This window comes from Triticum urartu, chromosome 3 (assembly GCF_003073215.2).
Source record: "Triticum urartu cultivar G1812 chromosome 3, Tu2.1, whole genome shotgun sequence".
NCBI lineage: Eukaryota > Viridiplantae > Streptophyta > Magnoliopsida > Poales > Poaceae > Triticum > Triticum urartu.
The window spans coordinates 408796559-408940737 of NC_053024.1; positions in this window are offsets into that span (position 1 = coordinate 408796559).

The following is a 144179-nucleotide window of genomic DNA, read 5'->3' on the forward strand; positions in this document are numbered from 1 at the left end:
CAGCGGAATCATCACGGTCCCGTGCGAAGATAGGGATGCGGTGTGCTCCCTCGAACGCGCCTTTCAAGCTGCCGCAATCGACGACCCCGACAGCAAGAGCGAGGATCCTCCCGAGGCGATCCCTAAGAAGAAGAAGAAGCTGCACCGTGCCGGACCTCAGAAGGGTGGCGTCGCGGCTAGAACCTCGTCAGGATCAGCGCCCGCTCCAAGGGCGCCCCCCTCCATCGCATAGGAAGGCGCGCCCGGCGCCCTCCTCGGGCAGGGCTCGGGGGCTCTCTTCTGGAGGGCCTCGGACCTTGCCAACATCACGAGGGAGGCGCTTGGGCACCACTTGGAGGTGTGCTTCACGGCACGTTTCCCTCAGGAGAACACAGGGCAAAGAGCGCCCACCGCTCAGGAGTTCATCACCAAGACCACTCAGGAACTGCAAGATGCAAGGGCCATGTGCGGCGACCACCGCTCATGAGGCGCAGCTCCCCATCCAGGCGAGGATGCTGGGCTGCGCGTCCGCATCGACATACCAGGGCTCAACAGGGCAGCATCTCAGGAGCCTTTCTGGCCTTCGCGTGTGGGCCGTTGCGAGGGTCCACCACACAGCTATGTTTGCATGCCCTTCGGCTTGCTGAGAGTGTCGTCAGCCTATTAGCGCAACCTGCAGCGTGTCCTGGCGGCTCAAGAGGCCAGGCACCATGCCGTCCTGGCAGAGATGGAGACGGTCCTCAGGGAACCACCTGAGCCCCTAGAGTCTCCCGAGGCTCAGGGCCCTGGTGGCTCGTGAGGAGCCATTACTTCGCCGCGTGCCTTCAGCTGCACCAACTCTCCTTCATCGACAGAACCAGGTGACATTTTCCAAGTTCGTTTAGTTGGGAGCGCCCCTCGGGCTGCGTTATTCCCAGGCCACGTGGGTCTGTCTCTGTGGCATGTATCCCTTTTGCTTATGCCTTTAGTTTACCCTGTTGGGGGCGCCCCTCGGGCTGCATCATCCCCAAGCCGCTCGGGCCTGACCCAGTGGCATGTATCTTTCTGCATTTACCCAAGCTGAATTGCCTTCCATGCATGATCTGCCTGATTACCTCCTGCCACGGGTCCGCCCCTCTATCATGCAATTCGCTCGCGCGTTAAAAGGGGGGCTCCTGAGCATCACGACTCAGGAGCTCTTACTGGCTCCCCATCCCTCACCCTTGGCCTTGACCACGGCATCGCGACCTGGCATACCAGTGGCGGCTGAGCTCGCTTGAGGGCCGGGACCTGAGGACGTAGAGCGCTTGCACCTAACCGTCTCGCAGGAACGCACAACTATCAAGGATTCAAGACCAGGCGCAACCCGCCTTGAGGTAGGGCCCCGTGTGTCTCGCGCTGGCTCACGAGTGCTCAGATACACTTCGCAGCCCTGCCGTGCAAGCCACATGTCAGGGCGGGGCTGTACGCGCCCCGGGGGCTCCTCCTGGAGGGGGGGCCCCTCCCACGCACAAGTGGAAGCACCATGCTCCGCGCTGTCCGTCGACACTGTCGAGGAGAAGCTATGCCCGTGCACAAGCGGAAGCACTATGCTCTGCGCTGGTGATAAACAACTGAGGGCGGTTCCACGGTCGTACCAACCTTAGGGAGCCCCAGAGCTCAGCGTCCGGCCTCACCACAACGCCTCCCCTCGGGAGAGCCGCGCGAGGGGGCTGCGCTCGGGTCATGCCCAAGCGCAAGCCACTCAAACAGGTCTCCTGGACCTGGTCATCGCACGCCCCTCCCGAGGCCTCGGCGAGGGCAGGTATGGAAATTGTTTGCGCGTCAAGGGGGACTCCTGAGCATCGCGACTCAGGAGCCTAACTGGTCACGTAGCCCCTCACTCCTTGGTCCGTCCTGGTCTCCGGTCGGCCCAATGGCGGTTGAGGTATGCGCGGGGCCGGGCTCTGCCGACGTAGAACATTAATCTATCCTCGCGTACTCTTCATGTAAGCTGTTTGCGCGTCAAGGGGGACTCCTGAGCATCGCGACTCTAGAGCCTAACTGGTCACGTAGCCCCTCACTCCTTGGTCCGTCCTGGTCTCCGGTCGGCCCAACGGCGGTTGAGGTATGTGCGGGGTCGGGTTCTGCCGATGCAGAACACAAAGCGGATAGGAAGAAAATTGCAAAATCTCAAAGCAAATATTACAAAACATATTGTCCTCACAATATCAAATGAAAGTTTAACGCCTCCACGAGGCCTGATGCATATTACAGGAACGAAATAGGAGAGTAGCCGCAGGTCACCCCTAGACACCGCCATCTCCTGCAGAAGGCGCTCCTCCTTGGGTAACGTCGCCTGCACCTGCACCTCCAGCCGCAGAATCGGCGGCATTGCCGGACAAGGGTGCGGAGGCAAAGCCGCGAAACTTCTTCAGCAGGGCTTCCACCTGACCTTGCACGGCTGCGGCGGCGGCTGCACAGTGATCATCAGCCACAGCCTCCAGCAGCTCATCAAGACAAGCGCTGGGGTCGCAAAGGTGTAGATGGCTGAAGACACGAGTCAATGCAGCTGAAGACAGGACGCGAGCTTCTGCCTCTGCCATAGGACCGATACCATCCACGACTTCCTCGAGCGCCTTCACCAAGAGAGGAAGCAGCAGGGCGGGGCCATCCTCATCGGTGGTCAGCGGCCTCTCCAAGCCGTGCTCGTAGAGCGTCTTTAGTGCCACGCGAGACCTCTCCTCGAGGTCGGCAAAGGCCACATGGTCTTCGGCCAGAACCCGTGCCTTGCCATCAAGATCGGCCTCCCTCTCCTTCACCTTTCGATCCAGCTCTTCCAGCCGGCTGCGCTCGGCGGCCTGCGTCTTCCCCAGCTCCCCCAGCTCAGCGTCACGGTTCTTGACGGCGTCCTCCCGGGCCTTCATCTCCTCCTCCTACACCCGGCGGCTGCGCGCTTCTTTGGCGTGCCTGTCGCGCAGGCTCTTCAGCTCATCCTCCAGCTCTCTACAGCGGTCGCGGGCGGCCTTAGCGTCCCTCAGTGCTGCCTCACGGTCGGCTGCAGCATTGGCGGCACTCTGCTTCTCCTTCTCGGAAGACGCCGCGGCCTGGCTCAGTGTCGCGTGAATTGCCGAGTTGGAGTGAAGCCAGCCAGAGGCCAGCTCCAGGCGCCCGGCCACCAAGAGCGGGTCTTCGCTCAGGAGATCTGCCTGCAACTGGGTCATCTCCAAAAGAGCACGCTCTAGGACAGCAGCAGAGGCAGAAGAACCTGGCAGTGGAGGTACGGCAGAAGGAGGAGGCGACGCCGTCACCATAGCCTGAGAGACTGCGGGTTTCGGAGCAGTCGGAACCTCCTCAGCCGGGCCAGACGCCTGCACCTCCAGCGCCGGCGGGGCCATGGGGGCTGGCTCCTCCCGGCGATGCTCCTCTTGGCCTCACAAAGACAACCGGGCTACGGAGGCACGAGCGCTCGCGTCTCCTTTCTCAGCAGAAGGGGGCGCATCCGCTATACCCTCCTTCCTCCTCTTCGCCGTAGACAGCGGCCTGGACAACCAAAGACGAAAATCAGGAAGCAGCGACATGAGCAAAAACAAGACGGAGAGCAAACACTTACTGGTCCACCGCGGTGTATTCCACCCTCCGCTTGAGAAGCTTGAAGCCTGAAAGCGTCGGGGCCTGAGAAGTGGGCGCGCGGGCTCCGGCGGCAGAAGGCGGTGTGGCAGAAGGGCCGGAGCCAGCCCCAAGCGGTACCACATCGGAGGCAGCATCTCGAGAGACCAGCGAGGATCTACCCCTTGTCGGGATGAGGGGCAGCTCCCTCACCTCCTGGCGGGCGACGACCTCGGCGTTGTCTGGCAGGGCGCGGAGGATGTCGGCCTTACTCAAGGGGAAATTCTCCCCCATTCCCTCAGGGATCTCCTTCGAGCCCTCCTCCTCCTCTTCCTCCTCGCGGGACTCGTCAGAAAACACCTCCACCGGCTTCGGCGTTGCAGAGGCCCCAGCGAGCGCCGGCGACACCAGCCCGCGCGCGTCAAAGGTTGGCCTGGAAGCAACGAATTTCTCCCAGTCCTTGCGATGGAACAAAGGAAGAAAGGCGCTTGATGGGTACTCTTGGTTGTCCCCAACCAAGAGACGCAGAACCGCAGTCAGCTCGTCCTCAGGCAGGGCCACCGGGCTCAGACGAACATTGTCTGCTTCATCTCCAAGCTTCCACAAGGGGCGCGTGCGCGCCTGGAGTGGAGCAACGCGCAACGTCAAGAATTCCCTCAGGAGCATAACCCCAATCACCTTGGCCGCCTTCGCATTACCCGGCTTCAAATCGGTCTGCATCTGCTCCAGCACCGACGATGCCCGCTCATCAGCAAGCTCCGCACGGGGCCACCCCTTGTCAGACTGGGGTGCCTCTGTTGGCAGTGCCAGGCGCGGGTGGGCGCACTTAGCATCCATCATGACCCATTTGGCCTGAATGTTGTCGTCTCTCTTCCCGGTGCTCGAGATTGAGTTGGCCTTGCCGGATGCGACGAAGTTGGCGCACCCAGAGACATGTCCATCGCTGACGCGAAGGAAGAAGAAGTGGCGTAGAAGCGCCACGGACGGCATCACGCCCAGGTACGCCTCGCAATAGTAGGCGAAGATGGACACGAGGAGGATAGAGTTGGGACGGAGGTGCAATGCTTGCAGCCCGTAGTGGTCGAGGACCTCATAAAAGAAATCAGAGAAAGGGGGAACCAACCTGGCGGCGATGCTGCTCGAGAAGAAGGGAAAGAAGGTGCTTCCCTCAGGCTTCGGCACGTCGGAGGCAAGCCGGAGCCCCGTCTTCCCCCATTCACTACTCGCCCCCGCCCTCAGCAAGCGCATGGTGGCAAGGTTCTTCTCCGTGACGTTGGGCGCATCGAGGGCTGGCTCGAACCAGGCCGGCGGCGAGGAGGACTTGACCTTGCGTGGCGCCCTTTGTCGCCGATGTGGAGTGAAGTTGAAGCGGATCTGGAAGTTCCGGCAGCAAGAAGCGGGAAAGGGGATCTGGAGCAAGGCGAGGAAGAAGCAATGATGGCAAGCGTTGTCCGCACCAGCCTTTTTGTCAAGTCAGGCAGTTGCCGAGGCAGCGTGGGGAAGCGGAGACGCCCACGTCCAATTAACTGCCATGCGTCAACCAAGGCCGCAGGCTTTTGGGGCCCGCGGCGCTCCGCGCTTGATCCTTTGGCTTCGCCTCGAAGCCAAGCCCGAGCGCGCCTTGGGCCCAAGGGCTACTGTCCGCATTCTGGGAATGGGGGTCCCCAGACTTGCCTGCCTGCAGCCCATGGCGTGGCTGTGCTGGCAGGTCTGTACGGCCCATCATCATCAACAAGGCATTCAAGACCCTCGCGAGGGGCCAAGCCTCGCGAGGCGGACGATGCAAGACCTCCTCAGGAGCGGCCTCACCAGGCTGCCTCGCGAGGAGCAGAGATATCAAGGCGGGGCGAACCTAGCGAGGCTCTCGTGACGTGAGCCATGATGATCGACACCAGGCGGGCGCCAGCGCGCAGCATCCTTGTTTCCTCTTTGGTGCCAAGGGGGCAAGCACAGGCGTGGAGTACCGAGGCATCAGGCAAAGGTTTCCATATCAGTGCAATGAGACCAAGACCAGAAGGACGGCAGGACGGAGGTCACCATGGAGCCCAGGACGACGTCACCGCCAGAACCTTTGGTAGGCGAAGACCACCTTTTGTCAGGATAGCTTGTACTAGCTGTCCCCTTTCAAATTGGCCGCCGTTGTTGGCTCCCTTCCCGCTCAATATTTGGGGAGAGGACCAGGGCCTATATAAGTAGGACTAGCCACCACCAAAGGAGGGGGATCTCGTCTCATCTGATCAGAGGCCAACCCTTAGCCACACCAAGCACAAGAACACCTCAACCTCAGGAGGCTGTTCTTCCACTTGTACTGTTCTTCATCAGCCCAAGAGGCAATCCACCACCACCACACTGGAGTAGGGTATTATACCACAATGGTGGCCCGAACCAGTATAAACCTTGTGTCTTTGTGTTGCAAGTGCGTCGAGTTCGTCCGTGAGGCCTTAGCGAGTTAGGGCGTAGATCGGTAGGAGGGAAAGAACTTCGCGCGCACCCCAGAGTTCGAACCTTAAGGGTTTGTCGGAACCCGTGATCCGACAGTATAGCATGGCAGACAGACAAGAAGGTAGGGCCACTGATGGAATACTAGCATCATATACTAAGCATTTAGGATTGCAGGTAAGGGTAACAACTGTAGCAACAATGACAGGCTATGCAGCAGAATAGGATTAACCGGAAGCAGTAACATGCTACACTACTCTAATGCAAGCAGTAGAGAGAAGGAATAGGCGATATCTGGTGATCAAGGGGGGTGGCTTGCCTGGTTGCTCTGGCAAGGAGGGGTCGTCAACACCGTAGTCGTATTGGGTAGCAGAGGCGTCCATCTCGTAGTCTACCAGAGAGAAGAGGGGGGGAGAAACAAGGAATACAATGCAAACAGATGCATATCGATGCATGACATGACATTAAGCGGTGCTACGTGTGCCCTAACACGGTAGGTGATACCGGCGAAGGGGGGAAACATCAGGGAAAGTATTCCCAGTGTTTCACGTTTTCGGATAGATGAAACGGAGGTGGATTGTTGCACGTTCGCTACGCTAGGGGCGTGTGGCGGACGAACGGACTGCGAATTCGCATTCATCTCGTTGTTCTTAGCAACTTTCATGTACAAAGTATTTTCATCCGAGTTATGGTTTATTTTATATGATTTTTCAAAGTTTTATTCATTTTTGAAATTATTATTAATTGAAAATTAAATAGCAATTTGCTATGAGTACACACTGAAGTGTACCCAACAGAGTTGTTAGAGGCTGACAGTGGCCCCTGTTGACTGCTAGTCAGCAGTCAACAGTCAGCTGTTGACTGGTCAAACTGACCAATGGGGGGTCCACCTGTAATAGACAGAGTTATTTAACAGAGTTTAATTTAAACTAGAAGGGTTTATTAGTGGGGTGGGCCCCATCTGGCAGTGACTAACTAATTAACAGTTTAAGTTTTAATTATGAAACCAGTTTAATTAAGCACGAGGGCCCACATGTCATTGGGTGCAATGCTAACCAAGGTTATTTACGAAGTGGGTTAATTAAAAGGGTTGGACCCACCTGTCAGCAGTTCACTAGGTTTATTTAATTAATCCCAGTTTAATTTGGACGTCGGTCCCATTTGTCATTTACACTTGGGTGGTAGTTTAGAGGCCAACTTAGCGGCTAATCCCGCGGGGTCCACCTGTTAGTGGCCCACAGGACAGTTCAAACGGTCGACCAGGCCGGCGAGGCAGAACATGGTGACACCATGTGGGAGCTCGCCGGAATCGCCCCTCTGTCCAGGAACGGGCACGTGGTTGGGCGCGTCCAACAGCGTGGGAGGCGCCGCGTCGGACGGTGGTCGTGACAAGTCATTAGGGAGGCCAAGAACGCCGCCTATGCTAATAGCAGGCGGCGGCTGGAGTTTGGCCCCGCGGCAAACGGCGCCAGGGACGGCCTAATCGAGCAAGGGGAGGGGAACAGACAGTGGCTCACAGTGGAGCTGTAGGGATGGCAGCGGGCTCGACGGGGATCAGAGAGGCGGTCGAGGTTGAAGAAGAGACGGCGGCGGCGACTTGGTGAAGCTCCTGCTCGCTGCCGTTGGCGTGGAGTCAAGAGGCAGCCCCTCAAAGCGTTGGCCTACTTAGGGAGGCCGGTGGCCATGGGGTTCACGGCGGCGCGGCGTCGGGCGCGGTCGGGCGGTTGCGGGGAGAGGGAGTGCTACCTCTTGAGCATGCGTTGGTTTTCCCTTGAAGAGGAAAGGGTGATGCGGGAAAGTAGCGTAAGTATTTTCCTCAGTTTTTGAGAACCAAGGTATCAATCCAGTAGGAGACTACATGCAAGTCGCCTAGTACCTGCACAAACAATCGAGAACTTTGCAACCAACGCGATAAAGGGGTTGTCAATCCCTTCACGGCCACTTGCAAAAGTGAGATCTGATAAAGATAATAAGATAAATATTTTTGGTATTTTTGTTGTATAGATTGGAAAATAAAGATTGCATAATAAATAGTAAACTAGACTTGTAGATTGGAAACTTATATTATGTAAAGTAGACCCGAGGGCCATAGGTTTCACTAGTGGCTTCTCTCATGATAACATATATTACGGTGGGTGGACAAATTAATGCTGAGCAATTGATAGAGAAGTGCATAGTTATGATGATATCTAAGGCAATGATCATGAATATAGGCATCACGTCCGTGTCAAGTAGACCGAAACGATTCTGCATCTACTACTATTACTCCACACATCGACCGCTATCCAGCATGCATCTAGAGTATTAAGTTCATAAGAACGGAGTAACACATTAGGCAAGACGACATGATGTAGAAGGATAAAACTGACTGTCATGATGCAGCAAGAGCCAGTCAGCTCTCCGGAGGTCTCAAATCCTTAAATATTTTTTCCGCATTACGCGAGGGATTGGTACTTACCTGATCAAGTGTTTACATCATCCTAGTCCGGATACTAGGGGATGTGCATATATTTCTATTGTCGAACTCCTATGGCTAAGTGAGAGTGCTAAAGTCGCATAGTCTGATTGCATGGTTCATTGTGTTAAACACCTCCTTCAAGGACCAAACAATTGGATCAAGAGTGTTTAGATTTCATCCTGAACACCCCCGTATTTCCTACGTGGGGACAGAAGCCGACGATTGACCAACTCTCAGATTTCACATAAAATGGCCGCATAGGAGGAGAAATTTTTAAAGCATTATATTACATAAAAGTTTTGTTTCATCATACAAGGCAAAGACAACATGAATGCATTCATTCGAAAATAATGTCTTGCCCACACTGCATTGCTACAATGCGAGACCCCTCTAGGACATCTGCAAAATAGTGCTCGGGTGTGCGGTGCTCCTTGCCCTCTGGCGGCCGCTTGGTCAACTCGACGGCGTCCATCTTCGCCCACCACATCTCACAGCGGGCGAAGGCCATGTGTGCACCTTCAATGCAGGCCGATCGCTTGACGACGTCCAGCCGAGGACATGCGTTCACCATTCGCTTCACGAGTCCGAAGTAGCTGCCGGGCATAGCTTCGGCTGGCCACAGCCAGATTATCAAATCCTTCATGGCTAGTTTGGCCAACCTATGCAGCTCCACCAGTTGTTTCAGCTGATCGGTGAAGGGCACGGGATGCTCTAGCGCAAGATACTGCGACCAGAACAATTTCTCCGTGAAGCTCCCTTCTTCGGCTCAGAAGAACTCTGCGGCGTTGGACACGCTGTGCGGCAGATCTGTGAAGGCTCCTGGAGAACTCCGAATCCGGGTTAGTAAGAAATACTTATTCTTCATATATTTGCTTTCCATACTAAATGCCTTACCCGCCACAATCTTCTTGGCCTCTTGGATCTCCTGGAGGGCGCCCTGGGCTTCGACCGGGGCCGCTTCCGTGCTTTGATGAGCCTTGGAGAGTTCGGTATCTTGAGCTGAAACATCGCCCTCCAGGGTCTCGTACTTCCTCACCGCGTCCTGGAGCTCTTGCTGGACCTCGTTCAACCGGGCCTTCAACTTCTTGCGAGTAGCCTGCTCCTTGACAGCTTTCCCCTCGGCTTCGGCCAAGGCCTTTTTCAGGGCCTCGACCTCGGTCGTCACCACTACACATATAATGACACTATGGTCACTATACATCATTTACTCTTTCCGAATAATAGCGAGCCATTGCATGCCTTGCTGGTCTTCCAGCTGCTTCCTCGCCTGACCAAGCTCTTCTTCGGCTCGCTCTAGTTTCTGCTTTAGTCTGGAGACTTCGGCAGTGTGAGAAGTCGCGGCTAGGAGCGATGCCTGCTTATTCACATCAGACACAGTTTGGTTAGTTTCCTGCGAAATTTAATTGATCCTCTATACGGCTTTTCTTTCCAAACACCGGACAGTGTCTCAGGGGCTACTGTCTATGTGGGGATTTTCTCGGTTAAACGCCGCTTACCTCAAAACCTGTCAGCAGGCTGCTGCAGGCTTCGGTCAGTCTACTTTTAACAGACTGAACCTTCTCAATCACCGTACCCATAAGGATACGGTGTTCTTCCACAATGGAAGCGCCCCGTAGCACTTGCAAAAGATTGTCCGGCGCCTCTGGTTGGACAGAGGTCGCCGGCGGGACGGGCACGCCTCCTTCTCTTGAAGGAAGCTACTTGTCGGACTCCGGGGCTGTATGGGTCTCCAGATCCATGCTCAGAGGGGGGCCGAATTAAGCAGGGCACCGATCGTCAGTCTCCATGGGGGCTTGTTCCCCCATGTGTCCGGCGGCCGAGGTATCGCCCTCCGGTGCCGCCTTGACGGCCTCCCGAACCTCTCCCTAGCATGGGAAGGTCCTTCGGGACAACACATTGACGTTTCCCTTGGCCTTGGGAGAGTAAGCGGCTGGCGGTGTCTCGCTGACCATCTCCTTTGAGTCCAACGAGCCTCATGATGAGGATCGCTGGGAGCTGTCGTTGGCCAGACTGCAATAGCATAATCAATCATGTCAATACAACAAAGAGGAGAGGTTAGATTTATGGGCATGTATGAGTCTTAGCGCTTACGATGTGACCCGAGGCTTAGTGCGGGGACGTCGCTCCGGACTGCTGTCGACGTCCCATGCGGAGCTGCCCACGAGCAGCCCTTTCCCCTTCTTGGGTGCCTCCGCCTCCAGAATTGTGGAGGCCGCCCTCTTCTTCCTCCCCCCATCAGGGGGAGAATCGCTCTCCTCCTCCTCATCGTCGTCGTCTTCGGCGACGGAGGAGCGGGTCTTGTCTTCGGACGTCGCGTCTGAAGCGCCCTTGCGGCGGGGGCCACTCCGGACCCCCTTGGCCTTCCCCATGGCCTTCTTCGCCGGCGCCGTATAGGGCGCCGGCACCAGCATCTTCGCTAAACGCGGGATGACTGGTTCTTCAGGCAGCGGAGCCGGACACTGGATCAGCTTCGCCCTCTCCATCCAGTCCTGAAAAAGCAATGATAATAAAAGCTTAGATATCATCCTTGAAACAAGCAAGTAGGGGATGCGTTAAAATTAACATACCTCGTTGGCGAGGTGGTTAATGTCGTGCCCGCGGTCTGAATCTGTGGCCGTCGGTGTCTCGTTGCCCTTGAAGAGCAACTTCCAGGCGTCTTCGTGAGTAGTTTTGAAGAGCCTCTTCAGGGTATGGTGCTTCTTCGGATTGAACTCCCATAGAAGGAGGCTTCGACTTTGGCACGGGAGAATCTGGCGAACTAGCATCACCTGGATTATATCAACAAGTTTGACATCTTTGTCCACCATGCTTTGAACGCGCGTCTGCAACGCTATCAGTTCATCTGGCGAACACCAGTTCGGGCTCTTCTCAACCCAAGAGGTAAGCTGCATTGGAGCACCAGAGTTGAATTCGGCAGCTGCGGCCCAGTTCGCGCCGCAGGGTTCTGTGATGTAGAACCATTGTTTCTGCCATTCCTTGACAGTCTCCAAGAAAGTGCCTTTCGGCCAGGAGACATTGGTCAGCTTGCTTACCATGGCGCCTCCGCACTCCACATGCTGGCCATCCACCACCTTCGGCTTCATGTTGAAGACCTTGAGCCACAGCCCGAAGTAGGGTTGAATGCGGAGGAAGGCCTCACACACGACGATGAACGCCGAGATGTTGAGGAAAGAGTTCGGGGATAGATCATGGAAGTCTATCCCGCAATAGTACATCAACCCGCGGACGAAAAGGTGGAGTGGAAACCCTAGCCTGCGAAGGAAATGAGGGATGAATACCACCCTCTCGTTGGGCTTTGGTGTGGGGACGACTTGCCCCTGGGCTGGAAGACGGTGGGCGATTTCCTTCGCCAAGTACCCGGCCGCCCGAAGCTCAGTAATGTCCTTCTCCATGACGGAGGAGACAATCCACTTGCCTTGACCTCTGAATCCGGACATGGTTGAGTGCTAGCTTGAGTGGGAAGGAGATGAGAACTTGGGCGCTGGAGCTCAAGAGTGGAAGGGCAGAGGAAGAGAGAAGGCGTGGGAGAAGAAGGGGGGATCCTTATCCCCTTATAAAGGCAGTAAATATCGAACGCCTCCCCACTCACCTTAAAACTCGCCTATTCGCAAGGGATGTGTAAACGGCACGGTTGTGTTATCCACGCCCGCATTGATGAAAATCCCGCAATAAGGGGACACGATCTCTGCTTTGACAAGACATGACAATGAAAACCGCATCTCGAAGCGTGGAACGGCGGACAAAAATGGTTCGATATAATGACCGAACAGATGTGACGTCATCTTGCAAAAAGTTGTCAGCAGATGAGACTCGTGAGATACTATATTCCTTGTGGTTGTGTGTGGTACTTGTGTTGCAGATCTGGACACCTTCGTTTCATCCGAAGACTATCTTGGAGTGTTCGGAAAATAGAACCCGCCTTGCAATGCCGAAGACAATCTGCGCGGCGGACACATCGTCATTGAAGCCTAGTTCAGGGGCTACTGAGGGAATCTTGGACTAAGGGGTCCTCGGGTGTCCGATCTATTGGATATGGGCCGGACTGATGGACTGTAAGGATACAAAGACCGAAGACTCCACCCGTGTCCGGATAGGACTCTCCTTGGCGTGGAAGGCAAGCTTGACGACCAACTATGAAGATTCCTTTCTCTGTAACCGACCTTGTGTAACCCTAGGTCCCTCCCGTGTCTATATAAACCGGAGGGTTAGGTCCGTAGATAGGCCGAATCCTTATAATCATAGCCAGGTTAGACTCTTAGGGTTTAGCCATTACGATCTCGTGATAGATCAACTCTTGTAATACTCATATTCATCAAGATCAATCAAGCAGGACGTAGGGTATTACCTCCATAGAGAGGGCCCGAACCTGGGTAAACATCGTGTCCCTCGTCTTCTGTTACCATCGATTTTAGACGCACAGTTCGGGACCCCTTACCCGAGATCCGCCGGTTTTGACATCGACAGCGGGCACGGCTAGGAGACGCCGCCGCAGAGGAAGGGCCCGAGGCGGCACCCAGATCAGCATCAAGTCTGCGGAACAGCCTAGCCGCAGACTGCTTTGAGCCCTCCGAGGCCCTGCTGCGCGCGGAAAACTTCTTGACCGACGACTTCTTCTTCTTCTTGGAGACGAGTCCGACAGGGGGCAAATCCTCAATGCTAAAGAACAATGGAGACAATGGGCAAGCTGGAAGATTGGAGCAAACGCCAGAGAGAGTGGTGCCCCTCACACCATGGGTCGCAGCAGCCCTCGCTCCCACACTCCCAGCCGCGTCCTTAGGCCCACCGCCCGCAGGCGCATTCTCCTTGAGCAAGTCACGATCTTCAGAAGCCAAGTCATCCTATTCAAACTGCGTGAATCAATGATCAGTGTCAGGATTGGAGTTGTCGGGGAGGCCATCATCATCCTTGCCAGAAGACGGGCGGAGGGGCGGGGGAGGGGGCGAGGCGTGATTGGCCGCCCCCTCGACATGCACCCGGAGGCGGAAGCCACCAGCAGAGGTGAAGACGTCCACCAAGCCGCGGACGCACAGTGAATCAACACACCACATCCTAAGCCGGACTGGGCCCGGAACGAGCAGCGACTCAGAGTAGTTGCGTGCAAGTATGCGATCTGCCGCAGTCTACTTGCGATCCTGCGTATAATCTTTACGATGATCTGCGAAGCTGTTTCAAGGCTTGAAAGTTGAAACTCAAAGGCGACGCACCTGCAGCACGTACATTTGTGCTGTGCCTAATCTATCTTTCATGATTTGATCGTTTCAAACGGAAGAGGAAAAATGCCAAGCTGTCGTGTGTGTTTGAAGAACAGCTGGTTCTGATGCTCTGTTATGTTCGATCATCCCAAAAGCCAGAACTACGGAAATTATTTGACTAAGGAAAAGGAAAACGACATGTCTTCACCACTAGTTTATTACTACTAGCATTGCGCCAACTTTGCACACATCATACTCCTAAATTATGCGTATTATAACGCGGTCGAAAATCATAAACAAAAGAGAAAAGTATACTTTTCGTCTCTCAACTCTTCGCAAAGTTTAGTTTTCGTCCCTCAACTCTAAAACTGGACAAAGTGCACCCCGAGCTCTTGAAACCGGTCACTTTTTGTCCCTGCTGCTGAGTCAATCCGGTTTTGACCACACGTGAACAGTGCACCAGATGAACAGTAAATTTGAAAAAAATAGCAAAAAAATTCAAAAAAATCTGAGATTTTATGGCATCAAAGATACTTAGGTGCGCCACATGCGTGCAAATTTTCATCATGTTTGGAAGTTCGAGGAGCACGCAGCAAAAAAAACAAAAGTAAATGTACACTGAAGTGAACAGTAAAATAAAAAAATAGCAAAAGAATATAAAAAATCTGAATTTTTTTGGCATCGAGGATGCTCAGGCGGGCAAGGTGCGTGCAAAATTTTGTGGTAAAATAAGATCCGAGGGTTTGGAAACCACCCAAAGCGGCACGCACACGTACGCTATTTTGTTTTTTTGACACGACCTTCTCGGATGTCATTTTACCACAAAATTTTGCACGCACCTTGCCCACCTAAGCATCCTCGATGCCAAAAAAATTCAGAAATTTTTGAATTTTTTTGCTATTTTTTTATTTTACTGTTCACTTTAGTGTACATTTACTTTTGTTTTTTTGCTGCGTGCTTCTCGAACTTCCAAACATGATGAAAATTTGCACGCACGTGGCGCACCTGAGTATTTTCGATGCCATAAAATTTCAGATTTTTTTGAATTTTTTTGCTATTTTTTTCGAATTTACTGTTCATCGGTGTACTGTTTACGCGCGGTCAAAACTGGTTTGACTCAGCAGCAGGGACGAAAAATGACCGGTTTCGAAAGTTTGGGGTGCACTTTATCCGGTTTTTGAGTTGAGGGACGAAAACTAAACTTTACGAAGAATTGAGGGACGAAAAGTATACTTTTCTCTAAACAAAACAAGATCATAAAATAAACGCTCAGGGGCAACCATTTGTCTTCTCAAATGCTGAGGCGCAACCATTTCTCCTTTGTTGTCCTCTTCCTCGACTGCATCTTCTACCTCCTGCATCCAGCAGCTCGCTCATAAGATGCCTCGGAAGCATTTGAGAGATGGCAACGCAGCCTATGACACGGGGAGCTCGCTGTACGACTCCTACGAGCTGGCCTCCGTCAACAGGATCCTGGACCGCCACCTCGCTGTAGCTGGTCCGCCGTCTCCTGGTGAGTCCCGGCGGGAGGGGCCTCCCATGGAGGGAAAGAACCAGCAAGTCGTGGCGTTCAGGGCCCGCAGGAAGGTGACGCTGAGGGCTCTCTTCAGGGGAGTGGCCTCGTGGGCGGTCAGGCCGAGAACGCGGCCGCGTGCTTGCGCCTGTGTCGGTGTTGCTCCGGCTCGCAGTAGTGCGGTTGGATCTGAAAGATGGTGAGGTGTCCGTCGATCCTCTCTTCTGTTCTGCTTTGGTCTTGCACCATTTCTCTATGGATTTTCTTGGTTATTGCGGTTTTATGTGTAAAAGAAACAGGTTGTCTTTTGTATCGGCTGTTGTTCATGGATCAACCAGATGTGCAGCAAGCATGATCATGTAAATACATACTAATATTTTCTCATGTAAATGTATGATTCGAGCTTGTATTGGTTGAACAAATATGCACTTGATTTTATTTTATTTTTGAAAAGGAGGTTAAACCAGCGGCCTCTGCATTAATCGATGCATGCAGCCATCTTTATTAATTACTCCCTCCGTTTGTTTTTATTAGACGTTCAGACAACTTGTTTTGTGCTGTTTTTGAACAGTGTTTGAAAGTCTAAAATGTCTTATAAAAATAAACAGATGTAGTATTTCACAAAGGTCTGATAAGAACATATATCAAATCATCTGAAGCCACCACTCACACCTACAAATTTGATAATGAGGAGTGCTCTCATTCCCCATATTTAAAACCGGTGTCGTCACCGATCCATCCACATAACGTATCAGGACTAACAACCGGTGCAATAAACCTAAAGCACACACCGCATACACACGTTTTAGAAGCCGCCATCTTCATCAGACCAGTGACCGATCTTCAGGAGAGAGATCTGCATCATCCTTGCCAGTCCGGATATCCGTCGATGCCACCACGACGCCCAGCGGTGCCACCGCCCTGCGCTCGTCATCCAGACGCGAAGGCTCTGAAAGATCTCTCGTGCGTAGCACCTGCCAATCAGGCACGACTCAGCATAGCATCTGTCGGCCAGGCATGACTTGAGAGCTCCACGAGCCGCTCCACCTCCTGCCTCTGTCTTCCGACGTTGCTCCACAAACGATGCTCCCAGGAGAGAAACGGCATCGTAGTACCGCCATCGTCTGATCTGGAAGACCAGATCCTAGGGTTTCCCCCGAAACAGTGCCCATCACCAGCAACTGTCAAGAACCCAAACAGTGCCCACCACCACTCAGCCCTCAAGGCAACACCTTCAGGAAGGTCACGGCATCAAGGACGCCGCCGCCGCCCACCGGAATTAGGGTTTTCACCCGAGAGGTGCAGAGGGGGGGAAATGAAGGAGGAGAGATAGACCGACGTCTCCAAGAAGAAAAGCGATGCCCTTGGGCGTCATCGGTGACGCGGCCAACCGGGGCCGACCAAGAGGTTTCCCCCAATCTGGATCTCCTCCACCAGGTTCACCCGCGGCCAGGGTCCCGGCAACCATGTCGACACCGCTAGGAACCCGCAGGAGAGAAACACACCAATCAGGACCGGATGACAGTGGTCAGATCTGGCGCCGCCGGCAGCCAGAGCAGTCACGCCAGGCCATGGTCCGCGGAAGATTCGTCGGCCGTCCGACCGAACCACCGGCACCACGCCCGCCCCGCCTCTCGCCGACACGGAGGGGCCTCGCCGGAAGGGCCGCCACTCCTGATCCAATTGCTCTCGAGCGCTAGGCAGAGCAGCAAGGGCCCCGCCGCCGCAGTCCCCGGCTGCGCCACGAGCTTGCCTGGCGGCAGCCTCATGCGGCGGCGAGGGAGGGAGGCAGAGGAGGTGGGTGCGCCGGCGACGGGAGGGTGGTTGCCCTCGAGTCGCCCGAGCAAGGGCGACGCCTTGTGGAATGCACGTGAAAAGTGTCAAATATGCACTTAATGAGCTTTGCATTAGAATACTAGTCATTTTTCTCAACTTTCTGCACAGGTAATCACCCCAAAATTATTGTCTGGGTTGTATCGGCACTCGCGAATCCAAATGTACCATAATGGCGTCTCCAACGGTGGAACTCCGCGGAAACATCCATAAATTGTAACATCCAAATTTTCAATTTGGAATGTTATACATTATATCATCATTGCATATCATATTTTATTGCATTTTGGCTTGGTGCTAGAAAATTTTACGCAACTCAAGGACCCATGAAGAGAGTTGAGGATTTCGTAATTTTCATATTTGAGTTTTCTCAAATTTTGAAAAGAGAATCGATTGATTTTAATTATTTTATCTTCGAATATTTCTTTTATGAAAATAAAAGTGAGGGGATAAAATGACTTTCTCAAAATAAAGAAATATTGGAGATTTAATATTAAAATTAAATAAGAATTTTATCCGGAGTTTTATCGCTATTTTGTTTGAATTAGGAAAAATATGCGTTTTTCAAAATTGCATTATAGGCCCAAATAAATGTTCACCTTGTCCGCTATATTTTTAGAGGACGGGGAAAATTTATTTCAGGATTTTTGAGTCCGTTTAGTATTTCTTTTCCTTGTTTTTCTACGCGGAATTATTTTAAAAAAAGTCAACCGACTTAGTCAGGCCGTACCCGACTAGGACTTGCGCCGCCCAGGCTTTATAAGCCGCCCCGCCGATCCCGCAGCCCACCCCAGCCCACCCGCCGCCGCCACCGAACCCTAACCCTAACCCGCGACCGTGCCGCCACCCGCCGTTGCCGCCGCCCTCGCCGCCGACCCCGCGCCGCCACCGCCGCCGCCCTCGTCGCCGACCCCGCCGCCGGAGTTGACCGCCACCGCCGCCTCCACACGAACCGAGGTAGCCACCGGTTTTCGTCAGGAAACCGTTTGTTTTTTTAGAAGCCGGTTATTTTTTTTAGATCGGTTTTGTTTTTTTTCGGTTTAGTTATTTAGCGAACGCCCGTTCGTACGTATGTTTTAACGAACGGTTTTCACTCGTTAACCGCAGACAGCGAACGTTCGTTCGCTAGCCTATTCTTCTGTTTTTCTTTTTCCAGGGTTTTTCCGCGATTATTTTCGATTGCGATTTCTGACCCGATTTTCGTTTTAGTTTATCTTTTTGCTCGTTTATCGGAATCATGCGATTCAAGCTCCTAGATCTTCGTCTCGAAGCCCTCTTTCTTTTTAACCAACTTGAACAAGATTTTGCTACTGTAAAATTTGACTTAAGTCCAGATTACTAAACAGATCTTGTTTCTTTCGCGGTTTTTTCGTTGCTTCGTTTGATTTGATTCTTTTTGCAAACCGGAGCTCTTAAGTTGAACTTTCTGGTTAGATTTCTTATTTGAGTTTTACCCGTGCTTCTAGTTGAGTGCTTATTGTATGTTTGTTTGATTGCGATAGAGTACCCGGAGTGTGAAGCGTGCTACTACGAGTCTCTAGGTTTCATGGATCATCAGCAAGGCAAGTAAAACTTTGATCATACCTTTTTACTACCCAGTTTTATTGCATTAGACCAATCCTCAAACAATTGCATGGTTAGGATTTGATTAACTTGTGGGTTTTGGGAAGTAGATGAGGTAGTACCTATTCACCTGCTTATTATCAAACCTATGGGAGTTACTTCTACGTTGCTTATATTGCTATGCTATGCTAGTAGACGTGGATTGAGTTTGAGTGTATTCATGACAGATGTGAGTTTGTTAATTAATGGTTCAACTTAAGGTAGCAACTTAAACACACATCTGGGTGGATTGCTTGTGGGCACCTGGAGAATCCAGTGCTGTCCTAGGATATCCCGAAGGACCCGTGTGATCATCCTATGGCCCGCCACCCAGGCTCAAAGGGATCATAAGATTATTCATGCCAGAAACTTCCGTGTGCAGCCACAAGCCATTATGGGCTCTGACATAGTTGAGTAAGTTGCGTGAAGCTCTCGAAGAGGTAGACTAGCAGATGTAGTGGGTTGTAGGTGGTACTGACTATCCAGAGTAGAGAGTTAATGCTTCAGAAAGACTGTGTCTCGAATCTCCGACCATGGATGTATTCGAGTCTTGTGGGGAAAAGTGTGCAAACCTCTGCAGAGTGTATAAACTAATCATGGTTAGCCGTGTCCCCAGTTATGGACGTTTTCAGTATCTAGTTCTTGGACTATTATGTTGAGCTCATCACCCTTATTATAATTTGATTGGGTTTAATGATGATGCTTAATTGGGATTGAGTTGGAGGAACTTTCTCAATGTTTAACAACCACCATGATAGTTAAATAAAATTTATTTGTTTGTTGTAGGGAAAAATTGGCTTTATGCAAAACTGTAACCGTAGAGCTTACCATCAGCCAAATATGCATGTAGTGATAGCAACTATCCTGTTCATTACTCTCTTGTGTTACATTGCCAGCATATTCCATGTGCTGACCCGTTTCGGACTGCAACGTTCATGTTGCAGATTTTTCAGACGAGTAAGGAGCCATAGGTCATTGTCTTTCACTCAGTGATGCCATTGGAGTTGATGGACTCATTTTATCTTCCAAGCCTTCCGCTGTTATCATTTAGATGGCCTTAAGCCATATTTATTGTAATAAGTTCTCTTTTGAGACATTCGATATAATAAGTGTGTGATTGCTACTCTGTTATAAATCCTCAAGTACTGTGTGTGTCAGTATTACCGATCTAGGGATGGCACTGATGCACAGAGATCAGACTGTTTGAGGTCTGGTCGCTACAAGATGGTATCAGAGCACACGCTGACTGTAGGACACGACCATTAAGCTAAAACCCTAGATCACTACTCTCTTCTCATTTCTGACTCCTCTCCCTTTTTCTACTCTTTAGGATGGCGAATGCAAGGAACAAGTTCACTCAGCCGGATGAAGATACACCTTTTGGACGACACTTGAAGGAAAGTTACTTGATACCTGAACATCGGAATACCAAGCTTCACCGGGACCTACAATGCCACTTTACCAGAAAAGGAGTGTTGGATGATTCGAGTTCAAGTTCCAGGAAGGACGTTCATGCCAGTCATTGAGCCCATAGAGTTTTCCATTGATGCACCAACCTGGAGTCTAGGAAAAAGCATGGCAGCCCACATCACCATGGGACGCATTGGAGAAGTTTACCACAAGGATCTCAAGGATACTATCTACCAGATTTGTGGGCGCCGAGATGAGCAATGGGAGATGATCAGCACCAAGAAGGATAGATCTATTGCAGCTTTCATCCAGGAGTTAAACCAGCACATTTGTCGCCAAGAGAACCAGATGTGCGTAGGCATGATAGATCTGAAGAAGGCGATGACCAGGATCACGGAGCTGGAGGAAGAACTCAAGTATACACGCGATGGATACGAGGAGGAAATGACGATACTAGTGGAGAAGAATGACGATCTAACAAGGAAGCTAGGAGTATTCATGGGAGACCCCGCACCAGGAGGAGAAGACGACGATTCCACTTGCCCGGAGAACTACATCATCATCAACGACACCGACTCGGACCCCGATGATAGCGATGATGACTTGATGAAGCTGGAGCAGATATTATGGAGTCTTCCACCGATCAATTTTTCTAGTCGACCACCATATCAGTAGTAGTACTTCCCCCATGTATATAGCTTAGTCCGAGCACTTTTGTAACGATAGTTAGACCGATTGTATGCCTTGTTTGAATTGATTGAAGTGATATGTTTGTGTTTGTCTCATGTGCATATGGGTAGTGTTTTCCCCCTAGACCTCATTCTATTATGTTTCTCATCTTTTCTAAACCCATCAGATGCCTCCGAGACGCGACAATGGATTTGCTTTCCCACCGGAGCTCACTCAGTTGATTCAGCAGCAAAATGCATTGATGCAGATACTAGTCCAGAATCAGAATCAGGGGAACAACAACAACAACAACAACAACAACCCACCACCACCACCACCTATTCATCACTTAGCCCGTTTTCTAAGGCTGAATCCGCTGGTGTTCTCCAGTAGCACCGAGCCAATAGTTGCAGATGCTTGGCTCCGCAAGATTGGAAGGGAGTTGACCACTGCAGGATGCACAGATGCGGAGAGAGTGCATTTTTCCGCACATCAGCTTGATGGACCCGTAGCATCATGGTGGGAGAATTTCACAGCCACTTACACCATCGACACTGTTACATGGGACCAGTTTCAGCAGGCTTTTTGCACTGCCCATGTATCAGCAGGAGCTATGGCCATGAAGAAGCGCGAGTTTCGCAACTTACGCCAAGGAGGACGCACCGTTGGCCAGTATGTGGATGACTTTAGTAAGCTAGCACGTTATGCCCCAGATGACGTTGCTACAGGTGCAGCTAAACAGGAGAAGTTTCTGGAAGGACTGAATGATGAGTTGAGCATGCAGTTGATGGTGGCAACTTTTAATAACTACCAACAGTTGGTAGATACAGCTCTCATTATTGAAGGGAAATAGCAGCAGATTGACAACCGCAAGAGGAAGTATGGACAAGGGAAGTATAATTCTGGAGCTCAACAGAGGCCCCGTTTGACCCCGAACTCGGGAGGGCCCCTTCAACATAACCATGGAGGTCACAACCATAATGGAGGGATTTCGCACAACCATAGTGGCCCCAGGAATGGGAATGGTAATGGAGGAAGCAACGGTCAGAACCATTCCAACCCAGCAACGCCCTGCTAAGAAGGATCTAAGTCACATTACTTGTTTCAAGTGCGGGAAGAATGGACATTATGCCACGGAGTGTTCTGAACCAAAGAATGGCAATGGCAATGGAAGCTCTGGGAAGAAGCCCAACCCTTTTAACAGGGGACAAGTGAACCACGTGAACGTGGAGGAGGTTGAAGCGCAACCGGATGCAGTAATAGGTAGTTTATGGTTAAGTCATTTACTGCAATCGTTCTTTTTGATATTGGTGCATCGCATTCATACATATCAAGGGGATTTGTGGATAAGTTTAAACTGCCAACCCAAGCCCTTAGGACACCCATGTTAGTAACCTCTCCAGGAGCAGAGTATATGGCTAGCCTATGGTGTGATCGGTTACCATTAAGGATTGGTAGCTATGTGTTCCCCTCAGACCTAATAGTATTGGAGTCACAAGGACTGGATGTGATATTAGGCATGGATTGGTTATCGAAGTATGGAGGGAACATTGACTGCGCTAGTAAGTCGATTCTGCTTACCACCCTAGAAGGAAGAAGGATCAAGTATATATCCCGGCATGTGCCGAATAGGACTCAAGTGAATTCCTTATCAGGAGTTGTACAGGAGGAAGTACCAGTGGTGAAGGACTTCCCGGATGTATTTCCAGAAGAGTTGCCAGGCATGCCACCGGATAGAGACATTGAGTTTTTGATTGAGCTTTTGCCAGGCACAGGGCCAATATCTAAGAGACCGTACAGGATGCCCGCTAAGGATTTAGAGGAAATTAAGAAGCAGATAAAGGAGTTACTGGATAAAGGATATATTCGCCCAAGCTCGTCACCTTGGGGATCACCAGTGCTTCTAGTGGAGAAGAAGGATGGATCGTTGAGGATGGTTATTGATTATCGTGGATTGAATGAGGTGACGATCAAGAACAAGTACTCACTGCCGATGATCAATGATTTGTTTGACCAGCTGCAAGGAGCTAAGGTGTTTTCGAAGATCGATCTGCGATCAGGGTACCACCAGCTGAAGATTCGAGAGCAGGATATACCTAAGACACCTTTTACCACAAGGTACGGGCTATATGAGTATACCGTTATGTCATTTGGTCTGACTAACGCACCTGCATATTTTATGAACATGATGAACATGGTGTTTATGGAGTTTTTGAATAAGTTCGTCGTGGTGTTCATTGATGATATTCTGGTCTACTTGAAGAATGAAGAGGAGCATAAGGAGTATTTGCGTTTGGTACTTGGGAAGCTCAGAGGACATCAGCTATATGCCAAGTTCATCAAGTATGAGTTTTGGTTGAAGGAAGTTGGATTCCTCGGACATGTTATATCCGGAGAAGGAATAGCCGTAGACCCTACCAAGGTCATCATTGTGACAAATTGGGAAGCACCCACGTCAGTTGGAGAGATCCGGAGTTTTCTTGGACTCGTAGGATACTACAGGAGGTTCATTGAAAATTTCTCAAAGATTGCAAAACCCATGACGGAGTTGTTGAAGAAGGACACCAAGTTCAAATGGACTGAGGAATGTGAGGCCAGTTTTCAAGAGTTGAAGAAATGCTTGGTTACAGCTCCAGTGTTGATTCTCCCAGATCAACACAAGGATTACCAGGTGTATTGCGACGCTTCTCGTCGAGGAATTGGAGCAGTGCTTATGCGGGAGGGAAGAGTTGTCTCATATGCCTCACGATAGCTTAAACCCCATAAGTTGAATTATGCTACCCATGATTTGGAGTTAGCAGCCGTAGTGCATGCGTTGAAGACATGGAGACATTTTCTCATCGGAAACCATTGTGAGGTGTACACGAATCACAAGAGTTTGAAGTATATCTTCACGCAGAAGGAGTTGAATCTCAGGCAGAGGAGATGGATGGAGCTCATTAAGGATTATGATATGAAGTTGCATTATCATCCCGGAAAGGCTATCGTAGTAGCCGATATGCTGAGCCGCAAGAGTCATGTCAACACACTCATGACCGGAGGATCACCCAGGGAGTTAGCAGAGGATCTTCGTGAGCTATGTTTGGAAATAGTTTCGAGAGGTTATGTAGCAGCATTGGAGATTCAGTCTACTTTGATGGATAATATACGAGAAACTTAGAAGACGGACAAGGAGATTGCCGAGATAAAGAAAAGAATGAGCAAAGGAAAGGCTAAAGGATTTCGTGAGGATGAGTACGATACCTTATGGTTTGAGGACCGCGTTTATGTGCCTAATGATTTGGATATCAGGAAGTTGATTCTGCAAGAGGCCCATGATTCACCGTATTCGATTCACCCAGGAAATACCAAGATGTATCTGGATTTGAAGGATAGTTTCTGGTGGACCGGAATGAAGAAGGATATTGCAGAGTATGTAGCAGTTTGTGATGTATGTCAGAGAGTGAAGGCAGAACATCAGAAGCCAGCTGGATTGTTACAGCCATTGCCAATACCCGAATGGAAGTGGGATAAACTAGGCATGGATTTTATCACGGGATTGCCTAGGACTCATTCAGGCTATGACTCGATATGGGTTGTAGTCGATCGTTTGACGAAGGTAGCACATTTCATCCCAGTTAAGATCACTTACACCAGTGCTAAGTTAGCAAAGATATATATGACCAGGATCGTATGTATGCATTGAGTTCCTAGGACCATTGTATCAGATAGAGGAACCCAGTTTACTTCAAGGTTTTGGAATCAGTTGCATGAGACTTTGGGAACTAGGCTAGAGTTCAGTACAACTCACCCGCAGACAGATGGACAGACTGAGAGAGTCAATCGGATTTTGGAGGACATGTTGAGAGCTTGTGTGCTAGACTATGGATCTAGTTGGGATGACAATTTGCCATATGCAGAGTTCTCTTACAACAACAGCTATCAAGCCAGTTTGAAGATGGCCCCTTTCGAAGCATTGTACGGAAGGAGATGCAGGACACCGTTGTTATGGGATGAAGTTGGAGACCATCAGTTGTTTGGACCAGATTTGATTAAAGAGTCTGAAGAGAAGGTTAAACTGATTCGTGATAGACTCAAGGTAGCCCAGTCCAGGCAGAAGAGCTATGCGGATTCTAAACGCAAGGAGACAGTTTACGAAGTCAGAGACAGAGTGTATCTTCGTGTATCACCACTTCGAGGAGTGAAGCATTTTGGAGTTAAGGGAAAGTTAGCACCACGTTTTGTGGGACCATACAAGGTTTTGGAACGTATGGGAGAAGTTGCTTACAAGTTGGAATTGCCCGAAGTATTGTCAGGAGTTCACGATATGTTCCACGTTTCTCAGTTGAAGAAGTGCCACGCAGAGATGGCTGAAATTTCTTTGAGAGATACAGTGCCACTGGAAGCGATTCAGTTGGATAGCGATTTGACCTACGAGGAGAAACCAGTGAAGATTCTCGAGTTTGCCAGCTCAGTCACACACAGCAAGGTTATCAAGTTCTGCAAAGTTCAGTGGAGCCACCATACCGAGGATGAAGCCACCTGGGAACGAGAGGAAGACCCACAGAAAGATCACCCTCATCTATTTTCTAGCAAACCCGAATCTCGAGGATGAGATTCATCTTAAGGGGATAGGTTTGTAACATCCCAAATTTTCAATTTGGAATGTTATACATTAGATCATCATTGCATATCATATTTTATTGAATTTTGGCTTGATCCTAGAAAATTCTATGCAACTCAAGGACCCACAGAGAGAGTTGGGGATTTCGTAAGTTTCATATTTGAGTTTTCTCAAATTTTGAAAAGAGGATCAGTTGATTTTAATTATTTTCTCTTTGAATATTTCTTTTATGAAAATAAAAGTGAGGGGATAAAATGACTTCCTCAAAATAAAGAAATATTGGACATTTAATATTAAAATCAAATAAGAATTTCATCCAGAGTTTTATCGCTATTTTGTTTGAATTAGGAAAAATATGCGTTTTTCAAAATTGCATTATAGGCCCAAATAAATGTTCACCTTGTCCGCTATATTTTTAGAGGACGAGGAAAATTTATTTCAGGATTTTTGGAGTCCGTTTAGTATTTATTTTTCTTGCTTTTCTGTGCGAAATTATTTTAAAAAAAAGTCAACAGACTTAGTCGGGCCATACCAGACTAGGACTTTCGCCGCCCAGGATTTATAAGCCGCCCCGCCGATCCCGCAGCCCACTCCAGCCCACCCGCCGCCGCCACCGAACCCTAACCCTAACCCGCCACCCGCCGCTGCCGCCGCCCTCGCCGCCGACCCCGCGCAGCCGCCGCCACCGGAGTTGACCGCCGCCGCCATGCGAACCAAGGTAGCCGCCGGTTTTCGTCAGGAAACCGTTCGGTTTTTTTAGAAACCCAATTATTTTTTTAGATCGGTTTTGTTTTTTCGGTGTAGTTATTAAGCGAACGCCCGTTCGTACGTTCGTTTGAACAAGCGGTTTTCACTTGTTAACCGTAGACAGCGAACGTTCGTTCGTTAGCCTATTCGTCAGTTTTTCTTTTTTCCGGGTTTTTCGTGATTATTTTCGATCACGATTTCTGACCCAATTTTCGTTTTAGTTTATCTTTTCGCTCGTTTATCGGAATCAGGCGATTCAAGCGCCTAGATCTTTGTCTCGAAGCCCTCTTTCTGTTTAACCAACTTGAACAAAATTTTGCTATTGTAAAATTTGACTTAAGTCCGGATTAGTGAACGGATCTTGTTTCTTTCGCAGTTTGAGTTTCGTTGCTTCGTTTGATTTGATTCTTTTTGCAAACCGGAGCTCTTAAGTTGAACTTTCTGGTTAGATTTCTTATTTGTGTTTTACCCGTGCTTCTAGTTGAGTGCTTATTGTATGTTTGTTTGATTGCGATAGAGTACCCGGAGTGCGAAGCGTGCTACTACGAGTCTCTAGGTTTCACGGATCATCAGCAAGGAAAGTAACACTTTGATCATACCTTTTTACTACCCAGTTTCATTGCATTATATCAATCCTCAAACAATTGCATGGTTAGGATTTGATTAACTTGTGGGTTTTGGGAAGTAGATGAGGTAGTACCTATTCACCTGCTTATTATCAAACATATGGGAGTTACTTCTACGTTGCTTATATTGCTATGCTATGCTAGTAGACGTGGATTGGGTTTGAGTGTATTCATGACAGATGTGAGTTTGTTAATTAATGGTTCAACTTAAGGTGGCAACTTAAACACACATCTGGGTGGACTGCTTGTGGGCACCTGGAGAATCCAGTGTTGTCCTAGGATATCCCGAAGGACCCGTGTGATCATCCTACGACCCGCCACCCAGGCTCAAAGGGATCATAAGATTATTCATGTTAGAAACTTCCGTGTGCAGCCACTAGCCATTATGGGCTCTGGCATAGTTGAGTAAGTTGCGTGAAGCTCTCAAAGAGGTAGACTAGCAGATGTAATGGGTTGTAGGTGGCACTGTCTATCCAGAGTAGAGAGATAATGCTTCAGAAAGACTGTGTCTCGAATCTCTGACCATGGATGCATTCGAGTCTTGTGGGGAAAAGTGCGCAAACCTCTGCAGAGTGTATAAACTAATCATGGTTAGTCGTGTCCCCGGTTATGGACGTTTTGAGTATCTAGTTCTTGGATTATTATGTTGATCTCATCACCCTTATTATAATTTGATTGGGTTTAATGATGATGCTTAATTGGGATTGAGTTGGAGGAACCTTCTCAATGTTTAACAACCACCATGATAGTTAAATAAAATTTATTCCTTTGTTGTAGGAAAAAATTGGCTTTATGCAAAACTGTAACCGTAGAGGTTACCACCAGCCAAATATGCATGTAGTGATAGCAACTATTCTGTTCATTACTCTCTTGTGTTACATTGCCAACATTTTTCATGTACTGACCCATTTCGGGCTGCAACGTTCATGTAGCAGACTTTTCAAACGACGAGTAAGGAGCCATAGGTCGTTGTTTTTCACTCAGTGATGCCATTGGAGTTAATGGGCTCATTTTATCTTCCAAGCCTTCCGCTGCTATCGTTTTAGATGGCCTTAAGCCATATTTATTGTAATAAGTTCTCTTTTGAGACATTCGATGTAATAAGTGTGTGATTGCTACTCTGTTATAAATCCTCAAGTACTATGCGTGTCAGCATTACCGATCCAGGGATGGGACTGATGCACAGAGATCAGACTGTTTGAGGTCTGTTCGCTACATAGATGGTGATACGGACCAGACCATCCAACTGTGTCCGCATACATTTTCAAAGGAATTTGAACAAACCGGATGATTTTAATTTAAACTGGACCTCATTCAATACATTTTCGACATATTTCATTAAAAAAAGCGATCGGATCATAACCTAGTCTAAATATTGACCGATGCCAGTCCTCTGCGTCCTTGTTGTTCCATTCCATGTCCATGTTCGGTGGCACCGAATCCCACGAAGTGAAGGTGCGATTGCCGGCGAGGAAGAGTAGGATATGTCACATGGACTAGCTCACACGGGATACAAGGCGCTGCCGTCTCCCATATGCCATACTCCTCCTTGTTTGCCTTCTCCCATATGCCATACTCCTCCTTGTTTGAGTCTGCGACCTGGCTATCACCAGTGAAGGTGGGTCGACAATAGACATGGACGAGCCGGCCACGTAGTCGTGCTGGCGCCAACAACGCACAGCTGTCGGCGCGCACGACTGCATGCGCCGAGCGCGGCCTCGTAGAGCGCCCGGTGTTCAGCTACTCCTCGATGAAGTTCGGGTTTACCTCGGCCATCATCGCTATGGCCTCCACGCTTGTGAACTTGTCGTAGATTTGTCCCTCCACGAGGAGGACAAGGTTGTACCGTTGCTCCTCCTGCGTCTGCCGTAACGCCAACACCGACGGCGGCACCAGCTGTTGCTCAGCCATGGCGGCGTCGAAATGCGCATGCGCCTGCTCCATAATCAAGTCGCATGGACCAATGCGGGCAGGGTCTCCAGCTCATCGTCGGAGGCTTCCTCCATCTTTGGGTCGTTGTCGCTCACCTCCGGTGAGCTGGCTGGCAAGCCTGCCTCTATCTGCCACGCACGACGCCCCTACCAAGCCGCCGTAAGGCCGACTACCTTGCCTTATATCCGGTCGAGGGGCTCTTCCACATCACCCTAGAGCTCGCGTCATGGTGGAGGTGGTGCAAGAAGGAGGACTAGAAGCACATGTGTTTATGATGTGGATGGTGTCGGGCGAGGCCGCATATAAATAGCGGGTGCCGGACGGGCCAAGCGACATGTTGTGTCAATGCGGACGCTGGAGTGGGTTTCTCAGTCGTCGCGTCGATTTAATGCCAACAGGCGACAGACGGGTAACCGGTTTGAATGCAGTAGGTAGTTGTCTCGTCTCGTCCAGTCAGGTCACTCTGACATTGAACAGGCGCAGAGACTGGGACGTAGCACGAGCGGCGCTCTCGGCCGGCGCCGCTTCAATGTCAGCTCTAGTGGGAGGTCACGTCCGCTTTGGGCTGGCATGAATGCGGCGCTTGCGCGCCGACCGACATGAATTTTTCCCGGGAGGGCGCGGGATAATTTTTTGGGTGGGTCCAGGGTGGTAGATGCGTACGTGGCAGCCCGGACGCCCGTAAAGCCACCCCTTCCCCCACCCCTCGATTTGGGTCCAGTTTGCAAAAAACGAATGTCCGAACCATCCATGGACCTATGGGGTACCGCGTTGGATGACAAACTACTGTCTGGACGTATGCGTGCGTTTGGGTCCATGTTAAAGATGGCCTAGCCCTTTCTTTTTGTCCTTTTGGGATAGAAGTAACGTAACTGTCATAGTGTTTTTGTCTTTCATCATAGTGTTTAGTATCACCTCAGTGCGGCGGCGTGGTTACAGATAAATGAGAGACCATCGCTTTAGATGCCACTCATTATCAACTCACAGTTGTATCACCAGTTTCTTCAAAAAAATAGATAAAAAATGTTTTAGCATGCATAAATAATATGCACTAATCATTCCACAAAATTTCTAGTTTGATTTCAGTCCATACCTCAAGATATAATAGACAGACCCATTTCGGAATAGCACTAGAAAACATTATTGATTGTGGGCTTTCAATTCAACACTATTGACAATTAAAATTTTCATTTCTTTATTTTGAGTTGTGGATTAAATATGAAGTAATTTCATGTGTGTGATGGATATGCATAGTCAGTTTTATTTGATTTCTTATAAACAGTTCCAAAGCGTTGATAGTATTAGGTACACGCGCACATATAATCTTACCTGTATGAGCACCTCCGAGAGACCGGAACAGCAAATCTTGAGGTTGACGAAGTGTAGTCGATGAGAATATCACCTCCCACGGAATAAACACCATCTAAAGGTACAAAATAAACCCCAAAAAAACAAAACAAACTCTGTTAGGCTCAATTCGTACTCCATCCATGGTTATATGATCCATAAAGTCCATGTCCTAGGCTGATGCCCTATGCCGATGACCCACATTGCACATTGCGGGTATGTGGGCTTACCAACTCCTCTGGTGAAAAGAGTGGGCATTAGAATTAGGGTTGGATAGGATATGCAAGAGGTGTGCAAGGTTGTACCAAGTTTGCAAGAAACTTTGCAGGCGACCTCCTCCGGGTCGGCATCTGTTTTAGATGATTTCCTATATGACACTCACTACGTCAAATGATGTTCCATGTCCATGCCCATCTGTTTTAGATGATTTTTTTGCGTTTCTTGCTCTGCCTAGTCACTTCTATTCCTTTTCTCTTTCTCATATTTTTACTTTCTGTTGGTTTCTCCTTGTGTTTTTTTCCTTCTTCTAGTTAAGAATGGGTTTATTTTGTTTTGTTTTCTGTTTTGCCCTTTCCTTTTTTGGCTTTGTTTTCGGCTGGGTTTTCTACATTCTTCATTTCTCTTTCATTTCTACCAGTTTTCTTTCAAATATATATTTGTAAATTCGTATTCTTCCTAATTTTATTTTCCCTCTTTTTATTACTTCACTATTTCTATTTTAAAAACATATTTGAATATTTCCTAAAGTCGTTAACATTTTTCAAATAAAAAATAAAATTTTGAGAACATTTACTAAAACCGAGGATGATTTTTAGTTGTTGATATTTCTAAATACATTTTCAATACAAAGTGAATATCTTTTGGAAATAATTGATGAACCTTTTTTGGGAAAAAATTACACAGTGAATATCTTCTTGAAGTACTTGATGAAACTTTTTTGAAAAATGCAAACGCATTTAAAAAAAATTCACGTATGAAAAATAAAATTACATAATGAGACCCAAAACAATCAAAATAAGTCATAGAAAATTGACTGAAAAGGCTGAAATAGATGAGCTTGGAAATGAAAATCATTAAAAAAAAGAAGTAGCAATAGGAGGAGTGTTGTGTCACACGCCGACTAGGCTAGCCCAATTAGTGGCCCCGTGCATTTACTCGACTATATTTTCTGAAGTAGGCGCTCAAATATATGCGGCGGCCAGCCCCAGAGCTATATCTCGCTTATAGCAACATGCAAGGACCTCTTGCCTCAAGAATTTACATGCGCGCTACGGTATTGGACCAACCTCGCTCGTGCTCGAGTTGCTTCACCGAGTGGCAGACCCGATTAGCAATCTCAAACTAAATCATACTTTGGTTTATTTTCCTTTTCTTTTTATTTTATTTTTTTATTTCCTTATCGGCTTTTCTTTTGTTTCTTTGGTACACATCAATTTTCTATCTTTTCGTTGTTTATTTCGGTTTTTCTTTATTATACTTCGTTCTTTTCGAAAACAAAATCCAGTTTGCTAAGTTTTTTTGTTTCTGTCTTATTCAATAGTTTTTTAATCTATATTTTTGTATTCTATATTTTTGTTTTATTCGAGGGGTTTTAAAAACAAACCTACATTTTTTACACATTAGATAAATGTTTAACTTTTTTAAGTACATGATTAACATATTTAAAAATATATATTTTGATGTCTATCTTTTTCGTACACATTGTATATTTTTACATATACATTTAAAAAATTATATAATTTTAACATTTTTCCGACAGATATTTTTTTAAATACATATTTTGATGTCTATCTTTTTCATAAAGATTAAATTTTTTATTTACACATGAAATGTTTTGTGCATGTTTAACATTATTTTGGAATATGATTACATTTTCAAAAACAGTCTTTTGATGTCTATGTTTTCCCATAAACATTGTACATTTTTTGTATACATCAGAAATATCTTTATGAAATTTTAAAATTTTAAAAATACATGATTAACATTTTTAGATACATGTTTTTATGTCTGTTCTTTTAATACACATAGTACATTTTTTATATACACAAGGAGCATTTTTTAATACTCGTTTAACATTTTATGGATAGATGATTAATTTTTTTCTAAAATACATGTTTTGATGACTATTTTTTAATACATATCGTACATTATTAGTGTACATATACATGTTTTTTATGTACGCGTTCAACATTTTACAATATATGATTAACTTATTTCAAAACAAACTTGTTGATCATTACTTTTTTTCATGCACCTTGTGCATTATGTATACATTAGGACCATTTTGCTATACATGTTTAACATTTTTTAAATACAAGTTTTGGTATCTAGTTCTTTTCATACATGTTCTATTTTTCTGTATACATCAGAAACGTTTTTATACACATTATGCATTTTATTAAATGCAGGATTAATTATTATTTTTACAGAATTTTCAGTACAATACATTTAAAATAAAGTAAAATGGAAAACAAAAATATAGGAAAAGAAAGTAGAAAAGCAAGGGCTTAAGTTCCCACGCGTTGGCCTGGGCCATTGGGCCAGGTCCTTCAGACGAGCGCTTGTACGGTCGCGCCCTAAAGCAATCCGGCAACCAGAGGCAAATATGAGGTCTCGAAACTTTTTGTCTTGGGTCTCTCAGCTGGGTGCTTCTCTACCGCGCTTATAAAAATACCAGCCGCGTTTAGAAAAATGCTCAACTTAAATTAAAAATGTTCTCATGAATTAGAAAATGTTTGTCATGCATCAGAAACAATCATCCTATAGTATAGAAAAAAAATGTTCAATGTACATTGCAAAAAAAGTCCGTCACGTTTACAGAAAAATGTTCATCATATATTTGAAATTGATCTCGTGCATTTAAAAAAATTAGCATGTATTTAACAAATTGTTTACGTTTTTATTATTAAAACAGTCATCATGTATTTTCAGTATGTTCGCCATGCATTTAGGAAATATTCATGAAATGTTCATGAAATGTTCATTCCGTCTAAAATAGTATTCATCAAACATAAAAGTTTGCCAGTGCAGATTTACAAAAATGTCTTTACCTTTCCAAATATACCTCATTATATTTCAAATATGTTCACACGTTTAAAAATATGTATGTGACATTTTTGAAAAATATTATTGATTTGTGAAAAGTTTGTTTGCACAGTTTTGAAAACTGTTTGTACCATATAAAAATTCCCGTGAAATTTTAAATGTTCACGCATTTCTAACATTGATCAATTTTTTAAAAAAGTTAATAAAGTGCAAAAATATGTTTGCTTAGTTTTAAAAATATATGTATTCTTTCAAAAAAAATCACACGTTAGAAAATATGGTCATGAGTTCCTGACATTTTCTAAAAATGTTCATGCTACGTAAAAAATTTGTTTGCACAATTCCCATATAATCTGTACCATTTAAAAATTTCCCCGTGACATTTAAAAACGTTAAACGTTTGAAAATATAATCACAACATTTTTAAAATTCTTCATGAAGTGTAAATTTTGCTCACTTAATTTTCCAAAAAAGATTTTTATTCTCCCAAAAATGAAATATGAAAATTTGTTCACACAATTTCAGAATATGTATGTTTCATTCCAAAAAATATTGAGTTTACTTAAAAATGGTCGTGAATATCAAAACAAATTTTCACATAATTTTAATATATTTTTATAGAAACTCAGAAAAATTTGAAAACTCAAAAGTAAACAAGAATGTAACATAGAAAATAAGTAGACAGAAGAAAAGTACAAAAATAAAAAGAACTACACTAAAACTGGGCTCTATAATTTTTCTAAATGGAAAGTAATAAAACAAAAAAGAAACAAACATGGAAGAGGACAATGAAATAAAAAATAAAACTTAAATAGTAAAAATGAAAATAGAAACATAAAAGTTAAACCAAAAATAAATGGAGCTCCCAAACTATCTCCCCACAAAAAACACGATAAAACTGAAAGAAAGCGTGCACATTAGGTGAAATCAAAACAAAAATACCCTACATGTGCTTACCGGATCGCTGTGTGCTTCACTAGCGCTAGAAAAGGCTGGCAGTATAGAGCCGTCGCAGTAAGCGATGTATACCATTTGTGTTGCTTGCTGCTTGTTGAGCTGCATTTCGCAAGCGCCTTTTCTTTAACTTGTATGTGTAGCCCTTTTTCTTGTTATCCCAAAACCTTTTCATTGGGATATCCTTTCTTGTTCATGTGCAATATGCCGATACTCTTGTTTATATTGTCTTGTGGCCATTTGTTGGTTGGGCTGTTACACCCTATAAGGAAAAAGGACCCATTCTATTTTTAGGAATTCTATCTGATGAGATTTCTATAGATTTTTTTCTTTGGAGCTCTTTAGTTTATAGGAATGGATTTCTGTTACATTGTAGGATTGTTTTATATCCTTCACATAAAAAAACAAAGCTCAAATCTATTGAAAAAAGTGCATATCCTATGAATCAGATGAGCTCTCATTTTCTTTCTGAACGATCCATGCCACCTCAATTCCTACAACTTCCTATTCCTACGATATTCATACCATATGAATCAAAGGAGCCTACAGTAGAGTGCTTGCATTTAGTTCAGTTACTATATATGCTACCCTTTTGGAGATGAAAGAGTATTTTACACAATATATGTAGGGTCTTGATGAATGGATATAACGTTGCCTTGTTGATTTGTGAGCTCTGCTCACGAGTTTTTTTAACGCCCTCCAGCTAATTGCGACGTTCGAGGCTTAAGGCATCTCGAGCGCCGAACCTGAAAACAGACACACTATTTGTCCACGGATTGGTCCATACTAGTCCGCAAAAATGGATAATAAAGCCGGCCATCCAACCCCATCCCCTGAACGTCAGCCCCTGTTTCTTTTCTTAAGTCTGAAACACTCAACATGAATAGAAAATAGCACAATTCATCTACAAAAACACATGCAAATATACCTAGCACATCAATAGTTCAAATGAAAATATGACATCTAAAAAATCAGATGTACAACAAGTTTTTCCAATTCATCGATTCCAAATGCAACTATACTCCCATGAACTATGCCCCTTGATCTTCGTCCAGCAATGTATGACTGTAAATGGCCTACCCTCTATCCTGTGGTACACCACGACATCACGTTCGGGCTATACAACTTGATGATTATCAAGTTGCAATATTAAGTGAAATCAATGAATTAACCAACATGTAGAGCAAGAAGGAGCAAAACTTACGATCTCAATGGTTTGCAAGCCCGGTGGCAACCTTCTCTCCATTTGTGCAATCGCACTGTAAAACATTATGATGGGGTTGGAGATGGTGTATCATCGATGGGTTAGCGACTTCACATTGTGATCATGGATCACGTGCAAGTCGTAGGGTGATATGATTTGATGGGTTAGCGACTTCTCCAATCAATGTATCTATAATTTATGAAGTATTCATGCCATGTTTAAAACAATTTTATATGGTTTTGATATGATTTGAATGGAACTAACTTGGACTAACACTTTTCAGCAGAACTACCGTGGTGTTGTTTTTTGTGTAGAAATAAAAGTTCTCGAAATGGGCTAAAAATTTACCGTCATTTTTATGGACCAAAAGAGACCCCCGAAGCTTTGTGGAAAGACCAGAAGAGCCACGAGGACACGACAAGCCTGGTAGGCGCGCCCTGGGGGTAGGAAGGGCCTGCCGAGCTTCTCGCTTCCTCATGGCCCCCCTTGACATGAAACCGATGCCAAAAGTTCCTATAAATCCAGAAAAAAACCCAGAACTTGACCTAGAACTTCCGCTCCACCCCCGCAAGCCTTTGTACCTAAGCGATCTCATTTGGAGGCCTTCTTGGGCACCCTGCCAGAGGGGAAAGTCATTGTCGGAGGCCATCTTCATCTTCCCAATGGTCTCCATGACGAGGAGGGAGTAGTTCACCCTCAGGGATGAGGGTATGTGCTAGTAGCTATGTGTTTGATCTCTCTTTCTCTCTCTCTCTCTCTCTCTCCTGTTTTTGGTTTGGCATGATCTTGATGTACCACGAGCTTTGTTAATATAGTTGGATCATATGGTGTTTCCCCCTCTCTATCTTGTTGTCATGAATTGAGCTTTTAACTTTGAGGTTTCACTATTATCGGATTGAATACTTCTTGGATTTGAGAACACTTGATGCATGTCTTGCATGTGGATACCTGTGGTGACAATGGGGTGTTCTATTGATTCACTTGATATATGTTTTGATATTCAACTTGCGGATTATCGTGACATTGGGGTAATCTATGCACAGGGTTTGATACACGTTTTCGTCCTTCTTTCTCCGGTAGAAACCTTGGGGAACTCTTTAAAGTTCTTTGTGTTGGATTGAGTATTATGAATCCGAAGTTGTTTGATGCATATCGAATAATCAATTCACGGATACTGGTGGTGACATTGGAGTATCTATGTGACATTAGAATTGGTTGATGTGTATCATATGTTGTTATTTTAGTACGAACTCTAGGGTGGATGGCTCAATAGATTGATTGGAGAAGATAACTTTGAGGTGGTTTTGTATCCTACAACAATTTTATCTTATGTTCTCCTCTAGATAAGAACTTTGGAGTGATTCTTTGTCACACGTTGAGGGATTGTTATACGATTCACTTATGTTAGAACTATTAAGAGATTGCACTAGTGAAAGTATGAACCATAGGCCTTTTTTCTAAGCATTGCAATACCGTTTGTGCTCACTTTTGTTACTTGCTACCTTGCTGTTTTTATATTTTCAGATTACAAAAACATATATCTACTATCCATACTACACTTGTATCACCATCTCTTTACTGAACTAGTGCATATATACAATTTGCCATTGTATTGGATGTGTTGGGGGCACAATAGATTCCTTGTATTTGATTGCATGGTTGTTTGAGAGAGACTATCTTCATCCTACGCCTCCCATGGATTGATAAACCTTAGGTCATCTACTTGAGGGAAAATTGCTATTGTCCTACAAAACTCCGCGCTTGGAGGCCCAACACGAGTCTACAATAATAAGTTGTGTAGTAGACATCAAGCTCTTTTCTAGCGCCGTTGCCGGGGAGGTGAGTGCTTGAAGCTATATCTTTAGATCTTGCAATTGAATCTTTTAGATTCTTGTTTATTCACTAGTTTGGTTTTTATAAAACAAAACTACAAAAAAATGGAAATGAGGTTGCCTCAAATTCTTCATCTTTATAATTTCTTTCTTGAAAATGGTGGATCAGAAAATTGTGCTCAATTGTTAGAAGAAGAATTCAATAAAATACTTGGCATAAAATCTTTGAGTGGTGAGCATGATTGCAATGTTGCTAGTATGCTTGCTATGAATATCCACGATGCTAATGATATGCAAAGCCATAATCTTGGGGATGCTATGCTTAATGAAGATTATCTTTTTAGTCCCCCTACTTTGAATGATCAAATTTGTTATGGTGATTGCATGCCTCCTATTTATGATGATTGCAATATTTATGAAAGTGGGTTTGGAAGAGTGTCAACTCTGGGTAATGATCCCACTATTTTGGAGGGTGTTGAATCTTATTACAATATTCGTAAAAGTGGATTTGGAGAGGTCATGACTTTATTTAATAACAAGGCCTCTATTTTGGAAGAGGTTTCAATTGATGATGAGAACAAAGTTGCTATCTATGATGATTATTGTGATGACATGTGTGCTATGAAAAGTAATGATAACCATGAAACTTGTCATTATGATTTGAATGATGAATTGAGCCATGATAGTTATTTTGTTAAATTTGCTCCAACATTATGAACGAAAAGAAATTTGCTTATGTCGAGAGTAATAAAAATTATATGCTTATGTATCATGAAAAGAATGCTTTATGTGATAGTTATATTATTTAATTCCTTCATGATGCTACTGGAAATTATTATGGGAGACAACATATGCTTTTACATATCTACATAATATCAAGTTTCCTCTCTATGTGTTGAAATTTTTGAAGTCATGCTTGCTTTGCCTTCCTATGCTAGTTGATTCTTGCTCCCATAAGTTGTTTGCTCACAAAATCCCTATGCACAGGAAGTGGGTTAGGCTTAAATGTGCTTTCCATGCGATACATGATGCTTTCCTTATGTTTCAATTTTTATATTTTATGTGAGCATCATTGAAATCATCATGCCTAGCTAAAAAGGCATTAAAATAAAGTGCTTGTTGGGAGACAACCCAATATTTACCCCTATTGTTTTTGTGTGCTATCATGATTAGAGTACTGTATTAATCGTGTTTTATAGCTTTTGTTTCAATAAATTACCAAGTAAAGCCATAGGGATAGTGTGGATAGTAGTTGACTTGATTCTGTGCAAAAACAAAAACTTTTGCCTCTAGTAACAAAATTGTTTCAAATCACTGGAGCATCCAAATATTCTGAATTTTCTACACATGATTGATATACAAAATTTCTATGTTTTCCTAATTTTTTAGAAATTGTGGAGTTACATAAGTATGGTTGTTGTTCATATCATTACAGACTGTTCTGTTTTTGACAGATTCTGTTTTCAATGCATAGTTTGCTTGTTTTCTATTATCTATGGCTTATATTGCTCAATATAAATTGTAGTAACTAGAGGATACAGTAGGCATTATGTGATAAAAAATTGAATCTTGTCTTGACAGTAGCAAAGTTAATGATTTGCTATTTATCATACTAACCTATCTCACGAAGTTCTGTTAAGTTTTGTGTGATTGAAGTTTTCAAGTTTTGGGTGAGATGTCGATATGAGGAGAATAAGGAGTGGCAAGACCCTATGCTTAGGGATGCCCAAGGCACCCCAAGGTAATATTCAAGGAAGACCCAAGCGTCCGAGCTTGGGGTTGCCCCGGAAGGCATCCCCTCTTTTGTCTTTAACATTATCAGTAACCTCACTTGGAATTATATTTTTATTCGTCACATGATATAAGTTTTGCTTGGGTGTCATTTTATTTTATTTGGATTTGCTTACTGTTATTTGGAATAATGCTTTGCGTCTTTTATTTCAAGAAAAGTGTCAAGTATAGCCTTTAACATGCTCATTTTACAAGTCTATATGTTGCTGTCTGAAAACAGAAAGCTTTCTCTTATTGTCCGAATTCCTCAGAAAAGTCATAACATGATAAAATCTTGAAACTTTTTACACGGTATGCTACAATTTTTTTCTTAAGTATGGTAACTTTTCATAATTTTTGGAGTTAAATAAGTATGAATCTTCTTCCATCCTTTACATATTGTTCTGTTTAGACAGATTGTTGTTATGTTTGCTTGTTTAATGATTCTATTTAATAATAGGAGTATTAAATATGCAAAGAATTTAGTATGCAATGTCAAATTATAATATTAGTGATTTTCTACAGTAGAAAATGATAAGGTTTTGCATTGATTTATACTAACTTAACTCACGAGTTCTTGTTAAGTTTTGTGTGGATGAAGTTTTCGAGAATTAGGGAAACCGTGATATGAGAGGAATTAAGGAGACACAAAAGCTCAAGCTTGGGTATGACCAAGGCATCCCAAGTTCATATTCCAAGAAGTCTCAAGTATCTAATCTTGGGGATGCCCGGGTAGGCATCCCACCTTTCTTCTTCAACAGCTATCGGTTAGTTTTGGTTGAGCCTAAGTTTTTACTTGTTCACATGATATGTGCTATCCTTAGAGTGCCCTTTTATATTTTTTTGTTGTTTTAATAAAATACTTAGATCTGAAAGTTTTTTATGATAGAGAGTCCTCACATAACTACTTAATCGTTTGACTACTCATTTGATCTTCACTTCTATCTTTTGGAGTAGTTTGTCATTTACTCTCATTCTTCACTTATGTCCAAAGAGTAAATTGTTGAATGAATTGAATATCATAAAGTTGAAATTATATGTTCTTCATATGTTTGTATCATGCCTAGTTATAGTTTTACATTGGGTTTATAAAGTAAAATCTATTCAAGTTTGACAATCAAAGTATTGGTCATACAAGCAATTCATGAATGGTAGTATACGGAAGAGAACTTTCACATGCAAATATATTATCTTGGACATCTTTTATGATTTTGAATACCCATTAATTATTTTCAAACCTGATCAAATTATTTGAAGTTGGACAACGAAGACAATGTAATGAGTGATGGTTGCGTATATTTGCATCGAAATTATTTTTATGGATCCTCCAACATGTGGTGCTTGTTTAGAATCTTTTGCTAGCCAAAATCTCTGTACTAAGCAGGATTACTGCTTGTGCATCCAAATCCTTGAGCCAAGTTTCTTTCACGAGTGTCCACCATATCTACTATATGCAGTATTACCTTGCCGTTCCAACTAAATTTGCATGTGCCATCTCTAAAATCCTCAAATAATCATCTTTTTTGTGTGCCCGTACCGCTTATGGAGCGACGGGGCAGTCAGTACCTTCCATGCTAAGCGGGTTATACTCATGACGGGTGTTTATTCACTTGTCCATGCACGAGAGAGGCTGGTAATTGGGATGCCCAGTCCCATCAATCAAAAATAAAAATATATATAATAAAATAAAAGCTCCCCCAAGAAAGTTGAAAGTTTGGATGGCACCCGTGAATTCGGCTAGGGATGGCTTTTGTTTGAATGGTTGAGGGGGATTTAAACTTCTCATTTCTGCATGGGAACTGCCAATAATGTGTTTAGCATGGAATATATTGAATACCTTAGTCATGACATTGACAGAAAAGGCACACCAGTCAAAATGTATTCATCTTTGTTTTAACCAATGAGATCCGGCGCCTCTGCAAAGCCATGCTTCGCTCTACGAAGGGCTTATCTTTTACCGCTTCCGTTAATTTTATTTTTGTTGAGTCAATTTCTTATTCCAACCTATTCTTTAGTTGGCAATCATCATGAGGTGTGGAAAGATCCAGGCACATATGGCCATTCAAATATATTTGATCATGAATTTTTGACAATTATCTCTATGATAAATGAGTTGGGAGGCAAAAAATCAAGCCCCTATCTTTTTCTCTGTTCGATGAATGCTATTTGTTCTAAATTTATGCTTTGAGTACTATCAATCATATAATACTATATGATAATTGAGTATGTGGAGCTCTTATTTAGACTTTGTTGAAAATAAGATGCATTGAGATTGTTGGGTGAATAAGAACGTAGCTTGTTAAGTTTCAAGAGAATGCATTGTTTGAACCATAATGTGTGAATTGATTGCTATTTTATCATGATAAGTAATTGATGTTAAGAAGGTAGAAAAGGTGATTGAAATTATCATTGATCAAACTTATGCACTATGCTAGCATTCATACTTCATAAATTATTTCTTTTATCATTTACCTACTCCGAGGACAAGTAGGAATTAAACTTGGGGATGCTGATATGTATCTGATGTCTACTACACAACCTTCTTCTTGTAGACGTTGTCGGGCCTCCAAGTGCAGAGCTTTGTAGGACAGTAGCAAATTTCCCTCAAGTGGATGACCTAAGGTTTATCAATCCGTGGGAGGCATAGGATGAAGATGTTCTCTCTCAAACAACCCTGCAACAAAATAACAAAGAGTCTCTTGTGTCCCCAACACACCCAATACAATGGTAAATTGTATAGGTGCACTAGTTCGGCAAAGAGATGGTGATACAAGTGCAATATGGATGGTAGATATAGGTTTTTGTAATGGTAACTAATGATAAAAGTGAGCGAAAACGGTATTGCAATGCGTTGAAACAGGGCCTAGGATTCATACTTTCACCAGTGCAAGTTCTCTCAACAATAATAACATAATTGGATCATATAACAATCCCTCAACATGCAACAAAGAGTCACTCCAAAGTCACTAATAGCGGAGAACAAACGAAGAGATTATTGTAGGGTACGAAACCACCTCAAAGTTATTATTTCCAATCAATCCATTGGGCTATTCCTATAAGTGTCACAAACAACCCTAGAGTTCATAGTAAAATAACACCTTAAGACACAAATCAACCAAAACCCTAATGTCACCTAGATACTCCAATGTCACCTCAAGTATTTGCGGGTATGATTATATGATATGCATCACACAATCTCAGATTCATCTATTCAACCAACACAAAGAACTTCAAAGAGTGCCCCAAAGTTTCGACCGGAGAGTCAAGACGAAAATGTGTGCCAACCCCTATGCATAAGTTCACAAGGTCACGGAACTCGCAAGTTGATCACCAAAACAGACATCAAGTGGATTGCTACCTCTTTTAGCACTGCTTTGGTTTTCCCCAAAGAGGAAGGGATGATGCAGCAAAGTAGCGTAAGTATTTCCCTCAGTTTTTGAGAACCAAAGTATCAATCTAGTAGGAGGCTACGCGCGAGTCCCTCGTACCTGCACAAAACAAATAAATCCTCGCAACCAACTCAAATAGGGGTTGTCAATCCCTATAGGGCCACTTACGAGAGTGAGATCTGATAGATATGATAAGATAATATTTTTGGTATTTTTATGATAAAGATGCAAAGTAAAATAAAAGCAAAGTAAATAATAAGTAGTAGGAGATTGATATGATAAAGATAGACCCGGGGGCCATAGTTTTCACTAGTGGCTTCTCTCGAGAGCATAAGCATTCTACGGTGGGTGAACAAATTACTGTTGAGCAATTGACAGAATTGAGCATAGTTATGAGAATATCTAGGTATGATCATGTATATAGGCATCACGTCCGAGACAAGTAGACCGACTCCTGCCTGCATCTACTACTATTACTCCACTCATCGACCGCTATCCAACATGCATCTAGAGTATTAAGTTAAAACAGAGTAACACCTTAAGCAAGATGACATGATGTAGAGGGATAGACTCGTGCAATATGAAGAAAACCCCATCTTGTTATCCTCGATGGCAACAATACAATACGTGCCTTGCTGCCCTTACTGTCACCGGGAAAGGACACCTCAAGATTGAACCCAAAGCTAAGCACTTCTCCCATTACAAGAAAGATCAATCTAGTAGGCCAAACCAAACTGATAATTCAAAGAGACTTGCAAAGATAACCAATCATACATAAAAGAATTCAGAGAAGATTCAAATATTATTCATAGATAGACTTGATCATAAACCCACAATTCATAGTCTCAACAAACACACCGCAAAAAGAAGATTACATCGAATAGATCCCCACAAGAGAGGGGGAGAACATTGTATTGAGATCCAAAAAGAGAGAAGAAGCCATCTAGCTACTAACTATGGACCCGTAGGTTTGAACTAAACTACTCACACTTCATCGGAGAGGCTATGGTGTTGATGTAGAAGCCCTCCGTGATCGATGCCCCCTCCGGCGGAGCTCCGGAACAGGCCCCAAGATGGGATCTCGTGGATACAGAAAGTTATGGCGGTGGAATTAGGGTTTTGGCTCCGTATCTGATCGTTTGGGGGTACGTGGGTATATATAGGAGGAAGAAATATGTCGGTGGAGCAACAGGGGGCCCACGAGGGTGGGGGCGCGCCTGGTAGGGTAGGGCGCGCCCCCTACCTCGTGGCCTCCTGTTACGTGCCTTGACGTAGGGTCCAAGTCTCGTGAGTTGTATTCGGTGAGAAAATCACGTTCCCGAAGGTTTCATTCTGTTTGGACTCCGTTTGATATTCCTTTTCTTAGAAACCCTAAAACAGGCAAAAACAACAATTCTGGGCTGGGCCTCTGGTTAATAGGTTAGTCCCAAAAATAATATAAAAGTGGATAATAAAGCCCAATAATGTCCAAAACGGTAGACAATATAGCATGGAGCAATCAAAAATTATAGATACGTTGGAGACGTATCATGGATCACGTGAATATCCCATTATCACCACAGATAAGCACATGCAAGACATACATCAAGTGTTCTCAAATCCTTAAAGACTCAATCCGATAAGATAACTTCAAAGGGAAAACTCAATCCATTACAAGAGAGTAGAGGGGGAGAAACATCATAAGATCCAACTATAATAGCAAAGCTCGCGATACATCAAGATCATTCCGAATCAAGAACACGAGAGAGAGAGAGATCAAACACATAGCTACTAGTACAAACCCTCAGCCCCGAGGGTGAACTACTCCCTCCTCGTCATGGAGAGCACCGGGATGATGAAGATGGCCACCGGTGATGGATCCCCCCTCCGGCAGGGAGCCGGAACAGGGTCCCAATTATTTTTTGGTGGCTACAGAGGCTTGCGGCGGTGGAACTCCCGATCTAGGTTATTTTCTGGAGGTTTCTGTATTTATAGGAATTTTTGGCGTAGGTCTCATGTCGACAGCTGGGATTCTGGGCTGGAAAAGGAGCAAATATTAGAGACCTATTCTGCACAGCTCCAAAAGTCCTGAAACTTCATGGAAGATGTTTTCCAAATATATAAAAAACACTCAGCGGAAGAAACTCTCCAGGGGGGCCACACCCTGCCCACGAGGGTGGGGGGCGCGCCCCCCTACCTCGTGGCCCCCCTGGTGGCCCTCCGATGGCCATCTTCTGCTATATGAATGTCTTTTGATGGGAAAAAATCATAAGCCATCTTCTCGGACGAAACTCCGCCGCCACGAGGCGGAACCTTGGCGGAACCAATCTAGGGCTCTGGTGGAGCTGTTCCGCCGGGGAAACTTCCCTCCCGGAGGGGGAAATCATCGCCATCATCATCACCGACGCTCCTCTCATCGGCAGAGGGCAATCTCCATCAACATCTTCATCAGCACCATCTCATCTCAAAACCCTAGTTCCTCTCTTGTATCCAATTCTTGTCTCTAAGTCCGGGATTGGTGCTAGTAGGTTGCTAGTAGTGTTAATTACTCATTGTAGTTGATGCTAGTTGGTTTAATGGGTGGAGATCATATGTTTAGATCCTATATGCATATTAATACCCCTCTGATTATGAACATGTTTATGCTTTGTGAGTAGTTACTTTTGTTCCTGAGGACATGGGAGAAGTCTTGCTATTAGTAGTCATGTGAATTTGGTATTCGTTCGATATTTTGATGAGATGTATGTTGTCTCTCCTCTAGTGGTGTTATGTGAACGTCGAGTACATGACACTTCACCATTGTTTGGGCCTAGAGGAAGGCATTGGTAAGTAATAAGTAGATGATGGGTTGCTAGAGTGACAAAAGCTTAAACCCTAGTGCCGTTAGAAGGTATTGGAGCGTATGGGAGAAGTAGCCTAGAGGAAGGCTTGGAAGATAAGTGAGTCCATCAACTCCAACAGCATCGCTGAGTATAGAACCACGACCTAAAGGCACCTTACTCGTCATTTGAAAAGTCTGTAACATGAACGTTGCAGCCCGAAACGGGTCAGCACATGGAATATGCTGGCAAGGTAACACATAGAGAGTAATGAAAGAATAAGGCTATACTACATGCATCTATGGCTGGTGGAAAGCTCTATGGTTACAGTTTTGCGTAAAGCCAATTTTTCCCTACTGCAAAAGGAATAAATTTTTATTTAACTATCATGGTAGTTGTTAAACATTGAGAAGATAGACACCCTCTCAATCCCAATTAAGTATCATCATTAAAACCCAACAAAATTAATTTTAGAGTAACATGATGAGATTCACATGATAATCCAAGTACCAGATACTCAAGACATCCATAACCGGGGACACGGCTAACCATGATTAGTTTATACACTCTGCAGAGGTTTGCGCACTTTTCCCCACAAGACTCGATCTCCTCCGTTGGGATTCTCGCACTACATGATGTTTGAGAAATGGATGACCGAGACATAGTCTTTCAAAAGCGCTAGCACCTTACGATCGGGTAGACCGTACCAACCTACATCCCCTACATCTGCTAGTATACCACTGTAAGAGTTCGCACGACTTAGTCAACTATGCTAGAGCCCATAGTAGTTTGTGGCTGCACATGAAAGTTTCTAGTATGAATAATCTCATGATCCCTTTGAGCCTGGGTGGCGGTCCATAAAGAAAAACCGCAATCGCTGGAATACCCAGGTGCCTTAGTACACCTAGATGTGTGTTTAAGTTGCCACCTTAAATAAACCATTAATTTAACAATCTCACATCTGTCATGGATACAGTCACCCAATCCATGTCTACTAGCATAGCATGGCAATATAAGCAAACGTAGAAGTAACTCCCAAAGGTTTGATAATAAAACAGGAAATAGGTACTACCTCATCTACTTCCCAAAACCCACAATTTCATTACATCCTAATCATGCAATGTTCGAGGATTGCTCTAATGCAATAAAAACTGGGTACTAAAGAGATATGATCAAAGTGTTACTTGCCTTGCTGATGATCCACGAAACCTAGAGATTTAAAGTAGCAAGCGGCGCACTCCGGGTACTCTATCACAATCAACCAAGCATACAATAAGTACTCAACTAATGCACATGTAAAACTCAAATAAGAGAACTAACCTGAAAGTTCAACTTAAGAACTCCGGTTTGCAAAAAGAATCAAATCGAACGAAGCAACGAAAGTCAAACGGCGAAAGGAACAAACTTCATTTACTATTCTGGATCTAGGTCAAATTTTACAGAAACAAAAACTTGTTTGAGTTGGTTAAATGGAAAGAGGGTTTCGAGATGAAACTCCAGGCGCTTGAATCGCCTGATTCCGATAAACGAGCGAAAAGTTAAAATAGAACGAAAATCCGATCAGAAATCGCGATCAGAAATAATCGCGGAAAATCTGAGAAAAAGAAAAACGATGAATAGATTAACGAACGAACGTTCATTTTCTGGAACTAAACGGTGAAAACCGTTCGTTAAAACGAACGATCGAGCGAACGCTCGCTAAATAAACTAAACCAGAAATAAACCGATCTAAATAAAAAAATGGATCTAAAAAAACCGAACGGAAAACCGAATGGTTTTCTCGAGGAAACTGGCGGCGTCGACGGTGGTCAACCTCGGCGGCGGCGGGGTCGGCGGCGGGGCAGCTCTGGGCGGCGGCGGCGGCGTTGGGCGGCGGCGGCGTCGGGCGGCGTGGGGCGGCGGTGCGGCGCACGAGGTGAGGCGGCGGCGGCGGGCGGCGTGGGGCAGCGGTGCGGCGCACGAGGTGAGGCGGCGGCTCGCGGCGGTGGCGGATCGGGCTGCGGCGGCGCGGGCGACGTGCGGCTAGGGTTAGGGTTCGGGTGGGCTGGCGGTGCTGGGGCTCGGGGTCACGGGCTTTTAAAGGCCGGCCCGAAGGAGTCCTGGCCGAAACCGGCCCTAAGTCGGTTGCGCGTTTTTTTAAATAATTACGCGCAGAAAAACAAATAAAATAAAAACTAAATAGACTCCAAAAATCCTGAAATAAATTTTCCCCGACTTCTAAAATCAAGCCGGTCTGGATGAACATTTTTTGGGGCCTAAATGAAATTTTGAAAAACACGCATTTTTCCTAAATTCAAATAAAATAGCAATGAATCCAAAATAAAATCTTATTTTATTTTATTATTAAATCCTCAATATTTCTTTATTTTAGGAAAATCATTTTATTCCCTCTCTCATATTTTTATAATAGAAATAATTGAAGATAAAATAAATAAAATCAAATGATCCTATTTTCAAATTTTGAGAAAACTCAAATATGAAAAATAACGAAATCCCAAACTCTCTCCGAGGGTCCTTGAGTTGCGTAGAATTTCTTAGGATCAAACACACAAGCAAATAAAATATGATATGGAGTGATGATCTAATGTATAACATTCCAAATTGAAAATTTGGGATGTTACAAACCTACCCCCCTTAAGATGAATCTCGCCCTCGAGATTCGGGTTGGCTAGAAAATAGGTGAGGGTGGTCCTTCAGCAGATCTTCCTCTCGCTCCCAAGTGGCTTCATCCTCGGTGTGGTGGCTCCACTGAACTTTGCAAAACCTGATAACCTTGCTGCGGGTGACTCGGCTGGCAGACTCAAGAATCTTGACTGGTTTCTCCTCGTAGGTCAAATCACTGTCCAACTGAATCGCTTCTAACGGCACTGTATCTCTCAGCGGTATATCAGTCATCTCTGCGTGGCACTTCTTCAACTGGGAAACGTGGAATACATCGTGAACTCCTGACAATCCTTTGGGTAATTCCAATTTGTAGGCTACTTCTCCCATACGCTCCAAAACCTTGTATGGTCCTACTTCTCTAGAATCTGCATAGCTCTTCTGCCTGGACTGGGCTACCTTGAGCCTGTCGCGAATCAATTTCACCTTCTGTTCAGACTCCTTAATCAAATCCGGTCCAAACAACTGGCGGTCTCCAACTTCATCCCACGACAATGGGGTCCTGCACCTCCTTCCGTACAATGCTTCGAAAGGGGCCATCTTCAAGCTGGATTGATAACTGTTGTTGTAGGAGAACTCTGCATATGGAAAATTGTCGTCCCAACTAGATCTTTAATCTAGCGCGCAAGCTCTCAGCATATCCTCCAAAATCTGATTGACTCTCTCGGTCTGTCCATCTGTCTGTGGATGAAAAGCTGTGCTGAACTCTAGCCTGGTACCCAAAGTTTCGTGCAACTGATTCCAGAACTTTGAGGTAAATTGGGTTCCTCTATCTGATACAATACTCCTTGGAACTCCATGCAGACATATGATCTTGGTCATGTATATCTTTGCCAACTTAGCACTGGTGTAAGTAGTCTTCACTGGGATGAAATGAGCTACCTTTGTCAAACGATCGACTACAACCCAAATCGAGTCATAGCCTGAACGAGTTCTGGGCAATCTCGTAATAAAACCATGCCTAGCTTATCCCACTTCCATTCGGGTATTGGCAATGGCTGTAACAATCCTGCTGGCTTCTGATGCTCTGCCTTTACTCTCTGACATACATCACAAACTGCTACATACTCCGCAATATCCTTCTTCATTCCGGTCCACCAGAAAGTATCCTTCAAATCCAAATACATCTTGGTATTTCCTGGGTGAATTGAATATGGTGAATCATGGGCCTCCTGCAAAATTAACTTCCTGATCTCCGGGTCATTAGGCACATAAACACGGTCTTCAAACCATAGGGTATCGTGCTCATCCTCACGAAATCCTTTAACTTTGCCTTTGCTCATCTTCTCCTTTATAGAGGCAACCTCCTTGTCAGTCTTCTGAGCTTCTCTGATCTTATCCATCAAAGTAGACTAAATCTCCAATGCTGCTACATAGCCTCTCGGAACTATCTCCAAACATAGCTCACGAAGGTCCTCGGCTAACTCCTTCGGTAAATCTCCCGTCATTAGTGTGTTGACATGGCTTTTACGGCTCAGCGCATCGGCTACTATGTTAGCCTTTCCGGGATGATAATGCAATCTCATGTCATAATCCTTGATGAGCTCCAACCATCTCCTTTGCCTGAGATTTAGCTCCTTCTGCGTGAAAATATACTTCAAACTCTTGTGATCCATGTACACTTCACAATGGTTTCCAGTGAGAAAATGTCTCCAAGTGTTTAATGCATGCACTACGGCTGCTAACTCCAAATCATGTGTGGCATAATTCAACTCATGAGGCTTAAGCTGTCGTGAGGCGTATGAAACAACTCTTCCCTCCTGCATAAGCACTGCTCCAAGTCCTCGACGTGAAGCGTCGCAATACACCTCATAATCTTTGTTCTGATCTGGCAGAATCAACACTGGTGATCTAACCAAATGTTTCTTCAAATCCTGGAAATTGGCCTCACATTCCTCAGTCCATTTGAACTTGGTATCCTTCTTCAACAACTCCGTCATAGGCTTCGCAATCTTCGAGAAATTTTCAATGAATCTCTGGTAGTATCCTGCAAGTCCAAGAAAACTCCGGATTTCTCCAACTGTTGTTGGGGCTTCCCAATTTGTCACAGTGACAACCTTGGTGGGATCTACTGCTATACCTTCTCCGGATATAACGTGTCTGAGGAATCCAACTTCCTTCAACCAAAACTCACATTTGCTAAACTTGGCATATAACTGATGTTCTCTGAGCTTCTCAAGTACCAAACGCAAATGCTCCTTATGCTCCTCTTCATTCTTCGACTAAACCAGAATATCATCAATGAACACTACGACGAACTTATCCAAAAACTCCATAAACACTTTGTTCATCATGTTCATAAAATAGGCAGGTGCGTTAGTCAGACCAAATGACATAACGGTGTACTCGTACAACCCATACCTGGTGGTAAAAGCCGTCTTAGGTATATCCTATTCTTGAATCTTCAACTGATGGTATCCTGATCGCGGATCGATCTTGGAAAATACCTTAGCTCCTTGCAATCGATCAAACAGATCATTGATCATTGGTAGTGGGTACTTGTTCTTGATTGTTACTTCATTCAATCCTCGATAATCAACAACCATCCTTAACGATCCATCCTTTTTCTCCACTAGAAGTACTGGCGATCCCCAAGGCGAAGAACTTGGGCGAATATAACCTTTATCCAGTAACTCTTTAATCTGCTTCTTAATATCCAAATCCTTTGCGGGCATCCTGTATGGTCTCTTAGATATTGGCCCTGTGCCTGGCAAAAGCTCAATCAAAAGCTCAATATCTCTATCCGGTGGCATGCCTGGCATCTCCTCTGGAAATACGTCAGGGAAATCCTTCACCACTGGTACTTCCTCCTGCACAACTCCTGATAAGGAATTTACTTGGGTCCTCTTCGGCACATGCTGGGATACATACTTGATCCTTCTTCCTTTTGGCGTCATAAGTAAAATTGACTTACTGGCGCATTCAATGTTCCCTTCATACTTCGATAACCAATCCATGCCTAATATCACATCCAATCCTTGAGATTCCGATACTATTAGGTCCGAGGGAAATACATAGTTACCAATCCTTAATGGTAACCGATCACACCATAGACTAGCCATATACTCTGCTCCAGGCAAGGTTACTAACATGGGTGACCTAAGGGCTTGGGTTGGCAGTTTATATTTATCCACAAATCCCCTTGAGATGTATGAATGCGATGCACCAATATCAAAAAGAACGAGTGCAGTAAATGACTTAACCAAAAACTTACCTATTACTGCATCTGGCTGAGCTTCAACCTCCTCCACGTTAACGTGGTTCACCCGCCCCCTATTGAAAGGGTTCGGCTTCTTCCCAGAGCTTCCGTTTCCATTTCCATTCTGGGATTCAGGACATTCATTGGCGTAATGTCCAGTCTTCTGGCACTTAAAGCAAGTGACTTGGCTTAGGTCTCTCTTGGCTGGGGTTGACAGGTTGGTACTGTTCTGGCCGTTGCTTCCTCCATTCCCATTTCCATTCTTGGGGCCATTATGATTGTGCGAGCTTCCTCCTCCATGGGTATGCTGAAAAGGTCCTCCCGGTTTAGGGGTAAAACGCGGCTTCTGCTGAGCTCCAGAATTGCACTTCCCTTGTCCATACTTCCTCTTGCGGTTCTCAATCTGCTGCTGCTTTCCTTCAATCATAAGAGCACGATCTACCAACTCCTGGTAGTTGTTGAAGCTTGCTACCATCAACTGCATGCTCAACTCATCATTTAGTCCTTCCAGAAACTTCTCCTGCTTAGCTGCATCCGTAGCAACGTCATCTGGGGCATAACGTGCTAGCTTACTAAAGTCATCCACATACTGGCCAACTGTCCGTCCTCCTTGGCGCAAGTTGCGAAACTCACGCTTCTTCATGGCCATAGCTCCTGCTGAAACATGGGCAGTACGGAAAGCCTGCTGAAACTGATCCCATGTCACCGTGGCTATAGGGTAGGTGATAGTGTAATTCTCCCACCATGATGCTGCTGGTCCATCCAACTAATGTGCGGCAAAGCGCACCTTCTCAGCATCAGTACATCCTGTAGTGGTTAACTCCCTTCCAATCTTGTGGAGCCAATCATCTGCTACTATAGGCTCGGTGCTACTAGAGAACACTGGTGGATTCAGCCTAAGAAAACGGGTTAAGTGATCAACAGGTGGTGGCGGTGGTGGTGGGTTGTTGTTGTTCCCCTGATTCTGATTCTGGACTAGCAACTGCATCAACGTATTCTGCTGCTGGATCAACTGAGTGAGCTCTGGTGGAAATGCAAATCCATTGTCACGTCTCGGAGGCATCTGATGGGTTTAGGAAAGATGAGATTTAAGAATAGAGAGAGGTCTAGAGAGAAAACACTACCCATATGCACATGAGGCAAAAGCAAACAAATCACTTCATTCAATCAAACAAGGGCATACAATCGGTCTAACTATCGCAAAAGTGCTCGGACTACTCTATTTACATGGTGGAATACTACTACTGATGGGGTGGTCTACTAGAAATATTCTTCGGTTGTAGACTCCATGATATCTGCTCCAGCTTTGTCAACATAGTCATCATCACCATCGTCTGGGTCCGAGTCGGTGTCGTCGATGATGATGTAGTCTTCCGGGCGAATCTCCTTGGGTTCTTCGTCTTCTTCTACTGGTGTAGGGTCTCCCATGAATATTCTGATCTTCTTGATCAGGTCGTCATTCTTCTCCACTAGTACGATGATTTCCTCCTCATAATCTTCACGTGTAGCCTTGAGTTCTTCCTCCAGCTCCGTGATTCTTGTCCTCGCCTTCTTCAGATCTATCATGTCTGCGCACATCTGGTTCTCCTGACGTCGAATGTGCTGGTTTAACTCCTGGATGAAAGCGGCAATTGATCTATCCTTCCTGGTGTTGATCATCTCCCAATGCTCATCTCGACGCCCACAAATCTGGTAGATAGTATCCTTGAGATCATTGCGGTAAACTTCTCCAATACGTCCCATGGCGATGTGAGCTGCCATGCTCTTTCTTAGACTCTAGGTTGGTGCATCAAAGGAAAACTCTATGGGCTCAGTGACTGGCATGAACGTCCTTCCTGGAACTTGAACTTGAATCATCCAGCGCTCCTCTTCAGGTAAAGTGGCATTGTAGATTCCGGTGAAGCTTGGTACTCCGATGTTCAGATATCTAGTGACTTCCTTCAAGTGGCGTCCAAAGGGTGTATCTTCATCCGGTTGTGTAAACTTGTTCCTTGCATCCACCATCTTAAAAGAGTAGAAAAGACGAGGAGTTAGAAATGAGAAGAGTGAGTAGTGATCTAGGGCTTTAGCATAGTGGTCGTGTCCTACAGTCAGCGTGTGCTCTGATACCATCTTGTAGCGACCAGACCTCAACCAGTCTGATCTCTATGCTTCAGTGTCATCCCTGGATCAGTAATGCTGACACACACAGTACTTGAAGGATTTATAACAGAGTAGCAATCACACACTTATTACATCAAATGTCTCAAAAGAGAACTTATTACAATAAATATGGCTTAAGGCCATCTAATAACGATAACAGTGGAAGGCTTGGAAGATAAGTGAGTCCATCAACTCCAACGGCATCACCGAGTATAGAACCACGACCTAAAGGCACCTTACTCGTTGTCTGAAAAGTCTGCAACATGAACATTGCAGCCCGAAACGGGTCAGCACATGGAATATGCTGGCAAGGTAACACATAGAGAGTAATGAAAGAATAAGGCTATACTACATGCATCTATGGCTGGTGGAAAGCTCTATGGTTACAGTTTTGCGTAAAGCCAATTTTTCCCTACTGCAAAAGGAATAAATTTTTATTTAACTATCATGGTAGTTGTTAAACATTGAGAAGATAGACACCCTCTCAGTCCCAATTAAGCATCATCATTAAAACCCAACAATATTAATTAAAGTAACATGATGAGATTCACATGATAATCCAAGTACCAGATACTCAAGACGTCCATAATTGGGGACACGGCTAACTATGATTAGTTTATACACTCTGCAAAGGTTTGTGCACTTTTCCCCACAAGACTCGATCTCCTTCGTTGGGATTCTCGCACTACATGATGTTTGAGAAACGGATGACCGAGACATAGTCTTTCAGAAGCGCTAGCACCTTACGATCGGGTATACTATACCAACCTACATCCCCTACATCTGCTAGTCTACCACTGTAAGAGTTCGCACGACTTAGTCAACTATGCTAGAGCCCATAGTAGCTTGTGGCTGCACACGAAAGTTTCTAGTATGAATAATCTCATGATCCCTTTAAGCCTGGGTGGCGGTCCATAAAGAACAACAGGCAATCACTGGAATACCCAGGTGCCTCAATCCACCCAGATGTGTGTTTAAGTTGCCACCTTAAATAAACCATTAATTTAACAATCTCACATCTGTCATGGATACACTCACCCTATCCACGTCTACTAGCATAGCATGGCAATATAAGCAAACGTAGAAGTAACTCCCAAAGATTTGATAATAAAACAGGAAATAGGTACTACCTCATCTACTTCCCAAAACCCACAATTTCATTACATCGTAATCATGCAATGTTTGAGGATTGATCTAATGCAATAAAAACTGGGTACTAAAGAGATATGATCAAAGTGTTACTTGCCTTGCTGATGATCCACGAAACCTAGAGATTGAAAGTAGCAAGCGGCGCACTCCGGGTACTCTATCGCAAACAAACAAGCATACAATAAGTACTCAACTAATGCACAGGTAAAACTCAAATAACAGAACTAACCTAAAAGTTCAACTTAAGAACTCCGGTTTGCAAAAAGAATCAAATCGAACGAAGCAACGAAAGTCAAACAGCGAAAGGAACAAACTTCGTTTACTATTCTGGATCTAGGTCAAACTTTACAGAAACAAAAACTTGTTTGAGTTGGTTAAATGGAAAGAGGGTTTCGAGACGAAACTCCAGGCGCTTGAATCGCCTGATTCCGATAAACGAGCGAAAAGTTAAACTAGAACGAAAATTGGATCAGAAATCGCGATCAGAAATAATCGCGGAAAATCCAAGAAAAAGAAAAACGACGAACAGATTAACGAATGAACGTTCGTTTTTTGGAACTAATGGTGAAAACCGTTCGTTAAAACGAACAATCGAGCGAACGCTAGCTAAATAAACTAAACCGAAAATAAATCGATCCAAATAAAAAAAGGGATCTAAAAAAACCGAACGGTTTTCTCGAGGAAACCGACGGCGGCGGTGGTGGTCAACCTCGGCGGCGGCGGGACGGCGGGGTCAGTGGCGGGGCGGCTCCGGGAGATGGCGGCGTGGGGCGGCGGTGCGGTGGCGCGGCGCGCGAGGCGAGGCGGCGGCTCGCGGCGGCGGCGGATCGGGCTGCGGCGGTTCGGGCGGCGTGCGGCTAGGGTTAGGGTTCGGGTGTGCTGGCGGCGCTGGGGCTCGGGGTCACGGGCTTTTAAAGGCCGGCCCGAAGGAGTCTTGGCCGAAAGCGGCCCTAAGTCGGTTGCACGTTTTTTAAATAATTACGCACAGAAAAACAAATAAAATAAATACTAAACGGACTCCAAAAATCCCGAAATAAATTTTCCCCGACTTCTAAAATCAAGCCGGTGTATATGAACATTTATTTGGGGCCTAAATGCAATTTTGAAAAACACGCATTTTTCCTAAATTCAAATAAAATAGCAATAAATCCAAAATAAAATCTTGTTTGATTTTATTATTAAATCCTCAATATTTCTTTATTTTGGGAAATTCATTTTATTCCCTCTCTCATATTTTTATAATAGAAATAATTGAAGATAAAATAAATAAAATCAAATGATCCTATTTTCAAAATTTGAGAAAACTCAAATATGAAAATAACGAAATCCCCAACTCTCTCCGAGGGTCCTTGAGTTGCATATAATTTCTTAGAATCAAACACACAGGCAAATAAAATATGATATGCAGTGATAATCTAATGTATAATATTCCAAATTGAAAATTTGGGATGTTACAACTGAGATTGTAGTTTGTTGGTTTTCAATGAAGTTTACGATTCATACTTGATATTGTGATTGAATTATTACTCTAGCATTAGAGATTATATGACAAAGAATTATATGAGTTGTTGTCATAAGAATGATCATGATGCCCTTATGTCCGTATTTTATTTTTATCGACACCTCTATCTCTAAACATGTGGACATATTTTTCGATTTCGGCTTTTCGCTTGAGGACAAGCGAGGTCTAAGCTTGGGGGAGTTGATACGTCCATTTTGCGTCATGCTTTTATATCCATATTTATTGCATTATGGACTGTTATTACACATTATGTCACAATACTTATGCCTATTCTCTCATATTTTTACAAGGTTTACATAAAGAGGGAGAATGCCGTCAGCTGGGATTCTGTGCTGGAAAAGGAGCAAATATTAGAGACCTATTCTGCACAGCTCCAAAAGTCCTGAAACTTCACAGAAGATGTTTTTCAAATATATAAAAAATACTCAACAGAAGAAACTCACCAGGGGGGCCACACCCTGCCCACGAGGGTGGGGGCGCGCCCTACCCCCCTGGGCGCGCCCCCTACCTCGTGGGCCCCCTGGTGGCCCTCCGATGGCCATCTTCTGCTATATGAAGTCTTTCGATGGGAAAAAAATCATAAGCCATCTTCTCGGACGAAACTCCGCCGTCACGAGGCGGAACCTTGGCAGAACCAATCTAGGGCTCTGGTGGAGCTGTTCCGCCGGGGAAACTTCCCTCCCGGAGGGGGAAATCATGGCCATCATCATCACCGACGCTCCTCTCATCGGCAGAGGGAAATCTCCATCAACATCTTCATCAGCACCATCTCATCTCAAAACCCTAGTTCCTCTCTTGTATCCAATTCTTGTCTCTAAGTCCGGGATTGGTGCTAGTAGGTTGCTAGTAGTGTTAATTACTCATTGTAGTTGATGCTAGTTGGTTTAATTGGTGGAAGATCATATGTTTAGATCCTATATGCATATTAATACCCCTTTGATTATGAACATGTTTATGCTTTGTGAGTAGTTACTTTTGTTCCTGAGGACATGGGAGAAGTCTTGCTATTAGTAGTCATGTGAATTTGGTATTCGTTCGATATTTTGATGAGATGTATGTTGTCTCTCCTCTAGTGGTGTTATGTGAACGTTGACTACATGACACTTCACCATTGTTTGGGCCTAGAGGAAGGCATTGGGAAGTAATAAGTAGATGATGGGTTGCTAGAGTGACAGAAGCTTCAACCCTAGTTTATGCGTTGCTTCATAAGGGGCTGATTTGGATCCATATGTTTCATGCTATGGTTAGGTTTACCTTAATACGTTTGTTGTAGTTGCGGATGCTTGCAATAGAGGTTAATCATAAGTGGGATGCTTGTCCAAGTAAGGGCAACACCCAAGCACCGGTCCACACACATACCAAATTATCAAAGTACCGAACGCGAATCATATGAACGTGATGAAAACTAGCTTGACGATATTCCCATGTGTCCTCGGGAGCGCTTTACATCATATAAGAGTTTGTCTAGGCTTGTCCTTTGCTACAAAAAGTATTGGGCCACATTTCTGCTCCTTATTTACTTTTGTTACTTGTTGCTCGTTACAAATTATCCTATCACAAAACTATCTGTTACCACTTATTTCAGTACTTGCAGAGAATACCTTGCTGGAAACCGCTTATCATTTCCTTCTGCTCCTCGTTGGGTTCGACACTCTTACTTATCGAAAGGACTACGATAGGCCCCCTATACTTGTGGGTCATCAATTGTGGCAAAAATATTCAGATCCATAAGATTCAAAACAAAAGTTTAATATTGACATAAAAATAATAATACTTCAAGCATACTAACAAAGTAATCATGTCTTCTCAAAATAACATGGCCAAAGAAAGTTCATCCCTACAAAATCATATAGTTTGGCTATGCTCCATCTTCGTCACACAAAATATTCAAATCATGCACAGCCCCGATGACAAACCAAGCAATTGTTTCATACTTTAGTATTCTCAAACTTTTTCAACTTTCACGCAATACATGAGCGTGAGCCATCGACATAGCACTATAGGTGGAATAGAATGGTGGTTGTGAAGAAGAAAAAAAGGAGGAAGATGGTCTCACATCAACTTGGCGTATTAATGGGCTATAGAGATGCCCATCAATAGATATCAATGTGAGTGAGTAGGGATTGCCATGCAACGAATGCACTAGAGCTATAAATGTATGAAAGCTCAACAAAAGAAATTAAGTGGGTGTGCATCCAACTTGCTTGCTCACGAAGACCTAGGACATTTTGAGGAAGCCCATCACTGTAATATACAAGCCAAGTTCTATAATGAAAATTCCCACTAGTATATGAAAGTGACAACATAGGAGACTCTCTATCATGAAGATCATGGTGCTACTTTGAAGCACAAGTGTGGTAAAAGGATAGTAGCATTGCCCCTTCTCTCTTTTTATTTCATGTTTTTTTGTTTTTTGGGGCCTTCTCCTTTTTTGGACTTTCTCCTTTTTTTCTCACACGGGACAATGCTCTAATAATGAAGATCATCACACTTTTATTTACTTACAACTCAAGAACTACAACTCGATACTTAGAACAAAATATGACTCTACATGAATGCCTCTGGCGGTGTACCGGGATGTGTAATGAATCAAGAGTGACATGTATGAAAGAATTATGAATGGTGGATTTGCCACAAATACGATGTCAACTACATGATCATGCAAGGCAATATGATAATGATGGAGCGTGTCATAATAAACGAAACAGTGGAAAGTTGCCTGGCAATATATCTCGGAATGGCTATGGAAATGCCATAATAGGTAGGTATGGTGGCTTTTTTGAGGAAGGTAAATGGTGGGTTTATGGTACCGGCGAAATTTGCACGGTACTAGAGAGGCTAGCAACGGTGGAAGGGTGAGAGTGCGTATAATCCATAGACTCAACATTAGTCATAAAGAACTCACATACTTATTGCAAAAATCTACAAGTCATCAAAACCAAGCACTATGCGCATGCTCCTAGGGGGATATATTTGTAGGAAAAGACCATCGCTCGTCCCCGACCGCCACTCATAAGGAAGACAATCAAAGAAACACCTCATGCTTGAAATTTGTTACACAAAAGTTACCATACATGCATGCTACGGGACTTGCAAACCTCAACAAAAGTATTTCTCAAATTCACAATTACTCCACTAGCATGACTCTAATATCACCATCTTCATATCTCAAAACAATCATAAAGAATCAAACTTCTCATAGTATTCAATGCACTTTATGTGAAAGTTTTTATTATATCCCTCTTGGATGCCTATTATATTAGGACTAAATTCATAACCAAAGCAAGTTACCATGCTGTTTAAGACTCTCAAAATAATATATGTGAAGCATGAGAGTTCATCTATTTCTTCAAAATAAAACCACCGCCGTGCTCTAAAAGGGTATAATTGAAGCACTAGAGCAAATGACAAACTACTCCAAAAGGTATAAGTGAAGACAATGAGTAGTTAAATAACTATGTAACTATGTGAAGACTCTCTAACATTTAAGAATTTCAGATCTTGGGATATTATTCAAAAAGCAAGCAAAACAAAATAAAATAAAATGACGCTCCAAGCAAAACACATATCATGTGGTGAATAAAAATATAGCTCCAAGTAAAGTTACCGATGAACGAAGACGAAAGAGGGGATGCAATCCGGGGCATCCCCAAGTTTAGGCTCTTGGTTGTCCTTGAATATTACCTTGGGGTGCCTTGGGAATCCCCAATCTTAGGCTCTTTCCACTCCTTATTCCATAGTCCATCGAATCTTTACCCAAAACTTGAAAACTTCACAACACAAAACTCAACAGAAAACTCGTAAGCTCCGTTAGTATAAGAAAATAAATCACCACTTAGGGTACTGTTGTGAACTCATTCTAAATTCACATTGGTGTAGTATCTACTGTATTCCAATTTCTCTATGGTTCATACCCTCCGATACTACTCATAGATTCATCAAAATAAGAAAACAACACATAGAAAACAGAATCTGTCAAAAACAGAACAATCTGTTGCAATCTGGAGGTTTCGAATACTTCTGTAACTCCAAAAATTCTGAAAAATTAGGACGACCAGGATAAAAAGTATATTGACCTACTACAGTTGAAATTGGTATTTTATCGCTCCCTGGTAAAAATGATAATTATTTTCGTGAGCGCATACTTTCTGTTTTTATCAACAAGATCAAACAACAATCACCCAAGAAGATCCTAAATGCTTTACTTGGCACTTTATTGAAACAAAAGCTATAAAACATGATTACTGCAGTATCTTAATCATGAGGAAACATAAAAACAGTAGGGGTAAATGTTGGGTTGTCTCCCAACAAGCGCTTTTCTTTATTGCCTTTTTAGCTAGGTATGATGATTTCTTCAATGATGCTCACATAAAAGATAAGAACTGATACATAAAGAGAGTATCATGAAGAATATGACTAGCACATTTAAGTCCAACCCACTTCCTATGCATAGGGATTTTTTAACAATTTATGGGAACAAGAATCAACTAGCATAGGAAAGCAAAACAAGCATAACTTCAAAACTTTAAGCACATAGAGAGGAAACTTGATATTATTGCCATTCCTACGAGCATATACTCCTCCCTCATAATAATTTTCAGTAGCATCATGAATGAATTCAACAATATAACCATCACATAAAGCATTCTTTTCATGATCTACAAGCATAGAAATTTTATTACTCCCCACATAAGCAAATTTCTTCTCATGAATAGTAGTGGGAGCAAACTCAACAAAATAACTATCATGTGAGGCATAATCCAATTGAAAGTTAAAATCATGATGACAAGTTTCATGGATATCATTATTCTCTATAGCATACATGTCATCACAATAATCATCATAGATAGGAGACATTCTTTCATCGTAGTAAGTTTCCTCATCAAAACTTGGGGGACTAAAAATATCATCTTCATCAAACATAGCATCCCCAAGCTCGTGGCTTTGCATATCATTAGCATCATGGATATTCAAAGAATTCGTACTAACAACATTGCAATCATGCTCATCATTCAAATATTTAGTGCCAAACATTTTAATGCATTCTTCTTCTAACACTTGAGCACAATTTTCCTTTCCATCATTTTCACGAAAGATATTAAAAAGATGAAGCATATGAGGCAACCTCAATTCCATTTTTTGTAGTTTTATTTTCTAGACTAAACTAGTGATAAAACAAGAAACAAAAAGATTCGATTGCAAGATCTAAAGATATACCTTCAAGCACTAAGCTCCCCAACAACGGCGCCAGAAAAGAGCTTGATGTCTACTACACAACCTTCTTCTTGTAGACGTTGTTGGGCCTCCAAGTGCAGAGGTTTGTAGGACAATAGAAGATTTCCCTCAAGTGGATGACCTAAGGTTTATCAATCCGTGGGAGGCGTAGGATGAAGATGTTCTCTCTCAAACAACCCTGCAACCAAATAACAAAGAGTCTCTTATGTCCCCAACACACCTAATACAATGGTAAATTGTATACGTGCACTAGTTCGGCAAAGAGATGGTGATACAAGTGCAATATGGATGGTAGATATAGGTTTTTGTAATCTGAAAATATAAAAACACCAAGGTAACTAATGATAAAAGTGAGCGAAAATGGTATTGCAAGTTCTCTCAACAATAATAACATAATTGGATCATATAACAATCCATCAACATGCAACAAAGAGTCACTCCAAAGTCACTAATAGCGGAGAACAAACAAAGAGATTATTGTAGGGTACAAAACCACTTCAAAGTTATTCTTTCCCATCAATCCATTGGCTATTTCTATAAGTGTCACAAACAACCCTAGAGTTCGTAGTAAAATAACACCTTCAGAGACAAATCAACCAAAACCCTAATGTCACCTAGATACTCCAATGTCACCTCAAGTATCCACGGGTATGATTATACGATATGTATCACACAATCTCAGATTCATCTATTCAACCAACACGAAGCCCCAAAGTTTCTACCGGAGAGTCAAGACGAAAACGTGTGCCAACCCCTATCCATAAGTTCAGTTCACAAGGTCACGAAACTCGCAAGTTGATCACCAAAACATACATCAAGTGGATCACGTGAATATCCCATTGTTACCACAGATAAGCACATGCAAGACATACATCAAGTGTTCTCAAATCCATAAAGACTCAATCCGATAAGATAACTTCGAAGGGAATGAAAAACAATATGGCAGCACTAGGGCGACTCGGGGGAGTCTAGGGTTTTCCTCGCTGCCTCCCCCCACCTCCCCCACCCCCTCGCCACCACCGAAGATGAACGCCGGGAAAGCCCGCGCGGGCACTGGGGAAGGTGGCGGTGGGGTCTTTGGCGCTTCTTCACGGAGGCCATCGGGTCCAGGGCGGCGGCCCCTGCTGGCGTGGTGTGCGGCGTGCCTGAGGGTTCAGCCGTGAGGACGGCGAGCCGCAGGTGTGCCAGATCTGGAGGTATTGCCCCCTTCCCTTCCATGCATCCCTTCCCAGTCCCCGGTTCGGTTTGGATCTTGCCGGATCCAACTCCGGTGTGTTCTGGTGGAGCAGATCGGTGTCTGGGGGAAACCTTGGCCGCCTTGGCTGGCCGGCAGCGGCGACGCCGCTTTTTGGCGCCACTTTCCTCCTTAGGGGCGCTGCTGAGGGCACCATCTCTCCCCTCCGACCCATGTTCGGGTGAAAGCCCAAGATCCGATGAGGATCAGACGTCGGCGGCGCCCCGTGCACCGTAACCTTCCTGGAGGCGACGCCAAGGACATTGGGATCAGATGGAAGGGTCTGCAGGTGAGGGGTGGGGGTGTGCTGCCTCCCTTTTGGTGGAGCGGTGTTTCGTTCTACATATTCTTGGCGGCGGCTCTTGGCGGCATGGAGCAGCGGAGGCTTGGCGTCAGATGTGTGGTGACGGACACGCGCAGGAGGTCAACGCTATCTGGCATCGTGGTGGCGTCGGCTGCAGCGAGACCGGGCAAGGCCGATGCAACAGTACAGCTCTGAAGATGGATATGAGGCAGGTGGCTATGGCAGCCTCATACCCGGTAGGCGTCCTGGTTGAGGAGCATGCCGGACTGGTGGGTGCCCATACCCGACAGGCATCCTGGTTGGGACCTCAGGTCTTAGATGTTAGGTTTGGCTGCGAGGTCTGTTTGGTATTAGGTCCAGACCATCAGTGCCCCTTCATCAGTTAGATAGGAGTAGCGACAGAGGTTCCGAAGATGGTGGCTTTGGTCTTACTGCTATACGACTTTGTAAGGTCTTGTGTTAATAATTAATAAATTGGCCGTATGCATCGTCCAGATGCAGAGGCCGGGGGTATTCCTCCTTTTCTAAAAAAACTTCAAAGGGAAAACTCAACCCATTACAAGAGAGTAGAGGGGGAGAAACATCATAAGATCCAACTATAATAGCAAAGCTCGCGATACATCAAGATCGTGCCGAATCAAGAACACGAGAGAGAGAGAGATCATACACATAGCTACTGGTACATACCCTCAGCCCCGAGGGTGAACTACTCCCTCCTCGTCGTGGAGAGCGTTGGGATGATGAATATGGCCACCAGTGATGGATCGCCCATCCGGCAGGGAGCCAGAACGGGGTCCCGATTGGTTTTTGGTGGCTACAGAGGCTTGCGGCGGCGGAACTCCCGATCTAGGTTATTTTTCTGGAGGTTTATGTATTTATAGGAATTTTTGGCATAGGTCTGATAACCCACAAGTATAGGGGATCGCAACAGTTTTCGAGGGTAGAGTATTCAACCCAAATTTATTGATTCGACACAAGGGGAGCCAAAGAATATTCTCAAGTATTAGCAGCTGAGTTGTCAATTCAACCACACCTGGAAACTTACTATCTGCAGCAAAGTATTTAGTAGCAAAGTAATATGATAGTAGTGGTAACGGTAGCAAAAGGTAACAGTAGTAAAAGTAATGTTTTTGGTATTTTGTAGTGATGATAGCAATAGCAACGGAAAAGTAAATAAGCGAAGAACACTATATGGAAAGCTCGTAGGCAATGGATCGGTGATGGAGAATTATGCCGGATGCGGTTCATCATGTAACAATCATAACCTAGGGTGACACAGAACTAGCTCTAGTTCATCAATGTAATGTAGGCATGTATTCCGAATATAGTCATACTTGCTTATGGAAAAGAACTTGCATGACATATTTTGTCCTACCCTCCCGTGGCAGCGGGGTCCTAACGGAAACTAAGGGATATTAAGGCCTCCTTTTAATAGAGTACCGGAACAAAGCATTAGCACATAGTGAATACATGAACTCCTCAAACTATGGTCATCACCAGTAAGTATCCCGATTATTGTCACTTCAGGGTTAACAGATCATAACACATAATAGGTGACTATAGACTTGCAAGATATGATCAAGAACTCTCATATATTGATGAAAACATAATAGGTTCATATCTGAAATCATGGCACTCGGGCCCTAGTGACAAGCATTAAGCATAGCAAAGTCATAGCATCATCAATCTCAGAACATAGTGGATACTAGGGACCAAACCCTAACAAAACTAACTCGATTACATGATAGATCCCATCCAACCCATCACCGTCCAGCAAGCCTACGATGGAATTACTCACACACGGCGGTGAGCATCATGAAATTGGTGATGGAGGATGGTTGATGATGACGATGGTGACGGATTCCCCTCTCCGGAGCCCCGAATGGACTCCAGATCAGCCCTCCCGAGAGGTTTTAGGGCTTGGCGGCGGATCTGTATCGTAAAACGCGATGAATTCTTCTCTCTGATTTTTTTCTCCCCGAAAGCAAATATATAGAGTTGGAGTTGAGGTCGGAGGAGCTCCAGGGGGCCCAGGAGGTAGGGGGCGCGCCCTAGGGGGGCAGGCATACCCCCACCCTCGTGCACAGGTGGTGGGCCCCCTGGCCTTCATCTTTTGCAAGGATTTTTTATTATTTCTGAAAAGTTGTTCCGTGAAGTTTCAGGTCATTCCGAGAACTTTTGTTTCTGCACATAAATAACACCATGGTAATTCTGCTGAAAACAGCGTCAGTTCGGGTTAGTTCCATTCAAATCATGCAAGTTAGAGACCAAAAGAAGGGCAAAAGTGTTTGGAAAAGTAGATACGGGAGACGTATCAACTCCCCCAAGCTTAAACCTTTGCTTGTACTCAAGCAATTCAGTTGATAAACTGAAAGTGATAAAGAAAAACTTTTATAAACTCTGTTTGCTCTTGTTGTTGTAAATATGTAAAGCCAGCATTCAAGTTTTCAGCAAAGATTATGACTAACCACATTCACAATAATGCCTAGGTCTCAAGTTTACTCATATCAATGGCATAATCAACTAGCGAGCAATAATAATAAATCTTGGATGACAACACTTTGTCAAAACAATCATAATATGATATAACAAGATGGTATCTCGCTAGCCCTTTCCGGGACCGCAAAACATAAATGCAGAGCACCTTTAAAGATCAAGGACTGACTAGACATTGTAATTCATGGTAAAAGAGATCCAGTCAAGTCATACTCAATGTAAACTAACAGTAATGAATGCAAATGACAGCGGTGCTCTCCAACCGGTGCTTTTTAATAAGAGGGTGATGACTCAACATGAAAGTAAATAGATAGACCCTTCGCAGAGGGAAGCAGGGATTTGTAGAGGTGCCAGAGCTCGGTTTTGAAATAGAGGTGAATAATATTTTGAGCGGTATACTTTCATTGTCAACATAACAACCAAGAGATGGCGATATCTTCCATGCTACACACATTATAGGCGGTTCCAAAACAGAATGGTAAAGTTCATACTTCCCCTTCCACCAACAAGCATCAATCCATGGCTTGCTCGAAACAACGAGTGCCTCCAACTAACAAGAGTCCCAGGGGGAGTTTTGTTTGCAATTATTTTGATTTGATTTGCATAAATCATGGGACTTGGCATCCCGGTGACCAGCCATTTTCTCGTGAGTGAGGAGCGGAGTCCACTCCTCTTGAGAATAACCAACCTAACATGGAAGATACGGACATCCCTAGTTGATACATGAGCTATTCGAGCATACAAAACAGGATAATTATTTGAAGGTTTAGAGTTTGGCACATACAAATTTACTTGGAACGGCAGGTAGATACCGTATATAGGTAGGTATGGTGGACTCATATGGAATAACTTTGGGGTTTATGGAGTTGGATGCACAAACAGTATTCCCGCTTAGTACAGGTGAAGGCTAGCAAAAGACTGGGAAGCGACCAGCTAGAGAGCGACAACAGTCATGAACATGCATTAAAATTAAAAAAACACACCGAATGCAAGCATGAGTAGGATATAATCCACCATGAACATAAATATCATGAAGGCTATGTTGATTTTGTTTCAACTACATGCGTGAACATGCGCCAAGTCAAGTCACTTAAATCATTCAGAGGAGGATGCCACCCTATCATACCACATCACAACCATTTTAATAGCATGTTGGCACGCAAGGTAAACCATTATAAGCTCCTAGCTAATCAAGCATGGCACAAGACCTATGATCTGTAGTTGTCATTGCAAACATGTTTATTCATAATAGGCTGAATCAGGAATGATGAACTAATCATATTTACAAAAACAAGAGAGGTCGAGTTCATACCAGCTTTTCTCATCTCAATAAGTTCGTCATATAATCATCATTATTGCCTTTCACTTGCACGACCGAACGATGTGGATAATAATAATAGTGCACGTGCATTGGACTAAGCTGGAATCTGCAAGCATTCAATAAACAGGAGAAGACAAGGCAATATGGGCTCTTTTGTCAGATCAACAATAATGCATATAAGAGCCACTTCAACAATTTAACCATGATCTTCTCCTACCGACCCCCAAAGAAAAGAAAAGAAATAAAACTATTTACACGGGAAAGCTCCCAACAAGCAAAAGAAGAACAGGAAATCTTTTTGGGTTTTCTTTTTAATTACTACTACAAGCAAGGAAAGTAAACTAATTAAAAGCTACAACTAATTTTTTGGTTTTTCTTAAGGTTTATCAAACACATAAGAAGAAAGCATAAAAAGGGAAATAAACTAGCATGGATGATACAATGAAAAAGTATGAGCACCGACATCTGGCAATGAGTGTGTGAACATAAATGTAATATCGGTGAGAAATACGTACTCCCCCAAGCTTAGGCTTTTGGCCTAAGTTGGTCTATGGACACGGCTGTCCTGGCGGATATCCATAATAATAGTTGGGGTCGTACTACAAAGAAGAAGACTCCGATTGCCACTGGTTGGCAATCATCTCCGGATCCCACTGGTAATTAGACTGTCGTGGAGGATCAACTTGTGGTTCCGGCTCTGGCTTTGTGGCTGATGTAGGGTTCCGATAGGCATGAATAGCCTCTAACGGAACAAGGTACTGGCCTATAGATAAATCAAACAAGGAAGGAGAAGGCAGGGTAATAGTCTCAGGATGATGTTTATCAAAGAAAAATTTGTATTTGAGCTCTCCTTACCTATTCTTAACAATAAAATCATGTGCCACCATACTCTTATAATCTAAATAAACACGAGGCAACACTTTTTCTTCCTTCTCATAATGCCTAATAGGTATGTTAAAATGTGCAGCTAGGCGTGAAGTATAGATGCCTCCAAAGATGGGGCCCTTTGTACGGTTCAGACTTAACCGTTTAGCAATAATGCCACCCATACTAACAGAGTTATCACTGAATAAACCGTGGAGCAAAATAATAATATCAGGAACACTAAGGTTTCCACAGTTTCCGCGACCAATTAAGCGACGACTAGCAAATAATGCAAAATAGCGTAAAACAGGAAAATGTATGCTAGTGATTCGTGCATCAGAAACTGTCGGTGTCAAAACCGGCGGATCTCGGGTAGGGGGTACCGAACTGTGCGTCTAGGCCGGATGGTAACAGGATGCAAGGGACACGAAGTTTTACCCAGGTTCGGGCCCTCTCGATGGAGGTAAAACCCTACGTCCTGCTTGATTAATATTGATGATATGGGTAGTACAAGAGTAGATCTACCACGAGATCAGAGAGGCTAAACCCAAGAAGCTAGCCTATGGTATGATTGTTGATGTGTATGTTGTCCTACGGACTAAACCCCCCCGGTTTATATAGACACCGGAGAGGGTTAGGGTTACATAGAGTCGGTTACAATGGCAGGAGATCTGAACATCCGTATCGCCAAGCTTGCCTTCCACGCCAAGGAAAGTCCCTTCCGGACACAGGACGGAGTCTTCAATCTTGCATCTTCATAGTCCAGGAGTCCGGCTGAAGGTATAGTTTGGCTATCCGAACACCCCCTAATCCAGGACTCCCTCAGTAGCCCCTGAACCAGGCTTCAATGACGACGAGTCCGGTGCGCAGTTTGTCTTCGGCATTGCAAGGCGGGTTCCTCCTCCAAGTACTTCATAGAAGATTTTGAACACAAAGATAGTGTCCGGCTCTGCAAAATAAGTTTCCACATATTGCCATAGAGAGAATAATATTTACACAAATCTAATCGCTGACGTATTCCGTAGCGTGACACACCACGACCAAGCCTTTATCCGAGTCGTTTCAGTATCCCACCTTAGCGCGTTATGCGAGGCGGTTTCCTTGGCACGTCTTGTCAAAGCAGAGATCGTGTCCCCTTATTCCAGGATTCTCATCAATACGAGCGTGGGTAACCCAACCGCTTCTAGGTCTCCTAGATCATAGGCAAGTCCAAACGGACACGGAGAGGACGCTCAGTATCCACCCTCTTTATAAAAGGACAAGGCCTTTTATTTTTTTCCCCCGTGCTCAATCGAATCCTTCCCCCACCTCAAGCTCAAACGCCCAAAGTTCAGGTCAGGTGCTCCGAACCTTCAGTCATGTCCGGATCTAGCCTTCAAGGCCGATGGGTGCCTTCTTCCGTCACGGAAGAAGACGTCAAAAAGTTGAGGGAGGCCAGATATCTGACCGCCGAGATTCTGCATCGGCTGCCTCCCCGGGGGCAGGCCGTCCCCTCCCCCGAACCCAACGAGAGCGTCGTGTTCGTCTCCCACTTCATCCGAGGTCTAGGCCTTGCATTGGATCCTTTTGTCAGGGGCTTGATGTTTTACTACGGGCTAGATTTCCATGATCTAGCTCCGGACTCCTTTCTTCATATCACGACATTTATTGTTGTGCGTGAGGCCTTCCTCCGGGTTACCCCTCACTTTGGCCTATGGCTCAAGACCTTTGAAGTAAAATCGAAGATGATCGAGGGGCAACATGCAAAGTGTGGAGGCGCCTCAATACACAAGATGACGGGAGCTGCATGGCCCAAAGGTTCCATTCCAGAGGTGTCTGAATTATGGCAACATGAGTGGTTCTACATCACGGCTCCTAGAAGTGCCAAGTGGGCGGCCGCCCCTGTCTTCCTCCCGGGCCCTCCACCACCGCTGATGTCATGGATTAGCAGAGGATTGAGCTGGGGTCCGGCCAAGGACGTGCCTATACTGCAAATCCGCATTCAAGATCTCTTTAATGAAGATTTCAGTTTGGTTGCGGTAACACAAGTTATGCTGGTTCGTCAAGTCCAGCCTTGCAAACGCCGGCCTCTTCGCTTGTGGGAGTTCAATCCCGAGGGACCGCGCGCCATTCAAAATTTCCTCGGCCTGACACACGAGGAGATGTACAAGTCGTTCTTCGAACCTCAAGTGGAGTGTCCGGAAATCACCTAGGACGCGGGCCTGAGTAGCAACCGCGCCGCCGAACAGGTAAGGCGACTTCCGACCGAGCGTACTACCTATCCTTTGATGTGAAGTTATTTCTGAGAGTTCGCTTTTTGACCAGGACTGGCTAACGAAGGCGAAGTTGATTCGGTGCTCGGCCCCCCTCCCTGAGGGTTTGGAAAATCCGATATTGGAAAAGATGCTCCAGACCGCACCCTGCCCGGAGCCCTTGAAGGAAAATGCTCAAAAGAGAAAAAGGATTGCGTCCGAGGATTCGGAAGCCGAAGCTTCCAAACGGGAGAAGAAGTCTCCCACAGAGGGTCCTACCCCGGGGGGTGCGGTTGCTGCACAAAGTCCGGGGGGGGGATCAATTCTCCCTCGAGTCGTAAGTGACCCAAAGTACTTTAATAGTACAGATGTGCCGTCTTTTCTTCTGAGAAAATAACCACTGCATATATCTTTGCAGTTCGGGCCTTAGCCCCTCTCAGATGAGCTCGTCTTCGGGGGATCTTCTTCCGGAGATGAGGCCCCCAACGCTGGCCGCTCTAGCCGAGGGAGCGAGCATCTCCATGAAGGAAGATGATCAAAAGAGAAAAAGGATTGCGTCCGAGGATTCGGAAGCCGAAGCTTCCAAACGGGAGAAGAAGTCTCCCACAGAGGGTCCTACCCCGGGGGGTGCGGTTGCTGCACAAAGTCCGGGGGGGGGGGGATCAATTCTCCCTCGAGTCGTAAGTGACCCAAAGTACTTTAATAGTACAGATGTGCCGTCTTTTCTTCTGAGAAAATAACCACTGCATATATCTTTGCAGTTCGGGCCTTAGCCCCTCTCAGATGAGCTCGTCTTCGGGGGATCTTCTTCCAGAGATGATGGAGAGCGAAACGCCTCCTCCGGACTCCTCCGCTCCAGAAGCGGGCGATCCTGAAGTGTCGTCGCGGAGGGCCTCTCCGGGTCCGGCGAGGCCAGAAGATAATTCCGTCGACCCCCGAAGCTTCCCATGTCCGGCTCCCGAAGAGAGCAGGCAAACGAGTCCGGCACCGTCTAGTGTACGGTCGGATGTTCCGAGGGAGTTGGTGGGGCGAGCGGCCATCTCAGATGAACACCGTGTGCTGATGAATACGGTGATGGAGAGAATCTCGTCCGCCGAAAGCGGATTGCATAAAGCTTTTATGAGTCTACTAATAGGTTTTGAGGTACGTAAAATAATGTATGATAGTCCTGCACATGCTAAGTGTGCCCTATGTAGATAGTAGCCCCTGAGACTCTGGTTGTCGTTGGGAACGACGACAATCAAAGGATCATAATCCCAGGTAGTGACCATACTGCTTTTATGAGCATGTGATGGAAGCTCCGGTGGCTAGCCGGACTAGCGAGTTTGCCCATTTAAAACGGCAGTTGGATGCGGCAGACGCCGACATCGAGCTTGTTAACAAAAGGCTTGACGAGGCGCAGGGTAGGTGTTATTATCTGGTAAACGCCGCATAGTAAGAGCAGCATGAAGCCAGTATATTTAACATGTTATTACTGCAGATGGAGCTGCCACTGTTGAAGCCTTGCGGGCGGAACTTGCCCGAGCCAAGGAACAAGCGAGATTGGGTAATGCAGCTGCTTTGAAGGCGGCCGAAGAGTTGCGAGCCGAGAAGGCCGCGCATGGCGAGAGCCGGGATAAGATGGCCAATATGGCCGTAGAATTAAAAGCCGCCGTCGACCGTTGCCGGGCTCTTGAAAAGGAAAACCAGGCGAAGGCATCGGACCTTGAGAAGGCTGCTGCAACGGGAAAAGACCTCCGCTCTGCTATGAGGGTAAAGAAGGAGGAGCTGCGGGAAGCTGGGGATATTGTAGCCGGGAAATCATTTATGCTGCAGTGGAAGTTCGGAGATCCACGGTATGCCCCTCTGGATCGGCTGTGGAGTTCGGAGGATGTGTATATTTATTTGGCGGCGAGCGATGCGGCCAAATACTTCCAGAGTCAGACGGACCGTGAAGTAGACCAGCTATTTTGGAAACAATTCCTTTCTCCCGAGCGTCCGCTTTCATTGACGGACCAATTAGCCGAATGGGCCGAACTAAATAGGTTGTCCGGACTCTCCATGAGGTCTGTTGTGGATCAGCTATGGCCGGGAAGGTCGAAACCGAGCAGCTGTTTCAGCTTGGTGCAGCAGTTCCTTGACGTGGTGCCACACATAAATGCGATGAAGAGGTCGGCGTGCATAGAAGGCGCACGAATGGCCTTTCCTGTGCTAAAGCATACCGGGCAGAGATGGATGCTACCACTGTTGCAGCGCAGGATTCGGCCATAGGTCGAAGGGCTGCTGAGCACTACTTTGAGGAAGTTCTTGAGGGTGCTCATTTGATAGAGACCCAGTGCTCAAAAAATATTATGTTTGAGTGACATGTAATCTCATTGTAAGCGAAATGCTTTTATAAATTTTCATAAGGCTACTTTTATACTTTTGCCTGAAAGTAATGTGATGCCTCCTGGGCGGCCGTTTATGTATACATGTGTATAACCTGAAAGATTGCAGTCGTCGGCTTCAACCCCCATGCATATAATGCTGAGGTGTTCGCAGAAACACGCATTAACACTTAACCCAATGTCTTGGTCCTATTAAGGAGGTGATAGCGGAGCGAGCGAGGCAACCGGACTATAATGCTTTAACACTTTCACTTAGCCATAGGAGTTTGACAGTGGGGCTACTAGATAGCCCCTGGTGGCTCCGCACTCTCCCGATCCCGGGGTGCGTATATGCCTGGCCGAAAAGCGGCCCTTCGTTAAGGCAGAGGAATTCTAACATTCCCATGGGTCATCGAGTGGTTGACCAGTCTCGCGCTAGACCATGACAGTCAGTTTTCGGCTTTCTCTACTGAGGTGCTCGTCCGGATGAACCAGGGCACAATCGCAGTAGTTCTCCTGGTGCTACCTTAGCCGGTAAAGCGGAACATAAGGCACCAAAACACAGGAGCCGGCAAACCCAACATTTGACCAAAGACAATGATTCGGAGCTGATGCATATAGGGCCAAGCTCGCGATGCCGAACACTCCCTAAGGTATTCGGTCTTTGTGGTATAAACCGGGCCTAAATAATGGCGTTCGTAAGAAGCCCCTTATGTCCAGGTACGTGCATTGGTCTGGCATGGCCACATGCCAAGACGTCAACATCCTTCTCAACGGTGGATATGTATCAACAAGAGACAGCAAAAAAGGTTTACGCAGGGTCTTAGTCTAAAAAGAATCCTTGGAGCGAGTCCCTGCTGCACGTCTGCGCCTGTGTCTCTGTTGTGCCGTATCCTGGACGGGTGTGGCACGATGATCGTCTGTAAAAGAGAGGAATTTAGGTGAAAAAGGTTGTCGTGCAAAAATATAATTAAAGGAACTATGCATAATTCAAGATGAGGAGGAATGGCCACATGTCTGCGCGTTGAGCCCCTTGTAAATAGGGGTGTGACCATTTATTCGGTATAAGTAGCGGCGCCGGACTCGATTAGTTGTGTGTGAGGTCTTGACGACCTATGGGGCGCTTTGGCTAGTCCGGGCGCCTTTTGTGTGTGGCTGCCAAGGCAGCCTCACTCTCTTCGGCGCGCAGAGATTGCTTGATATTTCCGTGCACTGAAATGATGCCGCGTGGACCGGGCATCTTGAGTGTGAGGGAGGCGTAGTGTGCTATTGCATTAAAGCGAGCGAAAGCTTCGCGCCCGAGCAGTGCTTGATAGCAACTTTGAAACGGAGCGATGTGGAAGGTTAAATGCTCGCTACGGAAGTTATCGGGGGAGCCGAATATGACTTGTAGTAGGAGGGAGCCCGTACAACGAGCCCCTGGGCCTGGCGTTACTCCTTTAAAGGTAGTATTGCTATGGCGAATTTGTGTTGGGTCTAACCCCATCCCGCGGATTGTATCCTGGTATATTAGGTTTAGGATGCTGCCGCCGTCCATCAAGACTCATGTGAAGTGATATCCGCCAATTACTGGGTCTAATACCAAGGCAGCCCATCCTGCGTGTCGGATACTTGCTGAGTAATCGCGATGGTCGAAAATGATCGGTTGAGACGACCATTGGCAGGGCTTCGCGGTGACAGGCACTTGGGTATATTTTCCTGGGGGTGCCGCATTGTTTTTTCCCTTGATCATGTGTAGTACATTTACTGTTTTGACTTCTGGTGGGAATTTCTTTTGTTCCCCAGTGTCTTGCTTGGGAGGCTCGTCCTCGTCTTCACTTGGTGTATCCTCCCCCTTGTGTACGGCGTTGAGCTTGCCGGACTGCTTGAAGACCCAACATTCTCTGTGGGTGTGATTAGCGGGCTTGCTAGGGGTACTATGTATCTGACATACCTGGTCCAGAATTTTGTTGAGGCTGGACGGTTCATCCCTGGTGCCTTTAGTGGGCGGCTTTTGACCTGGCCGGGAGCTTTTGAATCCGGCATTTACTGCCATGCCCTTCATGCTATCTTCTTTATTCCGGTGTTTGCTATTGCTGTTGCACCGTGATTTCCCGTTTCCATCTCTAACTTCAGATGTACTGGGGTCGCTGGTGCTGCATCTGGCTAGCCAGCTGTCCTCACCCGCACAAAAGCGGGTCATGAGGTTTGTTAATGCGGCCATCGTTCTCGGCTTATTTTGGATGAGGTATCTGGCGAGCCATTCGTCACGGACGCTATGCTCAAAAGCTGCCAAGGCTTCAGCGTCCGGACAGTCGACAATCTGGTTCTTTTTAGTGAGAAACCTGTTCCAAAGCTTTTGGGCTGACTCTCCGGGCTGTTGAGTTATATGACTCAAATCGTCCGCATCCGGAGGTCGGACATAAGTTCCTTGAAAATTTGCCCGAAAGGCATCTTCGAGCTCTTCCCAACTTCCAATGGAGCTTTCGGGGAGGCCTTTGAGCCAGTGACGAGCTGGCCCTTTGAGCTTGAGGGGTAAGTATTTGATGGCGTGGAGATCATCTCCTCGAGCCATATGGATATGAAGGATATAGTCCTCAATCCAAACCCCAGGGTCTATTGTCCCATCGTATGCCTCTATGTTTACGGGCTTGAATCCCTCTGGAAATTCATGGTCCAGCACCTCATCGGTGAAATATAGGGGGTTGCGGCACCCCTGTAACTGGGTGTACCGCGTTGTTCTGATGCTTGTTGTGTTGCATTGTATGCTGGGGCGCACTTGCGTGGTCCATAGATGGATCTTGTTGCGCCGTCCTTTGGGTGCGAGCCCTCGCGTGGGTCGCGTGTTGTATTGTGAGCGGCATTGTATGCCGTTCTGTGTTGATAGAGGGGTCGTCTATCCGACCAGGTGGTTGCTTTGATATTTGGTTGTGGGGGGTTGGAGGCCTCCTCATCGAATTCGGGTAGCAGCTTCCGCTTTGGGTAGCTCTTTGAGGGGCGATCGTCGCCGTACATTGCTGTTGTATTAAGTATTTTACTCCATCTGAATTGGAGTTTGTTTTGCGCGGCCTTGAGCCTTCGCTTCTGCTTTTTAAGGCTCCTTGCGGTGGCAACGAGCCTTTCGCAGGCATTCTGATGCTCTAGGTGCCTGTCCGGCATTATGTCGTCCGAACCATTATCCCTGATGGGATTTGTTTGTTCGGTTTGAATATCTGGATTGCCGTTGTCCGGCAGCGGTTCTCCCTGCTCCAGCGCTGGGTCTGTGTGATCGCTATTTCTGTCAAGGCAGGATTTGGGGCGGCGCTTGCGTCGCCGTTTTGACTGCTTTTCGAGGGAACACGCCTTCGGTGCGTCCTTCCGCTCCTCGTCATCATCTTTTGGTGCGTCCACCGTGTATACGTCATATGACGAGGTGGCGTTCCAGGGCCCAACAAGCACTGGTTCTTCATTGTCTCCTTCATCGGCGTCCATACCGTCGATGTCTTCGGAGTCGAAGTCTAGCATGTCGGTTAAGTCGTCGACAGTGGCTACAAAGTGGGTGGTGGGTGGGTTTTGAATTTCTTCATCGTCCGTACCCCAACCTTGTTGACCGTAGTCCGGCCAGGGCTCTCCTGATAAAGAGAGAGACTTCAGTGACTTCAGAATATCACCGAAAGGCGAGTGCTGAAAGATGTCTGCGGCAGTGAACTCCATGATCGGCACCCAATCGGATTTGATTGGCCGGGGCGCGGAGGGTTCGGAGTCTGGAGAGGAGTCCGGCTCCTTGGAGTCACGAGCCTCGGAGAGTACGGGGCTGGTGTTTGGCTCAGTCGCCGTTTGGATCGCAGCCGCCGAGGTGGCGTCCAACCGCCCATCCTCGATCGGCGCAGTTGGCTCCAAACTGAGGGTCGCAGCCGGTGCGGGTGCGGCCTCCAGGACACCGTTCGGCGGCAGAGCTAGATCATGCTCGTCATGACAGTGCGGCGCGCTCGGCAGTGGTTCGAATCCGTCGAAGATCAAGTCCCCGCGGATGTCAGCCGTGTAGTTTAAATTTCCGAATCTGACCTGACGGCCAGGGGCGTAGCTTTCGATCTGCTCTAGATGGCCAAGTGAATTGGCCCGCAGTGCGAAGCCACCAAAGACGAAGATCTGTCCGGGGAGGAAGGTCTCACCCTGGACTGCATCCCCATTGATGATCGTAGGAGCCATCGGGCCTGACGGCGACGGCACAGAGGAACTCTCAATGAAAGCACCAATGTCGGTGTCAAAACCGGCGGATCTCGGTTAGGGGGTCACGAACTGTGCGTCTAGGCCGGATGGTAACAGGAGGCAAGGGACACGAAGTTTTACCCAGGTTCGGGCCCTCTCGATGGAGGTAAAACCCTACGTCCTGCTTGATTAATATTGATGATATGGGTAGTACAAGAGTAGATCTACCACGAGATCAGAGAGGCTAAACCCTATAAGCTAGCCTATGGTATGATTGTTGATGTGTATGTTGTCCTACGGACTAAAACCCCCCGGTTTATATAGACACCGAAGAGGGTTAGGGTTACATAGAGTCGTTTACAATGGTAGGAGATCTGAACATCCGTATCGCCAAGCTTGCCTTCCACGCCAAGGAAAGTCCCTTTCGGACACGGGACGGAGTCTTCAATCTTGCATCTTCATAGTCCAGGAGTCCGGCTGAAGGTATAGTTCGGCTATCTGAACACCCCCTAATCCAGGACTCCCTCAGAAACCTTCCTTGTTTCCCCTACAGTGATGATATCAATAAACCCATCCACATCGCTGTGATGTGGTTCCTCTATCGTGCCCTCGAAAGGGACCAAACAAACCCGACAAAAATCATAAAGTGACATCTCCTTATGCTCATCATATAAATAAAACTCCACCGTAGGTGGTGAGCTCCTAGAATGGAAATGAAAGTTTTGCACAAAGATATTTGTGAGTAAGAGATACTGATCGCGTTGGTCGTGGAGGAAAGCGGTGAGGCTGCATTCTTAGCCAATTCATAAAAATCTTCATAAATCCCGGCTGCTCTCAAGAAATCATCGGAAGGCCATTCACACGACCGAACCTCCGCGGTGCAAGGAAGATTATACTTGGGCTTCTGTGCCTTTTCCTTCGAGCTTCGACTCGATGAGCCCCTCAAAAGTCTCTTCATTATTTTCTGAAAAATTCTGAAATTTTTAGTAACTTCAAAATAAAAGTAAACCAAACTCAATAATATTGATAGCAACTACTCCTACAAGTGCCTAGGGCCTATATCATGCATCAAAACTACTTTTGACCATATAAATTTGACATGCAAGCTCAAGAACAGGGTCACCTAAGCAGCAAAAATTTGCAATGAATAAAGCAGTAGAACAAAAACTAATTGGACCAATGGAGGAGTCACATACCAAGGAACAATCTCCCCAAGCAGTTTTGTGAGAGGTGCTTTGAGCAAGGAGACCAAAAATGGCAGCAAAATGAGCTTGGACTCGAGTTTGAGCTGGATATTCGTGTTTGGGGGAGGAAGAAGGAGTGTGTGGGTGAAAGGATAAGTGGAGGAGGGCCACTGTGGGCCCACGAGGCAGGGGGCGCGCCCTGGGGGGGGGGGTAGGGCGCGCCCTCCACCCTCGTGGCCAGGTGGATGACCCCCCTGCTGTGTTCTCAGTGCCAAATATTCTCAAATATTCCAAAAAAATCATATTTAAATTTTAGGACATTTGGAGAACTTTTATTTTCAGGGTATTTTTATATTGCACGGATAATCAGATAACAGATAGAAAAATACTATTTTTATTTTATTTAATATAAATAACAGAAAGTAAAAGGAGAGTACAGAAGGTTGTGCCTTCTAGTTTCATCCATCTCATGATCATCAAAAGGAATCCACTAACAAGGTTGATCAAGTCTTGTTAACGAACTCATTCCGAATAGCATGGAACTGGAGAAATTTCGAATAACACTATGTTACCTCAACGGGGATATGCATATCCCCAATAACAAGAATATCATATTTCTTATTGACAGTAGGAAGAGGAAATTCAAAACCTCCAAATATAATCGATGGAATTTTTTCAATAGAGTTGATACTATGAACTTGAGGTTGTTTCCTCGGAAAGTGTACCGTATGCTCATTATCATTAACATGAAAAGTGATGTTGCCTTTAGTGCAATCAATAACAGCCCCTGTAGTATTCAAAAAATGTCTTCCAAGAATAATAGACATACTATCATCCTCGGGAATATCAAGAATAACAAAGTCCGTTAAAATAGTAATGTTTGCAACTACAACAGGCACATCCTCACAAATACCGACAGGTATAATAGTTGATTTATCAGCCATTTGCAAAGATATTTCAGTAGGTGTCAACTTATTCAAATCAAGTATATGATATAAAGAGAGAGGCATAACACTAACACCGGCTCCAAGATCACATAAAGCAGTTTTAACATAGTTTCTTTTAATGGAGCATGGTATAGTTGGTACACCGGGATCTCCAAGTTTCTTTGGTATTCCACCCTTGAAAGTATAATTAGCAGGCATGGTGGAAATTTCAGCTTCCGATATCTTCCTTTTATTAGTAACAATATCTTTCATGTACTTAGAATAAGGATTCATTTTGAGCATATCAGTTAATCGCATACGCAAAAAGATAGGTCTAATCATTTCAGCAAAGCGCTCAAAATCCTCATCATCCTTTTTCTTGGATGCTTTGGGAGGAAAAGGCATGGGTTTCTGAACCCATGGTTCTCTTTCTTTACCGCATTTCCTAGCAACAAAGTCTTTCTTATCATAATGTTGATTCTTTGATTGTGGGTTATCAAGATCAACACCAGGTTCAATTTCTATATCATTATCATTACTAGGTTGAGCATCATCATGAACATTATTATTAGCATTATCACTAGTTTCAGGTTCATTACCAGATTGTGTTTCAGCATCAGAGATAGAAATATCGTTTGGGTTCTCACGTGTTTCAATAACAGGTTCACTAGAAGCATGCAAAGTCCTATCATTTTTCTTTTTCTTCCTTTTAGAAGGACTAGGTGCATCCACATTATTTCTCTGAGAATCTTGCTCAATTCTCTTAGGGTGGCCTTCAGGATACAAAGGTTCCTGAGTCATTCTACCACCTCTAGTCATAACTCTAACAACATTATCATTATTCTTACTATTCAATTCATTGAGCAAATCATTTTGAGCTTTAAGTACTTGTTCTACTTGAGTGGTAACCATAGAAGCATGTTTACTAATAAGTTTAAGTTCACCTTTGACATTAGCCATATAATCACCCAAGTGTTCAAGCATATTTGAATTGTATTTCAATTTTCTACCAAAATAAGCATTAAAATCTTCTTGCTTAACCATAAATTTATCAAACTCATCTAAGCATGGGCTAGCAAACTTAGTAAATGGGATTTCAGCTTTATCATATCTATAAAGAGAATTTACCTTTACTACCTGTGTCGGGTTATCAAGGCCATGAGTTTCTTCAACATGTAAAGGATTAAGATCATATGTTTCTTCAACAGGAGGTAAATTAATACCATGTATTTCTTCAATAGGAGGTAAATTCTTAACATCTTCAGCTTTAATACCTTTTTCTTTCATAGATTTCTTTGCCTCTTGCATATCTTCAGGACTGAGAAATAGAATACCCCTCTTCTTCGGAGTTGGTTTAGGAATAGGCTCAGGAGTTGGCACAGGAAGTGTCCAATTATTTTCATTTGTCAACATATTATTCAATAGAATTTCAGCTTCATCCGGTGTTCTTTCCTTGAAAATAGAACCAGCACAACTATCCAGGTAATCTCTGGAAACATCGGTTAGTCCATTATAAAAGATATCAAGTATTTCATTTTTCTTAAGAGGATGATCAGGCAAAGCATTAAGTAACTTGAGAAGCCTCCCCAAGCTTGTGGGAGACTCTCTTCTTCAATTTGCACAAAATTATATACATCCCTTAAGGCAGCTTGTTTCTTATGAGCAGGGAAATATTTAGCAGAGAAGTAATAAATCATATCCTGGGGACTACGCACACAACCAGGATCAAGAGAATTAAACCATATCTTAGCATCACCCTTTAATGAGAACGGAAATATTTTAATGGTATAAAAGTAACGAGTTCTCTCATCAGTAGTGAACAGGGTGGCTATATCATTTAATTTAGTAAGATGTTCCACAACAGTTTCAGATTCATAGCCATGAAAAGGATCAGATTCAACCAAAGTAATTATATCAGGATCAACAGAGAATTCATAATCCTTATCAGTAACACAGATAGGTGAAGTAGCAAAAGCAGGGTCAGGTTTCATCCTAGCATTTAGAGATTGCTTATTCCATTTAGCTAATAACCTCTTGCGTTCGTATCTATCTTTGCAAGCTAAAATAGCTAAAGAAGCTTCTTTATCAAAAACATAACCCTCAGGAATAACAGATGAGTCTTCATCATCACTTTCATCAGTATTATCAGATTCAATATTTTCATTCTCTCTAGCCCTAGCAAGTTGTTCATCAAGAAATTCACCAAGTGGCACAGTAATATCAAGTATAGAAGTAGTTTCATCATAAGTATCATGTATAGCAGAAGTGGCATCATCAATAACATGCGACATATCAGAACGAATAGCAGAAGCATGATTAGGTGTCGCAAGCTTACTCAAAATAGAAGGTGAATCAAGTGCAGAGCTAGATGGCAGTTCCTTACCTCCCCTTGTAGTTGAGGGATAAATCTTGGTTTTTGGATCTCTCAAGTTCTTCATAATGATAAGAAAATATAAATCCCAAGTGACTCAAAGAATAGAGCTATGCTCCCCAGCAACGGCGCCAGAAAATAGTCTTGATAACCCACAAGTATAGGGGGTCGCAACAGTTTTCGAGGGTAGAGTATTCAACCCAAATTTATTGATTCGACACAAGGGGAGCCAAAGAATATTCCCAAGTATTAGCAGCTGAGTTGTCAATTCAACCACACCTAGAAACTTAGTATCTGCAGCAAAGTATTTAGTAGCAAAGTAATATGATAGTAGTGGTAACGGTAGCAAAAGGTAATAGTAGTAAAAGTAATGTTTTTGGTATTTTGTAGTGATGATAGCAATAGCAATGGAAAAGTAAATAAGCGAAGAACACTATATGGAAAGCTCGTAGGCAATGGATCGGTGATGGAGAATTATGCCGGATGCGGTTCATCATGTAACAATCATAACCTAGGGTGACACAGAACTAGCTCCATTTCATCAATGTAATGTAGGCATGTATTCCGAATCAAACTATGGTCATCACCGGTAAGTATTCCGATTATTGTCACTTCGGGGTTAACGGATCATAACACATAATAGGTGACTATAGACTTGCGAGATAGGATCAAGAACTCTCATATATTGATGAAAACATAATAGGTTCAGATCTGAAATCATGGCACTCGGGCCCTAGTGACAAGCATTAAGCATAGTAAAGTCATAGCAACATCAATCTCAGAACATAGTGGATACTAGGGATTAAACCCTAACAAAACTAACTCGATTACATGATAGATCCCATCCAACCCATCACCGTCCAGCAAGCCTACGATGGAATTACTCAGGCACGACAGTGAGCATCATGAAATTGGTGATGGAGGATGGTTGATGATGACGATGGTGATGGATTCCCCTCTCCGGAGCCCCGAACGAACTCCAGATCAGCCCTCCCAAGAGGTTTTAGGGCTTGGCGGCGGCACCGTATCGTAAAACGCGATGAATTCTTCTCTCTGATTTTTTTCTCCACGAAAGCAAATATATAGAGTTGGAGTTGAGGTCGGAGGAGCTCCAGGGGGGCCACGAGGTAGGGGGGCGCGCCCCCCACCCTCGTGGACAGGTGGTGGGCCCCCTGGCCTTCATCTTTTGTAAGGATTTTTTATTATTTCTGAAAAGTTGTTCTGTGAAGTTTCAGGTCATTCCGAGAACTTTTGTTTCTGCACATAAATAACACCATGGTATTTCTGCTGAAAACAACGTTAGTCTGGGTTAGTTCCATTCAAATCATGCAAGTTAGAGTCCAAAACAAGGGCAAAAGTGTTTGGAAAAGTAGATACAACGGAGATGTATCAAGGTCTCACGTCAGGGGGGTCTCTGAGTCGTCCACGAGATAGGGGGACACGCCCAGCTGGGTAGGGCGCGCCCTCCACCCTCATGGACGACTCGGGACTCTTCTGGCCCAACTCTTTTACATTGGGGGTTTCTTTTGGTCCATAAAAAATCATCAAAAATTGGCACGTCAATTGGACTCCGTTTGGTATTCCTTTTCTGTAGAACTCAAAAACAAGGAAAAAACAGAAACTGACATTGGGCTCTAGGTTAATAGGTTAGTCCCAAAAATCATATAAAATAGCATATAAATGCATATAAAACATCGAAGATTGATAATATAATAGCATGGAACAATCAAAAATTATAGATACGTTGGAGACGTATCAGTATCCAATGTATCTATAATTTATGAAGTATTCATGCCATGTTTACAATAATTTTATATGGTTTTGGTATGATTTGAATGGAAACTAACCCGGACTGACGTTGTTTTCAACAGAACTGCCAAGGTGTTGTTCTTTGTGCAGAAATAAAAGTTCTCGGGATGGGCTAAAAATTTACGGTGATTTTTGATGGACCAAAAGAGACCCTCGAAGCTTCGTGGAAGGACCAGACGAGCCACGAGGACGCGAAAAGCCTAGTAGGCGCGTCCTGGGGGTAGGGAGGGCCAATAGAGCTTCTCGCTTCCTCGTGGGGCCCCTTGGTGTGAAACTGATGGCAAAAATTCCTATAAATCCACAAAGCCACGAAACTTGACCTAGAACTTCCGCTCTGCCACCGCAAGCCTCTATACTGAAGCGATCACATCTGGAGGTCTTCTCCGGCACCCTGCCGGAGGGGAAAATCATCACCGGAGGCCATCTTCATCATCCCGGTGGTCTCCATGATGAGGAGGGAGTAGTTCACCCTCGGGGCTGAGGGTATGTATGGAACAACTTATAGTTGCTGAATAGGGCAAATCAAATGTTTGGCATTTAAATTATCACATATGGAGTTTGAATTTGAACCTTTGGTTCAAACCAACTTCATTTAAACTGTTGCTAGCTACATTAGCTCAAAACACATCATATTGCCATGTCATGATCATGCATCATATTGTTGCATTGCATGGATTGTGTTCCTTCTTAGTTGCCGGTATTTATCCCCTCTCAATAGACATGGTTCCGATGATGAGATTGATGACACCAACGAAGAACTATACTATCTTCAGAAGTGCCAGGCAAGCAAAAACCCCTTGTTAATTCCGATACAATCCCACTCTCTCGCTTCTGCTCTCTTTTACTGCATTAGGACAACAACGCTTCAAGTATTACTTGCTGCGATAGTTGAACCCCTTTCCTCTACATGACCTGTCATTGCCACAGTAAATAGATGAAACCCACTAGCATGAGTATGAGTTGTTTGAGCCCTGATGTGCCTACTCATTCATGCTTGTTATCATGCCTGCTATTACTTAGAGTTGAGTCAGGTCTGATTCATCGAGGATGAATTGGAATGTTGTGAACATGTCCTACTGTGTGTGAGCTAAGTGTGTGAACATGATTTGGTAAAGGTAGCGGTGAGAGGCCATTTGTCTCATTGAAACCGTCCTCAGGAACTGAGTTCTGTGTTTGTGATCCATGAACAGCTACTACCACACGTTGGGCCCTGAAATATGACCCCACTTGACTTATTAACCGCCCCTGTCCTTTGTCCAGGAGTTGCAAGTAGTTTCTGGTGTTTGTAGTATGCTGGAGGCCATGCGCAGCGCTGATCCGAGGGGTGGGCTATGATGCGGTAGGCACGTGGCCCGGTGTACCGAGTCGCCCGTTTGGTGCCTCAGGAACCCTGTACACATTGTTCGGGGCCGTAGTGGAAACCTCAGCCGGACTCCCTATGGATGGAACCTGAATAGGCGATAAACCTGGACTAGAGACTTGCGTGGTTAGTCAGGTCGTGGCCGACTCCCTCGCCAGGCTTCTGCTTGAAGGTTGCCGAGATACATGACGTGTACATGGTGGTAAGTGGCGAGAGCATGTGTGAAGAAGTACACCCCTGCAGGGTTAACATGATCTATTCAAATAGCCGCGTCTGCGGTAATGGACTTCTGGGTTGCGTATACAGTTCATAGACAAGTGAAGTGGATACTCTAAAATGCGCAAGATAAGCGTGAGTGCTATGGATGGCATTCTCGTAGGAAGATGGGAGCGGATCCATAGTGGTGTATTGATTGGTGAATATGTGGACTCGTGTGCGCTACCCCAAAAGAGTTACTTACAGACGTAGTTCAGGATAGCCACTGAGTCAAAGCTGCTTGCTGCTGTTACACCCCACCATCCCTTTGTTGATACTGATACATATGTAGCTAGTTCTGATGTAAGTCTTGCTGGGTACATTTGTACTCACGTTTGCTTAATTTATGTTTTTACAGAGGGACTTCAGTCTCACTAGTAGTTCCACGTGGACTTCGATGTTTAGCTTGTTACCTCAGCTACGATCTTGTGCCCTCAGCAGGGTCTTGTAGATAGTCAGGCTTCTTAGCCTTTTTCATTTGTAGTTGTCTATATTCAGACAAGTTAAGCTTCCGCATGTGATTATTGCTTGTATGACTTGAATACTGGGTTATCAGACCCATGTTTGCAATATCTGGCTCCTCGGAGCCTAATGAATAAATACTTTGAGTCGTAGAGTTTTGTTGTGATGCCATGTTGTATTTGCACACATCGAGCATATTGTGTGTATGATTTTGAAATGCTTGGTATGTGTGGGATTCGACAACCTAGTTATTTATTCTTGGTAGCCTCTCTTACTGGGAAATGTCTCCTAGTGCTTCCACTGAGCCATGGTAGCTTGCTACTGCTCCGGAACACTTAGGCTGGCCGGCATGTGTCCTTCGTTCCTGTGTCTGTCCCTTCGGGGAAATGTCACGCATTGTTCCTTTAAGTCCTTGTAGCTTGCTACAACTTGGGTTCATACGTTGATGACCGACACGTTCGTCGCTGGGTCATGTATGCCTATCCTTGTAAGTTAGTGCCACCTTGGGTTTATGACTAGTCATGTCGGCCCGGGTTCTCTGTCATATGGATGCTAGCGACACTATTATATACGTGAGCCAAAAGGCGCAAACGGTCCCGGGCCAGGTAAGGTGGCACCCTGGGAATACCGTGCGTGAGGCCGCAAAGTGATATGATGTGTTACATGCTAGATCGGTGTGACTTAGGATCGGGGTCCTGACAATGTACTACTAACTATGTGTTTGATCTCTCTCTCTCTCTCTCTCTCGCACGTTCTTGATTTGGTACGATCTTGATGTACCGCGAGCTTTGTTAATATAGTTGGATCATATGGTGTTTCTCGCTCTCTATCTTATTGTGATGAATTGAGTTTTTACCTTTGAGATTTCACTATAGTTCTTGGATTTGAGAACACTTGATGTATGTCTTGCATGTGGATACCCGTGGTGACAATGGGGTATTCTATTGATCCACTTGATATATGTTTTGGTATTCAACTTGCGTATTCTCGTGACATTAGGGTAATCTATGCATAAGGGTTGATACACATTTTCGTCCATATGATACAAGAAACCTTGGGACACTCTTTGAAGTTCTTTGTGTTGGATTGAATATTATGAATCTAAAGTTGTTTGATGCATATGGAATAATCAACTCACGGATACTTGTGTTGACATTGTAGTATCTCGGTGACATTAGAGTTGGTTGATGTGTATCATATGGTGTTATTTTCGTATGAACTCTAGGGTTGTTTGTGACACTTATAGGGATGGCTCAATAGATTGATAGGAATAGATAACTTTGAGGTGGTTTCGTACCCTACAATAGTTTCATCTTATGTTTTCCGCTAGATAAGAACTTTGGAGTGATTCTTTGTCGCACGTTTGAGGGATTGTTATATGATAACCCTAGGCCTTGTTTGTAACCATTGCAATACCGTTTGTGCTCACTTTTGTTAATTTCTACCTTACTGTTTTTATATTTTCAGATTACAAAAACCTATATCTACTATCCATACTACACTTGTATCACCATCTCTTCGCTGAAATAGTGCACCTATAAAATTTTCCATTGTATTGGGTGTGTTGGGGACACAAGAGATTTCTTGTATTTGATTGTAGGGTTGTTTGTGAAGGAAATATGCCCTAGAGGCAATAATAAAGTTGTTATTTATATTTTCTTATATCATGATAAATGTTTATTGTTCATGCTAGAATTGTATTAACCAAAAACTTAGTACATGTGTGAATACATAGACAAACAGAGTGTCACTAGTATGCCTCTACTTGACTAGCTCGTTAATCAAATATGGTTAAGTTTCCTAGCCATAGACATGAGTTGTCATTTGATGAACGGGATCAAATCATTAGAGAATGATGTTATTGACTTCACCATATCTTAGCACTATGATCGTTTAGTTTATTGCTATTGCTTTCTTCATAACTTGTACATGTTCCTATGACTATGAGATTATGCAACTCCCGAATACCGGAGGAACACTTAGGGTGCTATCAAATGTCACAACATAACTAGGTTATTATAAAGATGCTCTACAGGTGTCTCCGATGGTGTTTGTTGAGTTGGCATAGATCGAGATTAGGATTTGTCACTCCGATTGTCGGAGAGGTATCTCTGGGCCCTCTCGGTAATGCACATCACTATAAGCCATGCAAGCAATGTGACCAATAAGTTAGTTGCGGGATGTTGCATTATAGAACGAGTAAAGAGACTTGCCGGTAATGAGATTGAATTAGGTATAATGATACCGACGATCGAATCTCGGGCAAGTAACATACCGATGACAAAGGGAACAACGTATGTTGTTATGCGGTTCGACCGATAATGATCTTCGTAGAATATGAAGGAGCCAATATGGGCATCCAGGTTCCGCTATTGGTTATTGACCAGAGAGATGTCTCGGTCATGTCTACATAGTTCTCGAGCCCCTAAGTCCGCACGCTTAACGTTCGTTGACGATATAGTATTATATGAGTTATGTATGTTGGTGACCGAATGTTGTTCGGAGTCCTGGATGAGATCACGGACATGACAAGGAACTCCAGAATGGTCCGGATATAAAGATTGCTATATGGGATAATAGTGTTTGGTCTCCGGAAGGGTTCCATAATTCACCGGAAGGGGTTCCTAATGTTTCCCAAAATGTTTGGGTACGAGAACACTTTATTTGGGCCAAAGGGGAAAGCCTGCAAGGTTTTTGGAAAGCGCAAAAGGAAGTTTTGCGGAGTCCAGGGGCCAGACGCCGGGAACCCTGGCGTCTGGTCCTGGAGTCCGAGAAGGACTCTTGCCTTTCGGGTGAAACCGACTTTGTGTAGGCTTTTACTCCAAGTTTTGACCCCAAGGCTCAACATATAAATAGAGGGGTAGGGTTAGCACCCAAGACACATCAAGAAACACCAAGTCGTGTGCCGGCAACCCTGTCCCCTCTTGTTTTCCTCTGTCATAGTTTTCGTAGTTCTTAGGCGAAGCCCTGTGGACATTGTTCTTCACCAACACCGTCACCACGCCGTCGTATTGCCGGAACTCATCTACTACTTCGCCCCTCTTGCTAGATTAAGAAGGCGAGGACATCATCGAGCTGAACATGTGCTGAACGCGGAGGTGCCGTACTGTAATATCCCAATTTTCAATTTGGATGTTATACATAGGTCATCATATGCATATCATATTTTATTTGCATTTTGGTTGTGATCCTAGAAATCTTAAGCTACTCAAGGACCCAAGGAGAGAGTTGGAGATTTCACAAATTTTCATATTTGAATTTTTCTCAAATTTGAAAAGACGATCAATTTGATTTTAATATTTTTTCTCTCCAATTATTTCCCATAATAAAAATGAACGAGTGAAGGTAAAATGACTTCTTCAAAAGAGAGGAATATTGGAGAAAGAATTTTAAAATCAAATTATTATTTTATTTGAATTAGAAAAAATATGCATATTTGAAAATTTCATTTTTAGGCCAGAAAAATGTTCACCTTGTCCTAAATATTAGGTTTCGACAGTGAAAACTATTTCTGGTATTTTTTAGAATTTTTTTATATTTTATTAGGATTTTTTTCGGGTGAATTTTTTTTAAAAAGCTTTGTCGCCCGACTGGGCCGAAGGCCCAGGCCCAGCCGAGCCGGGCCAAGCCCAGCCGTACCGCCGCCGGACTCCGGCGAGGAGGAGTCCGGGTCGGACTGCCGCCCCCTCGCGCAAGCCGCCGCCGCCGACCTTTATATAGCCGCGCCCCGCCGCCTCCTTCTCCACCTCAAGCTGCCGCTCCCACTAGAAGCCAGCGTCGTCGCGCCGCATCGCCGCCTCCCTGCCGCAGCCCACCGCCTCGCCCCACCGCTGCCGGAGCCGCCGCCACCGCCTCGCCCGACGCCACCGATGATCGGATCTCGCCGCCGGTTCTTTTTTCGAAAACCGATAAAAACCGCAAAAACCTGTTTGGTTTTTCTTCCGTTTTAGATTGTTTTTTTATTTTAGTTCGTTAATTAGTGAACGTTCATCGGTTAGTTTCTTTTAGCGAACGGTTTTCATTCGTTTAGTTCTGTTAGCGAACGTTCGTTCGTTAGGTTTTTCTTTTTATTTTAATTTTTTGGCCAGGGACCTATCCGCGAATACTTTTATCATAGATTAGTCGCTGGTCTTCAAACCATCGCTACTTTTTTGCTCGTTGGCCCAAATCCAGTGAAACCAACGCCGGAAGTTTCGTCTTGTTCCCCTCTTTCCAGATAATCAACTTGAACATGGTTTTGACAAATTAAAATTTGGTTTCAAGCAGTTTTGAATTCAAACTTCTTTTGATCGCAGTTTGAGTTTCGTAGCTCCGATTCGATTGATTCTTTTTACAAAACGAAGCTCTTCAGTTGAACTTTCAGTTTGGATCTTTTATCTTGAGTTTTACCCTTGCATCTTATGCATGGGTGCTTATGTATGCTATTGTTTGTTCACGATAGAGTTTCCGGAGTGCGAAGCGTGCTACTACGAGTCACTAGGGTTTTTAGCTGGTCAGCAAGGCAAGTAACACTTTGATCATATCCCCTATTACCATGTTTTTTATGCATTAGTTCAATCCTCAAACACTGCATAGTTAGGACTTGAATACTTTTGGGTATTGGGAAGTAGTTGATGAGGTAGAACCTATTGTCTTTTATTCAAACCCTGGGTGTTACTACGTATGCTTATACTGCTATGCTATGCTCGTAGACGTGGTTTGGTTTTAAGAGAATTCATGTCAGATGTGAGAGATTATTGTTAATTAAGGTTTAACTTAAGGTGGCTACTTTAATACACATCTGGGTGGATTGGTTTGTGGGCACCTGGGGAATCCAGTGTTGTCCAAGGAGAATCTCGGGGTATCCATGTGATTTTTCCTATGGTTTGCCACCCAGGCTCAAAGGGATCATTATGTTATTCATGCTAGAAACTTTCGTGTGCAGCCACAAGACATTATGGGATCTGGCATAGTTGATTAAGTTGTGGGAAACCTTTCCACAATGGGCTAGCAGATGTAGGGGATTGTAGGTGTACCGGCCTATCTATCGGTTAAGGTGACCTCTTCGGAAAGACTGTGTCTCGGTCATTCGTTTCTCAAACATCATGCAATGCGAGAAATACAACGGAGGAGATAGAGTATTATGGGGAAAAGTGCCCAAACCTCTATAGAGTATACAAACTAATCATGATTAGCCGTGTCCCCGGTTATGGACATCTTGAGTATCTGGTGCTTGAATTACTATGTTGATCTCAACACTTTACTTAATTAATTTTGTTGGGTTGTTAACTTTTAATTTGGGATTGAGATGGGGTTGCCATTCTCAATGTTTTCAACCAACTTTTTAGTTAAATAAAATATAATCCTTTGTTGTAGGGAAAACTGGCGTTACGCAAAATAATAACCATAGAGCCTCCACCAGCCATATATGCATATAGTTATAGCTGTTACTTGTTCATTGCTCTATAGTGTTATCTTGCCAGCATATTCCATGTGCTGACCTACACAGGCTGCAACGTATTATGTTGCAGAGTTTTCAGACGAAGAGTAAGGTGCGCTAGGTCGTTGTCATGCACTGTGTAGGTCAGCACATGGAATATGCTGGCAATGTAACACATAGAGAGCAATGAAAGAATACTGCTATACTACATGCATATTTGGCTGGTGGAAAGCTCTATGGTTATAGTTTTGCGTAAAGCCAATTTTTCCCTACTGCAAAGGAATAAATTTTATTTGACTATCATGGTGGTTGTTAAACATTGAGAATAGTTGACAGCATTCTCAATCCCAATTAAGCATCATCATTAGACAAAATCCAACAAAATTAATTTTAGAGTAACATGATGAGATTCACATGATAATCCAGGTACTAGATACTCAAGATGTCCATAACCGGGGACACGGCTAATCATGATTTGTTTATACACTCTACAGAGGTTTGCACACTTTTCCCCACAAGACTCGATCTCCTCCGCTGGGATTCTCTCACTACATGGTGTTTGAGAAACGGATGACCAAGACATAGTCTTTCAGAAGCGCTAGCACCTTACGATCGGGTAGACCGTTACACCTACTTTCCCCTACATCTGCTAGTCTACCACTGTAAGAGTTTGCATGACTTAATCAAATATGCTAGAGCCCATAATAGCTTGTGGATGCACATGGAAGTTTCTAGCATGAATAATCTCATGATCCCTTTGAGCCTGGGTGGCGGTCCAAAAGAAAACAGGCAATCGCTGGAATACCCAGGTGCCTCAATCCACCCAGATGTGTATTTAAGTTTCCACCTTAGATAAACCTTTAATTTAAAAATCTCACATCTGTCATGGATTTCACTCACCCAATCCACGTCTACTAGCATAGCATGGCATAATGAGCAAGCGTAGAAGTAACTCCCAAAGGTTTGATAATAAACAGGTAATAGGCACTACCTCAACTACTTCCCAAACCCACAATTTGATTAGATCCTAATCATGCAATGTGTGAGGATTGATCTAATGCAATAAAACTGGGTAATTGGAAGTATGATCAAAGTGTTACTTGCCTTGCTGATGATCCGCGAAACCTAGCGATTCGAAGTAGCAAGCTGCGCACTCCGGGTACTCTATCGCAAACAAACAAGCATACAATAAGTACTCAACTAATGCACAAGTAAAACTCAAATAAGATATCTAACCAGAAAGTTCAACTTAAGAACTCCGGTTGGCAAAAAGAATCAAATCGAACAAAGCAACGATAGACAAACGACAAAAGAAACAAGCTTCGTTTACTATTCTGGATCTAGGGCAATTTTTACAGTGGCAAAAACTTGTTTGAGTTGGTTAAACGGAAAGAGGGTTTCGAGACGAAACTCCAGGCGCTTGAATCGCCTGATTCTGATGAACGAGCGAAAAGTTATACTAGAACGAAAAACAGATCAGGAATCGCGATCAGAAAAATCACGGATTTAATCCGAGAAAAAGAAAACGACGAACAGATTAACAGATGGACGTTCGTTAACTGGATCTAAACGATGAACGAGTTCGCTAAAACGAAAGAATGAGCGAACGCTCGCTAAATAAATAAACCGGAAAAACCGATCTATAAAAAATGAAACTAAAAAAACCGAACAAAACCGACGGAAAACCGATCGGTCTTTCGAGAAAAACCAGCGGCAGCGAGGTCTACCTCTGGCGAGCGGCGGGGCGGTGGTCCGGCGGGTGGTAGGGCGGCGGTCCGGCGGGGCGGCGCGGGGCGGTGGTCCGGCGGGGCGGCGGGGCGACGGGCCGCGTGGGGCGGCGCGGGCGGCGGGCGGCGCGGGGCGGCGCGGCGGTCCGGCGGCGGCGACAAAGGCGGCGGCGGGGTGGCTAGGCGGCTAGGGTTTGGGGGGGGGGTCCGGCTAGGCCTCCCCGGCTTATAAAGCCGGCCGGGCCAAGTGTCCAGGTCGGACACGACCCGGTAGGTCGGTTGCATTTTTTTAAATAGTTACTCTCAGAAAAAACAAAAGGACAACTAAACGGACTCCAAAAATCTCGAAATAAATTTTCCCCGGCTTCTAAAATCAAGCCGCACAGGATGAACATTTATTTGGGGCCTAAATGCAATTTTGAAAAATGCGCATTTTTCCTAAATTCAAATAAAATAGCAAATAAAACCAAAATAAAATCTTATTTGATTTTTTATTACGTCCTCAATATTTCTTTATTTTGGAAAGTCATTTTATTCCCTCTCTCATATTTTGATAATAGAAATAATTGAAGATAAAATAAATAAAATCAAATGATCCTATTTTCAAAATTTGAGAAAACTCAAATATGAAAATAACGAAATCCCGAACTCTCTCCGAGGGTCCTTGAGTTGCGTAGAATTTTCTAGGATCAGTCAAAATGCAATAAAATATGATATGCAATGATGATCTAATGTATAACATTCCAAATTGAAAATTTGGGATGTTACACCAGGTCTATGCGTAGATGTTATATGCATGAGTAGAACACAAAGGATTTGTGGGTATATACATATTGCTCGCCATCACTAGTTGTTTCTTGATTCGGCGGTATTGTTGGATGAAGTGGCCCGGATCGACATTACATGACCGCGTTCATGAGACTGGTTCTACCGACGTGCTTTGCACACATGTGGCTGGCGGGTGTTAGTTTCTCCAACTTTAGTTGAATCGGATTCAATGAACAGGGTTCTTTCCGAAGCTCAAAAAGCAATCACTATACCACGTTCTTCTTTTGATGCGTAGGTAAGAACGGTTCTTGCTAAGCCCATAGCAGCCATGTAAAACTTGCAAGAACAAAGTAGAGGACGTCTAACTTGTTTTTGCAGGGCATGTTGTGATGTGATATGGTCAAGACGTGATTATATAAATTGTTGTATGAGATGATCATGTTTTGTAACAAGGTTATCGGCAACTGGCAGGAGCCATATGGTTGTCGCTTTATTGTATGAAATGCAATCGTCATGTAATTGCTTTACTTTATCACTAAGCGGTAGCGATAGTCCTGGAAGCAATAGTTGACGAGATGATAACGATGCTACGATGGAGATCAAGGTGTCAAGCCGGTGGTGATGGTGATCATGACGATGTTTTGGAGATGGAGATCAAAGGCACAAGATAATGATGGCCATATCATATCACTTATATTGATTGCATATGATGTTTATCCTTTATGCATCTTATTTTTCTTAGTACGGCAGTAGCATTATAAGATGATCTCTCACTAAATTTCAAGGTATAATTGTTCTCCCTGAGTATGCACCGTTGCTACAGTTCGTCATGCCGAGACACCACATGATGATCGGGTGTGATAAGCTCTACGTCCACATACAACGGGTGCAAGCCAGTTTTGCACAAGCGATAATATAGTAGATATGATCAACATAGTGATGTTCACCATTGAAAAATACCCCATCTCACGTGATGACCAGACATGATTTAGTTTATATGGATCACGTGATCACTTAGATGATTAGAGGGATATCTATCTAAGTGGGAGTTCTTAAGTAATTTGATTAATTGAACTTTAATTTATCATGAACTTAGTACCCGGTAGTATTTTGCATGTCTATGTTATTGTAGATAGATGGCCCGTGCTGTTGGTCCGTTGAATTTTAATGCGTTCCTAGAGAAAGCTAAGTTGAAAGATGATGGTAGCAACTACATGGACTGGGTCCGTAACTTGAGGATTATCCTCATTGTTGCACAGAAGAATTACGTCCTGGAAGCACCGCTAGGTGACAAACCCACTGCAGGAGCAACGCCAGATGTTATGAACACTTGTCAGAGCAAAGCTGATGACTACTCGATAGTTCAGTGTGCCATGCTTTACAGCCGGCGTTTTGAACGTCATGGAGCATATGAGATGTTCCAGGAGTTGAAGTTAATATTTAGTCTCCAATAAGTTCTACAGCTGCAAAATGGAGGAGAATTGTTCTGTCAGTGAGCACATACTCAGAATGTATGGGTACCACAATCACTTGACTCAGCTGGGAGTTAATCTTCTAGTTGATAGTGTCATTGATAGAGTTCTTCAATCACTGCCACCAAGCTACAAAAGCTTCATGATGAACTATAATATGCAAGGGATGGATAAGACAATTCTCGAGCTCTTTGCGATGCTAAAGGCTGCAGAGGTAGAAATCAAGAAGGAGCATCAAGTGTTGATGGTCAACAAGACCACCAGTTTCAAGAAGAAGGGCAAAGGGAAGAAGGGGAACTTCAAGAAGAACGGCAATCAAGTTGCTGCACAAGTGAAGAAGCCCATGTCTGGACCTAAGCCTGAGACTGAGTGCTTCTACTGCAAAGGGACTGGTCACTGGAAGTGTAACTACCCCAAGTATTTGGCCGATAAGAAGGATGGCAAAGTGAAAGGTATATTTGATATACATGTTATTGATGTCTACCTTACTAATGCTCGCAGTAGCGCCTGGGTATTTGATACTGGTTCTGTTGCTAATATTTGCAACTCGAAATAGGGGCTACGGATTAAGCAAAGATTGGCTAAGGACGAGGTGATGATGTGCGTGGGAAATGGTTCCAAAGTCGATGTGATCGCCTTCGGCACGCTACCTCTACATCTACCTTTGGGATTAGTTTTAGACCTAAATAATTGTTATTTGGTGCCAGCATTAAGCATGAACATTATATCTGGATCTTGTTTGATGCGAGACGATTATTCATTTAAATCAGAAAATAATGGTTGTTGTATTTATATGAGTAATATCTTTTATGGTCATGCACCCTTGATGAGTGGTATATTTTTACTAAATCTTGATAGTAGTGATACACATATTCATAGCATTGAAGCCAAAAGATATAAGTTTAATAATGATAGTGCAACTTATTTGTGGCACTGCCGTTTAGGTCATATTGGTGTAAAGCGCATGAAGAAACTCCGTGCTGATGGGCTTTTGGAATCACTAGATTATGAATCACTTAATGATTGCGAACCATGCCTCAAGAACAATGGAACGAGCAATAGACTTATTGGAAATAATACATACTAATGTATGCGGACCCATGAGTGTTGATGCTCATGGCAGGTATCGTTATTTTCTGACCTTCACAGATGATTTGAGCAGAGATGGGTATGTCTACTTGATGAAACATAAGTCTGAAACATTTGAAAAGTTCAAAGAATTTCAGAGTGAAGTGGAAAATCATCGTAACAAGAAAATTAAGGTTCTACAATCTGATCGTGGAGGTGAATATTTGAGTTATGAGTTTGGTCTTCATTTGAAACAATGCGGAATAGTTTCGCAACTCACGCCACCTGGAACACCACAGCGTAATGGTGTGTCCGAATGTCGTAACCGCACTTTATTAGATATGGTGCAATCTATGGCATCTCTTACTTATCTACCGCTATCGTTTTGGGGTTATGCTTTAGAGACGGCTGCATTCACCTTAAATAGGGCACCATCAAAATCCGTTGAGACGACACCTTATGAACTGTGGTTTGGCAAGAAACCCAAGTTGTCATTTCTTAAAGTTTGGGGCTAGGATGCTTATGTGAAAAAGCTTCAACCTGATAAGCTCGAACCCAAATCGGAGAAATGTGTCTTCATAGGATACCCAAAGGAGACTGTTGGGTACACCTTCTATCACAGATCCGAAGGCAAGATATTCATTGCTAATAATGGATCCTTTCTAGAGAAGGAGTTTCTCTCGAAAGAAGTGAGTGGGAGGAAAGTAGAACTTGATGAGGTAATTATACCTGCTCCCTTATTGGAAAGTAGTTCATCATAGAAATCAGTTCTAGTGATTCCTACACCAATTAGTGATGAAGCTAATGATGATGATCATGAAACTTCTAATCAAGTTACTACCGAACCTCATAGGTCAACCAGAGTAAGATCCGCACCAGAGTGGTACGGTAATCCTGTTCTGGAGGTCATGTTACTTGACCATGACGAACCTACGAACTATGAGGAAGCGATGATGAGCCCAGATTCCGCAAAATGGCTTGAGGCCATGAAATCTGAGATGGGATCCATGTATGAGAACAAAGTGTGGACTTTGGTTGACTTGCCCGATGATCGGCAAGCCATAGAGAATAAATGGATCTTCAAGAAGAAGACTGACACTGACGGTAATGTTACTGTCGACAAAGCTCGACTTGTTGTGAAAGGTTTTCGACAAGTTCAAGGAGTTGACTACGATGAGACCTTCTCACCCATAGTGATGCTTAAGTCCGTCTGAATCATGTTAGCAATTGCCGCTTTTTATGATTATGAAATTTGGAAAATGGATGTCAAAACTACATTCCTTAATGGATATCTTAAACAAGAGTTGTATATGATGCAACCAGAAGGTTTTGTCGACCTAAAAGGTGCTAACAAAGTGTGTAAGCTCCAGCGATCCATTTATGGACTGGTGCAAGCATCTCGGAGTTGGAATATACGCTTTGATAGTGTGATCAAAGCATATGGTTTTATACAGACTTTTGGAGAAGCCTGTATTTACAAGAAAGTGAGTGGGAGCTCTGTAGCATTTCTGATATTATATGTGGGTGACATATTGTTGATCGGAAATGATACTGAATTTCTGAAAAGCATAAAAGGATACTTGAATAAGAATTTTTCAATGAAAGACCTCGGTGAAGCTGCTTATATATTGGGCATCAAGATCTATAGAGATAGATCAAGACGCTTAATTGTACTTTCACAAAGCACATACCTTGATAAAGTTTTGAAGAAGTTCAAAATGGATCAAGCAAAGAAAGGGTTCTTGCCTGTGTTACAAGGTGTGAAGTTGAGTCAGACTCAATGCCCGACCACTGCAGAAGATAGAGAGAAAATGAAAGTCATTCCCTATGCTTCGGCCATAGGTTCTATCATGTATGCAATGCTGTGTACCAGACCTGATGTGTGCCTTGCTATAAGTTTAGCGGGGAGGTACCAAAGTAATCCAGGAGCGGATCACTGGACATCGGTCAAAAACATCCTGAAATACCTGAAAAGGACTAAGGAGATGTTTCTCGTTTATGGAGGTGATAAAGAGCTCGTCGTAAATGGTTATGTCGATGCAAGCTTTGACACTGATCTGGATGATTCTAACTCACAAACTGGATACATATTTTTATTAAATGGTGGAGTTGTCAGTTGGTGCAGTTCTAAGCAAAGCGTCGTGGCGGGATCTATGTGCGAAGCGGAATACATAGCTTCTTCAAAAGCAGCAAATGAAGGAGTCTGGATGAAGGAGTTCATATTCGATCTAGGTGTCATACCTAGTGCATCGGGTCCAATGAAAATCTTTTGTGACAATACTGGTGCAATTGCCTTGGCAAAGGAATCCAGATTTCACAAGAGAACCAAGCACATCAAGAGATGCTTCAATTCCATCCGCGATCAAGTCATGGAGGGAGACATAGAGATTTGCAAGATACATACGGATCTAAATGTTGCAGACCCGTTGACTAAGCCTCTCTCACGAGCAAAACACGATTAGCACCAAGACTCCATGGGTGTTAGAATCATTACAATGTAATCTAGATTATTGACTCTACTGCAAGTGGGAGACTGAAGGAAATATGCCTTAGAGGCAATGATTATGAGATTATCAACTCCCAATACCGGAGGAACACTTAGTGTGCTATCAAACGTCACAACGTAACTGGGTGATTATAAAGATGCTCTACAGGCGTCTCCGATGGTGTTTGTTGAGTTAGCATAGATCGATATTAGGATTTGTCACTCTGATTGTCGGAGAGGTATCTCTGGACCCTCTCGGTAATGCACATCACTATAAGCCTTGCAAGCAATGTGACTAACAAGTTAGTTGCGGGATGTTGCATTACAGAATGAGTAAAGAGACTTGCCAGTAACGAGATTGAACTAGGTATGATGATACTGATGATCAAATCTCGGGCAAATAACATACCGATGACAAAGGGAACAACGTACGTTGTTATGCGGTTCGAACGATAAAGATCTTCGTAGATGATGTAGGAGCCAATATGGGCATCCAGGTTCTGCTATTGGTTATTGACCAGAGAGATGTCTCGGTCATTTCTACATAGTTCTTGAACCTGCAGGGTCCACACGCTTGACGTTCTTTGACGATATAGTATTATATGAGTTATGTATGTTGGTGACCGAATGATGTTCGGAGTCTTGGATGAGATCACGGACATGACGAGGAACTCCGGAATGGTTCGGATATAAAGATTGATATATGGGATAATAGTGTTTGGTCTCTGGAAGGGTTCCGGAATTCACCGGAAGGGGTTCCGGATGTTTCCTGAAATGTTTGGGTACGAGAACACTTTATTTGGGCCAAAGGGGAAAGCCCAAAGGTTTTTGGAAACCGCTAAAGGAAGTTTTGCGGAGTACAGGGGCCAGACGCCAGGGTCCCTGGCGTCTGGTCCTGGAGTCCGAGAAGGACTCTTGCCTTTCGGGTGAAACCGACTTTGTGTAGGCTTTTACTCCAAGTTTCGACCCCAAGGCTCAACATATAAATAGAGGGGTAGGGCTAGCACCCAAGACACATCAAGAAATGCCAAGCCGTGTGCCGGTGTCGGTGGAAACTGCCCCTATGGAATCACTGGGATCTCTTCTATGGTTGGCGGGTGCGGGGTTGTGCAAAGAGCAGGTCTGATAGCCAGCACAAAGATCATTTACCCAAGTTCGGGCTGCAAGGATGCGTAATACCCCAATCCTGCTTTGGTTTATATTTGAGTGTTCTTGAGCTTTCGAACTAGCTGCGGTGCGTGCGTACTCCAAAAGATCCCAATCCTTCTCTAGTACGCCTCGGGCCTCCTTTTATAGTCAAAAGGGGTCGCCACAGTGGCAAACAGGAGGTGGAAAGGTATACAGTGTACAAGCTTATCGCCTGTCATCACAGGACAAGGCGCATTAAATGCGCTCCTTAGGTGTCATGTTGCTTTATTGGGGACGACAACAAGGCTCGTCCCGTCCATCGCCACCCCACCTCGCTCCGACATGCGTCCAAGCCAACGAGGCATGCAGCGCCACGTAAGCTGGCAGGCTGCTGAGATGGCGTGGTGGTAGGGTCTTCACGAAAATCTGCATGCCACCACGTAGGTGCTTGACTAGTTGGATTAGCATCCACGTACTACCACGTGGGTACTTGCCTCAGTTGGTGGGTTGGCCGCTGAGCTGGGGCGGTGATGGGGCGGCAAGGTCTTGTCGCAGTCCCGCGTATATTCCCGGCAAGGGTCTTGCCGGGGTCTTGTGAGCGCCCTCGGCAAGAGTCTTGTTGGGGCCTTGCGAGCGTTTTCGGCAAGGAGCCTTGTCGGGGCCGCGGGGGCATCCTCAGCAAGGAGGCTTGCAATTATCTTGTCTTCTGGTAATCGTCTAGTCTTGTGGGCTTCTGGTTTCCACAAAGATTTGCATGCCAACTATGCAGGTGCTTCCCGAGCCTTGGTTCCAATGTTGTCGATGGTGTCGGTACCCTTAGGCTCAAGTGTGGCCGCGACGCTGGCGTTGGGTGAGCTGCCCCAGCAAGGATCTTGCCGGGAAAAACCTGTTTTGCTGCTCCGTCTTCTGCGCCCCTGGCTGGAGCGCTACTCTGGTATTCTTGTGCTTCCGCTTCCTCCCATTGCCCCGCTAAGTGTGGCAACAGGTGCGGCTCTGACTGCCCGTGCACAAGTAGAGGGGTAAAAGGAGAGCCCCTACTTTTGTACACCGACAGGAGCCCCCGGGCCTGGGCCACACATAAGCGCAACACGTTGTTGGGCTGGGCCCAGAACGATGCGCGGGCATGCGGGGCAAAGTTTTACTACGGTAATTCTCTCGCCCGTCGCGCTTCCCCACGACCCATATTGAATGCGTGACGTGGGGGTCGTGCGCGGAATGACCGTAGCATGCTTGCATCATCCGTGCTGAACAGTAACGAGGCGGCTTGCGTGTTCTCTCAAAATGGCAGAGCCGCCGCTCATTTACTCTCTCCGACTTGGAACCATCGTTCCATGTTTCCCACTACGCCTGCTCCTTACTCCACGTACGCCGCATGCATGACGCGGTGTAGGTGACAGACGCATGGAATATGGGAAGGCGTGCAGGGGACGATACTCACGTGCCTTTGATTGGGCGGGGAGGGCGGTCAATGGCCTCGCTTGCTGGCACTTTAATGAGCCGGATACGAGCGGGCTCTTCAGGGGCATAGAGCTAGTCTTTCGGCCTCCCCTCCCCAACTATAAAAAGGGAACTCGGGGGTAGGAGGACGAGCATCTCCCTGCGTCTCCCCTTTGTCTCCATCCCCACCCACGGTCATGGCGAGGGGGCGTGGTCGCGGCCATTCTTCTGCGGAGGCGACCATGTCCTCCTCCCGCCAGAGAGTTGCAGCAGTCAAGGAAGAGCTAGATGCCCAGGGTGACGGCCATGTTCGAGGCGGGGCCGCTGGACGGGGCTGCGGTCAGCGAGGCGGCCGAGGCAGAGGCGGCCGAGGCGGAGGTGGACATGGAAGGGGGATGCCTGCGTCATCTCCGTCTCTGTCACCATCTCGCTTGCCAACTCCTCTTGCTTCGCCGAGTGGACACATTGGGGACTCGGCGCTCGAGTTTATCCTACAAGTACATGGGCCGCTGCGCCGCCGCCTTCGTCTTTCGGCTCTTCCTCCGACACCGTCATCACTAGCCTCCTTCCGGACGATCGCCGATATGTTCTCTTGGAGTCTTCTGCTGCTCGTACCTCGCCTAGGCACTCCTTTTGCCCTTCCGCCATCTTGTTCCGTTTTCTAAGGAGAGGGACAACAAAGGGATTATAGACATCTTATCTCTTTTTAGTTTTTAAGCCTACATGCCTTTGTAAGATTTAAATCTTGCAACCCCCTTGCTCATGTATGCATTCTGTACGAATTGTACTTGTTAGCAACGTATTAATGAGGAGAAGGGTGTTTGCCGGGTTTTGTTTGTGCGTGGGCGAGGGCCACACCAAGGAACGAGTCCTCGTTATCTTAAGATAAACACTGTACCCCGGCAACAGGCCTTGCCGTCTTTTTGCTCTATAGCTCGGCTACGCTGACGCCCTTGGCGGAGGTAGGGGCCGAGTAGGATTAGTCCCTTTGCTCATACCCTTCCCATCACACTACAACCAAGTTCCGGCCCAAAGTAAGGTTTTCGGACACGGGACAGAGGGAGCAAGATGGTATGAGAGCGAGCGAAGTCTCGTACATTCAAGTTTCATACGGAGGCACAAAGTGTGTGTGTGGGGGGGGGGACTTATCTGATGTCGCAACCCCCGGCAACCTTAGTTTGCCGTGATCGGATCCTTAGACCTGCAGCCCCGGCAACCTTGGCTTGTCGGGGTCGGGGCCTCAGCCTGTTCTCTTTCTTCCAAAATAGCTCAGCAGAAATGTCCACACACCCTGCGAACCAAAAAGGACGGGAAGGAACAGAGGGATGCATACTCGATCTCTATGCAAAGGGTTAGTCGCCGCCAAGCACTATCAACCCTAACACAGAGAGAGACTCAACCTAGCATGCATGCTAAAACTTAGGGCGCCAACACTTCATTTATTTATGCTCAGGGTCTGTGCCTGGCTTTGTACCAAGGGTTACATGCCTTGCTGGCAAGGCTTGCAGACAAGGTGGTTTGCCGGGGAGCCCTGCAACCGCGCCTTATGGGTAAAACTTGCGAAGATTTTCGATGTTCCAGGTCACTGGAATACCATCTTCGGTCTCCAGGCGGACTGCACCATGCCTAGTGACTCGTATTACCCGATAAAGGGCCTTCCCACTTTGGCGTCAACTTGTTGGAATTCTTGGCCGACTGAACATGCCGAAGAACAAGGTCGCCTTCCTCAAAGCTCCGGGCATGAACCTTGCGGCTATGGTAGTGGCGAAGGCTTGCTGGTAGCGTGCAGCTCGCACAGCCGCCCGAAGACGATCTTCCTCAAGGAGCGTTGCATCATCTTGCCGCAACTTCTCTTGCTCAAGCTCATCATAAGCGAGCACTCGAGTTGCCCGTGCGTGAGTTCCATGGGGAGAACTGCTTCTGCCCCGTAAACGAGGGAGAAAGGGGTCTGGTCAGTGGCTCGATTTGGTGTCATTCTGATTGACCAAAGAACCGCTGGCAATTCATCAATCCAGCGCCGTCCGCACTTGTGCAGCCTGTCAAAAGTTCTTGTCCGGAGGCCTCGCAATACTTCAGCATTCGCCCTCTCAGCCTGGCTGTTGCTTCGTGGGTGTGCAACAGAAGCAAAAACAGACCTTGCTGCCGAGGTCCTGGATGTACTGCATGAAGGTGCGGCTCGTGAACCGCGTGTCATTGTCGGTGATGACTCTATTTGGCACACCAAACAGCAGACTAGTCCCTTGGAGAATTTGACGGCCGACTGTGCTATCACCTTTCTCACTGCCTCCACCTCCGGCCACTTTGTGAACTTGTCGATTGCAACGTACAAGTACTCAAAGCTCCCGACAGCACGGGGAAAGGGGCCCAGTATGTCGAGCCCCCAGACCAAGAATGGCCAGGAAAGAGGATTGTCTGGAGAGCATGAGCTGGTTGACGATGCTTCTTTGAATGGAACTGGCACACTTCACACTTGGTTAGTAAGGCCGTTGCATCCTGGAGGGCAGTGGGCCAGAAGAAACCTTGCAGGAATGCCTTGCCGGCAAGGGCCCTTGACCCTATGCGGGAGACACATATGCCTCCACGGATCTCTGCCAACAGCTCCAGTCCTTCCTCCCGGGGAATGCAGTTCAATTTCACACCGTTCGGCCTTTTTCTGTACAGAACGCCATCGACGAACTGATACATGGCAGATCGATGGGCTACTTTCTCCGCCTCTTCCTTCTCCTCAGGAAGTTCCCCTGTTTGGAGGAATCGGATGGTATGCTATGCCCATGCCGGAGCCTGAGGCTCGACGACAAGGGCTAAAGGTGTTTCCTCTGCCATGGGAGTGGCTGTCTCTATGGCCAGGGCTTGACGCCCTGCCGGAGTCTGTTGCCCCATGGTAGGCCCAGTGTCCATGGAAACATCTTTGTCGGTAGCTCTTGGGAGCTCGGTGGGAAAGTACTTGCCGGGGCCTGATTTCCTCCGCTTGTTCTGCCCTGTCGATGGTTCAACGGATGGTTGAGTTAATCGAAGCACAAAAGTACCTTGTTCCACAAGCAATTTGAAGGCAGTGCATTTCGACATGTAGTCGGCGATGCCGTTCTCCACTCGGGGAACATGCTCCGCTTGTATACTTTCAAAACGCTCTTCAAGCTTCCTCACTTCATCTACGTAGGCCTCCATCAATGGGCTTTGATAATCTTTGTTTGCTTGACGACAAGCTGTGAATCACCCCTGATGATGATCTTCTTGATTCCGAGGTCTGCCGCGATCCTGAGACCGGCGAGTAACCCCTCGTATTCAACAGTGTTGTTTGTTGACATCTCCCTGGGAAAGTGCATCTGGACCACATACTTGAGGTGCTCTCTGGTGGGTGTGACGAGCAGCACACTAGCACCAGCGCCTTGCAGCGAGAAAGCCCCGTCAAAGTACATAATCCAGTCGCGACTTGTTTCCTTGCCGAGGAGAGTGGTCTCCTGAATCTCTTCGTCGAGCGTTGAGGTCCATTCCGCAATGAATTCCGCCAAGACTCTACTCTAAATTGTCGAAGTGCTTTCAAACTTCAAACCAAAGCTCGACAGTTCCAAAGCCCATTCCACAATCCGCCCGGTTGCGTATGGGTTATGCAATATCCTTTGCAACGGGAAGCGGGTGACGATGGTGATTTCGTGTGCATGGAAATAATGACGCAGCTTCCTCGAGGCCATAAGGAGTACCTTGACCTAGCCCCCTGCAAGAGGGAGCTGACAAAGCAAACCGGGTGCTGCATCTTCTTCTTCTTCTTCTGCATTATTTCATTTGGTTGCGTGACTTCTTCTTCGCCAATGCCAGACTCTGCCAGGGGCCTTGCCTTACCGGCACCAAGCCCTGCCAGGGGAGCTCTGGTTTGCCATCCGCCAGCCCTGCCGTTGCCATTGCCTCTTCGTCGACCTCCCTCTGTGCCACTAGCGCGGCGCTGACCACTTGGTTCGTTGCCGCTAGATATAGCAACAACGGTTCTTGTGGTTTAGGCACAACCAGTATTGGCGTAGAGGAGAGGTACTGCTTCAAATCCTGCAGGGCCGCCTCGGCCTCTGGGATCCATTCCATTGGGCCTGCCTTTTTCAAGATTTTGAAAAAGGGAAGGGCACGTTCAACAGACTTGGAGATGAATCTGCTCATGGAGGGAACGCAGCCAGCGAGCCGACGTACATCCTTGATCCGCCTAGGTGCCTTGATCTGCTCAATGGCCTTGATCTTGTCTGGATTCATCTCGATCCCATGTTGTGACACAAACAACCCGAGAAGTTTGCCGGACAGAACGCTGAAGACACACTTCTCCGGATTCAGCTTGAGGTTGATCTTGCGCAAATTTGCAAACGTCTCTTCTAAATCTTGTACGAGTGTTGCCCTGTCCTTGGTTTTGACCACTATGTCATCCATATAAGCTTCCATATTTCTATGTAGCTGGGGCACAAAACCAATTTGGACAGCTCTTTTAAACGTTGAGCCAGCACTCTTCAACCCGAAAGTCATTCATAAAAAACAATACGTACCACATGGGGTGATGAATGTTGTCTTCTCTTCATCTTCCCTCGTCATGAAGATCTGGTGGTATCCTGAGTAGGCGTCAAGGAACGATAACAAGTCGCACCCGGCCGTGGAGTCAACAATCTGGTCAATGTGCGGCAACGGGAAAGGGTCTTTCGGACAAGCCTTATTGATATCTGTGTAATCAATACACAACCTCCACTTCCCATTTACCTTGTGCACCACCACCGGATTGGCCAACCACGTCGGATGAAGTACTCCCCTCACCAAGCCTGCCACTTCTAACTTCCTGATCTCCTTCGTGATGAACTCCTGCCATTCCAAAGCTTGCTTCCTGACCTTCTGCTTGACGGCTCGTGCATGAGGACAGACAACAAGATGGTGCTCAAGTACCTCCCTGGGAACGCCGGGGATGTCAAATGCTTTCCATGCAAACACATCGACATTCGGCCGTAGGAAGGTGACGAGCGCGCCTTCCTATTTTCTGCCAAGGGAGGAGCTTACGATGAAAGCCCCTCCCGTGCCATCCTCCTTGATGGACACCTTCTTGGTCTCTGGTGGTGCAACTCTGGATTTCTTGCTCTTGCCGGTGGAGCTCTCTGGCATGTCCTCGACGGGAGCACAACACTCCAAAGAGGTGCGCTTGCCGGAGTGGGTGCGAGAGGTCTTGCCGGTCTTCTTCCCTCCTGGGGCTTCGGCAGCAGGAGCAAGTGCCTTGGCGACAGTCGCTACAACTGCCTCCCGGTAGAGTTGGTCAGCGTAGATCAGCACATCCTTCTTGTTGGAGGGGACGGTGATGATAGTCATCGGCCCAGGCATCTTCAACATGTTGTAGGTGTAATGTGAGGCCGCCATGAACTTGGCTAGTGCTGGGTGGCCGAGGATCCAGTTGTAGGGCAAGGGGATCTCGGCTACATCGAAAACAATCCTCTCTGTCCTGTAGTTTAACTCACCTCCAAACGTCATGGGCAGCGTGAACTTACCCTTCGGTTGACTCCTTCCCGGGTTGACCCCTTGAAATGTGCCCGTCTCTTCGAGGTCTCCATCAGGAATCTGCAGCCTTTTGATTACAACAGGCGAGATCAAGTTCAGACCGGCCCCGCCGTCAACTAGCATTTTTGTCACCTTGAGGTTGCGTATTGTTGGCAAAACCAACAACAGCAAACACCCGACTGCAGTTGTGCGATCAGGGTGGTCCTTGGTGTGAAAAATGATAGGCGTGTTGGACCACTTCAGTGGCTTTCGAGCATCGAATGATGGTTTCGCTGCTGTGATCTCACGCGCCCACTGCTTGAGCTGGCGGTGAGAGGTGTGCAACAAGGCACCACCGTCGATGCACATGGCATCCGTAGCTTTCTAGAACTCATGCTCGCCGGACTCGTCGTCCTCGTCATGACTGCCGTCTTCCTGCTTCTTGTCACGGCCCTGGGCGGGCCTCTCTTGCTGGTTATCCTTGCCGCGGCGAACTCCTTGGCTGCCACGCTTCTTGCCGGATCTTTCGGCACCATCCCGACCCTTCTCCTTGTCCCGCCTCTCATACTCAGCTTTTTGCTTCTCAGCAAGCAGCTCAACTTTTCGGCAATTCTGGAGGTCGTGGCCCTTGGTGTGGTGGATCTTGCAGTACTGAGTGTCGGAGCCTCCTGGCTTGTTGGCAGCCACCAAGGCCCGGCAAGCGGCGCACCCGGCAATTTCCTTGCCAGGGTCGTCTGCCTTGGCCTTCTTGGCAATGCCGGTGTCCTCAGATCCCTCGATGGCAAGCACGTTCTTGCCCTTGCGCTTCCTGTTGCGGCGCTAGCCCTTCTTCGTCGGGGCGGCTGTGTCTTCGTCTGTGGAGTCGGTTTCCACACCGGTGTCCTCACCGGGGTACTTCCTCCCCTATTCAGCTCGAGCGCACCTATCGGCCAGAACATAAACTTTGGCCACATCTTTGACCTTGTTCATCGCCAGCTCTTCACGCATCTTGCGGTTGCGCACATTCTGATGGAATGCGCTGATCACGGCGGCGGGATGAACATCTGGGATGTTGTACTGCACCCGGCTGAACCTCTGTATGTACTTGCACAGGTTTTCACCTTCCTTCTAGGGGATGATATGCAAATCGCTTGCCTGGCCATGAGCTTGGTGGCCTCCAGTGAAGGCGCCAATGAACTCATGACACAAATCCGGCCAAGAAGAAATGGAATCCGCCAGCAAGTGCATCAACCATGACATGACATTGGGTTTAAGTGCCAACGGGAAGTAATTGGCAAGCACCATGTCGTCGCGAGCTGCAGCAGCTTGCATCGCGAAGGTGTAGATGCTGAGGAACTCCGACGGCTGGGTCTTCCCGCTGTACTTCTCGACAGCGTCGGGCTTGAACATGCGGTGGGAGGGCCAGTGGAAATATCGCAGCTCACGGGTAAAGGATGGGAAACCCACCTCATAGGGTAGGCCACCAAAGCCTTCCGGTGCTGGGTGGCCCATAGTGGTCCCCGCCCGCCTATCTGACTGGTGGCGTGCTTCGCGCCGGCGCTCGATGGTGGTTCGAGCGTCTTCATGGGCTCACTCCCGAAGAACTTGGCGCTGATCGCGGTCGGTCCGTGGGTCGAACGATGCTATGGGAATGTTATCACAAGCGTCATCACGGCGGACTGACACCCGCGGTGGCTGGCGTGGGGGAGGAGAGTGCACCGTGGCCGCAGCACCTCCGGTCCTTCCACCACTAGAATGCAGTGGCTCGACGGAGCGCCAACCTGAGGGCCCCGCTGGTCGCGGCTCATCTTTGTTGGCAACGCTGACGAGGCTCCAGATGGTGGCTCTCCACTCGTCGAGCTTTTCCGCTGCAGGAGGATAGTCGAGGAGCAACTGCGCACGCGCTAAAGCTTCTGCTGGCGTGGGTGGCGGCGAAAGTTGCGTGGACCGTGACGCGCTCCGACTTCTAACCATGTTAGAAGGAGCTCTATCACGGCCTTGCGGCTGTGCGCCATTTTCGCCAGCGCCTCGGCGTGCATGTTGGCCTTCTACGTCCCGTGAATGAGGCACATGACTCTTCACACGGAGGTGCCTGGGAAGAGCGCGCCGTGGGCGCTGGCGTAGGCGTCTTGGAAGTCGCCACGCCGCCGCCCTTGGAGGGCCTCACGCCGCCTGCGGGGGCCCGGCTCCGTCTTTGGATTTGGCAGCGTGCGGCCTGTCGTCTCACGTACGAACGACGTCGCTCGCCAGGCTTTGACTGCCAGAGCGATGTGGGTGTTCACGGGCCGCGCCTCGGCTTCCGTCTGCGACCGCCCCACCGCTCGCCCGCACTGGTACGGTCCATTCGTCTTCCGATGAACCGATCGTCGTGATCGTCTTCTTGGGAGCCATGGCGATGAAGAACTGCTAAACTGACTGCTAGACCGGATTTTCACAACTACGCGCCCCCTACCTGGCGCGCCAGAGATGTCGGTGGAAACGACACCTATGGAATCACTGGGACCCCTTCTATGGTTGGCGGGCGCGGGGTTGTGCAAAGAGCAGGTCTGGTAGCCAGCACAAAGATCGTTTACCCAGGTTCGGGCCGCAAGGATGCGTAATACCCTAATCCTACTTTGGTGTATATTTGAGTGTTCTTGAGCTTTCGAACTAGCTGTGGTGCGTGCGTAGTACAAAAGATTTGAATCCTTCTCCAGTATGCATCAGGCCTCCTTTTATAGTCAAAAGGGGTCGCCACAGTGGTACACAGGAGGTGGAAAGGTATATAGTGTACAAGCTTATCGCCTGTCATTGCAGGACAAGGCGCATTAAATGCGCTCCTTAGGTGTCCTGTTGCTTTATTGGGGGCGGCATCAAGGCCCGTCCCGTACGTTGCCGCTCCGCTTCGCTCCGACACGCGTCCAGGCCAACGAGGCATGCAGCACCACGTAAGATGGCAGGCTGCTGAGATGGTGTGGTGGTAGGGTCTTCACGAAGATCTGCATGCCATGATACAGGTGCTTGAGTAGCTGGATTAGTATCCACGTACTGCCATGTGGTGTCGGTGGGAACGACACCTATGGGATCACTGGGATCCCTTCTACGGTCGGCGGGCGCGGGGTCGTGAGAAGAACAGGTTTAGGAGCTAGCACACGAATCGTTTACCCAAGTTCGGGCCGCGAGGATGCATAAAACCCTAGTCCTGCTTTGGTGGATGTATTGAGTGTTCTCGAGCTTTTTGATCTAACTACGGTTGTTGTGCCATTCCAAAAAGCCGAATCCCCCTCCTGGTCACATCAGGCCTCCTTTTATAGGAAAAAGGGGTTGCAACAGTGGCACACAGGAGGTGGAAAGTCCTACAATGCGCGAGATTATCGCACGGCATTACGGGACAAAGTGCATTAAATGCACTTTGTAGGTGTCCATTAGCTTTATCGGGGACGGGAACGAGGCCCGTCCAGTCCGTCGCCTCTCCGCCTCGCTTCGACATGCGCCCAGGCTAGCGATGCATGCAGCGCCATGTAGGCAGGCAAGCAGCCGAGGTGGCGCGGTGGTAGGGCTTTCATTAAGATCTGCGTGCCGCCATGCAGATGCTTGCTGATTTGGCCTGGAAGCTGCATGTTGCCATGCAGGTGCCTGCCCAGCTGGTTGGGCTGGCAGCTCCATGCGAACGGCGGCGGAGTTTTGGCTAGCGCAGGCCTGGTAGTGGCCCTGCTAACGCCCTCGGCAAGGGTCTTGCCGGGGGCCCGGCAAGGGTCTTGCCATGGCGTTGCTGTCATCCCCGGCAAGGGTCTTGCCAAGGGTCTTGTGGATTTCCTCGGCTAGGATCCTGCCGAGGGTCGTCGTCTTCTAATCCTCATCTAATCTTGTGTGTTTATGATCTTGACAAAGATCTGCATGCCACCACGGAGGTGCTTCCCGAGCCTTGGCTCCAATGTAGTTGACTGGGTTGGAGCCTATGGGCTCAAGGGTGGCTCGCTCTGCTGGTGTTGGGCAGGTTGCCCCGGCAAGGCCCTTACCGGGGCTGCGGAGGCTGCCTTGGCAAGGATCTTGCCGAGGGAGTCCACATCTCCCTCTTGCCCTCCTGTGCTTCTGGTCTTGGCGTCGCCTTGGTTGTCTTGTGCTTCGGCTTCTCTCCGGCTTCCCTCCTCTGCCCTGCTTAGTGTGGCCGTGGGCGCGGCTCTGACTGTCCGTGCACAAGTAAAGGGGTAAAAATGAGCGCCCCTACTTTTGTACTCCGACAGGAGCCCCCGGGCCTGGTCCACACATAAGCGTGACACATTGTTGGGCCAGGCCCAAAACGATGTGCGGGCAGTCGGGGCGGGATTTTACCGCAGTAATTTCTCGTCTGCTGCGCTTCCCCACGACCTGCGTTGAATGCGCGACATGGAGGGTCGTGCGTGACGTGGGGGTCATGCGTGGGGCGGTTCCCGCAAGCATGCGTCACGTCATGGTAAAGTGGCGGCTCGCGCCTTCCCCATAAAAGGAGGGAGGCACAGAGGCATAACCCATTTACTTGGGTGGACTCGGGTCGTGGCCTTCGAGGCGCCCGCGCCCAACGATCACGGGGTGGGGAGCGGCTGCTTCGCCCATCCCTTTAATGCTGCTCGCTCGCCATGTGTCCCTCATGTAGGTGGCAGGAGGTGGAGGCAGGAAACCGGTCCATCGCTGATTGGGGCAGCGGGCAGGTCCTGATTCCCTGCGCCCCCGATGACCGGATTGGTCGAGTGGGGTGGCCGAGTCCCGACTCCGCCCCTTTATAAGAAGGGGAGGGGGTGGCATTCCACATTCTTCCATCATCCGTATCCTTCCACCTCCGCTTCTTTCTTCCATCCGCCATGGCGAGACGAAGCGCTGGCCCTTCGATGGTGGCGGTGAGGGTTGCTGCTCGTCAGCGCGTTCCTCCTCCCCAAGAGCTCGTGGCGGCGGAACCGGCCACGAGAGGAAGGGGGAGGGGGCGAGGCCGAGGTCGTCGTGGTGCTCGGGGAAGAGGAGGACGGGGCGGCGCATCGGCCTCGCCTCCGCCAGCGATGCCTCCCCCGACGGAGCGCCACGTGGGGGACCAGCCCCACGAGTTCTTCATCAGGCTGCGCCGGCCACCGCGTCGCCGCCTCCGTCTCCCTACTGCATTTGCTCGGGAGATGGATCTCGATCCACCCCAGACCCTCTAGCTGCACATGAGGGGCTGCGGAACGGCGGCACGCGGGTCGACATCGACTTCCCCGCTCCTCACATCATGTACCTCCGCCGCGGATGGAAGACGTTCACTCGCACCCACAGCTTGACGGTAGGGCTTGTCCTTTACTTCAAGTTAATGGAGGGCAGCCTGCGAACCAAAGAGAACATAAAGACGCACACTCGACCTCTAGGCTAGGGGTTAGTCTCCGCTAAGCACTATCAACCCTAACCGAGGGAGAGACTTAACCTAGCATGCATTCTATAACTTAGGGTGCCCGCGCTTCGTTTATTTATGCTCAGGGTCTGCGCCTGGCTTTGTATAGAGGGTTACATACCTTGCCGGCAAGGCTTGTACAAAAGGTGGTTTGCCGGGAGGCCTGGCAACCGCGCCTTATGGGTAAAACTTGCGTAGATGTTCGATGTTCCAGGAATTGCTCACTGGGGCAGCATCTTCGGTCTCCAGGCAGACTGCGCCGGGCCTGGTGACTCTTATTACCCGATAAGGGCCTTCCCACTTTGGCGTCAACTTGTTGGAATTCTTGGCCGACTGAACGCGCCGAAGAACAAGGTCGCCTTCCTCAAAGCTTCGGGCATGAACCTTGCGGCTATGGTAGCGGCGCAAGGCTTGCTGGTAGCATGCTGCTCTCACAGCCGCCTGAAGACGATCTTCCTCAAGGAGCGTTGCGTCATCTTGCCGCAATCTCTCTTGCTCAAGCTCATCATAAGAGAGCACTCAATGTGACCCGTATAAGAGTTCCGTGGGGAGAACTGCTTCTGCCCCGTATACCAGGGCAAAGGGTGTCTGGCCGGTGGCTCAATTTGGCATCGCTCTGATCGACCAAAGAACCACCGGAAACTCATCAATCCAGCGCCTTCCGCTTTTGTGCAGCTTGTCAAAAGTCTTTGTTCTCTGGCCTCGCAGTACTTCAGTATTTGCCCTCTCCGCCTGGCCGTTGCTCCGTGGGTGTGCCACGGAAGTGAAACAGACCTTGCTGCCGAGGTCCTGGGTGTACTGCATGAAGGTGTGGCCTGTCAACTGCATGCCATTGTTAGTGATGACTCTGTTTGGCACACCAAAACGGAAGACTAGTCTCTTGAAGAACTTGACGGCTGACTGTGCTGTCACCTTCCTCACTGCTTCCACCTCCGGCCACTTTGTGAACTTGTCGATTGCAACGTACAAGTACTGAAAGCCCTCGACATCACAGGGGAAGGGGCCCAGTATGTCGAGCCCCTAGACCGAAAACGGCTAGGAGAGAGGGATTGTTTGAAGGGCTTGAGCTGGTTGATGAAGCTTCTTCGAATGGAACTGGCACGCTTCATACCTGGTTACTAGTGCCGTCGCATCCTGGAGGGCGGTGGGCCAGAAGAAGCCTTGCCGGAATGCCTTGCCGGCAAGGGCCCTCACCCTATGTGGGAGCCACATATGCCTCCATGTATCTCTGCCAACAGCTCCAATCCTTCCTCTCGGGGGATGCACTTCAATTTCACACTGTTCGGTCTTTTTCTGTACAGGACGTCATCGACGAACTGGTACAAGGCAGACCAACGGGCTACTTTCTCTGCTTCTTCCTGCTCCTCAGGAAGTTCCCCTGTCTGGAGGAAACGGACGGTATGTTGTGCCCATGCCGGAGCCTGGGGCTCGACAGCGAAGACCAAAGGCATCTCTTCCGCCACGGGCAGCCGTCTCTACGGCCAGGGCTTGGCGCCCTGCCGGAGCCAGCTGCCCCTTGACAGGCTCGGAATCCGTGACAACACCCTTGCCGACGGCCCCTGGGGGCTCGGCAGGAAAGTACTTGCCGGGGCCCGATTTCCTCTGCTTGTTCTGCTCCGTTGATGGTTCAACGGATGGTTGAATTAACCGAAGCAAAAAGGTACCTGGTTCCACAAGTAGCTTAAATGCAGCGTGTTTTGACAGGTAGTCAGTGATGTCATTCTCCGCTCGGGGAACGTGCTCCGCTTGTATACAATTGAAGCGCTCCTCCAGCTTCCTCACCTCATCTACGTAGGCCTCCATCAACGGACTCTGGTAATCTTTGTTGACCTGTCTGACGATAAGCTGCGAATCACCCCTGATGATGAGCTTCTTCACCCCGAGGTCTGCCGCAATCCTGAGACTGGCAAGCAGCCCCTCGTACTCAGCAGTGTTGTTTGTGGACATCTCCCTGGGAAAGTGCATCTGGATCACATACTTGAGGTGCTCTCCGGTGGGTGTGACAAGCAGCACACCGGCACCGGCGCCTTGCAGCGAGAAAGCCCTATCAAAGTACATGATCCAGTCGCGACTTGCTTCCTTGCCGGGGAGAGCGGTCTCCTGGATTTCTTCGTCGGGCGTTGAGGTCCATTCTGCAATGAACTCCGCCAAGACTCTGCTCTGGATTGTCGAAGTACTTTCAAACTTCAACCCAAAGCTTGACAACTCCAAAGCCCACTCCATAATCCTTCCGGTTGCATCTGGGTTGTGCAGTATCCGTTGCAACGGGAGGCGGGTGACGACAGTGATCTCGTGGGCTTGGAAGTAATGACGCAGCTTCCTCGAGGCCATAAGGAGGCCGAAGAGCAATTTCTGCACACCGGAGTACCTTGACCTGCCCCCTGCAAGAGGGAGCTGACAAAGTAAACTGGGTGCTGCATCATCTTCTTCTTCTGCACCACTTCACTTGGCTGTGCGGGCCCTGTCCCGATGGCGTCAGATTATGCCGGGGGCTCGCCTTGCCGGCACCAGGCCCTGCCGGGGGAATCTCTGACTTGCCATCCGCCGGTCCTGCCGTTGCCACCGCCTCTTCGTCGACATCCCTCTGCGCCACTAGTGCGGCGCTGACCACTTGATTCGTTGCCGCTAGATACAGCAGCAACGGCTCTTGTGGTTTAGGCGCAACCTGTATTGGCATAGAGGAAAGGTATTTCTTCAGATCCTACAACGCCACCTCAGCCTCTGGGGTCCACTCCATTGGACCTGCCTTCTTTAAGACTTTGAAAAAGGGAAGGGCACGCTCAGCGGACTTGGAGATGAATCTGCTCATGGCGGCAACGCAGCCAGTGAGCCGACGCACATCCTTGATCCGCTTGGGTGCCTCAATCTGCTCAATAGCCTTGATCTTGTCTGGGTTTGCCTCGATCCCACGCTATGACACAAAGAACCTGAGAAGTTTTCTAGATGGGACGCCAAAGACACACTTCTCAGGGTTCAGCTTGAGGTTGATCTTGCGTAGGTTGGCAAACATCTCTTCTAAGTCTTGTACAAGGGTCACCTTGTCCTTGGTTTTGACAACTATGTCATCCATATAAGCTTCCATATTTCTATGTAGCTGGGGCTCAAAACCAATCTGGACCGCCCTTGCGAATGTCGAGCCAGCACTCTTCAACCCGAAAGGCATCCGTAAAAAGCAATATGTACCACATGGGGTGATAAATGCTGTCTTCTCTTCATCTTCTCTTGTCATGAAGATATGGTGGTAGCCTGAGTAGGCGTCGAGGAATGACAACAGATCACACCCGGCCATGGAGTCAACAATCTGGTCGATGCGCGACAACAGGAAGGGGTCCTTAGGACAAGCCTTATTGATATCTCTGTAGTCAATACACAACCTCCACTTCCCATTTGCCTTGCGCACCACCACCGAATTGGCCAACCACGTCGGATGGAGCACTCCTCTCACCAAACCTGCCACTTCCAATCTCCTGATCTCCTCTGTGATGAACTCATGTCGTTCCAAAGCTTGCTTCCTGACCTTCTGCTTGACGGGTCGCGCATGGGGACAGACAGCAAGGTGGTGCTCAATCACTTCCCTAGGAATGCCGGGGATGTCATATGCTTGCCACGCAAACACATCGACATTCGCCCGCAGGAAAGCAACGAGCGCGCTTTCCTATTTGCTGTCGAGGGTGGAGCTTATGGTGAAAGCCCCTCCCGTTCCATCTGCCTTGACGGACACCCTCTTGGTCTCTGGTGGTACAGCTCTGGATTCCTTGCTCTTGCCGGTAGAGCTCTCGGGCATGTCCTCGACGGTAGCACAACACTCTGAAGAGGTGCGCTTGTCGGAGTGGGTGCGAGAGATCTTGCTGGTCTTCTTCTTCCCTCCCGGGGCTTCAACGGCAGGAGCAAGTGCCTTGGCGACAGCTGCTGCAGCTGCTTCTCGGTAGAGTTGGTCAGCGCAGATCAGTGCGTCCTTCTTGTCGGAGGGGGCGGTGATGATGGTCATCGGCCCAGGCATCTTCAGCATGTTGTAGGCGTAGTGCGACACTGCCATGAACTTGGCTAGTGCCGGGCGGCCAAGGATCCCATTGTAGGGCAAGGGGATCTCAGCCACATAGAAGACGATCCTTTCCGTCCTATAGTTCAACTCACCTCCAAACGTGATGGACAATGTGACCTTCCCCTTCGGCTGGCTCCTTCCCGGATTGACATCTTGAAACGTACCCGTTTCCTCGAGGTCTCCATCAGGAATTTGCAGCCTTTTGATCACGACAGGCGAGATCAGGTTTAGGCCGGCCCCTCCGTCAACCAGCATCTTGTTCACCTTGAGGTTGCGTATCGTTGGCGAGACCAACAACGGCAAACACCCGACCGCAGTCGTGCTGATAGGGTGGTCCTCGGCGTCAAAGATGAGGGGCGTGCTGGACCACTTCAGTGGCCTCTGAGCGTCGAACGAGGGCTCCGCTGCTGTGACCTCGCGCGCCCACTGTTTGAGGTGGCGGTGAGAAGTATGCAGCGAGGCACCACCATCGATGCACATGGCCTCTGTAGCCTTCTGGAACTCATGCTCACCGGACTCGTCGTCCTCGTCATGATCATCGTCTTCCTATTTCTTGTTGCGGCCCCGAGCGGGCCTCTCTTGCTGGTTATCATTGCCGCGGCAACCTCCTTGGCCGCCATGCTTCTTGTCGGGCACCATCCCGACCCTTCTACTTGTCCCGCCTCTCATATTCGGCTTTTTGCTTTTCAGCAAGCAGCTCAACTTGTCGGTAGTTCTGGAGGTCATGGCCCTTGGTGCGGTGGATCTTGCAGTACTGCTTGTTGGAGCCCCCTGGCTTGTCGGTAGCCGCCAAGGCCCGGCAAGCGGCGCACCCGGCAATCTCCTTGTCGGGGTTGTCTGCCTTGGCCTTCTTGGCGGCGCTAGTGTCGCTGGATCCCTCGACGGCAAGCACGGTCTTGTCCTTGTGTTTCCTGTTGCGACGCCGGCCCTTCTTCATCGGGGCGGCGGTGCCTTCGTCGGTAGAGTCGGTTTCCGCACCGGCGTCTTCGCTGGGGTACTTCCTTCCCTCTTCAGCCCGGGCGCATCTATCAGCCAGAACATAAAGTTCGGCCACGTCATTGACCTTGTCATTGCCAACTCTTCACGCATCTTGCGGTTATGCACATTCTGATGGAATGCGCTGATCATGGTGGCGGGATGAACATCTGGGATGTTGTATTGCACTCGGCTGAACCTCTGTATGTACTTGCGCAGGTTTTCACCTTCTTTCTGGGGAATGATATGCAAATCTCTCGCCTAGCCATGGGCTTGGTGGGCTCCAGTGAAGGCACCAATGAACTTGTGGCACAGATCTGACCAAGAAGAAATGGAATCCACCGGCAACTGCATCACCAAGACATGACATTGGGTTTCAGGGCCAACGGGAAGTAATTGGCAAGCACCTTGTCGTCACGAGCTCCAGCGGCTTGCATCGCGATGGTGTAGATACCGAGGAACTTTGACGGGTGGGTCTTGCCGTTGTACTTCTTGCTGATGTCGGGCTTGAACATGCGGTGGGACGGCCACTGGAACTGCCTCAGCCCACGGGTAAAGGCTGGGCAACCCACCTCGTAAGGTAGGCCGCCGGAGCCTCCCGGTGGTGGGTGGTCCATAGCGGGCCCCGCCCGCCTATCTGACTGGTGGCGCATATCGCGCTGGCGCTCGATGATGGTTCAAGCATCTTCATGGGCTCGCTCCCGAAGAACCTAGCGTTGGTCGCGGTGGGTCTGTGGGTCGGACGACGCTATGGAAATGTCATCACAAGCGTCATCACGACGGACCGACATCCATGGTGGCTGTCATGGAGGAGGAGAGTGCACCGTGGCCGCGGCGCCTCCGGCCCCTCCACCGCCGGCATGCAGTGGCTCGATGGAGCGCTGGCCTGAGGGCCCCGCCGGCCATGGCTCATCTTTGTTGGCGACGCCAACGAGGCTCTGGGTAGTAGCTCTCCACTCGTCGAGCTTCTCCGTGGCGGGAGGGAAGTCGAGGAGCAGCTGCGCGCGCGCCAAGGCTTTTGCTGGTGTGGGTGGCGGCGAAAGCTGCATGGACCGTGGCGCGCTTCGACTTCTAACCACGTTAGAAGGAGCTCTGCCACGGCCCAGCGGCTGTGCGCCATCTTCACCAGCACTTCGGGGGGCATGCTAGCCTCCTTCATCCCGCGGATGACGCACATGACTCTACCCATGGCGGCGTCTAGGGTCACCGGTGTGGTGACGCTGCTCATCACGCACAACTTGGGAAGAGCGCACTGTGGGCGCAGGAGTGGGCGTCTTGGAGGTCTCCACGCCGTCCGTGGGTGGTACGGCGACGCCCCAGGAGGGTCCCGCGCCGTCTGCGGGGGCCCAGCTCCGTCTCTGGATTTCGCGGCGTGTGGCCCGTCGCCTTGCGCACGAACGATGCCGCTCGCCAGGCTCTAACTGCCAGAGCGATGTTGGTGCTCGCAGGTCGCGCCTCGGGTTCTGTCCGCGACTGGCCCGCTGCTCGCTCGCACTGGTACGGGCCGTCCGGCTCCTGACGAACCGACCGCGGTGGCCGCCTTCTTCTTGGGAGCCATGGCGACGAAGAACTGTAGGATCTAGAAGTAGATGTGTCTAGAGGGGGGGTGATTAGACACTTAGTGCTAAAGTTGCAATTTTTAGGCCTTTTTGGTTTGAGTGGAGTTTTAGGCACAATTTCAACATACACAATACATATCAAGCAAGCATGCAAAGAGTATATGAGCAGCGGAATGTAAAGCATGCAACTTGCAAGAATGTAAGGGGAAGGGTTCGGAGAATTCAAACGCAATTGGAGACACGGATGTTTTTCCCGTGGTTCGGATAGGTGGTGCTATCCTACATCCACGTTGATGGAGACTTCAACCCACGAAGGGTAATGGTTGCGCGAGTCCACGGAGGGCTCCACCCACGAAGGGTAATGGTTGCGCGAGTCCACGAAGGGCTCCACCCACGAAGGGTCCACGAAGAAGCAACCACCCACGAAGGGTCCACGAAGAAGCAACCTTGTCTATCCCACCATGGCCATCGCCCACGAAGGACTTGCCTCACTAGCGATAGATCTTCACGAAGTAGGCGATCTCCTTGCCCTTACAAACTCCTTGGTTCAACTCCACAATCTTGTCGGAGGATCCCAAGTAACACCTAGCCAATCTAGGAGACACCACTCTCCAAGAAGTAACAAATGGTGTGTAGGTAATGAACTCCTTGCTCTTGTGCTTCAAATGATAGTCTCCCCAACACTCAACTCTCTCTCATAGGATTTGGATTTTGTGGAAAGAAGATTTGAGTGGAAAGAAACTTGGGGAAAGCTAGAGATCAAGATTCATATGGTAGGAATGTAATATCTTGGCCTCAACACATGAGTAGGTAGTTCTCTCTCAGAAATAGGATGCTGGAAGTGTAGGCTTAGTCTGATGGCTCTCTCTACGAATGAAGAGGAGGTGGAGGGGTATATATAGCCTCCACACAAAATCCAACTGTTACACACAGTTTTCCAATCTTGGTGGGACCGAATCAACAAACTCGGTCGGACCGAAAAGGTAAACCTAGTGACCGTTAGAGATTTTCGGTGGGACTGACATGCAACTCGGTAGGACCGATATGGTTAGGGTTTGGGCATAACGTAATCTCGGTGAGACCGATTAAACAAACTCGGTGAGACCGAGTTTGGTAATAAGCTAACCAGAGAGTTGGTCAGGCAAACTCGGTGGGACCGATTTGCTCTTTTGGTGAGACCGAAAAGTTACAAAAGGGAAATGGAGAGTTTACGTTGCAATCTCGGTGGGACCGATTCGCTCTTTCAGTGAGACCGGAAAGTTACGAAATGGAAATAGAGAGTTTGCAATCCCATCTCGGTGAGACCGAGATCCCTATCGGTAGAACCGAATTGCTAGGGTTTGGCAGTGGCTTATGACAAGTGAAACTCGGTGGCGCCGGATAGAAAGAATCAGTAGGACTAAGTTTGGCTTAGGGTTTAGGTCATATGTGGATATGGGAAAGTAGTTGAGGGTTTTGGAGCATATCACTAAGCACATGAAGCAAGAGGCTCATTAAGCAACACCTCATCCCTCCTTGATAGTATTGGCTTTTCCTAAAGACTCAATGTGATCTTGGATCACTAAAATATAAAATGAAGAGTCTTGAGCTTTTGAAGCTTTAGCCAATCCTTTGTCCTTAGCATCTTGAAGGAGTTCCCACAACCTTTAGTCCATGCCACTCCATTGTTGAACTTATCTGAAACATGCTAGATAGAAATGTTAGTCCAACAAGAGATATGTTGTCATCAATTATCAAAACCACCTAGGGAGCACTTGTGCTTTCAATCTCCCCCTTTTTGGTAATTGATGGAAAAATACATCAAAGCTTTAGATAAAGATATAAAGAACAGCAAGTAAAGCTTTGGAAGGACATGTAACAAGCATAGGCTCCCCCTACATGTATGCACTCATGTAAATATGAAATATAGAGGCATGTGAGAGCATAACCATGATAGAGTAGGCAATGTGTTACATGTATCTTGGCCATATGCATCAGAGCAAAAGATTATCAAGGAAAATACCTTCATGCTCATGAGTCCTTCTTGCAAACAATATGTACATAAGAAAGAACTCCTCATACTCATGATTTTGATGTATATACTTACCTTGTGGTCTTGAGTTGGCTTAGGATGGAATGAACCTGCACAAACAAAGTTAGATAACACAGGTACATCCACTAGCCAGAGCAAACAAAAGAAACCACAAGAATACCAAGACTGGGATGACATGTAGAGAGTGAGTACAAGGTACCACATTGGATTCAACATGTCCCCAAGAGTAAAGATATGCAATGAATTTGACTGATTTCTTTCCCTTAGGTGTCTTGCTCCCCCTGAATCTTACATGGGATATTGGGAGAAGATAGGGAACAGAAAATCAGAGCTGAAAGATACAAATGGATAGAACTTAATGCAAATACATGTCTTTCCCCCAAAAAGGCATGTGACATCTCTCCTCTTGAACATCAAGCATCAAGCATCTGGGACATCTGGGATCCTTGAGTATTCTCTCCCCCTGGAAGTCTCTCTCTCCCCCTTAATACTTTCTCTCTTGTAGGTTTGGTCCTTGAGACTTTTTCTCTCCCTTGATGTGATCTCTCTCTCCTACAAGCTTTGATGTGATCTCTCTCTCCCCCTTTGACATCAATTTCCAAGAAGGGCTTTCTGGAATCCGTCGTATAGGTTTGGTCCTTGAGACTCAGCACAAAGCAATGGATAAAACTGTGATGCTTGTAGAGGACAAGATTCATTGAGTAGAGCTGGATCAGAAGAAATATAGAACAAGTGGCAAACTGTTTTTCCTGTTGTGAAGTCGGTGGCACCGAGTGGTATGTTTCGGTGGCACCGAAAAGATTCGGTTGGACCGAAAATTACAAGTCGGTGAAACCGAGTTCACACAGAGAAAAACACTTGTCACCTCAGCTCACTAGACATGTAGGATCTCACAAAGATTTGCAATGAATTACCTAAAGGATTTGCAAGGAATTGAATGCAGAAAATGCAGAACAAAAACAAAGAGAAAAGAGAAGAAACTGAAAGATCTAGATGAAGTTTTTTTTGAAAGGGAGAAAGAAAATAAACATGCATGAGACAAATGCAATAACACAGAAAAGAACACAAGAGAACTTCATCTAGAGTTGGGCGGTGACATAGTCACCTATGTTAGAGTATATTGACTTAGGAGTCAAGTGAGAACACTTGATCATAGGTCATACTCATCGTTTAAGCTCTAAATGGGGTTACCATTTTTTGTTTAAGCATCTTGATGTATTCACATCTTGTTGAGTTGCTTTGACTCATGTCTTGGAGTAAAGCTTCTCTAAGATGGAATAACATACCTTGGGTGGTGGTGTGGTTCTTACTCATGTAGTTGAACTTGTGTGGGTGCTCAAGGTTGATGTAGCTCATCAAGAGTTGGGAGCACCACTTGGAGTTTGAGTTCATCTACCTACATGGGTTAGTTCTTGCAAGGAAGAGCACTTGTGTATCCAAAAATGACAATCATGAAGCTCAACATAGAATTTGTCAAAGGATATGTTTGAATGGTTTTGTGCTTCCTTGTCTTCAACCACCATTGTGTAGAGTCTTGGTGATGTAGAGATTGCTCAAGATGTGAGCGAGTCGCAATCTCATGGAGTTAGATTCAACCAAGCACCTACATGGGTTAGACAACATGCAAGGTGCAAATATATCCAAGACATAAGATAGTTATCATAAGAGATATATCATGGATTACTCATAAGCTCATGTCTTGCATGTATCCAATGGAGTTTCTACTCCAAATTCGAAGCATCAATGATGTTCAATTCTCCTCTCAACCTGCAAAACACTTTCTCATCAAGAGATTTAGTAAATATATTCGCTAATTGCTTATCGGTGCGAACATGCTTAAGATTAATGTCCCCTTTGGCAACATGATCTCGAATGAAATGATGACGAACTTCAATATGCTTAGTTCGAGAATGTTGCACGGGATTGTGAGCAATCTTAATAGCACTTTCATTGTCACAAAGCAATGGAACATGTTTCACATTGATCCCATAATCTTTAAGAGTTTGGGTCATCCAAAGTAATTGAGCACAACATAATCCAGCGGTAATGTATTCCGCTTCGGCGGTGGATAAGGATACCGAGTTTTGTTTCTTGGAGGACCAAGAGACAAGAGATCTACCAAGAAATTGACAAGTACCCGAAGTGGACTTTCTATCAACCTTATCTCCGGCATAATCCGAGTCGGAATAGCCAACAAGATCAAAAGAAGACCTCTTAGGATACCAAATGCCAAAATTTGGTGTATGGATTAAATATCTCACTATCCTTTTCACAGCCTTAAGATGACATTCTTTAGGAGCATCTTGATATCGTGCACACATGCACACACTTAGCATAATATCGGGACGTGAAGCACATAGGTATAACAATGAACCAATCATAGAGCGATAAACCTTTTGATCAACCGGTTCACCATCTTTGGTCAAATCATTATGTCCACTAGTAGGCATGGGTGTAGACATACCTTTGCATTCTTGCATTGAACTTCTTGAATAAGTCCTTGGTGTACTTCGTTTGAGAGACAAATGTACCTTCCTTAGTTTGCTTGATTTGCAAACCGAGAAAGAATTTGAGTTCACTCATCATAGACATCTCAAACTTCTCTGACATTAGCTTTCCAAACTTTTCACTAAAGAGAGGGTTAGTTGAACCAAATATGATATCATCGACATAAATTTGGCATACAAATAGTTCTCCATTAACCCTTTTAGTAAAAAGAGTAGAATCAATTTTACCAATTTCAAAACCACTTGTAGTAAGGAACTTGGTCAAGCATTTATACCATGCTCTAGGAGCTTGTTTAAGACCATAAAGAGCTTTGTGAAGTTTGTAAACATGATTTGGTTTCTTAGGATTGATAAAACCGGGAGGTTGTTTGACATAAACTTCCTCCTCTATTTCACCATTTAGAAAAGCACTTTTGATGTCCATTTGGTACAAGGTGATATTATGGTGATTAGCATAGGCAAGTAAGATGCGAATGGACTCAAGTCTAGCAACGGGAGCATATGTCTCACCATAGTCCATACCTTCGACTTGTGTGTATCCTTGGGCGACGAGACGTGCTTTGTTGTGAACCACTTGTCCATCTTCATCTTGCTTGTTGCGAAACACCCATTTGGTACCAATGATGTTGTGGTTGTTGTCGGGCTTCTCAACTAATGTCCAAACTTGGTTTCTCTCAAAGTTGTGTAGCTCTTCATGCATAGCGTTTATCCAATCCGGATCTTCCAATGCTTCTTCAACCTTCATAGGTTCAATGCTAGAGATGAACGAATATTTTTCACAAAAGTTAGCTAAACGAGTTTTTGAGCGAGTGATTCTCCCGGTTTGTATATCATTGAGGATTTGCTCGACGGGATGATCTTTGGCAATTCTTGCTCGAACTCGTGAGAGCTTTTGCTTGGGTCTTCGTTGAACATCTTCTTCATATTGTTCTTCTTCTTGGCCTTCTTCATTGTTGACGTCGTCGTTCTCTTGTCGTGGTGGAGAAATAGGTTGTTGATGTTCGTCTTGATGCATTTCCTTGTCTTCTTCATCTTGGTGTGTCCCACTTGTGGATGCTTCCGTGTGGATTCTTGGTTCACCTTGTCGTGAAGTAGAAGCTTCCACTTGGACGGATGAAGTACTCTCCTTCACCTCCGTTGGACGAATTTTGCCAATGGACAAGTCTTGGATTGCTTCTGAAGGGTATTTGTCTCCTACATCAATTGGCAATTGCTCTACTTGCGAGCCATTAGATTCATCAAACTTCACATCTACCGTCTCTTCAACCTTTCGGGTGAAATTGTTGTAGACACGGTAAGTGTGAGAGTTTGAGCCATAACCAAGTAGAAAACCTTCATGAGATTTAGGGGCAAATTTTGAATGACGATGCTTATCAAGAATGTAGCACTTTGAGCCGAATACTCGAAAGTATCCAACTTGGGGTTTGTTACCGGTGAGAAGCTCGTATGCCGTCTTGTCGAGTAGCTTGTGAAGATATAAGCGATTTGTTGCGTGACAAGCTGTCTCAACCGCTTCTGCCCAAAAGTGCTTCGGCGTCTTGTATTCATCAAGCATCGTTCTTGCCATTTCGATGAGCGTCCGGTTCTTCCTCTCAACAACTCCATTTTGTTGAGGTGTGTACGTAGCCAAGAACTCGTGTGAAATCCCTTCTTCGTCAAGAAAGGTGTCCACATTTGCGTTCTTGAACTCCGTTCCGTTGTCACTCCGAACCTTCTTGATCTTCACGTCAAACTGATTTTTGGCCTTCCTAGCGAAGTTTCTGAAGATCTTCTGGACCTGTGACTTGTCATTAAGAAAGAACACCCACGTAAATCTTGAAAAATCATCAACTATAACTAGACCAAAAGAATTTCCACCGAGACTCTTGTAGGCGTTGGGACCAAAAAGATCCATATGAAGTAGCTCGAGTGGCCTTCTTGTGGTCATCATGTTCTTCACGGGATGCCTTCCTCCAACCTGTTTACATGCTTGACAAGCACTGCAAAGTCTATCCTTATCAAATATGACATCGTTAACTCCAAGGATATGATTTCCTTTAATAAGCTTGTCAAGGTTTCTCATGCCAACGTGACCTAGTCGTCTATGCCACAACCAACCTTTTGAGGATTTAGCAACAAAGCAAGTTTTAGGTTGTGCCTTTTTAGAGAAATCAACAATGTAAAGATCACCTCTACGCATACCGGTAAAGACCATTTTATGATTGTCTCGACGAAATACTTGGCAATCTACCTCAGTAAATAGGACATTCAAACCGAAATCAGCAAGTCTAGATACTGAAAGTAAGTTGTAGCCGAGAGATTCAACAAGCATGACATTTTGAATGGAACTATCATGTGAGATGGCCACCTTACCAAGGCCAACCACTTTACCCTTTGAATTATCACCAAAGGTGACATATTTTCGAGGGCCGTCATTTTTAGCAAGCTCACGAAACATCTCTTCATCTCCGGTCATATGATCAGTACATCCACTATCAAGAACCCATTCCTTTCCTCCCGATTCATATCCCCGAAGATTTGCCATAAGGCCAAAATGTCTCATTGCATCATCAAGATCGAAGTCATTATCATCATCATCATCATAGTATCCATGTTCATCATGATCTTGTGACTCATCATTTCCTAGAGAGGGTAATTCATTAGATAAATGATCATCAGAGTGGTTACTTTTATGAATTCTTATAGCTTCGAATATGATATCACTAATGATTCCAACATCTCCTTTAGCATGCTTAAGATTGGTAAGTTCAAATAGACAATTGCCAAAACTAGGATCATTAGAGTTCATCTTACTCAAGGCAATAGATTTATGGAGAATTTCATCCAAAGTTTTCAAGGAATGATCGGGAAATCGTTCCTCAAGAAATTTCCATATAGTATAGGCACAATTAAGAGTAGGCAAACTAGCAATCAAATTTTTGGGCAATCCTCTAATGATGAGCTCAATAGTTCTACGATTGCGAATCATGTCAATATCTTCATCTAGGGTAGGATGCAAAGGATCAATATGAGGTGCACAAGGGCTAGCAATATACTTGTTCAAATGATATTGATTGAAAATTACAAGCATCTCATTTTCCACTCATGAAAATACTCTCCATCAAGAATAGGCACTCTATGTCTAAGACTCCCTAAGGTAGACATATCCATCTTCCTCCAATGGTGATTAAACAAAGGCAATGGAGACCAAAGCTCTGATACCACTTGTAGGATCTAGAAGTAGATGTGTCTAGAGGGGGGGTGATTAGACACTTAGTGCTAAAGTTGCAATTTTTAGGCCTTTTTGGTTTGAGTGGAGTTTTAGGCACAATTTCAACATACACAATACATATCAAGCAAGCATGCAAAGAGTATATGAGCAGCAGAATGTAAAGCATGCAACTTGCAAGAATGTAAGGGGAAGGGTTCAGAGAATTCAAACACAATTGGAGACACGGATGTTTTTCCCGTGGTTCGGATAGGTGGTGCTATCCTACATCCACGTTGATGGAGACTTCAACCCACGAAGGGTAACGGTTGCACGAGTCCACGGAGGGCTCCACCCACGAAGGGTAATGGTTGCGCGAGTCCACGAAGGGCTCCACCCACGAAGGGTCCACGAAGAAGCAACCACCCACGAAGGGTCCACGAAGAAGCAACCTTGTCTATCCCACCATGGCCATCACCCACGAAGGACTTGCCTCACTAGCGGTAGATCTTCACGAAGTAGGCGATCTCCTTGCCCTTACAAACTCCTTGGTTCAACTCCACAATCTTGTCGGAGGCTCCCAAGTAACACCTAGCCAATCTAGGAGACACCACTCTCCAAGAAGTAACAAATGGTGTGTAGGTAATGAACTCCTTGCTCTTGTGCTTCAAATGATAGTCTCTCCAACACTCAACTCTCTCTCATAGGATTTGGATTTTGTGGAAAGAAGATTTGAGTGGAAAGCAACTTGGGGAAAGCTAGAGATCAAGATTCATATGGTAGGAATGGAATATCTTGGCCTCAACACATGAGTAGGTAGTTCTCTCTCAGAAATAGGATGCTGGAAGTGTAGGCTTAGTCTGATGGCTCTCTCTACGAATATAGAGGAGGTGGAGGGGTATATATAGCCTCCACACAAAATCCAACCGTTACACACAGTTTTCCAATCTCGGTGGGACCGAATCAACAAACTCGGTCGGACCGAAAAGGTAAACCTAGTGACCGTTAGAGATTTTCGGTGGGACTGACATGCAACTCGGTAGGACCGATATGGTTAGGGTTTGGGCATAACGTAATCTCGGTGAGACCTATTAAACAAACTTGGTGAGACCGAGTTTGGTAATAAGCTAACCAGAGAGTTGGTCAGGCAAACTCGGTGGGACCGATTTGCTCTTTCGGTGAGACTGAAAAGTTACAAAAGGGAAACGGAGAGTTTACATTGCAATCTCGGTGGGACCGATTCGCTCTTTCGGTGAGACCGAAAAGTTACGAAAGGGAAACAGAGAATTTGCAATCCCATCTCGGTGAGACCAAGATCCCTATCGGTAGAACCGAATTGCTAGGGTTTGGCAGTGGCTTATGACAAGTGAAACTCGGTGGCGCCGGATAGAAAGAATTGGTAGGACCGAGTTTGGCTTAGGGTTTAGGTCATATGTGGATATGGGAAAGTAGTTGAGGGTTTTGGAGCATATCACTAAGCACATGAAGCAAGAGGCTCATTAAGCAACACCTCATCCCTCCTTGATAGTATTGGCTTTTCCTAAAGACTCAATGTGATCTTGGATCACTAAAATATAAAATGAAGAGTCTTGAGCTTTTGAAGCTTTAGCCAATCCTTTGTCCTTAGCATCTTGAAGGAGTTCCCACAACCTTTAGTCCATGCCACTCCATTGTTGAACTTATCTGAAACATGCTAGATAGAAATGTTAGTCCAACAAGAGATATGTTGTCATCAATTATCAAAACCACCTAGGGAGCACTTGTGCTTTCAAGAACTGCTAGGCTAACTGCTAGACCAGATTCTCACAACTGCGGCAAAGATGTCGGTGGGAATGACACCTACGGGATCACTGGGATCCCTTCTACGGCCGGCGGGCGCGGGGTCATGAAAAGAGCAGGTTTAGGAGCTAGCACACAGATCGTTTACCCAGGTTCGGGCCAGGAGGATGCGTAAAACCCTAGTTCTGCTTTGGTGGATGTATAGAGTGTTCTTGATCTTTTTGAACTAACTACGGTCGTTGTGCTGTTCCAAAAAGCCGAATCCCCCTCCTGGTCGCCTCGGGCCTCCTTTTATAGGAAAAAGGGGTTGCCACAGTGGCACATAGGGGGTGGAAAGGCCTATAGTGCGCGAGCTTATCGCATGGCATTACGGGACAAAGTGCGTTAAATGCGCTATGTAGGTGTCCATTAGCTTTATCAGGGACGAGAACGAGGCCCGTCCCGTCCGTCGCCGCTCTGCCTCGCTTTGACACACGCCCAGGCTAGCGATGCATGGAGCGCCATGTAGGCAGGCAAGTAGCTGAGGTGGTGCGGTGGTAGGGCTTTCATGAAGATTTGCATGCCGCCACGCAGGTGCTTGCTGATTTGGCCTGGAAGTGCATGTTGCCACGCAGGTGCCTGCCCAGCTGGTTGGGCTGGCAGTTGTATGCGAACGGCAGCGGAGTCTTGGCTGGCGCAGGCCTGGCAGTGGCCTTGCTGACGCCCTCGGCAAGGGTCTTGCTGGGGGCCCGGCAAGGGTCTTTCTGTGGCTTTGCTGTCATCCCCGGCAAGGGTCTTGCCAGGGGTCTTGTGGATTTGCTCGGCTAGGATCCTGCCGAGGGTCGTCGTCTTCTAATCCTCATCTGATCATGTGTGTTTATGATCTTGACAAAGATCTGCATGCCACCACGGAGGTGCCTCCCGAGCCCTGGCTCCAATGTAGTTGACTGGGTTGGAGCCTGTGGGCTCAAGGGTGGCTTGCTTTGCTGGTGTTGGGCAAGTTGCCCCGGCAAGGCCCTTGGCGGGGCTGCGGAGGCTGCCTCGGCAAGGATCTTGCCGAGGGAATCCACCTCGCCATCTTGCCCTCCTGTGCTTCTGGTCTTGGCTTTGCCTTGGTTGTCTTGTGCTTCGGCTTCTCTCCGGCTTCCCTCCGATGCCCTGCTTAGTGTGGCCGTGGGCGCGGCTCTGACTGTCCGTGCACAAGTAAAGGGGTAAAAATGAGTGCCCCTACTTTTGTACACCGACACGTGGCTACTTGCCTTCGTTGGTGGGTTGGCCGCTGAGTTGGGGCGGTGATGGGGCGGCAAGGTCTTGTTGCGGTCCCGCGTATATTCCTGGCAAGGGTCTTGCCGGGGTCTTGTGAGCGCCCTCGGCAAGAGTCTTGCTGGGGCCTTGCGAGCGTTTTCGGCAAGGAGCCTTGTCGGGGCCTTGGGGGCATCCTCGGCAAGGGGGCTTGTGATTGTCTTGTCTTCTTATCATCATCTAGTCTTGTGGGCTTCTGGTTTCCACAAAGATTTGCATGCCAACTATGCAGGTGCTTCCCGAGCCTTGATTCCAATGCTGTCAATGGTGTCGGTACCATTAGGCTCAAGGGTGGCCGCGATGTTGGTGTTGGGTGAGCTGCCCCGGCAAGGCTCTTGCCGGGGCTGCGTAGGCCGCCTCGGCAAGGATCTTGCCGGGAAAAACCCATTTTGCTGCTCCGTCTTCTATGCCCCTGGCTGGAGCGCTGCTTTGGTATTCTTGTGCTTATGCTTCCTCCCTTTGCCCCGCTAAGTGTGGCCGCAGGTGCGGCTATGACTGCCCGTGCACAAGTAGAGGGGTAAAAAGGAGAGCCCCTACTTTTGTACACCGACAGCCGGCAGCCCCGTCCCCTCTAGTTTATCCTCCGTCATAGTTCTCGTAGTGCTTAGGTGAAGCCCTGTAGAGATTGTTCTTCACCAACACCATCACCACGCCATCGTGCTTGTGGAACTCATCTACTACTTTGCCCCTCTTGCTGGATCAACAAGGCGAGGACATCATCTAGCTGAAAGTGTGCTGAACGCGGAGGTGCCGTACGTTCGGTACTTGATCGAGACGGATCGTGAAGGTGTACGACTACATCAACCGCGTTGATAAACGCTTCCGCTTTCGGTCTACGAGGGTACGTAGACACACTCTCCCCTCTCATTGCTATGCATCTCCTAGATAGATCTTGCGTGATCGTAGGAATTTTTTTGAAATACTGCGTTCCCCAACAGTTTGAGAGAGACTATCTTTATCGTACTCCTCCCATGGATTGATAAACCTTAGGTCATCCACTTGACGGAAAATTGCTACTGTCCTACAAAACTCTGCGCTTGGAGGCCCAACATGAGTCTACAAGAATACGTTGTGTAGTAGACATCATAGGGCACGAAGTGTGTTTTCTCATGAAATGAAGCAAGCATGTTTTGGCAAAAGGTCGAGCCGCATTTCCCCATGCCTACAAAATCCACATATACGACCTTGCATGCATCATACAACAACGCATCCTTCACCACCGAGTACCCAACCATCGTGCTTACTCTTGCCGGCGTACTAAAAAATAGGGTATGCCAAACACGCCGATAATGGGCCCGCCCAATGTCCATGTCAATATATCAGAAGATTACTCACCATGAAAAATACTACAACATCTAGAAGGAGTTAACTTGTTATCAGACAGCGACATGTGGATCTTTTGTAAAGACTTACCATTGGTAAAACATGTACCTGTGAAACAAGGCTAAGAAAATGTCACAAGTAACATCAAGGGCAAGTGCTCGGTGTCCCAAGCACCAGTGCATGTAGGCATATGTGCTAGACATGCAAGCAAACCCAACAAACGTGGGCACGACCACATCTCTGATCATGAATTTAGTGCGGATGCACGCTGCGATGCGTAGCCTACCACATGCCTACGTATTTTATGCCATCATCATTATGGTTTACACACGTGGATGAAAGCAGCGGCACATAGACTCATTTTTGAGTAAGTGACAACGGCGCCACGAGCTCGAGCAGGTCTGGCCCTAATGGGCGGGACCCGAAGAGACAAGATAGCCACCAGATACACTCAAGTACCCGACTGCTGCAATTTTAGGTTATCACATGTGTAATAGAGAGACCCAAGTCAAGAAGATCATGCCAGGTTGGTGCGTGCATTTCTTGTATATGTTCACACGTGCGATTAGGCCGTTGTGGTGCCCCTTGTCCTATATAAGGGGAGGGCCATGGCCATATTTAGGGACAAGGGGAACACGAGACACAAGGCATAGAGAAAAGCGAGAGCAAAAAAATAGGACACGAGAGGAAGAGCAAAGAGGGAAAGGAATAAGGGTTGGTGCTTGAGCAGGATGAAAACCCAATCCGAGCATCGTAGATAGCTCACTCGAGTACTTGTAATCTCCCTTGTGCACTCATATGAGTCAATCAAGAACAGGAGTAGGGTATTACACTTCCCCAAGCGGCATGTACATGTATCTATCATTGTGCCACCATTTTAGCTTACTCAAAGGAACCTAGTGCTTTTTAGCCCTTGGTTGAACATGCAAATATAGGGTATCCTTGATCCCTAATGTCTTGAGCTTATGCATGCTCTGACATATGGCGCATCATGTAGGGGGCTAAGGCTCTATTTTGTTTGATTCTACCATCATCTGCACCAACCATGTAAAGCAGGCACCAACCTCAACGTGATCCAGAACTCTCTCGTGCAAACGACAACATGAGGGAAAGGGATCGGGCCAGGGGAAGGACACTGGCAGCTAGGCGGTTTGATGGCAAGGAAGGATGTCACGCACCTCAACCCTTCAATAGCAAGATGACCCTGGCAGTTGCCCTCTAGGCACCACATGCATTTTGTTGGCATCCCCTTGTCTAAATGAGCGAGCAATCACCTTAGAGCCCATGGCTCAGGGAGATTACTGAGATGGTTGGAGTCGCTCACCTACGACTAGAGGGCAGCAGGGCATTCACTCCAGCAAGGCTCGGACGCATGCGCTAGCTCTTCATGAAACTCAATGCGATGCTTATGCAACTAGTGACTGGGGCACCTGTCGAACACCACATCACTGCCTCACTAAATGTCAAAGAAAATGCATGGGGACAATGCCCCTACCATCAGGATAACAACAGAGACTGGAGCGCTAATGCGACCATGTGACGTCACCCACAAAGGCAAAGTGTTCCTCGTATGGATGGGCCGTGGCCTACCCAAGAACCTTATACCTCCTCTTAGTGATCCGGTAACGGAACAGAAAGTAGCCCACACCTTTTTCCCCAAGAAGTGATCCTGGGTTATTGAACCCGCGCGAGGCAGGTACCCTCGAAGCGATGGTCTCTAGCAAGCTTTTGTCAAAGGATTAATTCCACCTTTTAACTGGATCAAATCAAGAAAATTGGAATAAACACTTATAACAAAAAGAGGTACGAGTATGAGGTCTTAATGCTTACAACCATGCATTTGTGATGGGGCCAGATATGATCTTAATTTGTGTGTTGGAAGGCACCCCATCGAGATGTGCTTGTTACGAACCGAAGTGGGGGATGTGTCCAAATAACATCCTGACCGGCACACATCCTGCATCAAGAATTAGTTGTCCAATCAAAGATCCTATCTGTCGCGCTGGGTTGCCTCGATAATTAAGATTACAATAATCAGATAAGAGCTTTGGGTGTTTAATGACTACACCTCATGAATCCCCAAGGATTGGATCTGTGTTACCGTACTAAATCCTTTGTCACTGATCTTCAGAATAACACTTCACGGTCTCATGCCCTTAGCCTCTCTATGGCTCGCTCTCCATGACCCTGGGTACCTGCAGGGATGAAGGACGCAAACGACACAAAATACATCTACGGAACAATTTTTTCACACATACGGGATGTTAATTCAAAGCACTTCCATTGATCTTTTGTCAAAGGATTAATTCCAGCTTTTGATGGATCAAATCAAGAAAATAGGAATAAACACTTATAATAAAAAGAGGTACGGGTATGAGGTTACAACCATGCATTTGTGTTGGGGCCAGATATGATCTTAATTTGTGCGTTGTGCTACTTCTTGAGCCTGCGTTGGTTTTTCCCTTGAAGAGGAAATGGTGATGCAGCAAAGTAGAGATACGTATTTCCCTCAGTTTGAGAATCAAGGTATCAATCCAGTAGGAGGTACACGCAAGTATCCAATCTATGCACCTGCACAAACAATCAAAAACTTGCACCCAATGCGAAAAAGGGGTTGTCAATCCCTTCAGGGTCACTTGCAAGGATGAGATCTGATAGAGATAGATATAAAAGATTACTAAAACGTAAAACAAAGTAAAAACAAATAAATAGCAGCAAGGTATTTTTGGGTTTTTTGCTTTATAGATCTGAAAATATATGATGGAAAATAGACCCGGGGCCACAGGTTTCACTAGAGGCTTCCCTCTTTAAAGAAAATAATACGGTGGGTGAACAAATTACTGTCGAACAATTGATAGAAAAGTGCAAAGTTATGACGATATCCAAGGCAATGATCATGAATATAGGCATCACGTCCGTGTCAAGTAGACCGACTCGTGCCTGCATCTACTACTATTACTCCACACATCGACCGCTATCCACCATGCATCTACAGTATTAAGTTCATAATAACGGAGTAACGCCTTAGTAAGATGACATGATGTAGAGGGATAAACTCAAGCAATATGATGAAAACCCCATCTTTTTACCCTTGATGGCAACAATACAATACGTGCCTCGCTACCCCTACTATGTCACCGGGTGAGGACACCGCAAGATTGAACCCAAAACTAAGTACCTCTCCCATTGCAAGAAGAATCAATCTAGTTGGCCAAACCAAACCGATAATTCGAAGAGAAATACAAAGATATTGATCATGCATATAAGAATTCAGAAAAGACTCAAATATTATTCATAGATAATCTGATCATAAATCCACAATTCATCGAATCTCGACAAACACACCGCAAAAGAATATTACATCAGATAGAACTCCAAGAACATTGAGGAGAACATGGTATTGAAGATCATAAAGAGAGAAGAAGGCATCTAGCTACTAGCTATGGACTCGTAGATTTGTGGTAAACTACTCACGCTTCATTGGAAGGGCAATAGAGTTTATGTAGATGCCCTCCATGATCGAATCCCCCTCCGATAGGGTGCCGAAAAAGGGCCCAAGATGGGATCTCGTGGGAACAGAGGCTTGCGACGGTGGAAAAGTATTTTCGTGGATGCTTCTAATATTGTGGGAATATTTGGGTATTTATGGAGCAAATATTAGGGTTAGGAGGTCTATGGGGGGCCCACAAGCCTAGGGGCGTGCCCCAAGGGCTTGTGGCCTCCCTGTAGGTCTTCTGGCCTCCTCTCAAAGTCTCCTGGGTGTCTTCTGGTCCAAGAAAAATCACCATAAAGTTTTATTCCATTTGGACTCCGTTTGATATTTCTTTTGTGTAAAACTCAAAAATAAGGAAAAAAATAGAAACTGACATTGGGCTCTGGGTTAATAAGTTAGTCCCAAAAATAATATAAATAGCATATTAAAGCATACAAAACATCCAAAACAGATAATATAATATCATGGAACAATAAAAAATTATACATACGTTGGAGACGTATCAAGCATCCCCAAGCTTAATTCCTGCTCGTCCTCGAGTAGGTAAATGATAAAAACAGAATTTTTGATGTGGAATGCTACCTAACATATTTATCCATGTAATCTTCTTTATTGTGACATGAATATTCAGATCCATAAGATTCCAAACAAAAGTTTAATATTAACATAAAAACAATAATACTTCAAGCATACCAATAAAAAATCGTGTCTTCTCAAAGTAACATGGCAAAAAAAGTTATCCCTACAAAATCATATAGTCGGGCTATGCTCCATCTTCATCACACAAAGTATTTCATCATGCACAACCCGATGATAAGCCAAGTAATTGTTTCACACTTTAGTATTCTCAAACTTTTTCAACTTTCACGCAATACATGAGAGTGAGCCATGGATATAGCACTATAAGTGGAATAGAATATGGTGGTTGTGGAGAAGACAAAAAGAAGGAGAAAGTCTCACATCAACTAGGAAAATCAATGGGCTATGGATATTCCCATCAATAGATACCAATGTGAGTGATTATGGATTGCCATGCAACGGATGCACTAGAGCTATAAGTTTATGAAAGCTCAAAAAGAAACTAAGTGGGTGTGCATCCAACTCGCTTGCTCATGAATACCTAGGGCAATTTGAGGAAGCCCATCATTGGAATATACAAGCCAAGTTCTATAATGAAAAATTCCCACTAGTATATGAAAGTGGAAAAATAGGAGACTCTCTATCATGAAGAACATGGGGCTACTTCGAAGCACAAGTGTGGAAAAATGATAGTAACATTGTTCCTTATCTCTTTTCTCTCATTTTTTGGTGGGCTTCTTTGGCCTCTTTTATTTTATTTGGGATGCTTTGGCCTATTTTATTTTTCATAAAGTTTGGAGACTCATCCCAGCTTGGGAGGGAATGATAGCTTCCATCATCCTTTCCTCACATGGGACAATGCTCTAATAATGATGATCATCACACTTTTCTTTACTTAGAATTCAAGAATTGCAACTCGATACTAGAACAAAATATGACTCTATATGAATGCCTCCGGCGGTTTACAGGGATGTGCAATGATCAAGAGTAACATGTATAAAAAATTATGAACGGTGGCCTTGCCACAAATACTATGTCAACTACATGATCATGCAAAGCAATATGACAATGATGGTGCGTGTCATAATAAACGGAACAGTGGAAGTTGCATGGCATTATATCTCGGAATGGCTATGGAAATGCCATAATAGGTAGGTATGGTGGCTGTTTTGAGGAAGGGTAAATGGTGGGTTTAATGAACCGGCGAAAGTTGCGCGGCACTAGAGAGGCTAGCAATGGTGGAAGGGTGAGAGTGCGTATAATCGATGGACTCAACATTAGTCATAAAGAACTCACATACTTGTTGCAAAAAATATTAGTCATTGAAACAAAGTGCTACATGCATGCTCCTAGGGGGGTAGATTGGTAGGAAAAGACCATCGCTCGTCCCCGACCGCCACTCATAAGGAAGACAATCAAAAATAAAATCATGCTCTAACTTCATCACATAATGGTTCACCATACGTGCATGCTACAGGAATCACAAACTTTAACACAAGTATTTATACCAATCCACAATTACTCACTAGCATGACTCTAATATCACCATCTTTATATCTCAAAACAATCATAAGGAATCAAACTTCTCATTGTATTCAATGCTCTTTATATGAAAATTTTATTATATACCTCTTGGATGCCCATCATATTAGGACTAAAGTCATAACCTAAGCAAATTACCATGCTGTTTAGAGACTCTCAAAATATTTTCTATAAAATAAAGCCACCGCCGTGCTCTAAAAAGATATAAGTGAAGCACTAGAGCAAAATTGCCTAGATCAAAAGATATAAGTGAAGCACATAGAGTATACTAATAAATTCACAATTCATGTGTGTCCCTCTCAAAAGGTGTGTACAACAAGGATGATTGGGTCAAACTAGAAATCAAAGACTCATATCATACAAGACGCTCCAAGCAAAACACATATCATGTGGTGGATAAAAATATAGCCTCAAGTAAATTTACCGATGGAACGAAGACGAAAGAGGGGATGCCATCCGGGGCATCCCCAGGCTTAGATGCTTGGTTGTCCTTGAATATTACCTTGGGCTGCCTTGGGCATCCCCAAGATTAGGCTCTTGCCACTCCTTATTCCATAGTCCATCAAATCTTTACCCAAGACTTGAAAACTTCATAACATAAAACTTAACAGAAAACTTATGAGATCCGTTAGTATAATAAAATAAATCATCACTTTTGGTACTGTTGTGAACTCATTCTTTATTTATATTGGTGTAACTAGCAAGAGACCCATGCGTTGCATGGAACATCAAGATGCATTTATACGAGTTGTTTATCTTGTGGGAGACAAAGATGAACGAGGGAAGTCCTTATCTGCAAATGTGGAGAGGGGTGCGGGTATCTTTTTGCAAAATTGTCATAGTTTTCTTTCTAACCGTCAGATATAGATCAGACGGTCCATATTGCAGGATGGTAGGCACACCATCATCACCAACTCAGTTTTTTATAAGAGTAGAGACTAGCAAAAGGGACCGTGCGTTGCAACGGGAGAAAAGAATACCACACGCTTTAATTTACAAAAATGGGCTATAATCTGAGTATTTGTAGCTACGACCCAAACAAAGATGGTCTTTGCCTACAAAAGCGTAAGTTCAAGATTTCACATGTCTTCTATTTAAACACGGCTTACATGTAGATTTAATACGTACAAACAAACGAGCAAGTGATATTCAATTTCGTCTCTAATCCTGATTTTGCTAAGATGTTCATCCACAATCCGGATCAGTATCGATATGAAAAAAAGATGGATAATGCACTGTTGATTAAGAATGCACCCTAGATAGTTTTTTAAATGGTTAACAAGTAAAATAAGATCATATTCAGATTTTTATATTTTTTATAATCAAATTTCATATATAACATGTTAAATTTGGAGTTACGGTTTAGAAGATATGAGTATTTTAAAAACATTTGATATGTACTACGGGTTTAATGTCAGAAACATCAAGGGTTTGTCTATAAAATAGCATGACGGACTAAGAATACCTATTTATTTTATTAGTAGGTATAGATATCTACTATATTCCAACTTCTCCATGGTTCATACCCCCCGATACTACCCTTCGATTCATCAAAATAAGCCAACAACGCATAGAAAACGAAATCTGTCAAAAACAGAACAATATGTGGCAATCTGAAAACTTCGTATACTTATGTAAATCCTAAATTTTTGAAAAATTAGGAAAATCTAGGAAATTTCTATATCAATCTTGTGTAAAAAATTCAGATCAAAAGCACACTTCTGTGATTTTTTTAAATGTTTTACTGGGCGCAAAAGTTTCTATTTTTCAGCAAGATCAAATCAACTATCACCATAAACCATCCCAAAGGTCTTGCTTGGCTCAAACACTAATTAAAGCACCAAAAGACAATTACTATAGAGGTAACAATGTGTAATTATTGAAAAACAGAACAAAAAAAACACAAAAATAAAATTGGGTTGCCTCCCAACAAGTGCTATTGTTTAACGCCCCTAGCTAGGCATAAAACATAGATCTAGGTACTCTCATCCTTGGTATTCAACTCTTCAATTGCACACTTATAAACCCTAGGAGATTCTTTTGATTTATTTATAATCATACTCCTAGGTAAGAAATCAAGAAATTCACTTGTAGAAATTGGTTCCTTAATGATATGGATAAAGCTAGGGTGAACACTTATCATCTTAAGATCCTCATTCCCTTTACTGGATGATTCACCCTTATTCTTAGGAACATACATAGACTTAGTGACTTTAGTAAGAGAAAAATTTGGAGTAGTTTTAACAAAGGCAAAAGCGGAGCCCAACTTGGTGCTAATATCCTCTAGCTTATAAATTCTAGTAGAACCTTGATCTATCCTCTCATTAACTATGGGTTATTTTTCCTTTAGATTCTTCAAAGTGATTCCTACCTTCGATCCATATTGAGTAATTTGATTATGAATCTTCTTATCCAAGTTTTCAATAAGCTCTACGGTAGAAATTTTATTCTCAGTAATATCAACCCTTTGCATCACATGTTCCAAAATTAAAATTGTTTCATTAACCATGAGTGGTTGTGAGCCTACCAAATCCATCAGAGTATAAGCATCCAAAGTATGACTCCCTAAGAAATTTCCTCCAGTAATGGTATCTAGCACATATATATCTATACCAAGTAGTGTCAGTGTACAAAAGTAGGGGCTCTCCTTTTGCACCCCTTAACTTGTGCGCGGGCAGTCAGAGCCTGTCGGTGTTCTGGGAACGGGGGTCCCCAGACTTGGCTGCCTGCGGTCCACGGCGTGGCTTTGCTAGCAGGCATGTACGTCCCATCTTCATCAACAAGGAATCAAGACCCTCGCGAGGGGCCAAGACTTGCGATGCGGACGACACAAGACCTCCTCGGGAGCGGCCTCACCAGGCTGGCTCGTGAGGGGCGGAGAGGTCAAGGCCAGGCAAACCTCGCGAGGTTCTCGTGACGTAAGCCATGACGATCGAGACCAGGTGGGCGCCAGCGCGTGCAGCGTCCTTGTCTCCTCTTTGGTACTAAGGGGGCAAGCGCAGGCGCGGAGTACCAAGGCATCAAGCAAAGGTTTCCATATTGGTGCAACGAGACCAAGACCAGAAGGACGGCAAGACGGAGGTCACCGTGGAGCCCAAGACGGCGTCACCACGAGAGCCTTTGGCAGGTGAAGACTGCTTTTGTCAGGATAACTTGTACTAGTTGTCCCCTTTCAAATTGGCCCTTGTTCGCTCCCTTCCCGCTCAATATTTGGGGATAGGACCAAGACCACTATAAATAGAACTAGCCACCACCATAGCTAGGGGGAGAGAGATCGGAGATTGGATCAACCACACCCTTGGCGGCACACCCACCAAGCACAAGAACACCACAACCTCAAGAGGTTGTTCTTCCCCTTGTACTATTCATCCTCAGCCCAAGAGGAAATCCACCACCACCACACTGGAGTAGGGTATTACACCACAACGGTGGCCCGAACTAGTATAAATGTTGTGTCCTTTGTGTTGCGAGTTCGTCGAGTTAGTTCGTGAGATCTTAGCTAAGTTAGGACGTGGATCGATAGGGGGGAGATCTTCGTGCGCACCCCAGTGTTCGAACCTTAAGGGTTTTGCCGGAACCCGTGATCCGACATTTGGTGCGCCAGGTAGGGTTGCGCCGAAGATTCCTTCCCGTCGCTCCACATCACATCGCTTCATCGTCTCCATGCCGGACGTACGTCGCGCCCGTGCCGAGCGCTGGGCTACCCTCGCCACCCGCGTTGCTCAGACGGCCCCTCTCGGCGGGCCACCCCGTCGCTCTCTATTGCCTGCCGCCAACGCTGCCACCGGCCCGGCATGGAATGAGCAGCAAGCATCCTCGCTGCACCCCTCGGTGCAACAGGACGGCTGCACCGCCACTCCATCGCTGGCTCCGACTGGTTCGTCGTCTCACACTCGTCGCGTTCCCGCGGACACACGGGTCGCACTCCTCATGGCGCACGAGCTCCTGCGCTACCGCCCAGTCGACGACCTCTATGAGGATTTGCTTGACCGCATCGCCGAGCTCGTCCGCACCGCAGGGGGCTCCCCTGCGCCGTTCCACTCTCTGCCTCGCCCTCCGCCAGCCACGGGCGATGCAGCTCATGAAGCACCTCCACCACCTTTGCACCAAGACGGCACCCTAGCGCCAAGGTACGCGGCTCCCCGGCGCGACCCCCCGCGTCCGGCGCCCGCGTGATGTCTACTACACAACCTTCTTCTTGTAGACGTTGTTGGGCCTCCAAGTGCAGAGGTTTGTAGGACAGTAGCAAATTTCCCTCAAGTGGATGACCTAAGGTTAATCAATCCATAGGAGGCGTAGGATGAAGATGGTCTCTCTCAAGCAACCCTGCAACCAAATAACAAAGAGTCTCTTGTGTCCCCAACACACCCAATACAATGGTAAATTGTATAGGTGCACTAGTTCGGTGAACAGATGGTGATACAAGTGGTATATGGATAGTAGATAATGGTTTTTGTAATCTGAAAATATAAAAACAGCAAGGTAACTAATGATAAAAGTGAGCACAAACGGTATTGCAATGCGTTGAAACAAGGCCTAGGGTTCATACTTTCACTAGTGCAAGTCCTCTCAACAATAATAACATAATTGGATCATATAACTATCCCTCAACATGCAACAAAGAGTCACTCCAAAGTCACCAATAGCGGAGAACAAACGAAGAGATTATGGTAGGGTACGAAACCACCTCAAAGTTATTCTTTCCAATCAATCCGTTGGGCTATTCCTATAAGTGTCACAAACAGCCCTAGAGTTCATACTAGAATAACACCTTAAGACACAAATCAATCAAAACCCTAGTGTCACCTAGATACTCCAATGTCACCTCAAGTATCTGTGGGTATGATTATACGATATGCATCACACAATCTCAGATTCATCTATTCAACCAACACATAGAACCTCAAAGAGTTCCCCAAAGTTTCTACCGGAGAATCATGCCAGAAACGTGTGCCAACCCCTATGCATAGGTTCATGGGCGGAACCCGCAAGTTGATCACCAAAACATACATCAAGTGTATCACGTGATATCCCATTGTCACCACAGATACGCACGGCAAGACATACATCAAGTGTTCTCAAATCTTTAAAGACTTGATCCAATAAGATAACTTCAAAGGGAAAACTCAATCCATTACAAGAGAGTAGAGGGGGGAAGAAACATCATACGATCCAAATATAATAGCAAAGCTCGCGATACATCAAGATCGAATCACCTCAAGAACACGAGAGAGAGAGAGAGAGAGAGAGAGATCAAACACATAGCTACTGGTACATACCCTCAGCCCCGAGGGAGAACTACTCCCTCCTCGTCATGGAGAGCACCAGGATGATGAATATGGCCACCGGAGAAGGATTCCCCCTCAGTCAGGGTGCCGGAACGGGTCTAGATTGGTTTTCGGTGGCTACAGAGGCTTCTGGCGGCGGAACTCCCGATCTATTGTGCTCCCCGATAGTTTTAGGGTATATGGATATATATAGGCGGAAGAAATACATCAGGGGAGCCACGAGGGGCCCACGAGGGTGGAGGGCGCACCCAGGGGGTGGACGCGCCCCCTGCCTCGTGGCTTCCTCGTTGCTTCCCTTTCGTACACTCCAAGTCTTTTGGGTTGCTTCCGATCCAAAAATAAGTTCCGTGAAGTTTCATGTCAATTGGATTCTGTTTGATTTTCCTTTTCTGCGATACTCTAAAAGAAGGAAAAAACAAAAACTGGCACTGGGCTCTGGGTTAATAGATTAGTCCCAAAAATAATATAAAAGTGTATAATAAAGCCCATAAACATCCAAAACATATAATATAATAGCATGGAACAATAAAAAATTATAGATACGTTGGAGACGTATCAGCATCCCCAAGCTTAATTCCTGCTCGTCCTCAAGTAGGTAAATGATAAAAACAGAACTTTTGATGTGGAATGCTACCTAACATATTTATCCAAGTAATTCTTCTTTATTGTGGCAAGAATATTCAGATCCATAAGATTCAAGACAAAAGTTTAATATTGACATAAAAATAATAATACTTCAAGCATACTAACTAAGCAATCATGTCTTCTCAAAATAACATGGCCAATGAAAGTTCATCCCTACAAAATCATATAGTTTGGTCATGCTCCATTTTCGTCACACAAGAATGCTCTCATCATGCACAGCCCCGATGACAAGCCAAGCAATTGTTTCATACTTTAGTAATCTCAAAGTTTTTTCAACTTTCACGCAATACATGAGTGTGAGCCATGGATATAACACTATGGGTGGAATAGAATATGATGATGGGGGTTATGTGGAGAAGACAAAAAAGGAGAAAGTCTCACATCAACGAGACTAATCAATGGGATATGGAGATGCCAATCGATTGATGTTAATGCAAGGAGTAGGGATTGCCATGCAACGGATGCACTAGAGCTATAAATTTATGAAAGCTCAACAAAAGAAACTAAGTGGGTGTGCATCCAACTTGCTTGCTCACGAAGACCTAGGGCACTTGAGGAGGCCCATTGTTGGAATATACAAGCCAAGTTCTATAATGAAAATTTCCCACTAGTATATGAAAGTGACAAAACAAGAGACTCTCTATCATAAAGATCATGGTGCTACTTTTAAGCACAAGTGTGGCAAAGGATAGTAGCATTGTCCCCCTTTTTTATTATTTTTTTATTTTTTTTATTTGGCCTTCCCCTTTTTTTGGCCTTTCTTTTCTTTTATTTTTATTTTTTGGGCCTTCCCTTTTTTATTTGGCCTTTCTCTTTTTTTTCGAGGACAATGCTCTATTAATGATGATCATCACACTTCTATTTATTTACAACTCAAAGACTACAACTTGATACTAGAACAAGATATGACTCTATATGAATGCCTCCGGCGGTGTACCGGGATTGCGATGAATCAAGAGTGACATGTATGAAATAATTATTAACGGTGGCTTTGCCACAAATACTATGTCAACTACATGATCATGCAAAGCAATATGACAATGATGATGTGTGTCATAATAAATGGAACGGTGGAAAGTTGCATGGCAATATATCTCGGAATGGATATGGAAATGCCATAATAGGTAGGTATGGTGGCTGTTTCGAGGAAGATATAAGGAGGTTTATGTGTGACAGAGCATATCATATCACGGGGTTTGGATGCACCGGCGAAGTTTGCACCAACTCTCAATGTGAGAAAGGGCAATGCATGGTACCGAAGAGGCTAGCAATGATGGAAGGGTGAGAGTGCGTATAATCCATGGAGTCAACATTAGTCATAAAGAACTCACATACTTATTGCAAAAATCTACAAGTCATCAAAAACCAAGCATTACGCGCATGCTCCTAGGGGGTAGATTGGTAGGAAAACACCATCGCTCGTCCCCGACCGCCACTCATAAGGAAGACAATCAAATAACACCTCATGTTTCAAATTTGTTACACAACGTTTACCATACGTGCATGCTACGGGACTTGCAAACTTCAACACAAGTATTCCTCGAATTAAAAACTACCCAACTAGCACAACTTTGATATCACTATCTCCATATCTCAAAACAATCATCAAGTATCAAACTTCTCTTAGTATTCAATGCACTTACATGAAAGTTTTTATTATATCCCTCTTGGATGCCCATCATATTAGGACTAGTTTCATAACCAAAGCAAACTACCATGCTGTTCTAAAGACTCTCAAAATAATATAAGTGAAGCATGAGAGATCAATTATTTCTTCAAAATAAAACCACCACCATGCTCTAAAAAGATATATGTGTAGCTCTAGAGCAAATGACAAACTACTCCGAAAGATATAAGTGAAGATCAATGAGTAGTCGAACAATTATGCAACTATATGAAAAATCTCTAACATTTCATAATTCTTGGTATTTTATTAAAACAGCAAGCGAAACAAAATAAAATAAAATGACGCTCCAAGCAAAACACATATCATGTGGTAAATAAAAATATAGCTCCAAGTAAAGTTACCGATGAACGAAGACGAAAGAGGGGATGCCTTCCGGGGCATCCCCAAGCTTAGGCTTTTCGTTGTCCTTGATTATATTGGGGTGCCATGGGCATCCCCAAGCTTAGGCTCTTGCCACTCCTTATTCCATAGTCCATCGAATCTTTACCCAAAACTTGATAACTTCACAACACAAAACTTAATAGAAAACTCGTAAGCTCCGTTAGTATAAGAAAATAAATCACCACTTAGGTACTGCTGTGAACTCATTCTAAATTCATATTGGTGTAATATCTACTGTATTCCAACTTACCTATGGTTCATACCCTCCGATACTACTCATAGATTCATCAAAATAAGCAAACAACACATTGAAAACAGAATCTGTCAAAAACAGAACAGTCTGTAGTAATCTGGATCAAACGTATACTTCTGGAAACCCAAAAATTCTAAAATAAATTTCTGGACCTGAGGAATTTATCTATTAATAATCTTCAAAAAGAATTAACTAAATATCACTCCCCAAATAAAAATGGCAGCAATTCTCGTGAGCGCTAAAGTTTCTGGTTTTTACAGCATGATCGCAAAGACTTCACCCAAGTCCTCCCAAAGGTTCTACTTGGCACAAACACTAATTAAAACATAAAAAAACTCAATCATAACAGAGGCTAGATAGATTATTTATTAATAAACAAGAGCAAAAATCAAGGAACAAAAATAAAATTGGGTTGCCTCCCAACAAGCGCTATCATTTAACGCCCCTAGCTAGGCATGATGATTTCAATGATGCTCACATAAAAGATAAGAATTGAAACATAAAGAGAGCATCATGAAGAATATGACTAACACATTTAAGTCTAACCCACTTCCTATGCATAGGGATTTTGTGAGCAAACAACTTATGGGAACAATAATCAACTAGCATAGGAAGGCAAAACAAGCATAACTTTAAAACTTTAAGCACATAGGGAGGAAACTTGATATTATTGCAATTCCTACAAGCATATATTCCTCCCTCATAATAATTTTCAGTAGCATCATGAATTAATTCAACAATATAACCATCACATAAGGCATTCTTTTCAAGATCTACATGCATAGAAAATTTACTACTCTCCACATAGGCAAATTTCTTATCATGAATAATAGTGGGAGCAAACTCAACAAAATAATTACCATGTGAAGCATAATCCAATTGAAAACTAAAATCATGATGACAAGTTCCATTGTTATCATTATTCTTAATAGCATACAAGTCATCACAATAATCGTCATAGATAGCAACTTTGTTCTCAAAATCAATTGGAACCTCTTCCGAAATAGTGGAATCATTACTAAATAAAGTCATGACCTCTCCAAATCCACTTTCATCAATATAATCATCATAAATAGGAGGCATGCTTTCATCATAATAAATTTGCTCATCAAAACTTAGGGGACAAAAAAATCATCTTCATC